Below are 144,179 nucleotides of genomic sequence, written 5' to 3' on the forward strand. Positions count from 1 at the left end.
AGGTGCGCAACGCCAGGTAGTTGCGTAGTGCCAAATCCTAGGTGCACATTGCTGGTGAAATTTTGGGTTTTTTGCTCAGTTTTGACTCTTTCTCCAAAAAAAAACGATTTTTTGCCTTGCAAAAAATGAAGACTTCAAACACATAGATGAGCTTTATATCCCCTTGCCTTTAATTTTTTCATTTACCAAACCCAATTTTCAAAAATCTTAGTCACTATTCTTTAAAAACTCTATTTTTCATTTGAAGTTTGACTCTACTTGATCAATTAATGGACTGATGCATAGGTTATTTTGTTTTTTTGCAGTGGCTAGAGTTGGCAAGGTGACCAAGAGTAGCAGCTAAACTTACTACATATAGAAACATTTAAATTACATGAAATTTGTACGTGAAATCGAAAAAACCATGTTTTCACCTCAAAATAGAGTTTTGAGGTGAAACAAATTTATGGAGCCTAACAAAAGTAAAATTTATGACTTTATGAGTTTATTTATCCTCTTCATGTGCCTGTTGACCTTTTATTTAGTTTTGGATGACTATGATGACAAACCCTAGACTTAGTGAGACAAAGACGCTAAAACTGGTTTTTATGAATGAAATGAAACTAGATGACAGTGAATGACCTAAAAAAAATGTGACAATAGGTCAGTAGATGAATGTCATGAGGTAGATTGACATGAAACCACTACCATCAGTTGATCCATGACCTAATGGAATGCAACTGATCAGATGGGACACCTAACATGCATGCAAAAAGAGAAATTTGATCACTGATGGAGGGATGAATATATTGACACTAACACCGCTTAGGCCTTGATCTACTCTGATTTACTTGTTAAAGTCGAATTTAGCCCCCACTAGGGCTTCTAGTACTCTTCCACCTTTCTAGGAGTTTAGCTGAGTGAGTAGTCTAAGTTTTGCAGCGCTTTCAACCACATTTTCCAGATTTGTACCTTTCTATTTCAGATCTATAAAGATAGTTTCTCAGCATCTATAGTTTCACATTTAAATTTTTTTTTCATTGGCCTTAGGGTCCAATCAATTTCCCTAGGTGTTTCACCCATATCCCTATCTTTTTGTAGCAATCTTCCTCTCTAGTTTTTAGTTGTTGCTACACCACTTTCCACCAGCTTAGTGTCACTTGATCCTAGCCACACCGACATTTATATCTCTTGACTATTTCAGTGTATTTTCCATCGATTTAGCCACCAACCAGAGCAACGTTTACAAACCCAGTTTGGGTGGGGTGTAGTTAATTGTTTTCCTATTCATTTCTGTTATTAGTTTCAGTTTATTTTCAGAAAGATTTTTTCTTGTTCACAAACATGATTTTGCCTTAATCAATAAATACACTTGTACACACAAGCACACCTTAAGTGAAGGAAACTTGGTTTACGCCACCAAGCCAAGACTTAACATAGTGAATATATCTCCCCTCATCGAGACAAAGGCATATTGTTGATCTCCCTTCACCATTTATGTGTCGCGTGTGTCTTACCTCCATAGCACCACCAAGGTGTTTGTCACAGGGACTTTTAGGCCTTCACCCCTAGTTTTTGCTTGGGCATATTACTTTCCACATTAGGTTCGAGTTCATAGCCCTCTGATTCCCCATACTGACTCTTCTACTAGTTCACATGATTCATCATCTGACTCTGAGCCTCCTCCACCGCATATCATCACCATTTCTAGACCCACAGCTAGTGCAGGTATCCCAACTTGGTGTTGGCTCCGGTTCTATCCCGGTGGTCACACCAAGTGGAACAGTCTTCGGAACTATTCTAGTAACCCCCATCCTCCCCTTTATGTTTGGATTAAGTCTACAAAATTTTAACCAATTGATAAATGACCCCATACACCATGATGCTGGTTGGCCTTCTATGCTGACTAAGCTTCCCTGAGACATCCTAAAGTTTGAGGGTAATGCTAGAGAGGATCCTACCAACCATGTTCGATCCTTCCACATGTGGTGTTCGTCCAACTCCATAACCAATGAATCCATTCATCTTCAGCTATTCTAGTGCACGCTCACTCGAGACGCTGCAAAATGGCATGTATACCAGCCCCCCACATCTCATTTCATTTTCGTGACGCTTGCTAAAGAGTTCCTTTCATACTTCCAGTTACCTCTCTAGTATGACACTAGTACGGAGCTATTGACCTCATTCCATCAGTCCTCCACCACTCTCCTATTAGACCATCTTCAAGAGTGGTGTCGAAGGAGGAGCACATGGCATGCCCTGCCTTTCGAAGACCTTGTCTATCTAGATTGGTTTCTTAGGAGCCTTCTAGCACCCATTGGAAAATATGTCATGTACCATTTTGCTCAGGCAGAGGAAGAATCTCTGTGAACCGCTCTGAGATACGATCTTATTTATTCACAATTATTTTATTTCTATATTGTCATTCTAGAACTCCCTCATCCTAGAAGTGCCAATGCACCGGGGGCATCTCACATCGCTGATAGTATCGTTGGAACCCTTTCACACCCTTTGCCATATACTTAGAAAATTTATGGATATCTGCAAGGGGCCACCAATTCCTCTAACAATCATGCCCCTCCTGCTAGCAACATGTTTTCAAGACCCCAACATGTCTACCAAACTTTTTCTCTTCCTTATGCATAGCATAGCACTCCAGCCCCTCAAGCATTAGCATCGTAACCTCCCATGCATCCTTAGCCCCAATGGCCAGTGCCCCCTCTAAGCTAGGTGCTTAAACAGCAGAGTGTGACCAATCCCCAAAATTCTTGAAAAAGAATAAGGGGAAGGGTAACGAGGGTAACTAAGGTAATCAAGGTAATAAACCAAGTGAACCCCAGGGGAACCAACCTAACACCAACAACCATAAACAGGGCAGCCAACCCAAGTAGAACAAGGTTATTCATATGAACAAGCCTTGTGCATGTTGTGGTGTACATGACCATTATACACATGAGTGTCCTCTCTTACCCTAGATGCACCAAGTGTGGGAGGCTGAAGCAACTTCTAGAGGTCAACAATCACCTCAGAATCTTGTGCCATCTCAACTAGCAGTGCTCACAAATCCTTTACCTCAGTAAGGATTTGTTGCTACTCAAACTTAGCAATGTTAGGTAGCCCATCCCCCCTAACATTCTAGTCCTAGTGACTACCAAATCTTCATGATGGATTCTAATGAGGTCAATACCTCTGATCAACAACCAACTCAGCACACTGTTGTTACCATCTCAGTCGAGCCATCTGGATCCACCCACCGAGGACCTACTTCGTTAGTGGGTACCTCTCCTATGTTTCCACCAGGAACCATTCCTCTAGGTATCAACCATCCAAGAGCTATTCGATGGGAAATTACCTTGCAAACCAGACACCTTTCTTATTTCCCCCTCTAGGAGTATTTTCTGCCCTTTTCATGGCATCGTTGTTCATCCATAATATGACTTTGGGGATCCCAGTATGGTACATTGATCCCCCAATGAACACTCTACCTAGTCAGTTCAGACCATATCATGCTTTGACCTCAGTTCAACTGGTCCCTACGACCCCTTCCACTACTCCAGTTCCATCACAACCTCAACATGAACCCACTCCTATTGCGAAAGCATCCAGGCAGGGGGGAAAATACAAGAGGAAAGAATCGAAGGACAAGACTCTCCAAGCTCCTCCAGCCCCCAAGGCCCCAAATTCGTCACCTCTGTGCACTTTGTGTAAGGTTGTTGGTCATGACACCAATAATATGGTCCTGAGCTTCCTTGTCTCAAACCTTTGGTTCATGAAGTGTTCTCGGATTCAAATATCTCTGACATCCAAATTACCTTAGCAGGAAAAGCCAAGAAACTCAAAATGCTGCAGATAAATCACCCTTGTGCCTTATGTCACCATCATGGTCACTATTCCCATTGTTCCTCGTCTTGATTAATTCTGTGATTTCCTTTAGGTGATTTGCGAATATGATACCACTCGTAGTGGATCACCTACTCCTCTACCCATGGATTCTGGTACAAATAAACTAGAACAGGGGGACTTTAGTCCCACCATTGTGATCCGTCCTACCAATGTCGTGATGACAGACACCACAAGCCATATCCTTTACCTATCGTCATCCTTGAGTTCCTCCCAAGAAAACCTTTCTGAGTTTTCTATGCACGCTTCTATCGAACCTCCTTCGATATAATCCTATGTCTCAACATACGTAGATCCTCCATCTATCAACTCGTCATCCACCATTCAAGACAATGTGTATTTGAACCTTCTTTCTTAGGTTGATGCACCAGGTATTGTTGTTGCATCATGTAGTCCATCTTCCTCCCATTCTCCCATCTCCCATTCTGATGAGGACATCATGGAAGCCATGACTACCCCTAATTACCCTTGGAACAATATGCACCATCGTGTGTACTTCCTCCCATATTTGGAACCCACCACTCTAAATACATCACGTATGCCCATAGCATACTAGTGGAGCACATGGGCCCCTACATCTCATTATCATCCTTTGGAGGATCTTGTTCCAATTTGGGCCGAGATGACTAAATCCCTTTTTCGAGCACTCAAAACACAATGGCGCTCACAAACTCCTCCTCCTAGAAGACATCATTCCCACCTTTGCATACCAGATTACTCCCCTCCATCACATATGTTTGCTGGCAGTATCCCTTGCTTGGGGGAATGATGGTATTTCCCTAGCCATATTCTCAATTGATTAACTTAAGTCTTGGCCTAGATGCCATTACATCTAGGTATGGTCGATTATCCACCCATTCCTTGGATAGTTTGTCCTACCGGCATCTTCGGTGAGCCATATGCACATCGCATATCATAGATGTTTGATACCACATCTTCCAATATTCTACTCTATGTCCACATAGTCCGCGTGTTTGACTTAGTGGATGAGAATTATTTTAGACCTCCTCTAATAGTTCATTCCTGCTTCCCTCTCGCCTTAATTCTTCTCCAGGAACCATCATTCCAAGAAGCATTAAGTCCATCTTTAGACAAGTAAGGCCACCTTCCTGAAAGTCATAGATCTTGATTCTGATGGTCAGTTTGTCTGCTATGATCTCCACAAGATTTAGGGCTTTCTCCTCCTCTCAAATTGGAGGGAAAATGCCCTTTTATAGGAAAACCCACAATTTTTTTGTTGCAGATTGTGATCAAACTGTAGCTCCATTTCACAAACCATCAGCACCATTGGAAAAATTTCACCGAGTGCTATAATGGGTCTTACTCAGTTTTTTATTAGACACTTCACCAGGAAGCCATTTTTCCAAGAAGGGTCACTTCGTTGCCTCTCAAAATCGGATTTCTTCATAAATAAACACTTGTACTTTAAGGTCCATCTCCTATTGATACTTGTCATACCATGTGTCAATTTCCCTCATGTGAAACCGTCATTTACTCATGCTTTGATGGTCCCCACCGAGCCTAGTCTGTGTGGCAGCGCCATCAAGTCACCCTTGTTCAGAGCATCGATGATGAGTCGTGCTTACATTCATGGAGTTTGTTTCATGTTCCATTATATCATGTCATAGTATTCCATCCATACTTTCACAACGCTCATCCTGTGTTGCTCATTTTGACCTCCAGTCATACCATCCTCATCGTTATAGACATTTTTGGGCACTACAACCCCAATCATAAATGTCCATAAACCAAGGGCTTCTAAGTCCCTAAAGGTGTTGTTCCAACCCCTAAAACAACAACGTCAATTGATTACAGCATCTCCCAGAAGTTCTCCATGAAAAACTACTCAGAACTGGTCAAAACTGGACCATTTCACTTGCTCCATGGTCAAAGTGCGTTGCATCCCACCTGAATACACACAGTAGGTGCGATGCATGTTGAAAAGCCCTTCTATGGGGTGCGATGGGCGAAAGTGGACAAATGGCAGGGTCAATCCGCAAGGTGGAGGATCATGGAATCTTCTAGAAACTTCTCCTGTGACACTTGGCTCTCTGCATTCGCCCAGGGATGAGTAAGAGATCATCAATCTCCAAGTGGAATCAAGAACTATCAGAGAGAGGACACTAATCAAATCTCAAAAGCTGACTCATTCCCCTTGCAAACATCTATATATGGATCCCTCATCCCAGAGATCCAAAAGCTGGAATTTTGTATCTTGTAAGGAAGTGCTATTGGTTTCTTGGTGCAATATCATAGTGTTGGGTGATCTAAGCTTTTCATGAGGTGAAGAAGGGCTTTCTTGCTAAGAGGATGATGCTGGGTCAGAACAATTGGTTGTGTTATCACAAAATCAGGTACTGAAGGCTACCAATCAGCAAGATTTTGTATAACTATTTCAAACCAGGCTTTAGACTAAGGTTTAGCCTCCTTAGTCAGAGAGGGCTCTCTCACAGATTATGAATATGGACTAATGACAAGGAAAGATGGCTAACTCTTTAAAAAACACATGAAAATAAGCTAGCTGGACAAATATCAAATTGTTTCCCATTGGGCTTATGGAGTCTCACACATCTCAGCAAACAAAAACACCATCTTTTCATAGAAATCAGGGCTCTTTACATCTAATGTTCAAACACAACTTACATAAAACACAGTTTGCCAAAGCATACAGGAAGTCAGAGCATGATACATGAGTTCTGAGTGATTATGCCATAACAAGACTGTAAAAGAACATTAAGAGAATAAACCACCATACATTTGAACAATAAGATCTATTGAGAATCCTGAGAAGAAACAACAGCTATTTGCATTACTGAAATCTGCTTTACATAAACCAAAATAGACTTGTTCTTTATCAAAACATCCAACCCCCTTTACATTCATCTTTCAGCTCTATATAGAATGCTTACTCTACCTGATTCGAGCTCCCTCCTCCAGCGTGAGGGAAGCTCAATAATTACCTATGATGACACCTACTAACTTTTAACTAACTAATAATTACAGCTGACCACTAATTGACAGCGTTGGAATCCTAAAGCAAATAAGATCCTAATTCTACATCATGCTGGACATAGCATTTATTACAATTAAGACTCGTTCTCTGCCAAGTGGATTACTACAGCGGTAGCTTTGATGGCTTTTAATTACAATGAACTTCATTCTTTGACATCTGCTCTCTTTCTGGAAGGGGCTGTGATAGCATGAGATGAGGATTCAATGTTCCAGGTTAGCATTGGATGCTGGATGCGTTGATGATTCAATAATATTAGGATAGAACCCCTGTTTTCCCGGTCCTTGTCTTCCACCACTCTTCGAAAATGTAGCAGCATGTTCCCAGCTCTTTAATAACCCCAGGTATGGTATGCTGCCATGTTTCTGATGTGCTGTAGGTTGTATTGATGGACAAGTGTCTCTCTTTTAAAATTCCCGGTCACACTGTTTATTCTGCATTGAAAACATCACCTACAACAGTTTCGTAGCGCGCTACGAAACTGCTGTGTAATTTCAAAACACAGACTTTCTTTTTTGACCCATTTCAATGCATGCAAGGCTAGTAGCAAGAAGAGATTTAGTGCTTGGTTGCCATTTGAACTCCTTAAGAACAGTAAACAAGGAAGCTAATGAAGGAGTAATCTTCGTTTCTTTAATGTTATTGCAGGAGACAACTCATAACCTTTTAAGATCTTTCAAACCAAGAGGAACAGTCTATGAAACTACAGTAGACAGCAAGGAGACCCTCCTGCGGTTTATAGTAAGCTTTAAAAGACTTCATCATCTAAGCTCCAACAATCTTGAAACTTAAGCTTTTTAATAGCTGCACAAACCAGAAATAAAAGCAGCAACCTTTGTCTTGTCCAGTTTTGATGGAGTTGTACATCCTCTCGCACAATGACATGTTCACTTCTGTTTCTATCTTTGCATAAGATTGCATCTCTTTGACTATGATTTCTGTCACTACGTGCTCTTTTAATGTTTTGATGCTGTGGTGCAAGCTCAAATTGGATTTCTGCAACCTGAGAAGTTGACTGAACCAATAACACTGTATTAACATTATAGAGTGTTCCTTTTGTAGCAGATTCATTGTGCAATGAAAATCTTTGGGGAATTAGACTGCTTAAATACTTTTCAATGACATCCAAAACTCTATTCCAGCCACCAGCTTTATCACGCAAATCCTGCAGAGATAATAATATACTGAGAGCAAACTTTCTTTGATTGTTGTGATAGTGATGTTCCTTTCCACGGACAGAATCTAACCCAACATGTGAATTACTTTGCTTCAAAACAGAAAAGTCATATCCCATATCCAAATCCTAAGGGGGCAACACCCAATATGTTGGAAAGTAACACTTGATGGCCTTCTTAACCCTTCATAGAACACAGCAAGAGCAGCCTTCCCTAAATGTTTGGAGATGCTGCGGGTACACTTCAGTATACTATGAAGTATTTCAGAATCAATTATATTGTCCGCCCAGACAGAAGAAAGGCTTGAAAAATCCCCATCCATTTTACAACTACTGCATCTATCCAACTTACAAACCTTTTGAGTGCTCCCTAAATTTCCAGAAATAGAGGACATCTCGGGCTTTGATGCATCTCCAACATTTGATATAGGAAACTCCATCTCCGCTCTTGAGGGGGTTTTGGTGGAGGCTGCAAAGGCTGCTCCCTTTGAATTCTTTCTATATCAGAGGCAGAAAGAAATAGACCAAGGAGACAAGAGAATGGTATGATGGTCTCTGCATGAGCAAATCGTAACTGAGCCTTCTCCATAGCTGCTGGAATATTAGGATCATTTTTCATTAAAATAGCTCGCTCCATTGATTGCACAATATTTTGTAGTAATGGTACCCCCAACCGATAATTTATCGATTCTCCATATCCTTTAAGATAATGTAGCACCAAATCATTAACCCATTCAAGTAGTTCAACCTCCATTTGAGTAAAAAGTCCACACGCTTGATCAGTTTTGCCTAGTAAAGCTGCTTTCTGCCGGCAAAGAAACCAAAATAAAACCACATCATCTTTTGTACAGTTCAGATTGTAGCGTTTTACCAATGAAGCTGAAACTTCAGTATAAACCGGAAATAGTGATCCTTATAAAGCAGGCTTGCGCTTCTTCTTGAACTCCTTGTATGTTTGGCAAGTATCATGAAATCGCAAATGGATATCATTTGCTCGACTGACAGTTATAACAGCAAACGCACGATGCTGGCCTGCTCCAAGAACTCCTTTCCCAGCAAAAAGCCCCATGCCATGATGGTATTTGTTGTGAACCATGTGTTTCCCCTGTAAGTATATCATCTGCAGACTTCAAAATACTCTCCAAACGTATAGATAATTGCGCTAGCTCCTTTATGCGCTTCTTGGTCAGTGCACGAGTTCCATGCCTGGCCGCAAGATTTAAAAGAATCGAAGTACATCCATGGGTAGGCACTGCGGAATTTTGATAATCATCATTCATTGCTTCTTTTCCAGCACCATATCTGGGTGAAGTGGAGAAATATTGGCGCACATCAAACTCTCCATTAGAAAAATCATGCAGTTGGCCCTTAACACTTACAGTAATTGCAAATATTACAGTGATTACTAAACCCAAATGACATTTCATTCCTCTCATTTCCTGTATCCTTCTGAGTCTGTGGCCCTTTGTACCGCAGCCCTCTTTCTTCCTGGGCACTCTCTGTACACAATCTTACTCTTCTTTAACTGTGTTAAAAATTAGTTCAGCTTTAACAGTGGTGGCAAGTGCGGCTCCAGCAGTATCAATTTTTGGGTTTAAGATTGCGGGAATTAGCAGCGTAGTTGTCCAAGCGAGCGGCAGTGAAGGTGTGCATGGAATCGTGGCCATCGCCTGCCAAATGTCCTCTGTCAGTGGAAGAACTAATGAACGAACAGCTAATACTGTTTGCCAAACCTTAACATTTCGTTTGTCAAAAGCTCATCATTGACACGTATACGATCCCACAACCATGTATACTTGAAGATGACATATGCATTACCTTTTAGTCGATAACCAGCTTCTACTTCATGAGAGGAATTCACACTTATACAAGCATTTTTATCCTGAGAAACGTTCTTATCATCATAAAAAGCCTGAAGAACCTCAGACAACAGTTGAGCTGACATCATCGCCTTGATATCTTCAATCTTATCTGAAAGATCTGACATTAGACCTTTAAACACATCAACCTCATCATCCACGGCAGTTGTTGGTTGGTCATGGAAATATTGTCCTTCAGAATATGAAAGATTCTGTTGTGTACATTGGGTTCTTATCTCTTTGATAATTCCTGTAAGCTCATTTCCTATACTTGAAGTATTCAAGGACCCTGAGTCAACATATGAAGCCTGAATACAAACCTCTGTAACAATATCATCTGCTAGTTCAGTGCCAACGGCAAAACTCAAATTTGCTTCAAGTTGTCTTGGAGAGAGAAAGCATGTGTGCTTGAAATCATAATCATTGTAATACAATGGTGGACCTTCCATCAAGCTTTTGTTGTGCCTCGTACATAATTGTCAACTCTTACATTGGCTGCAAGCCCAGCGTTTGCCAGAAACAATGAAGTGACAACAAGCATATTGCAAACGAACCATATAATCCTCTTCCTTCAATGGAGGACAGGCCCACATATAACAGCTTGACAAACCTCGTTTCTTGTAGTATTTCCATCAATTTACTTTAAATATCTGTTATTTCCCAATTTCGTAGCGCAGCCAGTGCAAAGTCGGTGTTTTTCGCTACGAAATCACTAAAACAGGTGACGCTGCAAAACTGCTAACGGATTTATGCGCTGCGAAAACACTTTGTCTTTAATCTAGTCTGAGCAATTTTGGCAACAGAATTTTCAGTGATAACAGTGGCTCCACTTGGGATAGTGCGCCCTTGTGGTACACTAAGAACTCGCAGGTCCAGTGCCTTATCCATTTATGACAAACAGAAATTTGCTTGACAAGCATGACTGTAGGAGAAGGAAAGCTACATCTACTGAAAAAAAAAAAAAATGCTCAGTCAACCTTGAGCTTATTTGCAATTTCCTACCTACCTACCCTAACAATTTCAACTTCTTTCTGCTCAATCAATATGAAATTTCCAATGTAGCCAATCCTCTGTTTTATCTGATATTTGAGTTTTTTGACTGCCTTGGAGTTCAGAGCCACAATGATATTGTGATGACTAGTGCCATTGAAATTGCCTCTGATCTTCATAGAAAAACTGAAAAACTTGAGAGTGAAATTCTTCCATGTAGTCAGCGACAGGATCCCAGAATACATGATCAGCTAGATTTTTCTTGCAACTTTCCGGCTGTGCAAACTGATCTTCAATAGCAGTGTGCATTTCTTCAAGCGTAAAAGAGAAAGGAAACAATACTCTCTCCTTATGTTCTGCCATAGAAAGCTGCTGAAAATAATGATCATGATAACACTCTTCATTTTCAGGCCACTGATTCTCAACCACACAAGACCCCTTTGATGTGCTATCCACTTTTCTATTTGACAAGCTATCCAACTGCTTTTCTGAATCATTCCAACAAACAATGGAATTTTCCTCACTATTATGATTATTATTTGAAGAAAGCTGCTGCAAGGAATTACAAAATTGAACAAGCTTTTCCTCTGCCTGAGGGTCATAAAATCTATCTCCCACTTCTTCTTGCTGTTTGTAGTCGATTTCATCTTCAGAATACTGCTGCATCTCTTCATTCATATCAAGGGATGAAACATGGTTTTCACAAGTGAACCCCTGCTGCTCCTCATGCTGCGTTTCATGGGATGATATACTTTCTCCTTGGTGCTGAAATGCATTGTTATGGAGAGCCTCTAAAATTTCTTCATCCATAAATTCATCATCACCATAACAATCCTCCAAGTAATGAATAAGATTTAAAGAATGCCTACAACAATCTTTGAGCAGCAACAAAGAAGGATAACATTCTTTATACATTTCACAGAACACATCATGGAAATCAGCAAGAGAATATATTGAACCATTTTCCAGAATTTTATACCAAGACCATGCTTTTCCTTCTAAAGTGGTCATAAACATCTTCATGAGACAATCCTCAGGGAAATGAACCTTAAGACTGCGTACATGCATATGGAATTTAACCAAATGGAGAGCAGCATCATCCTTCTTTTCATCTTTGAATATTGGAAGATCATCTAACCAATCAACCTTTGGCATAGGATTTGGAAAACCAGGGATATGAGACCGATCCATAGGAGCATACCTGGCATTCATTCTTGCAGCAGAATCCATCTTGAAACTTCATCAAGCTACTGATCTTCTAGCAGTGGAGTCACCTTCCAATTTCTTATTTGATGTGTGGAGTCGCCAAGGTAGTTTTGCAGCCTCAAAATGATGTCTGAGCTCCTGCTACCTTCAGAAATTCAGTCTTATAACTACGGGAATGAGTAATCTTCAGGCTCCTGGCAGACGCACCAAAATGTTATCACAAAATCAGGTACTGAAGGCTGCCAATCAGCAAGATTTTGTATAACTATTTCAAACCAGGCTTTAGACTAAGGTTTAGCCTCCTTAGTCAGAGAGGGCTCTCTCACAGATTATGAATATGGACTAATGACAAGGAAAGATGGCTAACTCTTTAAAAAACACATGAAAATAAGCTGGCTGGACAAATATCAAATTGTTTCCCATTGGGCTTATGGAGTCTCACACATCTCAGCAAACAAAAACACCATCTTTTCATAGAAATCAGGGCTCTTTACATCTAATGTTCAAACACAACTTACATAAAACACAGTTTGCCAAAGCATACAGGAAGTCAGAGCATGATACATGAGTTCTGAGTGATTATGCCATAACAAGACTGTAAAAGAACATTAAGAGAATAAACCACCATACATTTGAACAATAAGATCTATTGAGAATCCTGAGAAGAAACAACAGCTATTTGCATTACTGAAATCTGCTTTACATAAACCAAAATAGACTTGTTCTTTATCAAAACATCCAACCCCCTTTACATTCATCTTTCAGCTCTATATAGAATGCTTACTCTACCTGATTCGAGCTCCCTCCTCCAGCGTGAGGGAAGCTCAATAATTACCTATGATGACACCTACTAACTTTTAACTAACTAATAATTACAGCTGACCACTAATTGACAGCGCTGGAATCCTAAAGCAAATAAGATCCTAATTCTACATCATGTTGGACATAGCATTTATTACAATTAAGACTCGTTCTCTGCCAAGTGGATTACTACAGCGGTAGCTTTGATGGCTTTTAATTACAATGAACTTCATTCTTTGACATCTGCTCTCTTTCTAGAAGCGGCTGTGATAGCATGAGATGAGGATTCAATGTTCCAGGTTAGCATTGGATGCTGGATGCGTTGATGATTCAATAATGTTAGGATAGAACCCCTATTTTCCCGGTCCTTGTCTTCCACCACTCTTCGAAAATGTAGCAGCATGTTCCCAGCTCTTTAATAACCCCAGGTATGGTATGCTGCCATGTTTCTGATGTGCTGTAGGTTGTATTGATGGACAGGTGTCTCTCTTTTAAAATTCCCGGTCACACTGTTTATTTTGCATTGAAAACATCACCTACAGCAGTTTCGTAGCGCGCTACGAAACTGCTGTGTAATTTCAAAACACAGTCTTTCTTTTTTGACCCATTTCAATGCATGCAAGGCTAGTAGCAAGAAGAGATTTAGTGCTTGGTTGCCATTTGAACTCCTTAAGAATAGTAAACAAGGAAGCTAATGAAGGAGTAATCTCCGTTTCTTTAATGTTATTGCAGGAGACAACTCATAACCTTTTAAGATCTTTCAAACCAAGAGGAACAGTCTATGAAACTACAGTAGACAGCAAGGAGACCCTCCTGCGGTTTATAGTAAGCTTTAAAAGACTTCATCATCTAAGCTTCAACAATCTTGAAACTTAAGCTTTTTAATAGCTGCACAAACCATAAATAAAAGCAGCAACCTTTGTCTTGTCCAGTTTTGATGGAGTTGTACATCCTCTCGCACAATGACATGTTCACTTATGTTTCTATCTTTGCATAAGATTGCATCTCTTTGACTATGATTTCTGTCACTACGTGCTCTTTTAATGTTTTGATGCTGTGGTGCAAGCTCAAATTGGATTTCTGCAACCTGAGAAGTTGACTGAACCAATAACACTGTATTAACATTATAGAGTGTTCCTTTTGTAGCAGATTCATTGTGCAATGAAAATCTTTGGGGAATTAGACTGCTTAAATACTTTTCAATGACATCCAAAACTCTATTCTAGCCACCAGCTTTATCACGCAAATCCTGCAGAGATAATAATATACTGAGAGAAAACTTTCTTTGATTGTTGTGATAGTGATGTTCCTTTCCACGGACAGAATCTAACCCAACATGTGAATTACTTTGCTTCAAAACAGAAAAGTCATATCCCATATCCAAATCCTAAGGGGGCAACACCCAATATGTTGGAAAGTAACACTTGACGGCCTTCTTAACCCTTCATAGAACACAACAAGAGCAGCCTTCCCTAAATGTTTGGAGATGCTACGGGTACACTTCAGTATACTATGAAGTATTTCAGAATCAATTATATTGTCCGCCCAGACAGAAGAAAGGCTTGAAAAATCCCCATCCATTTTACAACTACTGCATCTATCCAACTTACAAACCTTTTGAGTGCTCCTTAAATTTCCAGAAATAGAGGACATCTCGGGCTTTGATGCATCTCCAACATTTGATATAGGAAACTCCATCTCCGCTCTTGAGGGGGTTTTGGTGGAGGCTGCAAAGGCTGCTCCCTTTGAATTCTTTCTATATCAGAGGCAGAAAGAAATAGACCAAGGAGACAAGAGAACGGTATGATGGTCTCTGCATGAGCAAATCGTAACTGAGCCTTCTCCACAGCTGCTGGAATATTAGGATAATTTTTCATTAAAATAGCTCGCTCCATTGATTGCACAATATTTTGTAGTAATGGTACCCCCAACCGATAATTTATCGATTCTCCATATCCTTTAAGATAATGTAGCACCAAATCATTAACCCATTCAAGTAGTTCAACCTCCATTTGAGTAAAAAGTCCACACGCTTGATCAGTTTTGTCTAGTAAAGCTGCTTTCTGCCGGCAAAGAAACCAAAATAAAACCACATCATCTTTTGTACAGTTCAGATTGTAGCGTTTTACCAATGAAGCTGAAACTTCAGCATAAACCGGAAATAGTAATCCTTATAAAGCAGGCTTGCGCTTCTTCTTGAACTCCTTGTATGTTTGGCAAGTATCATGAAATCGCAAATGGATATCATTTGCTCGACTGTCAGTTATAACAGCAAACGCACGATGCTGGCCTGCTCCAAGAACTCCTTTCCCAGCAAAAAGCCCCATGCCATGATGGTATTTGTTGTGAACCATGTGTTTCCCCTGTAAGTATATCATCTGCAGACTTCAAAAGACTCTCCAAACGTATAGATAATTGCGCTAGCTCCTTTATGCGCTTCTTGGTCGGTGCACGAGTTCCATGCCTGGCCGCAAGATTTAAAAGAATCGAAGTACATCCATGGGTAGGCACTGCGGAATTTTGATAATCATCATTCATTGCTTCTTTTCCAGCACCATATCTGGGTGAAGTGGAGAAATATTGGCGCACATCAAACGCTCCATTAGAAAAATCATGCAGTTGGCCCTTAACACTTACAGTAATTGCAAATATTACAGTAATTACTAAACCCAAATGACATTTCATTCCTCTCATTTCCTGTATCCTTCTGAGTCCGTGGCCCTTTGTACCGCAGCCCTCTTTCTTCCTGGGCACTCTCTGTACACAATCTTACTCTTCTTTAACTGTGTTAAAAATCAGTTCAGCTTTAACAGTGGTGGCAAGTGCGGCTCCAGCAGTATCAATTTTTGGGTTTAAGATTGCGGGAATTAGCAGCGCAGTTGTCCAAGTGAGCGGCAGTGAAGGTGTGCATGGAATCGTGGCCATCGCCTGCCAAATGTCCTCTGTTGGTGGAAGAACTAATGAACGAACAGCTAATACTGTTTGCCAAACCTTAACATTTCGTTTGTCAAAAGTTCATCATTGACATGTATACGATCCCACAACCATGTATACTTGAAGATGACATATGCATTACCTTTTAGTCGATAACCAGCTTCTACTTCATGAGAGGAATTCACACTTATACAAGCATTTTTATCCTGAGAAACGTTCTTATCATCATAAAAAGCTTGAAGAACCTCAGACAACGGTTGAGCTGACATCATCGCCTTGATATCTTCAATCTTATCTGAAAGATCTGACATTAGACCTTTAAACATATCAACCTCATCATCCACGACAGTTGTTGGTTGGTCATGGAAATATTGTCCTTCAGAATATGAAAGATTCTGTTGTGTACATTGGGTTCTTATCTCTTTGATAATTCCTGTAAGCTCATTTCCTATACTTGAAGTATTCAAGGACCCTGAGTCAACATATGAAGCCTGAATACAAACCTCTGTAACAATATCATCTGCTAGTTCAGTGCCAACGGCAAAACTCAAATTTGCTTCAAGTTGTCTTGGAGAGAGAAATCATGTGTGCTTGAAATCATAATCATTGTAATACAATGGTGGACCTTCCATCAATCTTTTGTTGTGCCTCGTACATAATTGTCAACTCTTACATTGGCTGCAAGCCCAGCGTTTGCCAGAAACAATGAAGTGACAACAAGCATATTGCAAACGAACCATATAATCCTCTTCCTTCAATGGAGGACAGGCCCACATATAACAGCTTGACAAACCTCGTTTCCTGCAGTATTTCCATCAATTTACTTTAAATATCTGTTATTTCCCAATTTCGTAGCGCAGCCAGTGCAAAGTCGGTGTTTTTCGCTACGAAATCACTAAAACAGGTGACGCTGCGAAACTGCTAACGGATTTATGCGCTGCGAAAACGCTTTGTCTTTAATCTAGTCTGAGCAATTTTGGCAACAGAATTTTCAGTGATAACAGGTTGTAATCCTCTTTGCTCTTTCTTGATTATCAATAAAGCTATTTAAGTTTTCCTCCAAATTCTTGTATGATTGATGATTTATGCATTTGTGTGGTCAATATATATCTGGTCCTATATTGTTTATGATAATAGATCTATGTTCTCGGATAGTGTTATGCTGCTTTGATTCTACAGGTGCTCTGTGAAGTTGGGTAGACAAGGAAGCGAGTAGCAAAGATCTATCAGAAGGGAGAGGAATCGAGCAAAGAACCAAGTGCAAGACAAAGGTTGGTCTCATTATTCCCCTCTTATCTATTTCTCATAAAGGAAAACAAAAGTAGTTTTAGTTTGTTTATTTCTAAGGTAGCTACCAGCCTTAGTGGGACTAGCAGCTCTGCATAGACACTAGTTTTCCTGATAACAAAATGGAGACTCCACTGGGGAGCGAATATATTGTTTGTTTATCTACATTTGTTTACTTTATAAACTTACAGATGGAGCTTGAAGTCAAGCCAGCTAGCCTTTGAACTGCATTTGCTATGCAAGTGCAAAGTAGATCAATGTTGCTTCAGTCTATCTCTGGGTTTTGTTTATGAATTAAACGATTGATTTGCAAGCTCTCTAATTTCCCTTATGGTGGCTCTAGTAACCTCATAAGATCTACCCCTGTGATTGATTTACTGATTACCACTTGCTCGACCTAAATCCCTGAACTGAGCTGCAAACTGTGACCCAGAACCCAGCTAAAGTCTCGTCCCTGGTTCATCGCACTATGTCTTCTTTGAAACCTGAATGCATCGCACTTCCCAAGTGTAGTAGGTGCATTGCATTTCAGTTTCCCTGTGCTACAGGTGTGCTGATCAGACCTCTTATGCTCTTAGATTTTGGCTTCTATGTTCATACTTTTCGGCTCTATTCAGGAGTTTTGCTGCCTGTAGTCAGTACGCCTCTGTTGAAACCCCTTCCTTGCCATTATTCCACCTCCATTGTGCAAAAAACTGTAAATGTTTTTATGTATTTTGAGTCATTTTCAGTTCTCTTTTACAAAGAAGTAGCGTAATTGAACTGTCGTTTCTTGATTTGAAAGTGTCACAAGTGTCGTTTTCAGTCATAGAAGAGAATCTGATTGTTCTTGATAGTCGATTACACTATTACTCTTGTATTTGATTTGAATTAGTAGTTTTTCAAGTGTCGAAAGCAAGTTTTCAATTTCGAATAGCAAAGTGTCGTCATTGTCCTCATTTTGTTTTGAAAAGAATCTTGTTAGTAATTGTCGCTTTGGAAAAATAATTCAGATTTGCGCTTAGCTTTCTTTTTATCATTCACACATTAAGAAGGCTGAAAACAAATACATGCATGTGCATTTGCAATTAGACTGTTTGTTGGTTTGATTTAGGAAAAGTGCATATAGTGTGTGCTCTCTGCTCTTTGTTGAAAGAAAATCATCTCTCTTTCCTTAGTAGCTAGGATTTTCATTGCAAAAAGAAGATTAAATGATTGTTTATCATCTTAGATTGCATTTTAGGAATTGTACATCTACATCACGGGGTGAACCTGAAAGGAAAATTTCTTAAGCAAGATCAACTATAAAATAAATTTAATGGATCTAAAAACGCTTTGGAACCTAACGCACAACATCTAGAAGTCTAGGCTAGAGACGTATTTCGGTGTCGTAAAGCCTGGTAACTGTTGTTTTCACTGTTGGTTGGGTGATTCCTCCACTTTGAGATGACAAGTGCCAGTACAGACTTTTGCTCCCACGTACCGTCGAGTATATTTTAGGAGACCACAATAGGCTATATCATTTATCCATAGGAAGCCGTGTCTGCCGCACTATCGATCGCAATGCACTGAACATAGCATTCGGGAAGATTGACTGTCGTACTGTAAAAAGTATTCTGCAGTTTTGCGATTGGTTTGGTAATCCCTCTATCTAGATTTCCATAGCAGTCCCTTTCATTCCTTTTCAGACTCCTTAACGGAAAAGGTCCATCTGAGCACTTATCACTTCAGGCTCATTAAAAATCGAAGGCAACTAGAGTCATCTTTTGTTTTTTCTCAACTCTTAAAAATTGAAAAAACAAGTTGTGTCAAAGCGTCTAAAATTCATCTAATTTGGAAACATACTTCCCCTTGATTTTTAGTTGATCAAGTAATCCACAATCATGGAAGAAAGTCAATTGAAACCCTGTCGTTCGCGGAGGATTATGAGTCAACCGTCTTTGTCTCCAGAGTAAAAACTGTTACGGACAAAGCGAACTCGTTTAACTGGTTCCAAATCCCCTGGTAAAGTTAGAAAAAGTGTTCCAACACCATCAGAGACTCCAGTTACTCCAAACATTTCTGGTATCCCTGCCTTTACAGAAGAATTTCAGCAGCCACCAAAGGATAGTAGAACTGATCCTAGTGTGAAGGTAAACACTTGTATTACTGAACCAGCTCCATCTACAGCTAATTCGGAAGGTTTTATTCCCCAAGCATCTATCGCTGCAGATTCTATACCTTCTTCGGCACCAGAAATATTTTATGGACCAAACGGTCTACCTCTTCCACCTGGTTTGATTTCTATAGAAGAGATTGTGGAAGATCCTCCATCTAGTACTCCATCGCAATTTGGAGTCGGGATCACTCTATATCATTCTTCATTAGAAATTAGTCTACCGTCATCGGAATCTCCTGTAGAATCGCTAGGCAATCTTTTGGATAGACTAGAAATGCCTGAACAACCATCGACGTCTAGGACTGTGTCATCCGACACAATGAGGCAGAACTTCCTGCTGTCACTCCAACGATGTTCGCCGGCATACCATCTGTCCCAACTAGCTCTCAATCGCTAGACGGGGCCCACTCAGGGGCTATTTCGACAGTATGGTCCATTCCTGTTTGTTCATCCGGAATAGTATCCGGGAACTCTTATGTTGAGTCTCAGCAAATTGATCCTTCAGGGTGTCAATTTTGGCAGTCTGGTCCTCAAGGGCAAACAATTCCTTTAAGTACCAGATTACTGCCATATGGGGGGCAGTATACCTTTTCATTGTCTCCTCTGGGAGGAAAACCATACGAGAGTTCACAACAAAATTCAGGTTATGCTGGAATTACATCTAGCGATTGGGTGCCAATACTGCCTCAACAACCAAGAGTTGTATATTCGATGCAACAATGTTTACCTATGTCAAATATACCAACTACGTCGGCTATTGTGACGGTGTCACAAGTACAAGCACTACCTGTTGTATGCCAACCTCAGGTTTCTCAGGTTGTAATGCAACAACCTCTTGTCCCTGCGACTCAACCACAATCGCCAACTAGTGGAATGACACAGGCCCAAACGGGTACAATTACCCCTCATCTTGGTCAAACAGTCAGTATTGGACAACAACACATGACTTCGCAACCATGGCTGGTGCAATACCAACAACCACAATTCCAACAAGTATACCAAGGATCTGAGCAACAAATATTTGCAAATAGTGGGCAGCCGTATATTCAAAGCAGTCAAAATCAACCATTCTACAATGGTTATGCCCATCAACCTTACCAAAGTTACCAGCATCGAATGCATTATGCTGGTATGAAAAGACCAACTGCTCAAGCCATTCCATCCTATCCTGGATATGCTTCGACAAACCTGAATCAACAGTTACCCTTCGTGGCGACTTTAGAGTTACCAGATCTAAATCGGCTAACGAACGATCCAATTGCTTACGCCCCTTAGTGGCCAGGGGTTCCGCATAAACTTCCGTCAGATATTCCTAAATTTAATGGAAATCCGGGTGAAGAACCGTCGAATCATGTGATGACATTTCATTTGTGGTGTTCATCAAACACCCTAAACGATGATTCGATTAGACTTTGCCTTTTTCAGACGACGTTAACTGGTCCAGCAACAAAGTGGTATATCGAGTTACCCAGAGCTCCATTTGACAACTTCAGTACCCTAGCCACAAACTTTTTAACCCATTTTTAGTTACCAATAATGTACGAAATGGGAACAGAACTTCTTACCAATTTCAAGCAAACAACAACCACTCACATATCCGATCATATTCATGAGTGGCAACGTCGTCGTAGAATGGTAAAAACGTATGTTCCTGATCAGCTTTTAGCTGAATGGTTTATTAAGTCATTTTTACCTTCCATTACAGAAAATGTGGCAAAAGGAGGAGTCGTCACTGAAGAGCAAGTAATTGCTCATGCACAATATTTAGACTTGATTTATACTCAGTCTGGCACACTCTACGATAAAATCCCTAAGGCTCCCAGACCGGAATTTTCCGTCCCTCCTCCTCCTAAATCAAACAATGACTCTCATGCCAGCGATGGCATGATTGGTACGACAGACATGAAATCGACAAAGGCTACATCTAAAAAGTCCCGTAAGATTTCTAGTCAAAATGCAAAAGAAGAACTTCTCGCCTCGGAAGTAAATGCCGTCTCGACTGATAAAGGAAAAGAAACCAAGCAACCAAGAGGCAAGAAGAAAAACAAAGGGAAGAAGAAGAAACAGGAGGAATCATCACCTGAAAATTCTTCTGCAAACCCTCCTGGAGATAGGAGACCAAAAAATCCATGCTTAATATGTGATGAGGATCATTGGACAAAAAAATTTCCACATAAAGCTGAGCTTAAAAGATTCTTCAAGAATTCAAACACCTCGATAGTATTGACTGATCCGTTTCCAAATCCAGGAACAAATCTGGGTGCTAGTGAAAATGCTTCCCCATCCCAAGTACTGATGTTGTCGGTTTCGAAACAACAAAATGATGCTTTGATATCGACAAAGAATAAAGATTACGGGAATCCACAGCTGTCGAACAACAAGGATAAAGATCAACCTATTAGTTCAACAACAACTTCAACAGAAGTTGAACTGCCCATCATTCCAGAGCTAATAATAAAACTGCCAAAGGGAGTAGTACACAAGTCGACATTTAATCCTTGTGCCAGAGCAGCACAACATTATAATACAGTGGAAGATCTGGCCCAATCGCCATCCAATATGTTGACACTTGAGGTACCGCAAAATTGTCCATCCCAAAAGCAGGCTTTATTATCAACTATAGGTGGGATAGACCCAAAGGATTCTAATCTTGTGTCCTTTAATCATAAAGGATACGATCCTCAGTTACTAGCTCAACTAGCTTTCCACATTCAAGTGAAAGCCCTCAACAAAACTGTTCATTGAACAATTATTGATGAGGGGGCATCTACATGTATTATGTTGATGAGTTGCTGGAAAACTTTAGGATCTCTAACCTTGCCTCGATCTTCGACAACATTAAAAGCATTTGACGGACGAACGTATACCCCATATGGTATTCTAAGTAACTTGCAAGTTGAACTAGGAGGGAAAATAGTAGAAATAGATGTCGAAGTAATCGATGGAAACCTTGATTACAACATCCTACTGGGAATACCATGGATATATGCTATGGCTGCAGTTGTGTCGACCTACTTTAGGAAGATTGCATTTCCTTTTCAAGGAGGAATTACAATCGTCGACCAACAAAAATTTCTCCCCAATAGTTCCCAAGTTACGGGAAGCATTCCGATGATCCATGGAAGCCCCCATACGCTTCAAAATATCGGAGTAGGCCTACTAAAAGACCCTATATTAATGGGGACTTTTGCCCTCCTACCTCCAATCAATCTAGCGGAAGTGGCGACGGTAGGAACCTGAAATATGATATCTTCGATTCAAAAGATCTCAGAAAACGATATAAACATGGATCATCCACAGGTATTGCCTCTAAGACCAATAGAAATATTGTAGCAATCAATGTTTTTGGCATGGGAGGCAGACTCGAATCAATGCTCATCAAGCGTTTGGATAGATAGGTCTAAGGAATATGGCACCCCTTCAGATCGTTGGTCGCAAGTGCATTACACCGACAAAGGAATTGTTCAGTCAATGGTAATTGAAGGGGCGCCATGGGAAGATTACCACCATAATTCCCATCTTCCGGATTGTCAAGAAGATACTCCTGATGACCTTCATCATCCTTCAGTTTTTGATTTCCTATCAAATAATGTAAACACGGTGGATTCCAAGCGAAACTTATCCAATATTGAAGAGACTATCGCCATAAATATCTCGACCAAAACAGATGTTGTGGAGAATATTTTTGTTGGCAAATGTTGTTCTCCTTCAGAACTAGAAATGTATAACGCTCTTTTTCACGAATTCAGAGATGTCTTTGCTTGGTCATATGATGAAATGCCAGGCATCGACTCGAGTATAGTTGAACACGAAATCAAGATGTATCCAGATGTCAAACCAGTACGACAATGGCTACGACAGGTGCACCCCAAGAGAGCTGCTACCTACAAGGCAGAAGTTGAAAAGCTTCTCCATGCTAGTTTCATTTACCCAGTTCCTCTAACCGATTGGGTGTCGAACATTGTTCCTGTGATGAAAAAACAAGGAATGATCAGAGTGTACGTCAATTATAGGGATGTAAATCAAGCTTGTCCAAAAGACAACTACCCTACACCTTTATTGACCAGATAATTGGTGAATGCACCGGATGTGAAATCGTTTCATTCATGGATGGATTCTCCAGGTATAATCAAATAAATATCCGCCCATAGGACTAGTCAAAGACTGCATTTATTTGTCTGTGGGGCACATTCGCATATTGCAAATTACCCTTTGGTTTAAAGAACGCAGGGGCAATGTTTCAGAGGGCAATGAATTATGCCTTCCATGACATCAAAAACATCATTCAACCATATCTCGACGACCTTCCAGCTCATTCACGAAAACAGACCGATCATCTGCAGCATTTGACAGTGATATTTCTACATTGTCGACACTACAAGATACTACTCAATCCACACAAATGTGTGTTCTGTGTCAGTTCTGGTCGTTTACTTGGCTTTGTAGTCTCAAAGGACGGGATTCATCTCGACCCATGTAAGGTTCAGGCAATCATAAATTTGCCTCCACCTTCAAATTTGCTTCAGATTCAGAAACTCCAAGGGAAAGCAAACTTTCTGAGGAGGTTCATTCCAAATTATGCTGAACTTGGTAAAGGTTATACACGTCTATTGAAAAAGGAAGTGCCCTTCATCTGGGATCAGGTTGCGCAAGCTTCCTTTAATTCTCTAAAAGAATCCCTAATGAAAGCATCATTAATGTATGCTCCTGATTATCAAAAAGACTTTAACCTGTATCTGGCTGCAACGGATACAACCATCGCAATGGTTTTAGTTCAAGAAGAGAACAGAATAGAACATCCTATATATTATTTAAGTAGGAACTTAAATGATACAGAAAGCAAATATTCCTATGTTGAAAAGTTGGCACTCGCAGCTATTCAAGCGGTACAAAGATTTCGACACTATGTCCTCTTTCGAAAAACTACCATTCTATCAGATTGCAACCCCATGACTTATATATTGTCACGACAGTTGCTGGGGGGAAAATATTCAAAATGGATAGCAATTGTTCAAGAGTTTGATATGGAATTTGTAAAATCCAAGTCAAAGAAATCCCTGCCTTTCACGGAATTACTATACGATCTCCCATCGTCGTCCAACGATGAAACATCAGAAGAAACAATCGTGGATGAATCTTTGTTTTTGATATCTTCAAGCAATCTGTGGTATGGAGATATAATCATCTATCTCCAAACCCAAAAATATAGGCCTAATACCTCCTGCTCAAAACAAAAACATATTCGATATCAATCAAAAGACTACATGATCGTTGGTGATACGCTTTACCGTCGTGGTGTCGATATAGTTCTGAGGAGGTGCCTAACCCATGAGGAGGCCGAAAAAGTCCTGAATGATTGCCATTCAGGCGCGCGTGGGGGGCATCAATCTGGTTACACTACGGCGCAAAACTTTTTACGAGCAGGATACTTCTGGCCAACAATGTTCAAAGATTGCATAACTGCAGTCAAAAGTTGCCATGCATGTCAAATTTTCGATAGCAAAACCAGAAGACCACCCGCACCTCTACAACCAATAGTTGCTATTGGTCCATTCACCAAATGGGGCATTGATTTCATGACATGTAATCCCACCTTGACCTGGGGGCATGGGTATATCATAGTTGCTATAGACTATTTTACCAAATGGGCTGAGGCGATGCCTACATTAGATAACACTAGTGAAATAGCTGCCCTTTTCTTTTTCAAGCATGTAGTCGCTAGATTCGGCGTTCCACAGGCTATAGTCACAGATCATGGATTGCATTTTCGCAATCACATGATGGCCAAATTGGCTACCAAATTAGGGTTGTCTCACGACATCTCTACTCCATATTACCCATAGGCCAATGGACAAGTTGAAGCAATCAACAAAGTCCTGAAGCGAATGCTGCAAAGGATGATTGGAGTCCACAAAAGGAGTTGGCACCTGATCCTGTACTCAACCTTGTGGGCATAACGAACATCGGTAAGGAATGCAACTGGGTTTACACCCTTCCAACTAGTGTATGGCCTAGAAGCAATCTTACCAGTTCAGTGTGAAATCTCGTCCCTCAAACTCGCAGTCGACCTTCTCCCCAGAACTTCAAAAGAGGAGGCTTGTTTCTTGGAACTAATCCAATTGGATGAAACCCATCGTGATGCTGCTTTGGCTAACGAAGCCCATAAGAAACAAGTCAAGGCGTAGTTTGACAAGAATGTCAAACCTCGTGTCTTCTCAGAAGGCGACTTGGTCTTACTTTACGACCAAGAATCCGATAAATTGGGAGCAGGTAAATTCAAGTCTTTATGGATGGGCCCCTATATTGTTAAACGTGTATTAGCAAAAGGAGCCTGTTGAAAAGTGTGCAACAAGAAATGCTTGTTGAGAATGCAAGAAGATGATGGAGCTTAGTGGAAAGGAGTCGCCTTCACTAAGTGGTCCCGCAGGAAAATTATGGCGCAAGTTCTATTTTTGGATCCTAGCAGGAGTGACTACAGCAGGGATGATCACAGCAGGAGTGACAACAGCAGGAGAGATTACAGTATGAGTGATCACAGTATGGGTGATCACAGTATGAATGACCATAGTATGGGTGACCACAGTATGAGTGATAACAGTATGAGTGATCAAAGTCTATTTTTAGACTAGCTGTCAAAAATAGAAAAGTCAAATATTATTGTCTCATAATAATATTTATACTATAAACTTTGTCTTATTCTCTTGGAGAACTTCAGGATGAGCTACGGATGTGGTACATGCAGATCCCAGAAGGAAATACGTGGTTACCTATGGGATGACTAATATTTGCATGCAGGACTTCAGTTAGAACTCAAGTGAGTTGAGTTTAGTGGACTGGAGGTGCAGTTGATGGAGTTGTGTTCAGTTTAACTTTGTTAAACTAGTTGTATTTAGTCTAACTAATCAATAGACTAGAGATGAGTTGGGTGAATTAGTTATTAATTAATTCACAAGTTATTAACTCATAATGCAACTATAGAATACATCAGTTAACTCAGTTGCATGTCAGTGCATGTTCAGTTTAGCAGGGACAGGTGTTAGAGGATCATATTGCTATCAGTTGTGACTATAGCTGTGCATGATGATTTGCACAATCAGAGGGATTGACTATGCCAATGAATTGGCCAATACCAAGAATTTTAGCCTGTGCTCACGTCCAACACAGTGTGAGTGATTATTTGCAGGTCAAATACGAGTTTGGTAAACGATTCTCATCAGTTCTTGAGCAGGTATTGAGCTGTGGAGGCAGGCAAGCAGCGGGGGAGATTTGGAGATAAGATCTGAGCTGTATTGTGTGTAGCATGTGGAGATAGTACTGAGTACTTGTGAGGAGTATTGTGCTATGTATTGTTACATGATTCAATCACTATAATATATAGATAGTTGGGGCTTTTAGCGAGATGCTTTCCCCGGGAAAATACTGTGTTGATATGTGTGATTGATGCTTCTATGTGCTCCTGTGAATGTTTATGCTTCTGTAAATTGATGATCAACGTAGAGGAGGTTATGTATTATGCATGTTCCGCTTATAAGTGTATAATCAGGATAATCTCTATGAATATGTGTCATATTATTCAAAATTTCTACAGAGCCTACGAGTTAATGGATTATGATAGGATTCCGTTGGCGCAACCCCGTAACAGGTTGTACCTTAAGCGTTACTACGCATGATGCAATGTAGTAACCCATATGCTTTTGTTACATTTTTGTTTTCACTAAGGGTAATCATTTTGGTCAAGTAATCCACTTTTTACATTTGTTGCAGATGTCGAACCTATTGGAATCATTTGTTGGATATGCCGACAGAGCGAGTCGTAGTTCGCGAAACCTATCTTCTACGGCCTGGGCCATTTTTTATCCAAGCGGCGAGTTAGTAAGTTTCAGAGGGGTATGTGTTGGTCAGTCAACAAATAACACCGCTGAATATAGCGCGTTGATAGAACTTCTCTCTGATGCCATCACACATGGCATACGCCGACTTGCCGTCAAGCTAGATTCACAGCTCGTCATACAACAACTCACTCGTATCTACTCCGTCCAAAATCCAACTATCTATCGCATGTTCCTAAGGGTCAAGATTTTGGAAAGGAAATTTGATTTTAATCAATATCAGCATATTTCCAGAAACTTAAACACATTAACAGACTCACTGGAAAATTATGTGTTAGATAGACATTTGCAACATTTATAAAAAGAAGCATTTCATCAATATTTGCATCAGGATCATGTAACTTAACCAACATAAAACTCCGAAAATCAAAAATATATATATATAACTATTTATGGTTTACACATAATGTTCTGTAACCAAGACAAAATTGGTCAAATGACCCAAAACTCAAAACGCTAGGGGGCACCCTAGTCTAATGATGTTGGTGATAACAAGTCACCGCCTGTACAATCATGTGTAAAAGCCTAGTCCATCGACTCGGCACGCCGGTAATATGTTGCTGCAACCTCAGAGGCAGCTTGTCAGTCCTCACATCTGGAATACCAAGAGTGAGGCCCTCGACCTGATCTTGTAATGCTGAAAGAGTCTCGGCCACATCGAGGTCGCGAAGGATAGCCCTTCCCACAGCCTCTCCTGCTGGAGCGGCAGCTGGCACTCTCAGGCGTACTACTGGCCGAACTGGTCCAACATCTGCATGAGCACATGAGTTCTGATTAGTCTTGACAGAATAAAGCACAAGGAAATTATAAAAATAAATGATAAACAGAGATATGGTCAAAGAATTTACCAATGGCACCCCACTGCTCTCTAGCTGGCAGCACCGAATCCGGGTCACCCCGGAAATCCATACCAGCATATGGATACTCGGAAAAAACCATCTCCTGACGATTGAACCACCCAAAGAAGGTATCAGAAAAGGAAACCTGAGACTGACCAACATGTCTGGACATATGGTCGACCCATCTCTGCATCTGTGGCTCAGTCGATGGAGGTAAACCAAGTGAAATATACTACGGCTGCATCAGCAGGATCTTTTCCAAGGCAAAAGCGGTAAAAATAGAACCGTACCCAAAGTTCTTCAATCTTCCGTTTTTCACCTTGGTCAATTGTTCTTTCATCACAAAGAGTACTGCATCACACCAGTTGAATACCTTTGGTTCAAGGCATTCTAAGGCATACTACATATAAGATCGGTTGGCCACATGAAGAGCTGCACTACCAGCCATTCTAGCAAAGGTAAATAGAATGGTCCTCAAGGGCCTGTTAGTGACATCTCGGATATTGATCTTTCCATCCTTACTCAGTTGAGATCCATCTCTACAATACCTCTGAATGTAATCTCTCACAGATTCACCCCCACGGGCCGAACCTGATAAAGAGATAGGGGCACCCTGCCTCGATAAGCCAGTCAAAAAATAGATGTCCATGACAATCAAGGGGATAGATTTTCCCCTAATCTAGAACACCTGGCTGGTAGGCTCCCAGGCATCGAGAAAATACTGCAACAAGTTGATTTGTTTCCTTGTGCTAGAGATGCGGAAAAACTTGAACAGGCCACAGTTCCACAGTGCATTTACCGTAACCAGATCATGTAAAGCAAGCATGTCCTCTTCTTCATGCTCACGTTCTCGCCATGTAACAGGCATTTTTCTCCAATGAATCTATGAAAACAAACAAGAGAAGAGTTAGATCCTGATTTGTTGAAAAACAGGCAAACATTTCCATGGAAAACTGTGCACAAATATCCCTCCTAGCGCCCATCACACCCCCATCAGTGTTCTAGGTGCGTTGCATGCTAACTAGCCAATGGTCAGGCCAACATGCAACGCACCTTTCAATATAGAAAGGGTGCGATGGAGCCAGGGCAAGTTTTTCAAACCCCAGAGGCTCAGAAAAACCAGAAAACATGCTCAGAATTCAAAAAGGAAAGAATGAAATTGAATAACACATGTTTAGCTCCTACCTGGTCCAGACGGTGCCAAGAATCATCCACAGAATCTCTCGGAATCAGCTAGTGAAAATCAAGGGGGAAAGCACCTCCAAAGCTCCAACAAACCAAAGTTCAAATGAAATGGTAAAATGAGAGGTAAAAAACCACTTTTAAATTACTTTTCAAGTAATTCAAGTAAAATATTAGTGTTTTGACTCATTTTTCAAACATATATTTTTCATTTCTAACTAGTTTGATGAAGCAATTGAGCAGGCAGTACAACCTTTGAAGGAACAAAGTTATTAATGGTAAAATCAAGAAAATCAATGACCATTATATCGAGCAGTTTTAAAGCGGAATTCAACCTCATTAAAAAATAAACATAAGCAATGAGAAAATGTTCCCCTAGCATTTAAGCTCATTAAAAATGAACCGTTTCTGGTAAATAACCATCGTGAATGTATTATCATCAGCCTTTGAAGCCTTTGTCGTGTTCTCATCATCACCTCCACTCTGTATTGGCCGATCATTCACCTCCATTTGATTGTTTACCCTTTTTGGGGAACAGCTGCGAAGAGTGATCCTGTTAGCCATCCTTGTAACACTGCCGTGATTGGAAAATTCCAAACCTTACCTGGAATCAGCTGCTACCCGAATCTATCACTCGTTCCTCAAAAAACAAGTCTCCTTTAAGATCTTTTCAACTGACCCATAAAATATGAAAATATTGCCGAGACATTGGCCTCTCCAGCTCGTTAAGGTGACCGGAAGTGCTACCCTCCTTTAGATTTTAATCTTTTTGGACCTGAGAGATTATTACACAAAAAGATTGAGCGCTTGTTTTGTTCAGCTCGTTAAAATTACCGAAAATTCATCCCTTTTGTATTATTTTATACTTTTTTGGACTTAAGGGATTAGATGACGAAAAAGTATTTTTGGAGTTTCCTTTACGTCCCTTTTCAGACTCTCTAAAATTGAAAAGGACCAAGTTATCTTTGTCGTTAAACTCGTTAAAACTGAATAGCGACAAACTTGTCCATAACAGACAAGAACGAGTTTCACTATCGCTAGGCTCGTTAAAACATAGTGATGGGTTTGCCCGAAGGGAAAATTATAGAACAAGCATATGTTATCCTCCTCAAGCTTGACAAAAATAAAGAGGTACTGGTCAGCAATGACTGGGGAAAAATTGGGAAGAAAACTTGAAGAAACTTTGTTGGTAGCAAGTCGCTCTTGAACATGACACTTTCACTTCGCATCCGAGTCGGGTTGGGTTGTTCCATTCACTGGTCACATTACCATGGTTCCATCACACCATCCAGATTTGGGGTTAATGCTACCAATCCATCATGTCAGTCTCGTCGATATTTTCAAGAGAAGTCGCTCAGGGAATTCACCTGTGTCTCATCTGCTGTAATACATTCATGCTCCATTCTTTCATGACTGCCACCCTAAACCTTATATCACCAGATCGTTTTCACCTCCATTAGGATCACTTGCTCTGTTCCGTGTCATTGATGTGGAATTCACTAAGGCCCTCCTATGACAGATCACTTCTTGTCGACATTAGCTCATTATCCAAGAAGTCGATCTAGGAACAACCCTTTCAGTACTTTGAAGCTTGCATGCCTCAATGGCAAGTTTCTCACTTCCAGCGACAGGTTTACATCAATGGCCTTCGACCGAAATATTTTGCGTGGTGTTCGACGCCAAGTCCCTTATTCACACCACGTGAATTGTACTGTAGTACCTTGAGGGTCATCATCATTATCGGTGATTCCTCTCGCACCTGTTAACAACTTACATCATTAGCTGGTAATCAGGCAATGTCTTTCCATGTTCGACTCCAGAACATCTCTCACATGGACCAACTTGTACTTTTAGTGAAGATCGAATGAGATTGAAGACCTCAGATCTAGTTTCATCCATCCGGGCTGATATATATATTCAGGAAAATAAAGACATCAAATGTACATCACTGCTGCACAGATAATCATCCAATCTAAGGGATGATGGCTCTACCAGAATCATCAGTCTACACTCAAACAATTGTCTGTCTCATGTACATGAAAAAGAATTTATAAAGCTGAGCATGGGAATGCCTGCCTCAGCTAGATCATGAAAATATTATGAAGATAGTGTATTATTGTTAGGATATTCCTACACATAAGATATAGTTAAGTTCAACTTGGTCTAGTGTAGAGTTAGGTATAGAGTTAGGTAAAGTGTGTTTCTTTACCGTTGTACATTTTGTAACTTACAATCCGACGGTCACAATATGTAGTGATCCGACGGTTCATTCTCTCCTCGGTATTACCGACACTTGATCCGTGGCTTGACACCTGATTGGTCCATGAGTTCTATTTAAAGCGCATGGAGGGTCATTGTTCGGGTAATCCGTGCATGAGAGAAGCTTATGTAAATTTTCATTCCTTGATTAATAAATTGCCTGTAGTACCCACGTTGGGACAGGCCATGGACTGTTTCCCTCTTTGAGGGTTTTAACCACGTCAAAAATACTGGTGTATTGATTTGTGATCTAGTTGTGAGCGGTGTCCTTTTGGTATTCTTTCTGAGGAACTTACCCTGTAAATTCCTACATGGTATCAGAGCTATTTGAGGGTCGCGTCCGTTGGTGATCCAAATCTGAAGCCGGTAGAACTGCATGCGGCTGTCGTTTCCTAGATCTGCTGTTTCTGACTGCTTTCAGGCCGAGAGGACTGCTCTGTTGCGTTCGGAGCATCTGTTCCAGTGAGGAACCCCTTTCGTTTCACGCGAAAAGGTTTTCGGTAGCCCTAGTTGCGTCATTTTTCAGATCGGGAGGGAAAAAGAGCTTTCTCAAGGCAAGCACGCAAACCAAGGTCCCCCCCCCCCCTCTCTCTCTCTCTCAAATTTTTTGTATAGATCAATTGGTTCAAAGCTATTTTAAGAGAGTAGAGGTCTTGGGTTCAAGTCTCCATTTTGTGGGGGTGGATTTTTTCATTCCCGCACATTCGCGCACTTTGCCGGCAACGTCAACAATTTTTTTTTTCAAAAAGCCATAACTTCTTCATCCCGAAGCCTTTTTCAGAGCCGTTTTTTTTAAAACCGCCTATTTTTTCGAGATCTATCCATTGGAACACTTACTTTCAGCATCTTCAGCTTCATTTTTTTTAAAAATGGAAAGTCCATGCCAAGTCATTCTTGACAGCACTAACTACTTCCAATGGGTAGCCTACATGGAAGATTTACTTAGAAGTAAAGGTCTCTTCAGAATAGCCACAGACCAAGAGAAGAAACCAAAAGATGAAGACAAGGCTGCAAAATGGGAAAATAGACAAGATCAAGCACGTGGTTTGATAGGGATGTCTATTTCTCCTGATCTTAGATTCCACATTGCAGAACTTGAAACTCCTCATGAAGCATTAGAAAAACTCGCTAAAGTTTTTGGGATTAAAAATGAAATTAGATCCCATCAACTTGAAAATGAGTTGCTTACTTTGGATCCTAATAATTTTTCTTGCATTGAAGATTTCTTGTCCAAATTCAAGACCCTTAGATATCTCTTGGAAGGTGTTAAAGTTAAGAAAGAAGATGGTAACCTTATTTATTCCATCCTTACTAAGCTGGGACCAGCCTACTCTGTATTTGTTTCCACTTTCCATTCTACAAGGGAAGCTTTCATTTGTCAAGGAAAAGACTACAAGGCCCCTTCCTTTGACTCCTTTTGTGATTCCTTAATAAGAGAACAAGAAAAACTCTTACACCTTGGTCTTCTTAATCTTGGAAACTCTTCCACGAAAGCGTTAGCCGCCCAGCAGCAACCAAATTCAAAGAATCCTAAGAAGTCATATCCTCAAAAGAATGGTCCTAAACCAACTCAGCCTCAAAATGAAAGATCATTTCAGCAAAATGATAAGACCAATAAAAACAAATGGAAGAAGACTGATAGACATTGTAACTTTTGTAATCGAGATGGCCACTTAGAATCTAAATGCTTTAAGAAGATGGAAGCCTTGGAAGCCGCAATGAAGAAACATAACATCCATGTGGAGCCTACTTCAACTTCAACTTCCGGAATGGCACTTTCTGCATGTCATTTTCAATCATCTCAGTCTGGTTACGCATTAAATGTATCTTCTTCTTCTTCTCATTCTCATGAGTGGCTCATTGATTCTGGAGCCTCTTATCACATGGCCAAAAACCAAGCCATGTTTTCTTCTTTAAATGATTGTAACACCAAAAATATATATGTTGATGATGATAGATCTCTTAATGTTGTAGGGACTGGAACTGTTCATCTAGACAATGGTCAGTTTAATGATGTATTATGTGTTCCAACCTTATCCTGCAACCTTCTATCTGTCTATCAGATAACTCATTCAGGTGAAGGTAAAATTGTTGAATTTTCACCTCATGATGTTGTAATCAAGGATCTAAAAGATCCTAAACAGATTCTAGCTACTGGTCTTGCTGATGATTCCACAAGGTTGTATAAGTTTCACAAATTTGGGTCATCAAATCTTCCCTCAGTATTTGTTGCTCATAATGATGAAGTGAGCAAACTTTGGCATGAGCGATTTGGTCACTTAAACTATCGCTCCCTTCAGCATCTATGTAAAGAAAATATGGTGACAGGCCTTCCTATGGTATCTTGCAGAGATGGTGTTTGTTCCGGATGTGTACTCGGAAAACATCATCGGGACAGTTTTGACAAACATGCCTCTTGGCACGCCTCAGCCCCTTTACAGCTTGTGCACAGTGATTTATGTGGTCCTCTTCCTGTTGCTTCATTCTCTGGTTGCAAGTACTTCTTAACTTTCATTGATGATTTCTCCAGATGCACTTGGGTATACTTCTTAAAACTCAAGAGCGAAGTATTTAACACATTTTTGGCCTTCAAAGCCTTTGTTGAAAAACAATCTGGACATCAAATTCTTAAGCTAAGAACTGATAATGGTGGAGAATATGTTAAAAACACATTCATCAACTTTTGCACCGAAAATGGAATTCAAATGCAACATACTGTTCCATACACTCCACAACAAAATGGTGTAGCTGAAAGGAAAAATCGCACCTTAAAGGAAATGGCTAATTGTATGCTACAATCTGAAGGAATCAGTCTTAGTTTTTGGGCCGAAGCAATTAATTGTGCAAATTATATAATCAATCGCACTCCTACTAAGGTTCTAGAGAATATCACTCCAGAAGAAGCTTGGAGTTCCATTAAACCAGATGTAAGTCACTTTCGTGTGTTTGGAAGTGAAGCATGGGCCCATATTCCAGATGAAAAGCATAAAGCTTTAGAACCTAAGAGTGAGAAATGTACTTTTGTTGGATATTCTGAAGATGTAAAAGGTTATAGACTTATTCCATTTAAGTCCAAAAATGTTATCATTAGAAGAGATGTAAAATTTGATGAAAATAAATCGGCCTGCGAGCCTAGTCCGGCGGATGTGCCACCTCTTCCTATCTCTTCTACTTTTGAAAACATTTCTTCTTCAGATGATGAAAGCGAGGATGATAATCCTCCCCCACCTTCTCAGGATCCTCAACTTCCAAGATGGGTCCGTGCTACTCGGGATGCAGTAGGTGATCTTGCCGGTGATCCTACAGATCAGCGACGTACATGTTCTCAGTTTGAAAGAGCCTCTTCTTTACTGGCTCAAGCTCCAGTAAATCATGATCCTGACACTTTTGTAGAAGCTTCAGGCCATCCACATTGGGAAGCAACTATGAATGAAGAATATCATTCATTGATGACAAATGATACATGGGATCTTGTTCCTCTACCAAAGGGACGCAAACTTGTTAGATGTAAATGGGTTTACAGAACCAAGTATGGACCCGATGGGAAAGTTGATAAACATAAAGCTCGTCTCGTTGCTAAGGGCTTTTCACAGGTTGAAGGCATTGACTACACTGAAACCTTCTCCCCTGTTGCCAAAATGAACTCTATCCGCCTTGTTCTTTCCCTTGCTGCCTCGTTAAAATGGGAAGTCCATCAGATGGATGTTAAATCTGCCTTCTTGCATGGGGACTTGCAGGAAGAAATCTATATGGAACAACCCATTGGCTTCATACAAACAGACTCCAGCCTTGTTTGTCGACTTAAGAAATCCCTTTATGGCCTCAAGCAAGCTCCTCGGGCTTCGTATGCCAAAATGGATAGCTTTCTTTTAGAATCTGGCTTTTCTAGGTGTCATTCTGACAATACTGTCTACACCAAGAAAGTGGGCAACTCTCTTATCATCCTTGTTCTTTATGTTGATGATCTTATTCTTACTGGTAGTGATCCCAACCTTATAAACCATGTGAAGTCCAGCCTTAAAAAGAAATTTGAAATGACAGACTTAGGACACTTACACTATTTTCTCGGTCTTCAAGTCTTGCAATCTAAGGAGGGTATTTTCCTTTCCCAGTCCAAGTATGCTTGTGATATTCTTCATCATTTTCACATGGAAGACTGTAAGCCCGCCCCTCCTCCCTTTCAGTCTGGAGTCAAACTTTCAGTCTCTTGTACTTCTCCTGAAGTTGATGCTACCTTATACCGTCAACTTGTAGGAAAACTCTTGTATTTAACCCATACTCGTCCTAATCTTTCCTTTGTTGTTGGCCTTGTTGCTCGTTTTATGCAAAACCCCCGTGAAAGTCATTGGAAAGCAGCTAAAAGAATACTTCGTTATGTTCGAGGCACAGTACAGTTTGGGATTCATTACAGTGCCAAAGCAGCTCCTCTGTTAGTTGGTTTCACTGATTCTGATTGGGCTGGTGACCCTGATGATCGGAAGTCTACTGCCGGTTATGTCTTCACTCTTGGTTCTGGACCTATTACATGGGCTTGTAAGAAACAGGCTGCCATTTCTCTTTCGTCAGCAGAAGCAGAGTATCGTGGTGCCGTGGAAGCTAGTAAGGAAGCCTTGTGGCTTCGTCAGATCCTATCAGAGTTTGGCTTTGAGTAGCAGCATCCAACCACACTTTGGTGTGATAATCAAAGTGCCATTCAGCTATGCAAAGATCCAGTCCAGCATCAGCGCAGCAAACACATTGAACTACACATGCACTTCATCAGAAAGCTCATTCATGACCATGTTCTTGAAGTGCAATATTGTTCAACAGATGATCAGGTTGCAGACATCTTCACAAAGGCTCTCACAGAGGCGAAGTTCACTAAACTTTGATATATGCTTGGAGTTCAGGAAGTTGTCACTAAGGGGGGATAGGCTCTAGTGCCTCCTTCCTTCTCCTATTGTGTCATATTTGTAAATCCTTCAATCCTATCCCAAGTTGTTCTTAAGGGGGGATGTTAGGATATTCCGACACATAGGATATAGTTAAGTTCAACTTGGTCTAGTGTAGAGTTAGGTATAGAGTTAGGTAAAGTGTGTTTCTTTACCATTGTACATTTTGTAACTTACAATCCGACGGTCACGATATGTAGTGATCCGACGGTTCATTCTCTCCTCGGTATTACCGACACTTGATCCGTGGCTTGACACCCGATTGGTCCATGAGTTCTATTTAAAGCGCATGGAGGGTCATTGTTCGGCTAATCCGTGCATGAGAGAAGCTTATGTAAATTTTCATTCTTTGATTAATAAATTGCCTGTAGTACCCACGTTGGGACAGGCCGTGGACTGTTTCCCTCCTTGAGGGTTTTAACCATGTCAAAAATACTGGTGTATTGATCTGTGATCTGGTTGTGAGCGGTGTCCTTTTGGTATTCTTTCTGAGGAACTTACCCTATAAATTCCTACAATTGTATTGTATCTTATTACAGGTCACCTTCTAGCTCCAAAAACTTCGGATCCTCATCATAAAGCATTTCACCCGACATCAAAAGATTAACGACCTCATGCTTTAGGGGGCAACTGTTATAGAAATTTTTGGGCACTGCAACCCCAATCATAAATGTCCATAAACCAAGGGCTCCTAAGTCCCTAAAGGTGTTGTTCCAACCCCTAAAAGAACACGGTCAATTGATTACAACATCTCCCAGAAGTTCTCCAAGAAAAACTACTCAGAACTAGTCAAAACTGGACCATTTCACCTACTCAATGATCAAAGTGCATTGCATCCCACCTGAATACACAAAGTAGGTGCGATGCATGTTGAAAAGCTCTTCTATGGGGTGAGATGGGGGAAAGTGGACAAATGGTAGGGTCAATCCGCAAGGTGGAGGAACATGGAATCTTCCAGAAACTTCTCCTGTGACACTTGTCTCTCTGCATTCACCCAAGGATGAGTAAGAGATCATCAATCTACAGGTGGAATCAAGAACTATCAGAGAGAGGACACTAATCAAATCTCAAAATTTGACTCATTCCCCTTGCAAACATCTATATATGGATCCCTCATCCCAGAGATCTAGAGGTTGGAATTTTGTATCTTGTAAGGAAGTGTTGTTGGTTTCTTGGTGCAATATCATAGTGTTGGGTGATCTAAGCTTTTCATGAGGTGAAGAAGGGCTTTCTTGCTAAGAGGATGATGCTGGGTCAGAACAATTGGTTGTAATCCTCTTTGCTCTTTCTTGATTATCAATAAAGCTATTTAAGTTTTCCTCCACATTCTTGTATGATTGATGATTTATGCATTTGTGTGTTCAATATATATCTGGTCCTATATTATTTATGATAATAGATCTATGTTCTCATATAGTGTTATGCTGCTTTGATTCTACAGGTGCTCTGTGAAGCTGGGTAGACAAGGAAGCGAGTAGCAAAGATCTCTCAGAAGGGAGAGGAATCGAGCAAGGAACCAAGCGCAAGACAAAGGTTGGTCTCCTTATTCCCCTCTTATCTATTTCTCATAAAGGAAAACGAAAGTGGTTTTAATTTGTTTGTTTCTAAGGTAGCTACCAGGCTTAGTGGGACTAGCAGCTCTTCATAGACACTAGTTTTCCCGATAACACTCATCCCCTCCAGAGTTGAGTCAGTCGTTGCCAGGTCAACCATGCACTTTAAGCTCTGACAAGGGATGTCATCTGTTTCTCCCTCAGTACAACTTTCCCCATTATCCATGGTGTCACTGCATCAATCACATTACTACTTTCCCGCATTCCTTGGTTGAGGATCCTCACTGCCTCACCTATCATAGGCCCTATTATATCAACATCAGCTCATTTATTCCAGAAGAACAACCTAGAGGGTGGCGTGTCTTAGTTCAAGCTCCCATTCTTGTTCGATGCCTTGGATTGAGAAGAGGGAATCATTATTACCCTTTGACTTGGTTGTTTCATGTTCATGATTCCTAAAATTGATGGTCCAGTGATGCAGCAGATTGTACGAGCTATTCTCGGGTATGTGTGAGATGTTTCAGACCTCATGAGGGGGTGGTCCTTCAGATCACCCCCCACATGCCCGGATGCATTCCTATGATGCTACAGCCTCAGATGTAGTTCCCCAGATTTGATGGGTTCGGTTCCTATATATCATAGTGTTCATAGCATGCACATCTCCTTCGAATGATTCATTCAGTTTTGTAGAGCCCTTCCTATTCAACATGGCTTCTCTGGCTGTTCTACCCTCACTCCCACCCATTTTTAAGGGAAGGGCCTTTGTATCTCATGTGATTAGAAATTATTGTATTCATTCTTGGATCATGTTTTTCCAGGGGCATTATGTATATGGGACACATTGTATTATTCTCTGGCTCTGTTATGACATCATATCATGTACCATTCAGCATGTACTTCATTGCTCAGTTTTATATTTTTGGGCGAGCCATTATTTTTGTACTAAGTTATCTCGGCATATATGGGTATGCCTCCCCCAACTCATTGAGGTCTGGTACCACAACATAAAATGAGACCTGCATTTGTCTCGCGCCCTCTGCCCCTATCCTCATTCACTTCAGCTTTATTGGTCTCTCTCTCTCTCTCTCTTTCTCTCTCTGACTCCCATATGTTGTCTAGTGATTGTGTCTTTACAATGTACTTTTGTCATATGTTTTTCTCCTAACACTCGTACGATGGGGGGAATCTATTATCACCAAAAAATTGATCATCTAGCCTAATTTACTAGATGGATCAAAGTACACCATGTAAAGCCAATTTTACCATAGTAAAATTACTTTCACTGTGGGAAATTACTTAATAAACCACCTTTGTTGATTAATTTATAGTTAGACCCACGAAGAATAATTAAATAAATCACTATTTATTTGATTTTCTTCTAGTAATAATTAATTAAACCATTGTTCAATTATTATTCCTTGTCATATTTGACCCAATCATGAAAAATAAACAGATAAATCATTAATTATCTTCTTTTTCCCTAAGAATAATTAATTAATCACTAATTAATTATTATTCTTTGTCAAATTTGACTAAATCCCTTAGGAATAATTAAATAAATCATTATTTGTTTATTATTCCTTAACTAATTCTTTCAGATGATAAATAAGTCATTTATTTAGTTATTATTTATAAATAAAAGTTTAAATACTTTTTCCCTCCTAAACAAATATAATAAAATATTCTAGGCGGTTATTCAACAATGGGATCAATAATATTTTATTATTGCTCATTATTCGAGGATAACTCAATATTTTGTTATAAATAGAAGGGTTTTCCATTCATTATTCAATTTTGATTATTTTCATTGTTGCACTCACTATTGTAACTTTGATTATTTTCATTGTCGCACACCATATTTTTGTTGGGTTTACACATTATGGAGGAGGGAGACTCTACACAAGCTAAAGACTTTGCAGGATAGCCAACAGCCCATCCCATAGAGCGGGATTGGTAAAATTTATTTGTTCCCTTGACATGTGTTATAATAAAACTATTCTTTCTATATCTAGTTTCCATTCGATGATTGGAGTTATTACTCTTTCCTTTTGTTGTTTGACTATGATTGTCGCATAGATCTAGACTTTGGCATGTTTTTTTTTTATCAGTTGCTGTAGATCTACAATATTTAGCAACCATTTATATTGTTAAGATTGTTTGTCATACACAATCTTAAGAGGGTTATTTTCGTACATATTTGAGAAGAAAACACTACAACGATAGTGGTGTTATTCCACTTGGTATTGTAGGCTCAAGTGGCCTCTACAAGTTTATCTTCCCAATACCTTCTGCTGCTACTAACAACCTTACAAAAAAAAATTTCTCCCATTCTCTTTTTGTTACCTCCACTTTCCCATTTTCTTGAGGGTGATAGGAAGTGCAATTCCTATCCTTGATGTGGTGCTTCTTTATCATTTCATCAATAAAATTCGAGGTGAACTGTGTTCCTTAATCAATGACCAAATCCCCCGTAACAGAAAACTTGTAAAAGATGTTCTCCCTTAGTAACTCAACTAATTTCTACTTGGTTTTTTCCTTTATTGTCTTTGCTTCAACCCACTAGGTCAAGTAACTAGTGCACACAATAATATACCACTTATGCCCAGATGGGGGATCAATTTGCCCAATGAAATCCATGCCCTAGTTCTTAGATGGCTCCAGAGTCACTTGAGGTTGTAGGGGCATCTAATCCTCAAGTGTAGGCTTGCCCATCCTTTGTTATGTATGACACCTAGCAGTGTATGTTCTTGCATATTGATGTAGAGTATGCCAGTAGTATCCAGATTGTATACCTTTTAATGTTGTCCTCTTAACAACAAAATGGCCTCCACAAGGCCCATCACAGTATGTAGAGAGGATATCAAAGCATCCTCCTCTCTCACACATATTCACAAAATCTGATCTAGCCCCAACTTGAAGAGATTTCTCCTAATCCATGTCAAAGGGGCACTCTTCCTAACAATATTTGTCTTCTCCCTAGAGGATAGATTGGGAGGGAACCTCCCAAAAACGAAGTAATTATATATATCAACAAACCAAGGAGATAACACCGAGATGGAAAAGAGGTGTTCATATGGAATTTTATCATCTATCATCTCCTCATTTCCTATAGACAAGGTTAGTCTTGACAAAAAAAATTGCAACCACATTTGCTTTTCCTGGCTTGTCAACAATAGTTAGATGAAGTTGTTGTAATAATACCAACCATCTAATAATTTTAGCATTGAAATAAAGTTTATTCACTAAGTATTTAGTGGTTTCATGATCACTATGAACAAATACTTGATATCTAGTAATATAATCCCTAAACATATTTAAATAATGCACCACATCTAAGAGGTCCTTTCAATGAATTTATAGTTGAGTTCAACTTTAGAAAGGCTCTTACTTATGAAGTATATTGCATAAGGAAAATTTTCTTCCACTTTTACTAAGGATGCTCCTACAACTTTATCTGACACATCTGTGTGGATGTGGAAAGGAAATACCCAATTGCGGCCTCTAAGGATGGGTGCAGTGGTTAATTTTTCTTTCATATTTTCAAATGCCTCTTGGCACTTGTTTGTCCAATGATAGAATTAATCTTTAGCCAATAATATGAATAGGGGTGAGGCCAACTAATTGAAGTCCTTGATGAATTTTTTGTAACATCTAGCCAAATCAAGGAAGCTTCTAACATCCCTTTATTTTTGAGGGGTAAGGACCTTTCTAATGATGGAAACCTTATTGGGGTAAACCAAGATCCCTTCCTTGTGTTGGGTTTGTGTTATATTATTTCCACGACTAGCCCCACACATTGGGGGCATCATAACGGGGCAAAAGCCCCCCCTATTCATTGTGTCAGGTGACAACCCCCCCTCTCAGGGTGTTTGAGGGGGGAAATATCCCCCCTCTACCGAGTCTGGGGCAGTGCCCCAGGGAAAATTTGTTTGGACCATATATTAGGTTGGTGAACCTACCTATGGTTTTGTGCATGGTTTTCACAAATGGTTTTGGGCACCATGCTTTTCTTCCCATGGTATTTTGTAGATCCAATCAAGGGAACTATGGTTATATTCTAATCCAGGGTTAGTGGATTAGGGTTTATAGATGCTTCAAAATGTATATATATATTTGTTGTAATATTGAAAGGAATATAATGAAAATTCAATCTGGTAGTCCTAGTTTTGGGATCCAAGGGAAAATCTATGTGTATATATCTTTTATGTTTTATGCTCTTTCCATTGTTTATTTTTTTATTTAGAATCCATATGCAGGTAATTTCTGTACGGGGTTAAAATCTACATTCGGGGTCAGAGTTGTTTTGGCTTCAAGGGGATGCCTTTGCTATTGAGGGGTTTTTCTTAGGCCATTAGCGAACCCTGATCAATGGGAGATCTGCAGGATCGATTCTTGCGGTGAAAGAAGATGGTGCGTAGTGGAAAGATAGAGATAGAGAAATTTAATGGTCAAAGTTTTGAGTTGTGGAAACTAAATATGGAGGATTTACTGGTGGATAAAGGTCAGTGGATCATGGTAGATATGGGTACTAAACTGGTGACAACATCAGCTGAAGACTAGGCAACATTGGGTCAAAAGGCAAAGAGCACAATACAGTTGTGTATCTCAGATTCAATATTGTTGAATGTATCAGGGGAAGCTTTAGTGAAGGCTTTGTGGGACAAGTTAGTGAGTTTGTACCAATCTAAGTCTCTAGTGTGTTAGCACTTAGAAGTTTTCCCTAGAAGTTATAAAAAGAAGGAATCATCTGAGGTAACCACAAACCAATCTTTTAGACTCAGGTTCTAGCCAACTTAAGTCCAGAGAGGGCTCTTTGTTTATGATTTAGCTTTGTTTTTATTAGATTTTAGGTTAGTACTTAGTGTTCATGGGCATTTTGATTTTAGATTGAAGGTTGGGTGGTGGACTTCTTGGAACAAATGGATAGAGGTAGGTATTCAAGCCATTGGGCTATGGATTCAATCAAAGGATAGCATAACTGGACCAGAACATTAAAGGGAATGTTCACAGGGCAGGCTAGCAAAGCAAAAGGCAAATCTTCAGGTCTAATGGATGTGGTGGTTCTAACTAGGGTGAAAGGGAAATGAAGAATCCTTAGACCGGGATCAAAATGAAAGAAAGCAGGTGATCATGAACAAAGGGAAATTAAGAATCCTTTGCTATAGACCAAGGGGAGAAGCTACGGAAGCAAGGGAGCAGTTAAGAATTCCCTAACTAAAATAGTTTAGTAGAAAACATTTAAAAAGTAAACAGTCAAGACAGAGTGCATTCAAACAATTTATGAAATATCATTCCATGTTATACATTTAGATTTTAGATAAACAAACAAGATTATTGAGACACGTAAGAGAAATAACAGTAAACAAAAGAGAATACTTATTTATATATCGCTTTACATAAGAATCTTGTTAAATATCTGACCTTTATTCCTTGATCCAGCAAGCCAATCTAGTCATTGATACAATAGAACTTAGAATTGAGAGAGAAATTCTATCGAAATGTCTTGGAATCCATCCCAAATACTTCAAATTATGAAGTATTTATACAAAAAATATTTACAAGATATCTCATAACAATTTGAGATTTAATCTAGGGAATCAAAATATCTTCAAGCATGAAGGTAGGGACAGATGGAAAACTGCATCATGTTGTCCCTTTTATTGTGGTAGTGCTAGCTGTTGCAGTTGAGTTTGAGCCCTTTAAGCTGGCTAATATTTCTACACTGGAATCATCTTCAGTTTGATCTTTCACTGATACTCTTTGACCCTGTTGATCTGTCTTTACCTATTTCATCTGGCTGCCTTCAGACTTACTGTAGTAACTTTCTGATGTAAAACTTATAGTAAATATGTCATTTTTTCCCACCATTCATCCTCAGGTAACTTTACTTTCAACATTATCCTGTATATTTCGTCTTCCTCTGTGTACTTAGCAAAATTAGGTTTAGTGACAAACAAATGTTTCACTTCATGTTCTAAAAAGAACAAGTTTTCAAAAGTGTCATATAGTACTTTCCCTATTGGCAAGGCTTTGATACCTGAAGTATTGGCTTGTTCCTTAGCCAATTTCCTAAGTCTGTCAGTGTAGTCCAATTGGGTCATGAGTTTATCCTGGATGACCATAGGACTAGGAAGTCCTTTGTCCAACAAAATTTGAAATTTGGCCATGAACCTGTCAATGGCCACCTTCATGTTGTGGCACTTTTCTTCTAAATTGCGCATAAGGTTTCTTTTGGAAAGAACATTTTTAACCTCTAGGATGGCTTCAGTCCTATATTCTATACCAAGCTCATTGAGCTCATGTCTGTTCTTACTGTTCAGGGAGTGGATGAGTCGATTGGCATCCTCAGGAATCTCACCCACTTCTTCCCTTACTTTCTGGATAGCCTCAGTGGATACTTTCATCAATTCAGTTTGCTCAAATATAACTTGAATTGATGGCCAAATATCATTGACAGAGTCAATGATATTGGCCCAGAGCATTTCTTTGGTATGTCCTAGTGGTTTCTGAAATGTCAAATCTTTCTCTAGGACTTTGATCTTCTCACCCATCCTTAGGGCTTTCTGTGTTTCTTCTCTCTGCTAAATTTGGGCAAGCTTACAGTCAGTTTCTAAGCTTGCCACTTTCTCCTTTAGCCTTTTGAGCTTTGTTGCCTGGATTTACATATCCTCCATGGCTTTTACTAGCTCTGTTGTTTTCTCTATAATGTGCATGGTGTTGTAGATTCAATTGTGATTGGCAGTGCTATGGTAGGTGGAGTTGTTGGTGCCAAAGATGTTGGCAATGTAGAAGGAGTTGCTATTGTTACTGTGGTAATGGAAGTTGTAGAAGTTGTTGCCAGGTCACTTTTCTTGGATTGAATCGAAATGTCCAACTCCTTCTCTGTCTCTTTTAGTTGGTCATTTAGCTTTAGGACCAAGTACATGAGCTCTTCATGTCCTTTCTATGCCTCCAGGACTTCTGCTATTTGTGGATGACGTAACTGGGGAATCTTGAGCTACTTCTTTAGAGCAGCTATATCATCATTCTTTTTCTTTATTAATTTTTCAGTGGCCTTTACATCTTTGGGATTGTGTCCCAACTCAATGACTAAGTCCCCTAAGGACTTGATTCTAGTATCTTTGGCCTATGTAGAGGCCTTTTCCAGATGGAACTGTGCTGATATATTATTCAGGGAGTTTTTCAATTGGTGGGAAATGATGGCTTTCCCTATTAAGGTGGAGTAAATTATTTCCCCCGTCTGCTTGTGCAGCTCAATCTGGTTAATAGGATGAATGTCCTTTGCCAGTACTTTGAAATCTATCTTTTTGAAGTATGTTGTTGTTCTTGGTTTCTAGGTAATGGGCTTCACGAATGTCATTTTCATCTTCCCCTCTTTTACATCATAGGTTGACATAAGCCTTGTCTAATTGGTAGGGGTCATCTTCAAGTATTGTGCATAGGTCTGGGCTTTCAGCCTCTCATTCCTGGCCTTTATCTCTTTGTACCTTTCTTTGATGTCCTGGTCCTTATCTGCTGGCATCCTAAAAGAGGATACCTCCACACTCTGTTGTCTTTCCAGTATCTGGGTATGTGATGTGGATGGTTCTATGATGCCTCTAGAGGGAGTGGCATGCTTGCTCCCTTCTCTTTCAGTGCTTGTAACATCTGTTGTCTCCTCTGTATATTCCTGTTCTGAAACATGATTTATTCTTTGTCTCTTTGCCTAACTTGTCTCTGCATATGCATGTGACATTGCTCTATCTGAGGTGGTAGCCCCTTCCCTATTTCTCTTGAGGCTTTTCTCCTCATTTAGAGGAGTCTGTAAGACTGGGGGGTTACTCATGGTGGCCTTTGGTCTATCTGATTTTTTTGATTGTTCTGGTTCTTCTGGTGCTTTTGACCCTTCTGGTGCTTCTGATTCTTGCTATACCTGTGATTATTATTGGGCTTATGATTCTTCTTGGACCTGAGATCCTCTTGGCACCTACAGGAAAGAACCCTCATCAAGATATTCCTCTAGATCAATTAGATTATTTTCAACAGCAACTTCAGTGTTATCCCTGTCCACTAAAGTATTCTCCACCCATTCCAATTGATTTGCATATTTTTTTATTTCAGGGATTCGGTGGTGAAAGTAGGAAGCCATCTTGTTTTTATGTCTTCTATTGGAAATGAAGTCCAAGGGATCATATCTCCACATGAAGCTCTATTTCAAATTTAGTCTTTGAAGAATTTGGTCTGCCTCCCTTCTAGCTTCTCTACTATTGCAAATAAAGGGGCCTAACTGGTCTCTGATCCTAAGCTGGGCCTTCTTTTTGGCTCTAACAAAATGCACCTCATCTGAGTTGATTATTTTCCTGTAGTACTCCAGAGCAAATAACCTCATTGGGAGGTATCTGGGTAGTTTATATGGAGCCAGCTTACAACCATAAATTCTAATCTCAGTGTGGTTTTGGTACAAGTACCAATCCCCCACTTTGTGATGTTTTGAGAGTTGAAGGATCGTCCTTATATCTGAACTGATTCTTAGAGGAGGGCTTCCTAGTAGCATTGTCACAATGGGATGTACAAATAGGTCTACGAAGTCTATATATGGATATGGAGAATCACGTTTATGGAACAATGGATTCCAGAAAATCACTGACCTAGGGTGACCCTTTGTATCAAGCTTCTGGAGAGTAAATGGGAACTTATTAGCTTGGTAGTATAAAAAGAGGCGATACAAGATAGAGGAATACTTAAAGACTCTCTCATTACTCATCCTTAGAAATTGGTCATGCATCCTATCAGCTATAAACTTGGCATAATCATAAATGACAGCAGGAGGTTGTCCTAGAGTAAAGATGGACATGAAAGCCAGGATGATTTCATCTATATACTCACTAGTGGTGTAACCTAAGACACTAGATATCATTGCTACAATGTCCTAACCAAATGGGGAAAATATGGTAGCCACATATGGAGGAGGATCTTTTGGGATATGCTTTTCCTCCCTGATGAAGGTTTGAAACATCTCAGCAAGTTTTGCAATGGTAAGCTTCAGGAATCAATCTAATAGGTCTCCAATTGAGATAGGGGTTAGATTTTGCCCTGGTTGAAGTTGCAGCATTTCATTAATTGATTCAGTAGTGATGGTGAAAAGCATAGTCTGGTTTGGGGACATCACTACTCTTTGGTTAGGGGTATAGTTTGCATGGCAGTAATGGAAAATTTCTGGGAAAATGTGAACTTCAGGGAAATGGTACTTGGGTAAATTGGACTCCCAAAGACCAATTTTATCAGTGTGGTTTAGGTATTGATCTCTATATCGGCAGTATAGTTTGAGAGGGGATTCAAGGACAAAGGTGTCCTTCATTTGGAAATCTTTATCAGCCAGGGGGAGGTAGTCTAGGTCTAGGTTGGGGGTGGAAATAGGTCTCACATCCATGGCAATAGGGGTAGCCATTCTTAGTTCTTGTGGATTTGAGAATGGGGAGGTGATTTTCAGTTTTTTATGGCAATGGTGGTTCAATTCCAGGTGGGTTTGAGTTAGAAGAGCTCCTTTTCTATTTCAATTAAGAAAACTTAGTGACTAGTTCAGAAATTGACAAGGTTTTTTAGTGATCTATGGCTTAAATACCTGGAATTGGAGAAAATTGGGTTTGAACCGGGTGATTGGAAATTGTGAACGATTGAAAAAGCTTCAAGTAGGCTGGAAGGAGATCTAGGAGCTTTGTGGCATCTTCAGGGTGCAATTGTACGTGGGTTGACAGCTTCAACGTTCGCAGGTGCGTGCATGTAGGTTTTTAGTTTAAAAAACGATAAAAATGAATGATTTAGGGCTCTTTGACTGTATGAGGGAAAGTCAAAATTGGTGGGTATGGGTGAACAGTGGTTGTTTGTCACGTAGTGGGGTGCACAGTAGTTATTTAGGTACGTAGCAGGTGAGCGGTAAGTGGTTTGCTTCTCACAACTTTTGGGTGCTTGGTAGTTTTGGGAGGAGGCCGCCTGATTCCACTCATCAAGCAACACGTAGCCTCGGGGACCCAGGGGAAAAAAAAATTTTTTTGGGCGGGTAACATTCGGACATTGGTCCCTTCCAAAATGAATGAAGACCATTAGATGTGGAGGGGAGAGATGATGTGGCGATCGAGAAATGGAGTTGCACGGAAGGTAGTGGGGGCCCGTCGGGGGTTTAAGTGTGGTGGTTTTTGCTTTAGTGAAGGTTTAAGGTGGGGTTAAGGTATCGAGGTGATTAGTGGTGGGATTTAATTGGGTTTTTAAATTTACTTAATCACAGGTTGATTAGTTAGGGGATTTTTGGGGTTTTGGGTAATACTATAGCCTATATAATTAAACTAGGGTAGGTTTATTAATATTTTGCGGGAGTTGAATATATATGGGGAAAAGGGGCTTTTATTCAAGATTTAACAAATAAATTAGAAATTAGTACAATGAGCGGACAGGGGCACAACACCCTAAGTACTTGATATTTCATGTTTTTAATGCTTTTCCATAAAACTTATGATATAGTGTTTTTTGTAGGTTTTTTGATATGAAAATGAATTAAGTAGGGGAATAAAGACTTGCCGCCAAGATCTAAAAGATTGAAATGGATCTTGGGAGGAGAGACCCCCAAGATCTAAAAACTTGCATTTCCAGAAGAAAAATAGGAGAATGCCCAATAAACAAAACCACAAAGAAACTTTTTATTAAAACCGATAATAACTGTAAAGGCTACATTGTGGCGGACAATCTGTCCTTTTACAAAATGTGACTTGTTACTTATAGTATTTTTCAGTTACAATATCACGAGTCAATTCCATGGGTGAATGAATACCATGGGTGGATTTTACAATACCATGGGCAGATGCCATTTACAATACCATGGGTAAATTCCATGGGTGAATGAATACCATGGGTGGATTTTACGATACCACGGGCGGATGCCATTTACAATACCATGGGTAAATTCCATGGGTTGATGAATAATATGGGTGGATGAGTACCATGGGTTGATGCCATTTTCCATTCGGATCATTTTCCTAGGTAAAATCATTTTGACTTTAGGAAAAGAGTATCATTAGGGAAAATGAATGAACTGAAGGGGGGAATGAATGTTTATGAGGGGTTTTGGTGTTTATTGCCTCTAAGTCATTGAGCCATGTGTCCGGTCTCTCCAAAAGTCAGAGAAATGCTTTGAGCCTCTTTGACTTAGGGTTTTTAAGTACTTTGAACTTTATTGTGGGAAATTAGTTAAGTAAAAGGTGAAATGAATGAGGGAAATTAATTAATTGACTTTAATATCCATCTGCATGCTTGAGTGCCCATTCACATTTGGAACTTTTATGATGAAGAAGATGATACACATGCTTTTGTCTAATCAATCAACATAATTCTGCAACCTTTCTACTACTTACCCATCTACTCATCCTACCATTTTTACTTCTTTTTATTAGGGTGCATTTGAGATAGCAAACCCTTAACAAACATTTTTCTTTTTCTTTACAATAGTAAACTAACTAAGTCTAAACTTTTTACATCCAAGGGCTCAATTTAAACAATTGAGCTCCTTTTATTACTCTACCTATGTAATTATCTGCCAATATTAAACAGTTTGGTCAGATATTTATTCTCTATCTATAGACATGAAATTGAAACATGAAATAGCCAAGTTTAAACATTTTGACTATCATGGATTATGGAAAAGGTTACAAACTACAAAATCATTTATTATGCACAAAAAGTAAATAGTAGTGGCATTTTGACTTGCACACTTTCATGGTCTTTTTCTTTTCTTGGGGTTCATATTTTTCATCTTTTTTGACCTTTTTATTCTTTTTGTCCTTTGATTACTCTTTTAAGACATACCCTCCACATTTTTTAATATTTTGGATATGGAAAACATTTGTGAAAAGCAGAGGTATGTACATATTTATAGGTTTAATCTCAGCCATTCAAAAATTATGACTCCTATTGGTATAGGAACCTAACATGGTGAATAAGCTGTTCCTATGGAAAAAGCTATATAACCTAAGGATGAAGGATGGAGACTCAATGACAAAGATTTGAGCACCTTTAATATTGTGGTAAGCTAGTTGTTATCCGTTGATATAAAAACCTCAGATGAAGATAAGTGAATCAGTTTGTTGTGTTCTCTACCAAATTCATGGGATAGTATGGTTGTTGCAATAGGTAGCAATGTGAATTCCTTGCAATTTGATGAAATAGTCTCATCCCCGCTATCAAAGGAGATGAGGCGGAAAAGTACAAAGGGCCAGAATGGTGATGCCTTATCTGTATAATGATGGCCCCATAATAGAAACAAAAATAAATCCTCGAGTGGGAGATATAAATCTAGAGAGAGATCTAAATCTCCAGGAAATCCTATAAAGGTGTGCTGGAAATGTGGAAAGGAAGGCACCTCAAAAAGGAATGTATATCTGAAGCTCATGAGAAAGGAAAGGGATATGATGATGCTCCTTCTACAGAGGAAAAGACCACCTCAGATGAAGGTGGGGATGTGTACTTGGATTCTTCTTCAAGTACACATGTAGATCATGAGGCATGGTTGATTAACTCAGGTGCATCCTTTCACTTCACTCCCTATAGGGAGTGGTTCTACGAGTATGATAAATATGATGGTGGTGATGTCTTCTTAGGGGATGACAGGAAGGCTAGAATCATTGATTATAGAAAATTCAAGTCTAAGTTGCAAGGTGGAAGGATTAGAACACTTCTGAGTGTCTACATGTTCCTGTATTCGCTAGAAATCTGATTTCTATAAATAATCTAGATGATGCAGGTGTAAAAGCAGTGTTCAAGAAATATACCTACAAAATGGTTCAGGGAGCACTAGTATTGATGCAGGGAGTTTGGATTGGAACTCTATACAAGATTTAGGTTAGCACTATTATTGATGTGTGCAATAGTTCTGTGGTTCCTGAAAGCAGAGCAAAAAATCTAGTGGTCTTTGGAGAAAATACGATGTTATGGCATCAAAGGCTTGGACATATTGGAGAGAATGGCCTTCAAATACTTCATGGTAATGGTATGGTACAAGGTATGTCTAATTTCTCTCTTGATTTTGATTTCTATGAATTGTGTATATGGGAAGAAAAATCGGGTGAGTTTCCCCTTTGGTGCTAAGAGAGTGAAACGAATATTAGAGCTTATGCACAGTGATGTGTTTGGACCTATGTGAGTTCCATAACTAGGTAAGTATGTGTACTATGTATCATTTATAGATGACTTCTCAAGGAATACATGGATATATTTATGTTGGTCTAATTTATTGAGGTGGATTAAAGCATTTATTTATTTATCAAACAGGGTTGGTAAACTTAGAAGCAAACCAAAGTATATGGAACCTTAGATTAAACTAGTGTAGGAAGTAGTTGTTTAGATGCAAATAATGGAAATGCATATTACAAATCTAAACTATTTTGAAAATAAATTATTTAGACCTATTTTATGAAATCATAAAAATGTTTGATCAATGGAATTAGTTTACTTTAGAAGATAGAGAAGATTCTCTTGTTCCAAAGTCTTGTTTTGTCCTTCTACAATGTTTCTATAATAACATTGTCAAACATCTAAGAAAGAAGGAAATAAAGAATATGAATGAAAGCAAGTAAATATTGGTTTCAGCTTAGTATTTAGTTCATGGAGAAGAGTATCCTAACTTAGGAGGTCATGGTTGTCCTTCTCACATAAAAACTATCTACTGAAACGAAATCAATCTTCACAAAAATTTAATCTAGGAAAGAATATAAGAAAGTATTTCTTGTTTCAGTTTAGTCTAGCTCATGGAGAAGAGGCTCCTAACATAGGAGGTCTTGGTTGTCCTTCCTCATAGTTCTACTCCAACAACTTTACCATTGCATCAAATCAAAACTGGAATTCAACAAATAATCCAAGAAATGCAAAAGGCTAATTTTTAGTTGTGATTCATAACTTGATAGAAAGAGAATTTAAATAAATTCTTTGTGGTCCTTTCATACGAAAATTATATTTTAAAATAAAATCATCCAAAACCATACATAAATCATAACACATCTAAGTAACTGAATCATAAAATTGAAACAAGAAATATTGAATCAAAATTATGCTAATTTATACAAAATTTAACCAAAGTGTACTTATCTTGGTATGGGGGCCCTCCAACCTTGCCTTGTAAACCTGGAGAAATATTTAGCTACAACTAACTTGATAAAACACTCATAGCATGAACAACAATAGAATAATAGAATTGATTCTTCAAATTATCTCAAAAGTCTCCAATAGTCTCAATACAAAATTCGACACATTGAGTGGTTCGTGAACGACGTTTAAATAGGAAAATCATAAAAAAAAAACTTTTTTATAATGGCTCTAACATCCTTATCCATCATAATCCATAAATATAGGTCGAAATCATCAAGTTTTGTTCACAAAATTAGGAAAATACCACCGAATAAGAAATTTTCTACTAGGGATTCATGAATGATAGGTCAAGTTTGACTACCATTGACCGAGATTGTGTTTGCTTAGTTTGACTGAACCAATAGGTGTTCCTTCATCCGTGGTTCCCAAGCTTTCCAAATATGTCCTCATATCTCAGCTGGGTGTCCTACACATATGAACTTAATGGAGCTATTATGGAATTTTTAATCCAGTCCAAATTTATTTTTAAAACCCAATTTTTACAAAATTGAAAAAAATTGAAAAACTTAATTTAGTTACATGAATATGGAAAATAGGACTAAAATGAAGCATATTTAAATGAAATAGGATGGAATATGGTGTCAAATGAATGGATTTAGCATAGGAAAAAATGACCAAAATTGAGGACCAACATCTCCCCCTTGCTGATGTTCAAGCATGTCCTCATGCTTGCTTCCTCCATCTGGATCTCCTAAGTGATGATGCCCCTGCTATTCCTAATCCTGTAGCTTATTCCTGTGAAACCTTAAGGAGAATGTCAATACCCTCATGTTCCTCTATTTTGTAGATGAGAGTTTTTACTTTTTGTTTATCATATTTGTACTGCCATAACTTTTTCTCCTTTATCCATATGTAGGCTTCTTTGGAGATGAGCATGTTCTGAGTCTCTATCTTTTTAATCTTCTTTCTCAATTTCTTGTTCACCTTGACTATGTTGTTGTTGTTTTCTTTATACATGTTTTCCTCCTCTTTAAAGTGTCTTTCCACGATCTTGCTATCTTCTAGCTCACTTGTCAACTCTGCTATTTTCTTAAGATATTCTTCATTGTGAAATTCTTTAGATTCTTCCCTTGCCTCTTTGGAATATGAATGAGATGAGGTGGCTCCTACCCAAGCATCCAAAAAAATGAGCCTTTTAATATGGGCTCTTCTTGGACTTCGTTTTTCAATCTCTGTATAATCTCATCAATTTTATTTGATGTTTGTGGAGGTTCAGTTTCAATAATTTCAATTTCTAGATCTTTTCCTTTGTTGATTGGTTCCTCTTGTCATATTCTAGGCCTCCTAGGAATGGACAAAAATGATTTCTCTTTTTCAATCATAATGTCATCTTGCTTCTTCTTTGATCTTTTATTATGATACAAAGGAGAATGCACGATACTTATTATTACATGCAACTGCTCAAATATCTCCTTGTTCCCTGTTGTTTGTTCTTCAAATTGGTGTTTAGCCAAAAAATCCTTCCAATGTATCCCCTTGTTCCTTACCTGATGCTCAACAAATATCTTGATTAACCCATGATGATAAATATTGGCTTCTTTGGCTTTTGTTTTGTTTTTGAGATTCTCTATCATTTTATTTAAGCTTTTTGAAAAGAAGGTAAGTTGATTTTACAATCTCCTTTTATATGTTGAAGCAATTTAATATGATAGAGATATACCACACTGTACCGATTATCACAAGTGAAATACTTCTGGATGATCAAAACTAATTATGACCATGATTCTTTGAACCAATCTCTTTGAATCCCTTTTGTCCTATCAAAGGATCCCTTCCTTTCTTTTTGTAGGAAAAAGGTCGATCCCTTTTCCTTAAAATGCAGACCCTTATGATAGTCTTCTCCTATCAAAGGAAGGTCCAACGATTGAGAAAGAAAGGTTGGGTTCAATGGTATAAAAAGTTCACCAACCCTAGTTTGTCCATGTTCAAAATTCTCTATGAACTCCTGTGCGATTTTATCATTGTGACCATTGAACTTCTTAAGAAACTCCATTATCCATGCTTGTTATAATTTTTCCGTTGTATCCTTACTCTAGTTTTCTATCTTGAAGTATTTAGGTTCAACTTTGATTTCCATTTGCATTTGGTCTATGTACCAATTAATATGGCCTTGTCGAGTAAATAACCTCATCATGAATATAGCAAGAAAAATATATATATTTGACCTTCTTATTCATGCAATCCTTGGATAAAAATCATGGTGAATGTACTTACCAGACCTCTGTAACTTTTGAAAAAGAATGAGATTACTTCCTCTGCCTATAAGTCTTCAATTCCTCTATCTTCTACTGCAAATGGTATCCAAACAAAATCCTTTTTTTGTAAAATTGAGTAAAAAAAAACTCTTACTACATGAAAGACCAAAAAAAATATCCACCGCAAAAAAAAATCTCTCACTGTTTTGCAAATCATGTTTAAATTGCCCTTCGTTTGCAAAATATACTCATAAAATTTAATGAAAGTCCCCCTCTGTTTCAAAAACTACGTACTGTGCATCTAAAATGATGCTCACTGCATTTTTTATGTGCAAATGTTTGACAAAAATTGCATGAAGAAATCATTTTTAATACCTAAATTGCAAATGACTTGTAGAAAACTTGTAGAAATTTTCTTGTTAATAGTTTGTCCTTCCTGTGTAAACATACAGTTTTAATTACACTCTTCTCTAGCATCTCGAAAAATCATGGATTCTACAGGTGGCAGAGCATTTTTAGGTGACAGAGCATTGAAAATCCATAACTGGAGTCTTTTTTCTCTCACATTATGATACATCTGAACAAAATCATAAGCTAAACCCTTTTTTTGAAATCTTTTAGTTGTTGGGAAGACCCCAGAATTGACTCTTACATGATCACTGCGTGATTTCGGAACTTGTTGAAGAGAAATGTCAGCTTGGTGTAGATAAAATATTGATCATTCTCTCCTCCTTTAAATGAAATTCTTCTCATTATTCTCCACGCAGATCCTCCAATTTCTCCAGTGAATTCCACACAATTTGTTTCACACAATTCCGCTACTGTGCAAAGTTCTCCTCTCCCACATAGCTCCCTTTAAATTTTTGTGTTTTTCTTTGTGTATTTCTCCTTCAGTCAGGGTTATGTTCATGTTTTCTTAGGCTATGGATGAATATGCAGTGTTATCCTCGATTCTGAGTTGGGTTTAGCCATGATGATGAAGGAAAAACACACGCAGATAGTGTTCAATCCTTTGAAACGTTTTTGACCATTTCCTTGCTACTTGATTTGACTAGCTGACCCTTCATTTTTCAATCTTGGCTACCACTTGTGTTACTTAATGCATCATGGTTCAAATTCTTATTACCATGCTATCCTTTCTACATTCCTTCGACACTTGTTTTATTTTGCATCATAGTTTGTGACTGTTTGTATATTAGATTTTTTATTACTCAATACCATTAGGACTTAGGTTATGATTTTTTGCATTGCATGCATTATGTTTTCTTATGTCCACCATACTTGTTTTCATGTTGCATATTCATATCTTTATCATTTCATATTTGTCCCTTTTCACCATATACTTATGTATTGATATTTGTATTGAAATTACCATAATCTTGGGTCATTTCAAATCAAATTATTTTTGAAAGATTAAGTATATTTATAATGATACTAACCCTCTTTGTTCTTGTTTTGTAGGAACATAAACTAATGCTTCTTGTTGTGTAGACAATTTTTCCATGAGGAAATAATTTCTTTTTTTGAAGGAAAGGTGGCCAAAACGTTTGGTTCAAAATTGCAAATTATGTGGTTGAGTGATGAGATGAATGAATGTATGCGATGTAGGGTGATGTAGGATAATGTAAGATGATATATACATGGCTAGGGGTACTGCATATTCAATTTTAAAGTAGGTTATCAATCTTAGAAAATATTTCAAAATTGAGGGCATTAAGAATACTTTAAACTTACAATACTTTCCTTTTACATGATAGCTCATTATCAATGCTTTTCTTTTGTTGATGATGACCTTAGCTCCTTTGTTAATACTCGACCTTGTGCTAATGATGAGACTACTTTGACTTCAAAATGAATTCTGCTAAAAGATTTTTGCTGGATTGTAGATTCTTGTAGTTGCTTCTAAGGTCCCTATGATGTTGATTTAAGATGAATAATTAGGTCCCTTCCGCAATAATATATAACATTGATCTTGTTCAGGTCCCTTATTGATAAATATTGATTATGATGTCTCAAGTCCCTTCTGCAATGAAACTTCTTGACATTAAACCAGTTGCATAGTTTGTTGATTTATTATGAATCTTCCCCCTTGCTTATCGTGAGACTTGTCCTCAAGTCTTTAATTTTTGGAAGATGATTACGAAAAAATGAAATTGAAAAACATAAAAGAGAATTCATATTATCCAAACAAGTTGGTTTTCTGATATGAATTCGAGTTTGTATTGTGCCAGTATCCTGGACTTTCACAACCAAACTCCTTTATTCTTTTTCAACTTTTATTTTTATTTTTATTCTGGAAGTAGGGAAGGCATATTTCTATGTTGTTCCAATACTTCAATATTATTTTCCGCTGATACTCGTTTCGAAATTATTCTTTGTTGATAGACTTGTTATAAACTTTGAGTATATGACCATTAAATATGAATAAAATAGTTTCTTCATCAATTGTCTTAATCTTGACTGCCCCATTGTCAAAGATTTCTTCTATTTCATATGGCCCAAGCCAATGAGTAGTAAACTTAGCTTTGCAATCTTTATACTTGGATTCGAAAAGAAGTGCCCAGTCTCCCTTATGAAAAATTTCATTTTTGATAAATTTGTCATGCCATTTGATTCTCTGTTGTTGTACTAGTGATGTATACCCAACGGCTTGTTGTCTGATCTCGACTAGTTCATTCAGCTGCATAAGTCTCTGTTGTTGAGATTCTAACAAGTACAATCTCAATTCTGCTACAAGTTTAAATGTATGAATTTGAAATTCGATTCGTAACAAAACTTCTTGATCACATACTAGTTGATATGGATTGAATCCAATAGTAGTTTTCCATGTAATTCTATATGCCCATAATGCATCTTTTAATTTGTCTGACCAATATTTTCTATTCATTTGCACTGTCTTTTTCATGATTTTTTCTAGAACCTTATTAGTATATTCTACTTGTCCATTTTCTTATGGATGATACAAAGTAGACTTTATATGCTTGATTTTGTATTTTTCAGTAAGATCTCGAACAAGTTTAGAAGTGAACTATGATCCCTGGTTTGTAACAATCTATCTTGGAACTCCAAATCTTACAAATATTTCTTCAAAGAGGAATGAAACCACTGTTTCTTTTGTTTCTCGTGCGACTATTTTACTTCTACCCATTTTGTAACATAGTTTATACACACTAAGATGTACTTCTTTCCATTTGAAGGTGGGTTAATAGGTCCCACAAAGTCAAGGGCCCATTGTTCAAATGGTTCTATAAGTACCTGTGGTTTCAATGGCATCTCATCTGATACTATAGGTCTTCCAATTATTTGACAACTATCACACCTTCTGACATAGTTCTTTGAGCCCTTGAAGATTGATGGCCAATAGTAGCCAAGCTTGAGCACCTTGTATGTTGTTCGTTTATCTGCGAAATGGCCACCACATGGTTCATCATGATGTGCTTTTAGAATATCAAGAATTTCATTTTCTCTTACACATTTTCTTAATAAAATATTAGGACTAGTATAGAAGAGGTCACCATTGACCCAAGTATATCTAGCACTCTCTCTAGTTATCTTTCTTTTCTTCTTGCCAGTGAAATGGGATGGTAATATTCAAGATGATAAATAACTTGCTACATCTACAAACCATGGGGCTTTAGCTGTTATAGAAAATAGATTCTCATCGTGAAAGTTGTATGAAACAGAAACAAGATCACTAGTAGAATGAAGTCTTGACAAAAAATCTACCACTTTATTATCTTTTCCTGGTTGATCTAGAATAGTGATATTGAATTCTTGCATTAGTAACAACCATCTAGTAATTCTACCATTGGTAATTATTTTTTCATTAAATATTTAATGGTTGAATGAACTATATGAATAAATACTTGATATCTTGTTATATAATGCCTAAATTTATTGACTGCATGCACAATAGCTAGCATTTCTTTTATAGTTATTGTATAGTTTAATTTTGTCGAAGTTAAACTTTTTCCTATGAAGTAAATGGCATAGTTAAATAGACTTTCTTTTTGTCCTAGATGTTGGTATCATCCCAAGACCCTTTTTCCTTCCCAAAAACATATCATTTGTCCATACATTTTCATCATATATCCCTCAAAATCCTTGAATATTGATTATTAATCGTTTTATAGTTATTAAATTGCATAGAAATTAATTTAGGGGTTTTATGTTCAAGAATTGGAAGTTTTTGATGACCTAGTTACAGGAAGTACCTACATCCTGTAATGAGCTTATCGTTTGACATGTGGCGCAACAGATGAGCTAGAAGAAAAGGCATGGGCGAAAAGCAGAATGTCCAAGCATGGACAAACTCCTATCTCCCAGCCAAATCGAACCTCCTATGTATGCGGTCAACTCAAGTCAAAGCAGGGCACTCTGACAGACAAAAGCAGAAACAGCATCGTTCCATTTTCATTTTAGTCTTTTTGTTCTTTTTGAAACACTCAGCATGGAAACATTTTGAAAAGGCTTATGTGATAAAAGCGGCAACAACCGAATGTACATTCATTGTATCGATGACATGGCTGTGCGTACGCATATGTAAATACAGTCAGGGTTATGTTTAGAGTTTAGTTGTTGAATTGTTAAATCGTTTTTCTCAGAACAGAGTTTTAAGTTAATACACAGACCTATTCACAGTCACGACGTGTGTATACTTCTTGCGTTGATTTGATAGCTGATCAATTATAGCCAGTATACCCTTAGGCGCGGACGGGCCCTGCGTTCTTCGATTGGTATACTATTCGTTTGTTTTGTTACATTTCAGTTATCACATGTTCGCACAGTATTTATATTGGATTCGATTTATATAGCATATGGTTTGCATCACAGTACAATTACATAGCTTTCGATTTACACAGTTCATGGTTTGCATAGTAGTTACATAGCTTTTGATTTCAATAGCCTTTGATTTTCATTGCATGTCTATGGTGTGCGCTTATGAATGGTTTATGGTTATGTTGAATGGTCAGCACTAGGATCTGGAAGGGAGTCTTGTAAGGGATTCGATCCCTGTGTGACTTATAGAGACATTATTATAAACTCTGTTTTGTTTCACAGTTCATTTATGTTCTCTTTATATAGTTTGATAGTGTAAATATCTTTGCATGCTGTGTGTGTTTACCAAACAAGGGTTTTCTGGGTGATATCTCTGTAAGGAGGTTAAAATCATTGTTACAGTCATACACAGTACTTAGGTTCATGGTTTGATTTGATAGATGCATCTCATAACAAGCACTGTAATCAAGCATATCAGTAGAGTAACCTAGGTGTGTGAATGTTAGGCTACATATTCCGGTCTTCCGTAAAGAAGCCTTGTATCCTACATCCTAATCACTTGGCCATAGATTCTTTATGTCTATATATTTTAGACCACGCCTCTAAGCTTACGCACCTCGGTCGATATTAAATATAGAGTCTAGTCTAGTACCCTAGCTGGAACCACTACATTTTGGCGCCGTTGCCGGGGAGGTGTACGTAAAGGATTTAAACAAAAAGAAAAAAAAAATTCAATGCACAAAAAACCAACAAAAACACAGTTAGAAATCATGTTCATTTATGCCTAGACTTAGAGACAATCAAGGGAGACTTGTAAGAACCCCCCACCATCTCAAAACTAACCCATCATCATCAGGAGCAGACTCTCCAGGGAATACAACACCATCTGAGGAGGATATCCAAACATTGGCAGAAAGATTTTATTCGGGACAACACATTACTCTTGCGGAGAGGGAAATTCTATTTGCATATAAATTACAGCAGCAACCCTTTCCTAAATCTTCTACACAAGGGAAAAGTAGTACCATTACCAAGCAATCTTCCTTTCTCTCTTTTCCACCAAGAGACACCAAGAGACCAATTAGAATGGTTGAGGAGGGATCTGGATCAGTTCCCCATCAAGAGGAGGAGGAATCAACTTTTAAATTCCCTATACAAGAACCATAGGAGGATGAGGAGATCAAAATGAAAAATATACCCCCATCCGTGTTACCCAATTTCTATGGTATGGCTTCAGAGGATCCGGACTCATTCTTATTCGAGTTTGACATTGTATGTCAAACTTATGGCTATATGGATGATGCTCATAGACTGAGATTGTTTCCAGCCACATTAAAGGCAGCAGCCTTGAAATGGTTTATGGGGCTAGGTGAGCATGCCATAGTAGATTGGGATGGCATGAGGAGAATATTTCTGAGGAAATATCAGCCTTATTACAGATCCAAAGACTCTAAAGATGACATCTTTAGAATGAGTCAGCAGGAGGATGAAACTTTAGAAGAATATTTAGAACGGTTTGTCTATAACTTGCAAAAATCTAAACACCGAACAATGCCTCCTGATCTAGTCCGCACAATATTCTTGAAAGGTATCCGGGAAGAATACATGGATGATCTCAACTTAATGGGCAAAGGTGACATTTCTGCCTTACCCTTTGAAGAAATAGATGAACTGTGTGAGAAATATTCAAGAAGTAAAGCCAAAATGGGAAAGAGAACTTTGTCATCTAGGGTCACAAAAACTGCCTCTGCTAGTGTCACCCGGGCTGAAATTGGTAATCTTTTAGAAGAGTTCAAAACAGATTTGTTGAGCACTCTAGGAAACCAAATTGATACTTTAAAAGCCAAAAAGAAACAGGAGGAAGAAGACAATATCATGGCTATTTTCTGCCCCAAGTGTCGCAAGAAACATGCATTAAAAGACTGCCCTCTAGACAATATCCAAGTATGTGCTTTCTGTACTGAGCATCATGACATGTTTAACTGTCCTAAAGTTAAAATTTTGCAGAACTGTAACATGGCAGCCAGCACAGAGATGGAGAACGTGTACTACATGGGTGCAAAGCAACCATGGCAGCCAAGGCAAGCACCCCAAGGTATGTTTCCTAATCAAAATATGCAATTTCCTATGAATGATCAGATGTATGCACAAAACTCATGGAATATACCTATGCCATGGCAGCATGGAAACCAACAACAAAATCAATGGAGATCGTCTCAACAGTATTCCCAATCTTACCATCCATATCCCACCTTACTCACAGTCATATCAGCAGTACCAACAGCCATATCCATCACACTCACAGCCATATCAGCAACACCCTCAGCAAGTTGTTTATCAGCCCCAACCCTCTCAACATACCTTGCCTACTCCTCCACAAATAAATGTACCACAACTTCAATTTCCAACTAACCCACAACCTCCCAGACCCACACAAATACCTGCTCAAACTGTCCCAAATCCGAACAATAGAGCAGAGAGGCCAGCCTATAATGTAGAGGAAGGAACTTCCTACTCCACACTGCCTTTGCAAAACATTAATCTGAGGTCTGGTAGGGTGCTTCAAAAGGATTCTCCACTAACAGACCAGCAAGAAGAAAACTTAGAAAAAGAAAATGAAATGACAACTTAAACAAAACCAAGCAGTGAAACCAAAGACAAACAGATGCAATCACTGCAACCACCTTTTCCAGACCGTTTGGTCCAAGTAAACCCACCACTGCCTCCACCACAATTTGATGTCTTGGATGAACTTAAAAATGTCTACATAAAAATCCCTTTGCTGCAAGCTATAAAGGACATTCCTATCTACACCAAAGCCATCAAAGACATGTGTCTCAAGAAACCTGCTAGAAAGAGGATTGATCCTCAGACCATTCATGTTTTAGGAAATTTAGCAGGCCTTATGACCAATACCATCTCCATGGAGAAGTATGTTGATCCGGGCATTCCAAAAGTGACCACCATCATTAACAACATACGGATTCCAAACACTTTGATAGATCTAGGAGCCGCAATCAATGTCATGACCCTTGAAACCATGAGAACACTCCAGCTTATGAATTTGCAACATACCACGATTGTTCTTGAACTAGCTGATAGGTCCAAAGTCATTCCTAAGGGGATTTTGGAAGATATCATTGTCTCACTGGACTCTTGGGAGTATCCAGTGGATTTCCTAGTCCTTCAACCCAAATCCAATCTAGGAGGACATCCTATCATTCTAGGTAGACCATGGTTAGCGACTGTTGATGCATTTATTGGATGTCGATCAGGTAACATGATTATCTCTAGAGGGACCGAAAGGAAACAACTCACCCTCTATCCATCGGCACAATCACCTGCAGTAACACATAACTTGTGTCTTGATGATAAATTTAATGACAAAGAGGAAGTACAATCTGTTTTTAGCATTGACCAGATCTATGATTTCCACGAAGACAATAATGATTTGGTAGAACTATTTCTTTCTCAACCTGATGTATCTGAAAATTTGAGAAATGAACAATATAATGTTGCCGATGTACTTTTGGCTCAAAACTTTCAAGAAACATGTACTATCCACTCCTTGCAATCTACATTTCATGATATCTTTCAAGTTCAATCCATCACCAATACTCAGAGTCAAGTCATAGAGATCAGTTTAGGGAAAACTTTGAACATAGGAAACCACCTAGACTCATCTCAACAAGAGAAATTGATTAGACTCTTGACGAAGTACCAAAAAGCCTTCGCTTGGGATTACAATGACATGCATGGGATTCACCCCGACACATGCACTCACCACATCTACACAGATAGCACCATTAAACCAGTGAGGCAACCACAACGAAGAATGAACCCCATGCTCCAAGACATTGTCAGAGAGGAGTTGCAAAAACTTTTGAGAGTTAACTTTATATATCCTATTTCTAACAGTCAGTGGGTATCCCCATTGGTTATTGTGCCCAAGAAAAATGGCAAGTGGCGCATATGTGTTGATTACAGACAGCTGAACAAAGCAACGCTTAAAGACTACTTCCCACTGCCATTCATTAACCAAGTGTTAGACACCCTAGCCGGCAAATCATCATTTTCCTCTCTTGACGGTTTCAGTGGCTACAACCAGATCTGGATTGCCTCTGAAGACCAAGACAAAACCACCTTCACCTGTCCTTGGGGCACCTATGCCTACAATGTTTTGCCATTTGGACTTTGTAATGCTCCAGCTACATTTCAGCGAGCTGTGTTAGCTATTTTTGCTGATTTGATTCATGATTGTGTTGAAGTGTATATGGATGATTTTTCAGTATATGGCAATTCTTTTGAACATGCATTAGAAAATCTAGAGAGAGTTTTGAAAAGGTGTATTGAAGCTAACCTGTCCCTCAGCAACGAAAAGTGCTTCATGATGTTAAATGAAGGGATAGTGTTGGGCCATTATATCTCTTTTCAAGGCATCCAGGTTGACCCAGCCAAGATCCAGATTATTGCCGATTTGCCTATTCCACAGAATCAGAGAGAGGTAAGAAGTTTTCTTGGGTATGCTAGTTATTACCATAGATTCATTGAACATTTTAGCAAGATATCCTTACCTTTGTTTAAACTTCTCGCCAAAGATGTACCTTTCAATTGGACTGCAAACTGCCAACATGCATTTGAACAACTCAAAAAGAAACTATCTACCGCACCAGTCCTGAGGGGGCCTAATTGGAGTTTACCATTTCATATTTTTACCGATGCATCTGACACTGCCATAGGTGCATCCTTAGGCCAAAAAGAAGAATCTTGTACATATGCAATTTATTTCATTAGTAAAAATCTCACACCTGCCGAGCTCAACTATACAGTTATAGAAAAGGAAACACTTGCCATCATTTATGCTGTGAATAAATTCCGCCATTACATAACTGGTTATGAAGTCTTTGTACATACTGATCATTCTACCATTCGACATCTCATGAATAAACCAATAACTAGTGGTAGAGTTACCAGATGGTTACTATTGTTACAGGAATTTAACATCACAGTGTTAGATAGACCAGGCAAAGAAAACCAGGTGGCAGATTTTCTGTCTAGACTGCAAAATCCAGGTGAGATTGTTCCTGTTGAGGATTCTTTTCCGGATGAGCATTTATTTGCAATTTCCATAGTAACTCCTTGGTTTACTGATTTAGCTAATTACTTGTCTACAGGTATAACACCTCCACATTTCACTGCAAAGGAAAGGAAAAGATTGATCAAACAAAGTGCTAGATATTCATGGCTTAATGGCGATCTCTTTTACACTGGTTTTGATATGATCATTAGGAGATGTGTATGAAATGATGAGGTAATTGACATTTTAAAATCTTGCCATGATGAACCATGTGGTGGGCATTTTACAGCGAAGCGGACAGCCTTCAAAGTTCTTACTCTTGGATACTACTGGCCATCCATTTTCAAGGATGCCAAGAAGTATGTAAAGAGTTGTGACAGCTGCCAAAGAATGGGCAGACCAACAGCTACCGATCAGATGCCCCTTCAGCCCCAAGTTCGCTTAGAACCATTTGATAAGTGGGCTCTGGACTTCATAGGACCTATCAACCCAGCCTCTAATGGTAAGAAGTACATCCTAGTATGTACTGATTACGTCACAAAGTGGGCAGAAGCAAAAGCACTGGTAAGAGCAACCGAACACACAGTAGTCAATTTCCTTTTTGAGGAGATCTTTGTGAGGTATGGAGTCCCAAGAGAAATTGTCACTGATCAAGGTACTCAATTCACCTCCAAGCTCATGAAGGACATCACAGACAAGTACCAAATAAAGCATAGGAAAAGTACCCCCTTCCATCCGCAGGCCAATGGGCAGGTGGAATCAACCAACAAGACTTTGGAGGGGATCATTACCAAAACTGTTGCAATGAACCGAAAAAACTGGGAAGAAAAGCTCAAAGAGGCACTCTGGGCTTACCGGATTACTTGGAAATATACCACCGGATTTACACCATACCAATTGGTGTATGGTAAGGATGTCATGCTTCCTATTGAATATCAAATTCACACTTTTAAATTAGCTGCAGATTTACTAATTGATTTGGATCAAGCACAAAAAGAGAGAATCCAGCAGTTGAACCAGCTGGATGAGATGAGGCAGCAAGCAGAACAAACCACCACCCTCATGCAACAACACAGGAAGCAATGGCATGATTCACACATTAAGAAGAAGCACTTCAAGGAAGGTGACTGGGCTCTGCTTTTTGATTCAAAATTCAAGGATCATAAAGCTAAGTTCACCACTCATTGGATGGGCCCCTATGAAATTGTTCAGGCTTATGACAATGGTTCAGTAAAGCTCCAAACTACTGATGACGAAGGTCATTCCTTCATAGTCAACGGTCATCGCCTGAAGCTATACAACAAGCCCATCAGCAAGCAAGATTTTCTCCATATACTATCTCAGCAAGAAGAGGTTGAGATACTACAGCCCTCAGCTGCAGTATCACTGCCTTAGTTTCATTTCCTTTCAATTTCAAAATTAAAAAGAAAAATAAAAAGAAAAAAAATAATAAAAATAAAAATAAAACAAAAACAAAAAAATAATAATGGGTTAGATGTGAAAACCAGTATTTGGCACAATCTAACCCCGAATTCCTACCTGAAAACCAATTTATTGGCGGGTATGAATTCTCTTTCTTTTGTTCATTATTTCATTTCTCAATTGAATCATGACTTGAGGACAAGTCAAACCTCAAGTCGGGGAGAGAGGCATCAGCATGCCTGTTCTGTTACTTTTATCTCTCCATTGTAAATACTTCAGATTTCTTATTCTATATTAAATTTCCAACAACAGCTTGTTACCTGCAGTAATTCCAGACTTTAACAAATAAGCTGTTCTGTCATGATTTTATTTCAGAGGGACCTGGTTATAAATATTTTGCAGGGGGACCTATTCTGTTCAGACATCTATGCTACCAACACCAGTAGTCCAACACCAGCAGTCATGGGACCTGTTTAAGATTTTCAGAAGGGACCTGTTTCAGCAATTGACACCTGTTAAGACATTCCAATCAGCAGTAATGGGACCTGTTTAAAACATTCAGTTGGGACCTGTTAAAACAAAGTTTTTGACACCAAAGGCTACTTCAACAGACTTTCACCAAGCTTTTACAAGGATTTGGGTACCAACACTTCAGCAAATGGCAAGCTCAGTGAACCTGTAACAATACAAAGAGCTGCATGAACATCTTCAGTTCTCTCAAGGGACCTGTACATTCAAATTTTCTCAAGGGACCTGTTACATTCAGTTTTCTAAGGGACCTGTACATTCAAAATTTTTTTCAAAGGGACCTGTTACATCTTAAAAAAAATTTCTCAAAAGACCTGTGCATTCAACCTCCCTCAGAGGACCTGTCAAAAAGAACAGTCAAAAAGAATTAGCAACTCAGCATGTCAAATGATCAACAAAGGAGTAATGTATTTCTGTTCTTAAGCATTTAATTTCCTAGATTGGTTTTTAATGTAACTTTGGTGACTATAAGCTGTTGTAATTGATTTCAAGGACACCCATATACATCAATCCATCACCCTTATCCCACCAATTCTCATCATTCCCCTACATTAACCTATCCATATCCATTACCAACACATCTACCTTGTCATATACCCTACAGGCATACCAACATTCTCTATGTGACCGAATGCTAATTGAAGAGGGCACGTGGTGAGCTGTGTATTTTTAAATAGAAAGGATGAGATAGATGTGGAAGCGGCCTATATATATATTTCACTCCATACAGTCAAATCATACCAAGCGGCCTATATATATTTGACTCCACACACAGCCGAATCATAACTTCGCCACCCAGCATTATAGCCCAGCACTATGGGTACGCTCTCAGCGTTCTTGTGATAACATGCATGCAAGCGTACAACACTCTGTTTTTAAATGAATGATTACATTGTAAAGTGAGTACAGGGTTATTTCACTTCCATAACGATGAATGATTCCCATAACTTCCAAGGTGAGAATCAAAAGCAAGGAGCGCGAGGAGATTATTATCATTTGGGTGGAGTTACAAAGTGAAACTCTGAAGCAAGGAGCGCCAAGGAGAGTATCACCATTTGGGGTCGGTTTACACAGTGAAACCAGTGAATGCCGAAAAGGGAAAGCATCACCATTTTATTTCTAACTCCCATCACAGTCATATCGACCGGCCAAGCACCATATTGAAGACTGAAGGAAGCGATATATACCAGGTAACCAACTCGACATTTCTGTGCTTAAATTTTAAAGGGTATAGACAGAGAAGGGTTAGAGGCACAACCCTCTGCCATCACCATGACTAATAGGGTCGAACCCAGTATATTTGACAGCTTACAATACCATAAAGATTGCATTGAGATTCTTAGAGAAGCACAGTGGTTACCTTTTCTGGAAAAATTCCATGGGAGTAATGAGGAAATCACCAAGCAATTTGCCTTCACCTTTAATGGAGAAAAGGCCCTAATAGGCACCTTCTCCTTCAGAATCTTAGAGGATACTATAGCTCAGGCAATTGGACTCAGTCCTGAGGGAGAGAAGTACTTTAAAACCAAACAATTTAAGGAGAAATCATGGACACAGTTCATGTCCAGATCTAGAGTTTCCTCAGTAAATTGGAAGAAGGGTGTTCCAAGAAGCTGGTTAGTTCATCGTTGGGATGAAATGGTTTATATTCTTCAAAAGTTCATAACCTGTGAAGGTAGGTATAGTATTGTTTATCTATACCACATCAAGCTACTCCTCCATTTAAAGAAACAATGTGTAATCAGTGTGCCATATTTTCTGCTGCAAAGTTTAACAAAGATGGCCAAAACTATCCAGAAGCAAAAAGGGAATGAAGACAAAAGCTTGTACCATTTTGGCCTAATTAAAATCCTCATTGAACATGAGTTGCAGAAGCGAGGGAAGCCATGGAAAGAATTCTTAGCTGTTAATCAAATCAGAGATGAGGAGGAAAAAGAGGAAGTGCAAGAAACTTCAGGGTTTATGAAGGACATTGATGAGGAAATTCCAGTGTCCAAAGCCAGCAGAGCACCTCTACCTATGGGCAGCATAAGGACCAGGAACATGCAAAAAGAGGATGCCAAGAGAGCTGAGAAGGACAAAATTTTTACCACCTACTCACGAAGAACAAGGAGGACACCAAAAACTCAGCTTCAAGAAGACCAGTTTGAATCTTATGCACCTGCACAAATGGATGCTGGGAGTGGTGACCATTCACTACCAGCACCAGAAGTTGACATAGAGGTAGAGAGCCATAACAAACAAGAAAAATGTTCACCACCTCCCACCAAAAGACAGAAGAAATTAGAAAAACAAATTGAAGAATTGAAGGAAGAGCTCATGGAAGCTAACATGTTGGAAAAAGTTATTAAAAGGGAAAATGAAATGCTCAGGGCGCAAAGCAAAGAAACACAGAAAACAAATGAAAAGCTAAAGGAAAGAATCAGTGAGTTGGAGACTGAGCAAACTGAGATTTCCAACTGGGCCACTAAGTGGTACAATCAGAAGAAGGCTCTTAAAGAAAAATATAAAAAGTTAAAGCAGGAGCTCAAGGGACAGAAAGATCACCAAGCACAGAAGAATGTAGATACCTTGCTCAAGGCAGCAGAGATCCATGCAGGGACAGAGTTCAAGGGGAGTACTTCTGGGGTAGCATGAGGACATGCTAAGTCCTTAAGTCGGGGAGAGATGTTGGTATCATCCCAAGACCCTTTTTCCTTCCCAAAAACATATCATTTGTCCATACATTTTCATCATATATCCCTCAAAATCCTTGAATATTGATTATTAATCGTTTTATAGTTATTAAATTGCATAAAAATTAATTTAGGGGTTTTATGTTCAAGAATTGGAAGTTTTTGATGACCTAGTTACAGGAAGTACCTACATCCTGTAATAAGCTTATCGTTTGACATGTGGCGCAGCAGATGAGCTAGAACGAAAGGCATGGGTGAAAAGCAGAATTTCCAAGCATGGACAAACTCCTATCTCCCAGCCAAATCGAACCTCCTATGTATGCGGTCAACTCAAGTCAAAGCAGGGCACTCTGACAGACAAAAGCAGAAATAGCATCATTCCATTTTCATTTTAGTCTTTTTGTTCTTTTTGAAACACTCAGCATGGAAACATTTTGAAAAGGCTTATGTGATAAAAGCGGCAACAGCCAAATGTACATTCATTGTATCGATGACATGGCTGTGCGTACGCATATGTAAATACAATCAGGGTTATGTTTAGAGTTTAGTTGTTGAATTGTTAAATCGTTTTTCTCAGAACAGAGTTTTAAGTTAATACACAGACCTATTCACAGTCACGACGTGTGTATACTTCTTGCGTTGATTTGATAGCTGATCAGTTATAGCCAGTATACCCTTAGGCGCGGACGGGCCCTGCGTTCTTCGATTGGTCTACTGTTCGTTTGTTTTGTTACATTTCAGTTATCACATGTTCGCACAGTATTTATATTGGATTCGATTCATATAGCATATGGTTTGCATCACAGTACGATTACATAGCTTTCGATTTACACAGTTCATGGTTTGCATAGTAGTTACATAGCTTTTGATTTCAATAGCCTTTGATTTTCATTGCATGTCTATGGTGTGCGCTTATGAATGGTTTATGGTTATGTTGAATGGTCAGCACTAGGATCTAGAAGGGAGTCTTGTAAGGGATTCGATCCCTGTGTGACTTATAGAGACATTATTATAAACTCTGTTTTGTTTCACAGTTCATTTATGTTCTCTTTATATAGTTTGATAGTGTAAATATCTTTGCATGTTGTGTGTGTTTACCAAACAAGGGTTTTCTGGGTGATATCTCTGTAAGGAGGTTAAAATCATTGTTACAGTCATACACAGTACTTAGGTTCATGGTTTGATTTGATAGATGCATCTCATAACAAGCACTGTAATCAAGCATATCAGTAGAGTAACCTAGGTGTGTGAATGTTAGGCTACATATTCCGGTCTTCTGTAAAGAAGCCTTGTATCCTACATCCTAATCACTTGGCCAGAGATTCTTTATGTCTATATATTTTAGACCACGCCTCTAAGCTTACGCACCTCGGTCGATATTAAATATAGAGTCTAGTCTAGTACCCTAGCTGGAACCACTACACTAGAGATGATCCTATAGTTTTGTCTGATGCATGAGTGGATATGTGGAATGGTAATGGCCAATTTTGTTCTTTGATAATGGGTGCTATAGACAATTTTTCTTTCAGTTTTTCAAATGCATTTTCACAATTTGTAGTCCATTGAAACTCAATGTCTTTTGCAAGTAATTTGAACAAGGGTAAAGCTATTTTGCGGAAGTTTTCAATGAATCTTCTGTATTATTGTGTATATCCCAAAAACTTCTTACATCTTTCTGTGTTGTTGGTGGCATTAAGTTTACAATGACTCGCATCTTTGTTGGGCCTACCTTTTTCCAAAAGAAGAAATGTGGTGTCCCAACACTATCTTTTAAGTTAGCATCATGAATTATTTCTCATTGCTAAGGGATACGTTTGTCTCTATGCATATATTTAGAACTTTTTCAAGGTTATTTAAACAATCATCAAATGTACTTCCATAAACAGTAAAATCATCCATATAGACTTCAACACATTCATATATAACATCTGCAAATATAGCTAGGACTGCTCTTTGAAATGTAGGAGGTGCATTACATAGTCCAAAAGGTAGAAAATTATAAGCATATGTACCCCATGGACAAGTAAATGTATTTTTATCCTAATCCTTTAATGCTATCTTGATCTGATTATAACAATTAAATCCATCAAGAAAGGAAAAGAACTTTTTCCCTACCAATGAATCTAGTACTTAATCAATGAATGGTAGTGGGAAATAATCTTTCAACGTTTCCTGCTTCAGTTCCCTATAGTCTACACATATTCTCCATTTTCCATTTTTCTTTGGTACCACAACTAAGGGAGAAACCAATTGACTATCAGAGATAGGGTAGATAAATCCTATCTATAATAGTTTTTGCAACTCTTCTTTCACTATCTCCTTCATGATTAGATTCATTTTTTTTGTGGTTTTTTATTGGTTTTATTGTCTCATCTATGTAAATGTGATGGATACATTTTTTTGGATGGATTCCTTGAATATCTGTATAGTCCCAAGCAAAGATTTTGAATATTTCTCTAACAATGCAATTACATGTTGTTCTAGTGATCATTGTAGATTATTACCAATATTTAAATTCTTTCTAGGATTAATTTCAATGATTTTCCATGAGGCAACAATTTAAAAAAAAAAAAGATGTGGCCAAAAATTTGGTTCAAAATTGCAAATGATGTGGTTGACTGATCAGATGAATGAATGTATGCAATGTAGGGTGATGTAGGATAATGTAAGATGATATATACATGGCTAGGGGTACTACATATGCAAGTTTAAATTAGGTTATCAATCTTAGAAAAAATTTCAAAATCGAAGGCATTAAGAATACTTTAAACTTACATTACTTTCCTTTTACTTGACAACTCATTGTCAATGATTTTCCTCTATTGATGATGACCTAGGAGATAGCTAGGACTTCTCTTTGAAATGTAGAAAGTGCATTACATAGTCCAAAAGGTAGAACATTATAAGCATATGTACCCCATGGATAAGTAAATGTAGTTTTATCTTGATCCTCTAATGCTATCTTGATCTGATTATAACCACTACATCCATCAAGAAAGGAAAAGAAATTTTTCCCTGCCAATGAATCTAGTACTTGATCAATGAATGGTAGTGAGAATTGATCTTTAAATGTGGCCTTGTTTAGTTCCCTATAGTCTACACATATTCTCCATTTGCCATTTTTCTTTGGTACCACAACTAAGGGAGAAACCCATTGACTATCAGAGATAGGGTAGATAAATCCTACATATAACAATTTCTATAATTCTTCTTTCACTATCTTCTTCATCATTGGATTCATTCTTCTTTGTGGTTGTTTTATTGGTTTGATTGTTTCATCTATGTAAATGTGATGGATACATGTTTTTGGATGGATTCCTTGCATGTCCATATAGTCCCAAGGAAAATCGTTTGAATATTTCTATAACAATACAATTAGCTGTTGTTCTTATGATGATTGTAAATTATTACCAATATTTAAATTCTTTATAGGATTAATTTCAATGATTTTGCTTTGAGAAATGATAATTGAGTTGACATGAAAAATACTTTCATATGAATCTGCAATGATTGAATGGTACAATTTTCCTAAAAACATTGATTTAAAATATAATTTACAGCTTCATATTGTGTTATTCATAGCTTCCAAGAAATATCAGGTTTTGAGATAAAAAGGTCTATTAAATCCTCATTTTCTTCTTCTTCTCTAAAATTAAAGGCTTGATTAATGCTTAAAACGGGTAGAGTTTATTCTTGTTGGTCATCAAACCATGATAGTAAAGAAGGAGATTGAGCAGGAGGATAGAGTGTAATATGTTTCCTTTCATCTCCATGTGTTATGATCATACTTCCTAATCTGCATCGAATGAAGGCATTTGTTGTAACCATGGTCTGCCAACAATTAAAGGATGGCCTCCTCGATTTGTTTTGGATGGAAGATTAGAAAGTCTACAGGGTATTCCCATGAATCCAAATAAACAATGATGTCCTCAACTATTGCTTCTGGTACAACTTTAGATCTCTCTACTAGTTCTAAAATTGCAGAGTAGGTTAGATATTTGGTAGTTTTAAATACTTCATAGTTTTTTTTGTCATGACTATTATGTGGAATTTTGCATCTACGGATAAACACAATTTCCCTATGTGGGTAGCTACACCTAGCACAATAGAATTAAATCGTTTAACCTTTTTCTATAGAGGATAAATAAGACAAGGACCTACTTGTTATCTTTCACTTTCCCTTTGTCTCCTTTGTATGACTCCCATCACTCCTTCTCGAACGAAATCTGCACAATAAGTACCTACAATCATAAACAGAGGAAAAATACCAATCAAAGAAAGAGATCTATCTACTATAACCAAATGGAATCAAAAGAATTTTCACATATAATCATCATACATAAAAACAAGAATATGGGAAAAGGTGTAAACAACTTTATTAAGTAGAAGGAAGAGTTACAACCATGAAGTCTGATCCAATGTCACTCCTCCAGCTTGAGTTCCATCCAACATCACATCAAAATCACAACACTCCAATAGCATAACAATACTTGCTTACAAACTCAAACCTCACACCAACAGTATATTCTTACAAATTCTCAAAGTCCAACACTTCATCACTTAGATGAGTGCTCAATGTATAGGAAGGTGGAGGTGGTTTGGTCATAAATGAGGGTATTGTATGGCCTTCCAAACTTAAAGTTAGTTTCCATGTAGGAAGGGATGAGAGGATAGGAGGTTACTTAACTCATTCCATATCCAATTTCGAGCTCATAGGAGATGATAAGTGTGGGAATCTTCTATAAGTCTCTAGAAGATTAGAATATTCCCAGAACCCTATGAGGATTTCGAACAATCTCACCCATCACAGGTCAAATTGGGCCTAAGTGCACTAGAATGCACACTTACATGGGCTTGCCTACAATGAAGTGCTTTTAACCCTGACCAAGGCTGCGTTGGTCCCTCCAGGAGGCATTTCTGGAGGACTTCAAGCTAGGAAACTTTCATGGAAGGAGGCATTCAAAGTGATGACTTGTCTAGGTCATGTATCAACTAGATTAGGGTTTCATGAACCCTAATAGTACTGATCTGAATGTTGGGAGTGATGTTCCCAAATGGATCTATAATAGCTTCCCACTAAAGCATGAAGTCAAAAATGATAATGTCGAGTGATATGCTTTATGATGTGATGAGGAGGTTTCAAAGCAAAATCAATTACAATACATAATATCATGATATTTTGAATTTTTTCATGAATCACTGAGGAAACGCATACCCATGCTCAGCATGTAAACTTTCACTACATGTACATAGATGATCGTCTACAGATATAAACCCATGATGGGATGACTATCAGCGTAAAGCCATCATACAGATGATTTAGTACTATCCTGAAATCGTAGCTCGGATGGATGAAACTAGATCCGAGGTCTTCTATCTCATTCAATCGTTCACTCAAGTATGATTCTAACCATGTGAATATGTGATCTGAAGTCGAACATGGGAAGTCACTGTCTGATTAGTAGCTAATGATGTAAGTCGTTAATAGACGCGAGAGAAATCACCGATAATGATACTGATCCTCAAGGTACTGTAGTACATTCTGCATGGTTTGAATGGATGTTTTGATGTTGAACACCATACAAATTCTTTCCATTGAAGGCTAGTGATGTCAACCTATCGCCCGAAGCGAGAAACCTGCGATTGATGTATGCAAGCCTCAAGGTACTGGAAGGGTGTTTCTAGGTCAACCTATTGGATAGTGTGTTAATGTCAAAAAGAAGTGACTCATCGCAGGAGGGCCTTGATGTATCCCACATCAATGACACGAAACAAGTGTAATGAGTTTTGGAGACAGAATGTGACTGACGACACAAGGTACAGGAATGACGTCATGAAAATGAAGGTTTATGAGTATTGCAAAGGATGAATTTAACTAAGTGACTTCTCCTAAACATGTCGATGACACTAAATGAATTGGAAGCATTGACCCAAAACCAAAGTAATGGATTCTATGATAGACCAAGGTATGATAAACATCAAGCAGATAACCCAACCCAAGTAGTCACAATGATGAAGTGAAAGTGTCATGTTCAATAGTGGCCTGCTACCATAAAGTGGTTTACCCCTTTTCTCGTTTTCCCTAGTCATTTCTGACCAGTACCTATTTGTTTTTTATCAAGATTGAGGAGGATAACATCTGCTTGTTGTATAATTCCACCCTACGAGTGAATCCATCACTTTGTGATGTTTTAACAAGTCTAGTGAAGGTGAAACTCGGTCTTGTCATGATGGACAAGTTTGTCGCTATTTGATGTTTTAACAAGTTTAACTACAATGATAACTTAGTCCTTTCCATATTTATAGAGTTTGAAAAGGGAAAAAAAAGAAAACTCCATAATTTCTTTCTCATATATTTGTCTTTCAAGTTTGAGAAAGCGTAAAATAATACGAGAGAGAACCTATTAAACATGTTTGAGCTGAAAAGGATAAGCGCTCGACAATCTTTTCATATTTCGAGAGTCTGAAAAGAGCTTAAAGAGGACTCCACTTTGAGGAACGAGTGGTGTCTAGGATAGCAACTGGTTTCAATAATGTTGGAACTTCTCAAAACATGTTGATTTATGTGAAAAGGCTGGCTAATAAGACCAATCATTGCAACTATTCCTCAAAAGGATAAAACAACCAAGTGAAAGCGTATGATCGGCCAACCAGATAGCTACAATCGAAGGAGAAAAACCAAGGCTCATCTGATGGAAGAGGCTGATAGAATGGCAATCACGAGCGTTAAAATGGAAATGGGTTCATTTTTACACGAGCTTGAGCTATAGGGAACTATGCTTGGATTCAGTTTCATTTTTACACAAGCTTGAAATGAAAAATTATGCTTGGATTCAGTTTCATTTTTACACAAGCTTGAAACAAAAAACTACGCTTGGATTCAGTTTCATGTTTACACAAGCGTGAAACGAAAAACTATGCTTGAGATTAGTTTACATGCCCCCAGTATGATGACTTGATTCTAGGTGCATGTCCCCCAAGCTTCGTTACATTCACCTAAGTAGACTACTCGTGGCTATCAGGTGGATGGAATGAAGATTCATTTTTGAGATCAAGTGAAAGACTCGATTTGGATTTTACGAAATCTAATCAAAGACTCAACTTGGAAATTTTCTCCAGGGGACCTTGTTTCATTTTTAAATGATCTTGACACAAGACAAGGATCTTTGCTTAGATTCCTTGTTTCATTTTTTAACAAGCTTGACATAATACAAGGAACTATGCTTCGGGGACCTTGTTTAGTTATTTTAATGAGGTTGACATAGTAAAAGAACTATCCTCATATTCCTTGTTTCATTTTTTAACGAGCTTGACACAAGACAAGGAACTATGCTCATATTCCTTGTTCCGTTTTTAAACGAGCTTGACACAAGACAAGGAACTATGCTTATTCCCTTTGTTTCATTTTTTAACAAGATTAACACAAGACAAGGAACTATCCTCATACCCTTTGTTTCATTTTTTAATGAGGTTGACACAAGACCATGAACTATCCTCATGGCCTTTTGTTTCATTTTTTAACGAGGTTGACACAAGACCAGGAACTATCCTCATGGCCTTTTGTTTCATTTTTTAACGAGGTTGACACAAGACTAGGAACTATCCTCATGGCCTTTTGTTTCATTTTTTAACGAGGTTGACACAAGACCAGGAACTATACTCATGGACCTATTTCATTTTTTTAATGAGGTTGACACAGTAAAAGAACTATCCTCATATTCCTTGTTTCATTTTCTAACGAGCTTAACACAAGACAAGGAACTATGCTCATACCCTTTGTTTCATTTTTTAACGAGGTTAACACAAGACCAGGCACTATCCTCATATTCCTTGTTTCATTTTTTAACGAGGTTGACACAAGACAAGGAAATATCCTCATATTCTTTTTTCATGACCCATAAGAGGTCATGACTTCCAAGAGGTTCTCATCAAATGGGAGAAAAATTCTCTGAAAGGGATTCGTAGCAAGGAATTCGTTAGAGAGATCTGGTTTCAATTCCCACACTACATAATGTACAAAATCACGAAATTGATTGTCCGTTGATGTAGGCATGGAACGGGTTGCCACATAATTAACCCGTGGTAGGGAAGATACCATTGGGACAAAAGGACCATTTACGGAAGATGGTTGACTGGATGCCATATTTGGACCAGGAAATGAAAGTTGGTCAATGATGACAATTTTGCCTTCATGTGGGAAACACATCACTCGAAAGAGTGTTGAAATAATAGCTCCCATGTCATAAACATAGTCACACCCAAGAAGTAAATTTTAATCTAAAGGGCTTGGGGCTACCATCACATTTAGATAAAAAAAAATTCCTCCCAAAGTAATAGGCAACTGAGGAAGGATCCATAATGCATTACTGGTTCCTCTGTTAAAAGCCAAAAGATTCTTGGTAATAGACACAAGTGGTGGTGAAACGAGTGCTTGCCAAGCAGTGGAGGAAAGGATACACATAGATGCACCTTTATCAATAATAGTGTTAGGTACAATCATATTACAAACCTGTATTATGATCTGGAAAGGCATAGAAGAAGGAAGACGGCATCCTGCCAGTTGATTCCAATCAAAGGAAGTGACTAGACTACTTTGAGGGGGTACCATAAGAACATGAGAATTACCCCCTTGAGTTACAAGAATGGGAGGATTTTCCTCCTGCCTTGATGGAACAGGAGGGTTTCCTCCAAGCTCATTGGAATCTAAAGAAACGAAAAGAACTTGGGTCGTATCATACTCACTCTCTATGGGAAAGGTACGATTAACTGAAGGTGAAATTAGGTCAATTGTTTCCTCGACCTGTGATTGGTCAGGTATAGACTCATGGGATTCACATTCAGAGAGAGTGGGTTTGACCGATGGTTGATTTGGGTCAATCACTTTATCAACTAGTGAAGGATTAAGGGACAATATCATGTAACGAGATGGAAGTCGCTGCGAAGAATGCTATAGGATAAAATGCACGATGTATGGAGAATGAAGATACCCTCAAGGGTCTTCCCGGGACCCTTGGCAGACTATAAGATTATCTGCAACTGTCACAAAGCTATATGCATGTCCATACTCAATAAATAACTATAAAATCAAAATAGATTCATTACCTCAAGCCTCCATGTAGATTTGATGGAGAGGACAATGCAGCTAGGTGGAAGTCCCCTGAGCCGGCTCCAGATCAAGTCCTGCACATAGAAGAGACAAGCATAATCACAACATAAAACCTTGATAATTAATACATGAATATACAAAAGACATCTAGTTACACATAACTAAGCTACTCATGCTAAAAGGTATTGGACAAACAAATAAATGAATGATAGTACCAACACCACGGAGTAAACAGTACGACTGCAGTTCTATATTAATGTTGCAAGAGTGATTACAACCATCTGTTGCATCAACCTTCCCTTACCCCTCCAGATCCTCTCTCTCTCCCTTCTTACCAACTTCTTGTTCTTATATTTGAGACTATGCTCAACAATCAAGTAATCTATCCTTTCAAATGTTCTGACCCTTCTCACAATAGCCCTAGCTCTGCTTATGTAGCATTCGAGTTAGGGTTTCCAAGTTCCTCCATGAGTTTCTTTAGATAAAAGCAATGATGTTTCCATGCTTTTGAGCTCTTTCCCATTTGTCTCCTTCATTAGGATTAGAAATACCTCAAATAGGTCAAACTTTAGATGTTTCCTTACTTTTTTGAGTAGATTTAGGAGAGAATATAGAGATACTTATGAGTCAATTAGCTCCTTTGAACTCTAGATCCTCATTAGGCTTCACTAAAGATGTCCCTGAACCAACAAGTAGAGTTAGTGGGGTCACTAACGCTCCCTTAGGCTTATAGAGAAGCTTTATAAATCATGTTGTCGTTGTATAGCTAGCATTAGTGTGGAAACAAGGCTTGTGATCTTGGTCTTTGCTTCAGCCATCATGTCTTTCCCCTCTGAGCTGATGAGGTGGTCATTTGTTGTATAACAAATGCCCCCTAAAGTGTCACATCAGAGGTTATGACGATGGCCAAAATACTTTACTTAACTGTTATTTTCCTTCTTCGACGAAAAGAGAGAGAGGATCGGAGCTTCAAGCGGTACAGGAAACCTGAAACAAGACATATATATAAAACAACTAAAATCATGTCCTGAGTCAGGAATTCCCACATACAGTAGCTATGTCAGAGTGATTTTTATCAAAAAAGAGATACGATGATGCTGGTCGCCGATAAGAACAATGCGAATCTGGTGTCATAATATGATCATTCTGATGAGCTATCTCCAAAAACAATATACACAACTTGGGAGAGTAAACAAGGTTGAGTGATGCAAGCCTCTACCCAAGGTATTGATTTCCACTTCACCGAATAGCGTAGATCAATGCATGTGAATATATTCATTGATTCCTATAGGTTTTAACCTCGTACATAAATTACCCGCATATGAATTCTAAAACACAGAAAATAAACAATGCGAGAGGATAACACACAAAACACATATACACAAAGATTTTCCCCTGGATCCCAAAACCGGGACTACTAGCTTGATTTTTCGATATGTTCCTTTCAATGTTACAATAAATATTTATACATGCTAAAACATCTAATACCATGGAATGAAAACCATCGTGTCCAAAAAAACATGTGCGAAAATCATGCACAAAACCATAGGTGGGTCTGCCCAACCTAACATAGGGTCCAAAACCAAAATTTTCCGGGGCATTGCCCTGGACCACATAAAGTGGGGTTACAGGTACCCCTCAAACCCCCTGTGACCTCCCCCCCCGGCTAATCATGGAAATAATATAACACAACCCAACATCGAACATGCATGAAATAATCTGATTACCAATCAATAATTGAGACCGTTAACAGACGTGAGGAAGGCCACCAATAATGGTGATGGTCTCCAAGATGCATAGTACAATCTAGCAAGTGTGAAAGATGTTTTTGTCATCGAACACTTGTAGAATTGCCTAACCAGGAGCCAATAATGCGAACCCCTGACCAACCACAAGGTGACTTGCCACTAATGTCTGCAAGTACCAAGGAACTGAATGTGTTTCTAGGTTGTCTTCCTAGATAGAGCGTTGAAGTTGATAGGAAGATACCTGTCAAAAGGTAGGCAATAATGTGTCCTAAATCAATCGACATGAAATGTGACCATAATTATTTGTTTCTTGAGGAATCTTTGAGCATTGGGTCAAAACGATGGAGGGCATGATGAAAGGATATGCTTGATGGCTTGATGGAGGAAATAAAATGTTAACCCTTGAACAATAGAAGGCACAACAACAGTTTTAACCATGTATCACTAGATTCATGAACACCAAAGAGTGTTAGGATACATAGATGTAAGGAGATCAGGGTATTTAGGCTAAACTCATAGGATGGTAGGATTCATATTGAGAAGCCGTCAGAAGGAAGGTTTATCTAAGGGAGTGCCATGTTCAAGGGAACGACTGCAGCCAAACCACACATTTTAATACTAAATACAATTGTATTGTCTACTTTCCCCATCTGACTAGTTTAGTGAGTCCAATCAAGTAAATTCATTGATCTTTTCATATTTTAAGAGTCTGAAAAGGACTGCAAAAAGAGTGACTCTATGCCCTATCTAATTACTTTAATGAGTCCAGACAGGTAAACTCGTCGATCTTTTCATGTTTTAAGAGTCTAAAAATGATTGTAAAAAGAGAAACTCTATACCTCGTCTGTTTAATTTAATGAGTCCAAACGATACAACTCGGTGGTCTTTTCATATTTAGAGAGTCTAAAAATATCGTAAAGAACAACTCCATGGTGGTCCCGTTGTCATAGTTTTTAACCGAGTGCAACAAAAGTTTAATAGTATACCTGGATCAGTTACTTTTTCATGAATTAATCTATTAAGTCTAGATAAAGAGAAACCTATGCTCAATAGATGTTGACCTCATTTTGTTACGAGTATGAGGAGACAGACTAAACTCAATTTTTGTCGTGAATTTTTAATGAGTCACGTGACGACAAACTCAATAATTTCATCAAATTTTAACGAGTCAAATGAAGAAAACTCAAGGTATCTTTTTCAATTTAGTGAGAAAGGAAAAAGAGGTAAAAGAACTCTGCATTCCTTCTTTGTAGATTTAACAAGCCTAAAGAAGGAAAAAACTCGAGGATTTTTCAATTGAAGAGAGAGAAATGGTCCCAAAAAAGCAAGTGCTCTAGTTGCTGTCGTAGATATTTAACGAGCCTAGTGACAAAAATTTGGGACATTTAGTTTAAGGAGCGAGAAAAGTACCAAAATGAATGCTCGGGTCATCTTTATAAATTTTTAATGAACCTAAAGAAAAAACTTAGGATTTTTTCAGTTTTATGAGCGAGAAAAAAGCTCCTAAAAAGAATGCTCTAATGATTTTTTTTCAGTTTAATGAGCTACAAAAAGAGCGAAAAATAGTTGCTCGGACCATTGTTGTATGTGTTTAATGAGTCCAACAATGAAAAACTTGGGTATTTTTCGGTTTTAGAGTGAGAACATTTCCCAAAAAACAACATGCTCATATCTTCTTTGTAGTAGTTTAATAAGCTCAAAGAAGGAGACTCGAGGTTTTTCGGATTAATGAGCAAGAAAAATACCATAAAAAGAACACTCAATCTTCTTCGTGGTAGTTTAACAAGCCCAAAAAAGGAAACTCAAGGATTTTTCGGATTAATGAGCAAGAAAAATACCATAAAAAGATTGCTCGATCTTTCTTGATATCATGCTTGACAATAGAAGGGTCTATGCCATGAATTTCCTCATAAGACCAAGGAAAAACATCGCGTAAGTCCTTAAAAGGGTAGTTGAAGCTCACAATTTCCTTAGGATTGTGATTGGCTCCAATCTGTATGTTTTCCACGATGCCTGTCTTGACTAAAATATCAATGAGCAATGTCTTTGAAAGATTTCCCATGTTTCCCTCCGAGTCCAAAGTTTGGATAGTCGTATATGGTGAGGAAACGAATTTAGGTGTGTCAGATGACAGGATTTGAAGAGGCATCATGTCTGAATCAGATACCGAAACACAATGGGGTGAGTCCTCACGAGGTCGTTCTTCTAAACTCATGATCTCTTGAATAACTCTGTCCATAGGTAGGACTTAATTGAGTGGATCGAAAGAAGGAGCAGTTATAGAAGGGGCAGTGGTACTGTTGTCCATAACCAAAGTGACCAAAGATTTGGATGCATATTGAATGGCTTGGTAGGCCAATTCAGCTGGTGATAGTGACATTTTTTCTTCGTAAGTGTCAATGTTTGAAGGGGCTGGTAGGATCCAAGGATTGGTCGGTTCATGAGCAATGGATGAAACCATATTAACCATGTGGAATCGCTGGTGGCAGAAGAGGGAGACAACCCATCAGGGAAGAGCCTTTCAATAGACTGGCACTGATACTGACATAAGAGTGAAGTACACCACCCATTAAGGGTATAGAGCCGCTGGGTAACGAGGAATAATCAGGGGTGCAAAAGGACATCTGGTCCACTGTGACTATATTTACATCCAATGGAAATAGGATGATGCGGAACACCGAGAACTCAATGGCATTCATGACATAAGTCCAACCGCGGCCCAAAAGAAGATTATAGTCGAGTTTATGATCCACGACTTCAATATCAACTGTTACCGTTTTCCCACTCAAGCTAATGGGTTAGCTAGCTAGGTAACCTTTTGGGATGAAAGTGTGGCCGTCAAAAGCTTTAAGAGATTTCAACGACAGAGATAGGGTTTGAGAAACCAAAGTGAGCCAACATGAAGCCAATTCCAATGGACAGATTTTCCACAATCTTCACAGGAAGTTTCTTACCCAAAAGCTCTCACTTCTCACTCTGAAATCAAACGGTAAAAATGACATTACAGAAGCCCTTTTTATAAGATTTTTTGAATAAATGAATTTTTTATTTATTTATTTTTCACTTTAAAAAGGTAACTTTTTGATACATTTTTATTTATCTTAAAACAAGTATGAGTAATGTTTTGAGTTTTTGTGCAAAATATTGGATCTTTTGGGGAAAATTGATCATTTTTAACAAAGAGTACTTTTATCACTTTTTCTGGCTCTTTAAAAAAAATTACGAAAAAGCGAAACATTGGAGTCCTCTTTAAGCTCTTTTCTAACTCGTAAAATATGAAAATATTGCTGAGTTTTTTCCTTTTTAAACTTGTTAAATAGAATTAAAAAGGCAGTCCACTTACAACTCTTTTCTGTCCGTATAAACATGAAAAGATCGCCGGACTTTTGTCATTTCAAGGTCGATATTGGTTCTAAAACGACATGTCTTCAATCACTTTTTTACTTTTTCGGATCGGAGCCACTAATTATAAAAATTACTCCTTGATCATAATGGTCAAGCAGTTCTCTCAAGTATTATTTTATACTTTTTCGGGCTCGAGGGACACAAATTTATGAAAAAGGACACCCATGGAGTTTTCTTAAGTTTTTCTTTTGACTCCCTAAAATTGAAAAACACCAAGTGTTGGGTGTGGAGCTTGATTATCTTCTGTATTCAAAGGTATTGCCACATTAGACCCCAGCTTGAAATGGGGCAGCAACCCCACCCATAAAATATTCGCTGCAAGGGGGGTTTAGGGGGGGCGTCTGCAACCTTTGGGGAGCCCCCCCTGGGGGGGGGCTTTCGAGAGCAGCACCCCCGAAGCTAAAAACATATGTAAAATTTCCTTGTAAAAGTATAGTAATTTCTAGTCAATCTAGGCCATTCATTAGGAAAATGATCTGACAGTAGAACTTATGTTTAGTTTAGGGTTTTTTGCCCTAGAATGAAACCCCTCTCTTTGTATTAGGGCATTGTATTGAGTCTGTGTAATATATGTGTATTCTCCGAGCGAGAAGCAAAGAGGTGAGATTGCAAGAGAAAACAAAGGATATTACAACAGATCTACTGTAGGTTGTGTCTCTTCATTTTGTTGGATAATAGAAAGGAAGGACTGGCTGTTCAGAGTGGACGTAGCCCAAACTGGGTGAACCACATATATCTGTGTCTCTCTTGTTTTATGTGTTTTCTATGTTTATATCTCTGCAATATTTTACGTGTTCCATTTCTCTGTAATATATAATTTTCTAACAACTGGTATCAGAGCCGAAGGTCTATTTGGCTGATAAACTCACAAGAAAGAAGGGTTCCTTGTTCGAGTGGGAGCAATGGTGGAAGATGGTAAGTTTAGGGTTGAGAAATTTAACGGCCAAAACTTCTCATTGTGGAAGATGCAGATGGAAGATTATCTATATCAGAAGATCTATACCTACCATTGGGCGGAAAAACAAAGATGCCAACGAGAATGATAGATGAAGAATGGAACCTTCTCGATACAAAGGCACTCAGAATAGTACGGTTGTGCCTCGCAGCATCAGTCACCTTCAACATTTCGAAGGAAACAATGACAGAGGGTTTGATTAAGGCGTTGGAGAAACTATATGAAAAAACCTCGGCCTTAAACAAGGTATTTCTTATGAAACAGTTATTTAATATGAAGATGTCGGAAGGTGGATCTGTTCCAGACCATTTAAATGATTTTAATAGTGTTACAATTCAGTTATGTTTTGTAGGGGTAAACTTTGATGATGAAGTTAGAGCTCTGTTATTCTTATGCTCATTACCAGAAAGTTGGAATGGTTTAGTAATGGCCATTAGTAACTCTGTTTATAAATCTAGTACTTTAAAGTTTGATGATGTTGTCGGTGCTATCCTTAGCGAGGAAATGCGATGGAAAAGCTCTGGTGAGACATCGGGTAATGCTTTGAGTGCAAATTCTAGGGGAAGAAAAATGGAAAGAGGAAAGAGCTCAGGATATCGCAGTAAATCAAGGAAAGGCAAATCCAAGTCTAGATCAGGGATAGCGTGCTGGAAATGTGGAAAGAAAGGACACTTAAAGAAAGACTATAGATCTTGGAAGGGAAAAGAAGGAGATGCACAACAAGAAAACAATCATGAAGCAAATGTGACAGGTGAGGTGTTACAAGATGCTTTGATTCTTTCCTTTGAAAATATTACTGATTCCTAGGTGGTAGATTCATGGGCCTCATTCCATGCCACACCTGATAAGAATACTTTCATGACTATGTTCAAGGAGATTTTCGACAAGTTCGTTTGGGTGATGATAAACCTTGTAAAATTTTTGGTATGGGTAAGGTTCTTGTAAAATGGTAGAATGGAAACCAATGGCCACTAAAGAAGGTAAGGCATGTTCCAGATCTAAGAAAAATCTGATTTCAACAGGGCAGTTAGGCGGTGAAGTTTGTGTGACAACTTTCACAGATAAAGCTTGGAAGGTTACCAAAGGATCCCTGGTAATAGCAAAAGGCGAAAAGTTTGGTAAATTGTATTTAGGCAATGGTATTTCTAACTCTGTTAATGCTCTAACTTCCAAAGGAGCAGATGCAGCATTATGGCATCATAGGCTCGGACACATGAGTGAAACGGGGATGAAGATTCTTCACTCAAGGAATTTGTTGCTAGGTTTGAAGAATGTTGATTTGGACTTTTGTGAGAATTGCATTTATGGAAAACAGAAGAAAGTCAGTTTTCTTAGAGTTGGGAAAGAAAAGTAGAGCAAAAAATTAGAGCTTGTGCATATAGATGTATGGGTACCTAGTTAGGTATCGTCTCTCGGTGGCTCTCGTTATTATGTTACTTTTATTGATGATGCAGCTAGAAAAACTTGGATTTATTGTATTAAGAATAAATCTGATGTATTTGATACTTTCAAGAAATGGAAAGCTTTGGTTGAGATTGAGAGAGGAAAGAAATTAAAGTGTCTCAAATCAGACAATGGAGGTGAATATTGAAGCAAAGAGTTTGATAGGTATTTTTCAGAGCATGGAATTCACAGAGAGAAAATGATGTGTCAGAAAGGATGAACAGAACAATCATGGAGCATGCAAGGTGCATGAGATTACATGCAGGATTGCCTTTACAATTTTGGGTAGATGTTGTAGATACTACTATTTATCTAATAAACAGAGGGCCCTCAAGTTCCTTGGATGGTGGTGTTCTAAAGGAAGCATGGACAGGTAAAAAGGTAAACAACTCTTTTTGAAAGCCTTTTGGTTGTGAGGCCTTTGTCCATATTGATAAAGAAAATAGAACAAAGCTTGAGGCAAAGTCAAAGAAATGTACTTTTATTGGATATGGTGTTAATGATTTTAGTTATCGCTTATATGATTATGAAAATCACAAAATTATTAGGAGCAAAGATGTAATATTGAATGAAAAGGTCTTGTATAAGAATCAGTTGTAGGAAAAGAAACAGGAAAAAGAAAACAAGGAATACACAGTTCTTGATGAAATCACTAAAAAAGTAAAGGTGCCTGAAAATAATAATAATCAACAACAACAACAACAGCAACCACCACAATAGCAACAGCCACCCCAAACACCTGAAAGTGGTGTTAGAGGATCTACCAAGATAAGTAGACCCCTTGAACGATACTCTCCTTCATTATATTATTTATTGTTGACTGATTCTGGTGAACCCGAATGTTATGAAGAAGCAATGCAGGCTGAAAGCAGGAAGAAGTGGGAGGTAGCCATGGAAGAAGAGATGGACTCCTTAATGCATAACCAGACTTGGGACTTAGTTAGGTTTCCTGTAGGAAAAACTACATTGAAGAATAAATGGTTTTACAAGGTGAAGGAAGAAGATGGAGGAAAACAGAGGTACAAAGCTAGACTTGTGGTGAAGGGGTTTGCACAGAAGAAAGGTATTGATTTTGATGAAATATTTTATCCTGTTGTTAAAATGACTTCAATCAGAACTCTTTTAAGTCTAATAGCAGTTGAATATTTTCATATTGAGCAGTTATATGTAAAGACAACATTTCTCCATGGGGATTTGGAGGAAGAGATATATATGCAGCAGCCACAAGGATATGAAGTGAAAGCGAAGGAGAAGCTAGTGTGCAAGTTGAAGAAAAGCTTGTATGGCTTAAAACAGGCTCCAAGGCAGTGGTATCTAAAATTTGACAAGTTTATGTCTGAACAAGGTTATACTAGATGTCACTCTGATCATTGTGTTTATCTGAAAAAGCAAAATGATGGTAGCTATATTATATTGTTATTGTATGTAGATGACATGCTTGTTGTAGGGTCTAACATGTGCTCAAAAGAAAATTGGCAAATTCATTTGTAATGAAGGATTTGGTCGCTGCAAAACAAATCCTTGGTATGAGAATAACTAGAGACAGGAAAAATCGTAAATTAACATTATCTCAGAATGAGTACATACAAAAGGTGTTGAAAAGATTTAATATGCACAATGCAAAACCAGTTAGTACACCTTTTGCTAGCCATTTCAAACTTAGTAAGGAAGTGTGCCCAAAGACCTAAGAAGACATGGATTATATGCCTAAAGTTCCATATGCATCAATAGTTGGAAGCTTAATGTATGCAATGGTCTGCACAAGGCCTAATATTGCACAAGCAGTGGGAGTTGTAAGGAGGTACATGAACAATCTAGAAAAGGAACATTGGATGGCAGTGAAATGGATTCTCAGATATTTGAAAGGTACCACAAATCAATCATTATTCTTTGGTGGTTCAAACATTTCTCTACAACGATATGTTGATGTAGATATGGTAGGTGACAGAGATAACAGGAGGAGCACTACAGGATATGTATTTACTATTGGTGGAATAGTTGTCAGTTGGGTTTCAAAAATCCAAAGTGTTGTTGCACTTTCAACAACAGAAGTAGAGTATGTTGTTGCTATAGAGGCTAGTAAAGAAATGATTTGGTTACAAAGGTTTATGGGTGAATTGGGTAAGAAGCACGATATGAGCACGTTATATAATGATAGCCAAAGTGCCATTCATCTTGTAAAGAACTCAACATTTCATTCCAAGACTAAACACATATAGCTCAAGTACCATTTCATACGATCAGTGTTGGAAGATGGAGAGTTGAAGCTAGAAAGGATACACACTAGCTAGAATCCTGCAGATATGCTAACAAAAGTTGTAACTAGGGAGAAACTGAGAATATGCTCAGTTTCAATTGGTCTTCAAGGATGACGATGAAGATGAGAAATAGCCAAGTCCAAAGAGGAGTCATTGTCCAGCAAATGATGCAGTGGTAGAGTTGTTATAATCAGTCTCCAAGTGGGACATTGTTAGGTGTGGAGCCTGATTATCTTCTGTATTCAAAGGTATCACCACATTGGACCCCAGTTCGAAATGGTGCAGCAACGTCGCTCGTAAAATATTCACTGCAGGGGGGGTCCAGGGGGGTGGCTGCGACCTTTGGGGATTCCAGAGAAACTGAGAATATGCTCAGTTTCAATTGGTCTTCAAGGATGACGATGAAGATGAGAAATAGCCAAGTCCAAAGAGGAGTCATTGTCCAACAAATGATGCAGCGGTGGAGTTGTTATAATCAGTCTCCAAGTGGGAGATTGTTAGGTGTGGAGCCTGATTATCTTCTGTATTCAAAGGTATCGCTACATTGGACCCCAGTTCGAAATGGGGCAGCAACGTCGCTCGTAAAATATTCACTGCAGGGGGGGTCTAGGGGGGGTGACTGCGACCTTTGGGGATTCCCCCCCTAGTGGGGGGTTTCGGGGGCAGCACCCCCAAAGCTAAAAATAGATGTAAAATTGCCTTGTAAAAGTATAGTGATTTCTAGTCAATCTGGGCCATTCATTAGGCAAATGATCTGACGGTAGAACTTATGTTTAGTTTAAGATTTTTTTCCCTAGAAGGAAACCCCTCTCTTTGTATGAGGGCATTGTATTGATTCTATGTAATATATGTGTATTCTCTGAGCGAGAAGCAGAGAGGTGAGACTGTGAGAGAAAACAAAGGATATTACAACAGATCTGCTGTAGGTTGTGTCTCTTCATTTTGCTGGACAATAGAAAGGAAGGACTGGCTGTTCGTGGTGGATGTAGCCCAAACTGGGTGAACCACGTATATCTGTGTCTCTCTTGTTTTATGCGTTTTTTGTGTTTATATATCTACAATATTTTATGTGTTCCATTGCTCTGTAATATATAATTTTCTAACACCGATTTTCTCCTATACCAGACTCATTAAAGTTCAACAGTAAAGGACCTGTTCAATTTCAAACAGGAACGAACCACTCCTTCTTAGGGTTCAAATTTTAAACTAAGTTGGATTCATCCGAAGGATGAGCTTATAAACAAGCAAATGTTATCCTCCTCAAGATTGACAAAAATAAAGAGGTACTTTCTAGAAATGGTGGGGGAAAAGAGAGAAAAATGAACCTGTTTGTTACACTTTGTGTTTTAGAAATGCAGTTAGCTACTCTTGAACACAACACTTTTTGTTCACCTGGGTTGGGAAATCCTTTGCCTAACATTTAATCAGACCATATTGAAAGTCTTCAGCCAGTTTTTGGGTATTAGCTTTGGGTCAATTGTCATCAAACCATCGGCAATGTCATTATGTGTTCAAAAGGTCAGTTCAAATAAACCATTCATCTGCAAAATATCTGTCATCCATTTTGACCATCCCTGAGTTAGTCATTGCCAAATATATTTCTTCAAAACTTGATCTATGATTTCGTGTTGTGGGCTTGCCTATGACAGATCGCTTTCTATCGACTTCAGCTCATTATCTAGAAAGATGATCTAGAAATCGTCAGTACCTTGGAATCTGCATGCCCTAATGGTATGTTTCTTGCCTTCAATGATAGGTTGCATCATTGACCTTCCATCAAAGGACTCTATGACATGTTCGACACCAGCTCATTTATTCACATTTTATGGATTGTACTGAGTACTTTGAGAGCCATTGACATTACTGGTGGTTTCTCTCACACTTGTTAACAGTTCACATCATTGACTGGTAATCAAGTGGTTTCTACCATGTTCGACTTCAACAAATTCATTCACATGGATAGAGTCATACTAGTTCGGGAAGCAGAAATCAAGACCCTGGATCTAGTTTCTACCATCTAGGCTGCAAGGAATTTTGTTATTCATTATACGGTGGACTATTCATAAACAGATGGTTGTGCCCATAGTGTGTCTACATATGTCTATACTTGTGATGTATTACAAAATCATTCCTGTATCAGAACAGTTTAGTCATTTTTCTAGTCAGTTTTAATCTGAGTATGGGAATGCATACCTCAGCGATGATATGTTCACATATATATATTTTGCATTGAATGTTTTTACAGGTTCTGACTGGTGTGTCCACAGGATGATCCTTGAAATGATAAAGTAATTCACTCTTCATACATGAAAGACTTCATCTTCATCTATTACAGACTTCACACTTTAGGGGGAAATCTGTTGCACTAAAAGTTGTCACCTTGACATTTTGCAATCTGTGTGAGTCCATTACCACTCATACTTTCCTCATTTGCAAGTCTTAAGCCTCAGTTCTTCATATCAAGCCTTGAAAATAAGAGAAAGTCTTCAAAAGTCTCTAAAACTCTGGTTCCCCACTTTCTCTTAGCATTACCTGCGGCCCGACACCTGAATATCATTTCCCCTGTGCATCTCACTACTTTGTCTTTGTGTTATGGGTGTGGACCCCTGTAAAAGTCAAAAAGGCACAAGTATATTCTTAAAAACTCACTTTGAGTCATTTCTAGAAGCTTCTAGAAGGAATCTTGAGGTGGCAAGTTCGCTCCCTTAAGGTTCATGCATCCCATACCTTAAGGAGCTAACCCCTTGATGTGAGGAGGTTATCCCTTTGAAGGAGGACTCTATCCCTTCATAGGTGGACCTATAACCTCCTTCCTCTGCACTATAAAATGAAGCATTGGGCTGGTTACTTGGGAGGTTGAAAGCTAAATATTTTTGAGGTGAAATGTTGCTGGAACTTAGTGTTCCTAATTGAGCTTTTATGAGGAGAGATTACATACCTCTTTGATCTCATTTGGAAGAGTGTGAGGAAGGAGGTTATAGGTCCACCTATGAAGGGATAGAGTCCTCCTTCAAAGGGATAAGCTCCTCACATCAAGGGGTTAGCTCCTTAAGGTATGCGATGCATGAACCTTAAGGGAGTGAACTTGCCACCTCAAGATTCCTTCCAGAAGCTTCTAGAAATGACTCAAAGTGAGTTTTTAAGAATATACTTGCGCCTTTTTTACTTTTACAGGGGTCTGCACCCACAACACTGAGACAGAGCAGTCAGGTGCACAAGGGAAATGACCTTCAGGTGCGGGACCACAGGTAATGCTAAGAGAAAGTGCGGAACCAGGGTTTTAGAGACTTTTGAAGACTTTCTCTTATTTTCAAGGCTTGATATGAAGAACTGAGACTTAAGACTTGCAAAGGAGGAAAGTATGAGTGGGAATGGACTCACATAGATTGCAGAATGTCAAGGTGACAATTTTTAGTGCAATGGTACTGTTGTCCGTAACTAAAGTGACCAAATATTTGGATGCAGATTGAATGGCTTGGTAGGCCAATTCAGCTGGTGACAACGAAATTTGTTTTCTGTAAGTGTCAATGTCTGAAGGGGCTAGTAGGATCTAAGGATTGGTCGGTTCATGAGCAATGGATGAAACCATATTGACCATATGGAACTGCTGGTGGAAGAAGAGGGAGACAACCCATCAGGGAAGAGCCATTCAATAGACTGGTACTAATACTGACATAAGAGTGAGGTACACCACCCACTAAGGGTACAGAGACGCTGGGTAACGACAAATAATCAGGGGTGAAAAAGGACATCTGGTCCAGTGTGACTATATTTCAATCCAATGGAAATAGGATGATGCGAAACATTGAGGATGCAATGGCATTCATGACATAAGTCCAACCGTAGCCCAAAAGAAGATTATAGTCGAGTTTATGATCCACAACTTTGATATCCACTGTTACCGTTTTCCCACTCAAGGTAATGGGGTAGCTAGCTAGGTAATTTTGGGATGAAAGTGTGGCCGTCAAAAGCTTTAAGGGAATTCAATGATGGAGATAGGGTTTAAGAACCCAAAGTGAGCCAACATGAAGCCAACATTATGCAGGTAGAAGCACCTTTGTCAATGACAGTTCTATGTATACCTTTACCTTTCGAAAAGACTTGCACCTGAAATACAAGCTGCTAGGAAAGGGGAGGTTTACACTTCTCCATGTCAAACATTGGAAGCATGGAATCCTATTGGTAGATACCACCAATAGCTGAAAGAAAAGCTTTCCTTTGTGCTGTACATGTTTGCAATACTTCGAGAGCTGACATAGCCAACAGCGCTTGCGCCAAGTCTTCTACAATGCTGTAGTTTTGGGCATCACGTGCAGATGTATTGTGCATTGTGCATCGAAGTGCCCCTTTAGGGGGGTGAATCACAAGGTCAGCAACTAGCCTTTTGATATGCAAATCATTAGGTAATGGTGGGTTTTGACTTGAGGAAGGTTCCTCTACATGAGCGATAGGAGCTCCATAGGATTTGGCTCTTGTTTGTAGATCTATCATTTCAAAAGTGTCAATGGTAGAGGGTCCTTCACCAGTTGAAGGATGTTGCGAACCACTAATTCCCCCTTATGGGGGTTGGGGTTGGTTTGCAATAAGGATTTGTTGCTGGCGGGGAAAGGATTATTTAGGACAACGGGGCTCCTACTAGTGTCCTTCTTAGCAATGAAATTTGTGCATTCCTGAAGACGTGGGCAGCAATAGGTCATGTGGTCTTCATCACAAATTTTGGAAGGGAATCTAGCAGGTTTATCCTTTCCATCGTTAGGAGGCACAACAGCCTTCTGCTTTGGGTTTTGTTGCATTGTTGACTTCTCTTCAGAAGGAGTGGTATTTTTCTTATTCTTCTTGTTCTTACCACCGAGTTTTTGTGTAGACTGAACATAGTTTATCACGGTCATAGGAAGAGCAGTCGATTTGTTAGAGGTGTCCACTAACATCTGGGCAATGTGACCACTGGAATGTTTTATAGCTGCCCCGAAGGTTGTGCTGATAATCCCATCGGCGTGCGCTCCGGGTTACTAAGTAGCAAGAGCATTAGAGTTGCAAGAGGCATTGGGGATTACATCGTAAAGAGTGCCAGACTATGAATATATCAGATCTAAGTGATGGGCACAACGTATGGATTGGTCTTCCATGGCCGCACCAGCTAAGGTGACATCCTTAGCGATTTGGGAGAGTAGAGACTTGCAGAACTAGTTTGCTAAGAGATAGTCTAAGAGGGGAGCTTTGACTAACCTCCACCTACGTCCCCATTCATGTATATGATCAGATATGTGGGTGGTGTTATCCTGACTTAATGAAGTGAGGAGTTTCGTCCCGGTCTCATAGTGGATGGGTAGATGGAAGTTCTTTAAGAATTCCATCTCTAGAGCATCAAAGATATTGATTAACGCACATGGTAACTCGATGTACCACTTGGCTGCATTACCAGTAAGGGTGTCGGGAAAAATATGTAACTAGATACTATCATCCACCATGTAGTTAGAAACAGACCAAAGATGATAGGTGGTGATATGGGTACCCAGATACTCCCATTGTTTCCCTTCGAACTTAGGGATGTCTATCGGTATTTTATGCGAGATTGGCAGCCAGAGTAAGTTATGATAGTTGGGGTCATTTGTAAGTTAGTACAAGTTGGGGATATCCAACTTTGCCAAGAAAGGTAGAGTGTGTGATGCCCCCAAATCAGACCAAGGCAATGAGATATGACTTTAGGATCCTTGTAGTCCTCCCATTGTTTGATTCCCAATATTATACACAGGTTGCGTGGTATAGTAGTTGCCTTGGGTTATGGCATTGTAATGTGGATTTCCATGGGGATTGTGATGTTGGGGTATAGAATTTCCCCCCAGGATAAGTGGTGCCCCGTTGACTCATTTGAAGTTGTGAGTAGGGTGCCCCCATGGATTGGTTGGGACCTCCTTGAGGATTCCTACCCACCACAGAACTAACCATATGTCCTTGACTGGCATAAGGGGTGTTCATGTCAATCAGTGACTGACCATGCATGCCTGAAAATGGAGGGAGAACTATTACATTCCCAGCTAGTATAGCATATTGGGTGTGCCCCCAGATACTTCAATCTAGGGGTTAGAACTATACAATGGATTCCAACCATATTGTTGGTTGAAGGGACGCGCGCTAACTGTGCTATATAGAGCGTTGTATGTAGCGCTTGTCGAAGGTATAGAGTTTGACACTAAAGGAGTGGAACCCGACATAGGCTAGGTTCCACTCATGGAGGGTTTCATGTGAGTGTTTTTTCCTGGGACAAATGGGATAGCAGGGTTTGCCATCAAAGGTGTAGTAGTGACTATCGACTCGGGAAGTGGTGGGGGACCAAAAGTGTCCAAAAAGTCCCACAATTCGTGAGTTGTTGACAGGATGGGTGGAAGTGCTCCAACTGAAGGGAAAGGAGGTACAGATGCAACGGGAACCAAGAGTGGGTCCAATGAATTCATGAAAATTGGATTGTATGGAGGCAGAAATCTTACAATAAAGAAATCCTCCGGTAAGTTTGAATCATCGATTGTCCAAACTAATTCTGTGTGAGATCTTAGAGATTTATTTCCCAAAGATGGGGAATCCAGTTCACTGGAGCTCGGCGGATCTTCCACAATGAGTGGAGGAAGTCCTAACAATCGTCTAGATTGATGATGAGGGCTAGATATAGCCACAGTGGCCGATAATTTTTATCAATAAATTTTATCGTGATGTTTATTAAAGTCTCATTGATAACAATCGGGCACCTAAAAAACAAAAAATACACTAAGTGAATCAATCAACAAACAGAGGGAAATGACCCTGTCTAATAAGCACCGATCACTGGAGATGAAACCAAGTATCACAATGAATAACAGAGAGGGCTAGTAAAATGTACAGTTATGGTTACTCTAGAGCTTTGTCTAAACCTTAGATTGATGGGCCAAGTACTCTCATGAGACTAGCACCCTCCCAAAAGCTGAAGATAGAGTAGGTCTGTCTGTGTTAGGTACCAAGGCAGCTTGCCCCAGTCACCTTGTGTAAAGTCCCTAAAAGTATGGACACTAAGGACACCTCAGATCACAGACACTACCAGGGGGGACATAGTCACAAACAGTACACTATTTGGGCAGGATATTTGAGTCCTCGACTCAGCTCCAATATCCCCGAAGTGATCCCCGATACACAAAATACCCAAAGGAGTTGCAAGCGAAGGCAGGCTACCTCCACTTATACTCCAATGTTTTATTTAGTTCCGCTTTTACTCAAGTGGTCCCTATAGTATGAGTGCAGAAGGCTTTCGCTCTTTTAATGACACTAGTTTTGGTTTTTGATCTTGGGCAATTTACTTACACAGCCTATCCCAATATCCTAAACTGAAATAATGTTTGTTTTCTATAGAAAGAGTTACTGATTGATTTTAGGTAGATTTTAAGTGTACTTTTTTGGTGACTTTTGTAGGGGTGTTGATGTATGATATGTAGTGGGACTCTAACTCAAAAATCATGCGAAAGACGACGCTTATAAATTTCAATTTCTATGAAATAAGCTCTATTCTACAAGGGATAGTCTTTCATACATCAATATTCATTCCATGCATCCTATTCATTACAACCCTAGCATAACCAACAATTTTTTTTCAATGCTCTCTAACAACTATTGAAACCAAATAATGCAAAACTTAACTAGGTAAGTAGAATAATGAATATTTTTATTTTTATTTTTTCCTTTATGAAAATAAAAACTTTTAAGAAGAGAAGCTATTTCCTTTAAAAAAAATTCTTTCATGACACAGATCTTGCAAACAAAACACAGCTATAGATCCCTTATCAGTCCAGAAGCAAGTTTCCCAACCCTTTGAGGTCACAGACACAGTTGCATATCAAAATTTGGGTGATTAACGCTCTATGCTAGAGGCCACAGAGAGTTATTGGAGGTACTAACGCACTGCTTGTGCAGACACAGGGCTTTATAAAGCCCTTTTTACACTTCTAACCTGTGTTAGTGTGGGAAAACACTTCAAAACAAGGCTTTGGGGATCATATCCAAGGCTAAATATATGAAGGAAGAGTGCTGCAAGGTTTTGATGGGTCAAAAAAGGAATGCAAAAGTACAAGAAGGTCTAGGAGGAGGAAACGAGGAACTTTCTCGGTAGACCAAGAACTAATGTATATTCCCCAATGGAGTCACCAATTCTACTATAAGATAAAATGCACAGTGTATGGAGAATGAAGATACACTCAAGGGTCTTCCTAGGACCCTTGGAAAACTATAAGATTATCTGCAGCTGTCACAAAGCTATATGCATGCCCATACTCAATAACTAACTATTTTTTTTGAAATTTTTAGTGTCTATGGATAAACGTTAAACCCCTAGACTAGTAGCTAAGTCTAGAACAACAATTTAAAGAGTTCTCTACTTTTCCTATGATCATAGATTAAATAAAAGGCAGAGAAGCCTACCTGTAGCCTTTGCTTGCTCCTTATCTCCCTTGACTGATTCTGTCGCTCCTCTCTATACTTAATCCGCTTGAAGAGTACCTGCACACAGACAGAAGACAACAACCAATCAAAGCATATGATAATGATATATTGATTAAACATAGCATGGAACCAAGTACATGATATACATATGAAAGCATAAACGAATAACACAAGCATATGGAAAAATATTTGAACACTTTATCAGTAAAAGGAAGAGTTACAACCCATTGCTCGATTCACTATCACTCCTCCAGTTCAATCCCATCCTCTCCTCATAACAAGCAAGAAATTTTGACATCATTACAATACTTGAAATCAACTCAAGTCTCATCCCAACAACATCTCTGTATAATTCAATAATTTCCAGCCTTGTATCACTTAGATGAGTGGTATTTTTATAGGTAAATGAATGAAGTTATGCCATAAATGGTGATAATGAATGCCCTCCCAAACTTATAATTTAGTTCCATGGAGGAAGGGATAAGGGATTGATGTTCCTTAACTCCCTTCCTCATCCAAATATGAGCTCAAAGGAGTAGATAGGTTTGAGCAACTTCTAGAGGCATCCAATGGATAAGGAATCTTTCAAACCCCAATGGAAATTCGCTCAAATTCACACAGCGTAGGCCAAAGAGGGACCAAGTGTGCTGCATAGCACCTTGTTAGTGTATGGTTTGTATTGCAGCGCACCCTAATGAAGGCGTAATTGCACTGATCTTGTTAGAGGTAGTTTCTGGATGATTTTGGTCATGACACTTCTTGGGAAGCTAGGGATTTTGATGGTTGACTTCTTTAGGGCATGTAACAACTGAATTAGGGTTTGATGGGCCCTAATGATATTGATCTATAGGTTTTGTTATAGACATATTTTGGCACTGCAACCCCAAATTCGTATGTCCATAAACTAAGGACTCCTTAAGTCCCTAAATGTGTTGCTTCATACCCTAAAGGATCATGGTCAGCTGATTACATCATTTCCTAGAAGTTCCACCTGAAAAACTACTCAGAACTGGCCAAAACTGGACCATACGAGCTGCTCCATGGATAAGGTGCAATGCATACTGACTTCCCAACTAGCCAGGTGCGATGCATACTAAAATGGCCTTCTGTGGGGTGCGATGAGTGAGAATAGACAAATGGCAGAGACCGTTTTCAAGGTGGATGATCATGGAATCTTCCAGAAACTTCTCCTATGACAATTACCTCTCTGAATTCACCCAAAAATTTGTAAGAGATCATAAAATCTCCAAGTGGTTCCAAGAACTATCAGTGGAATGACACTAATAAAAAACCCAGAGCTGACTCACGCCCTTGCAAGACATCTATAAATGGATCCCTCATCTGAGAGATCTAGAGGCTGGAATTTTGTATTTTGTAAGGAAGTGTTGTTGGTTTGTTGAGAAGAGACATTGCATTGCTAGGTGATTTGCTTGTTCATGAGGTGAAGAGGGCTTCTAGAACTGGGAGGATGATGCTGCATCAGATAGCTGGGTTGTAATCCTATCTTACATTACTATTAATAAAGTTCTTTGAGTTTTCCTGCATATGATCTTGTATTTGTGAATCTTATTGTTTATGAATGCAATTGTATGGTCAATGTGTTTCTGATTCCAAATTGTTTATGATGTTTCAGATAGAGATGATTTGATAGTTTGTTGTTGCTTTGACTCTACAGGTACTCATTAAAGTGGGATAAGTAGGACTGTAGTGGCAAATTCTATTAAGGGAAGGAGAAATCAAGCTAGGAACAAAGCGAAAGATCCAGGTTGGTCCTCTGTTCTTCTCTTCCATCTATCACACTTAAAGCAACTCTTGAAAAGCTTTCATTGTACGTTTCTAAGACAGCTACTCATCTTAGTGGGATTAGTAGTTCGAATCGACACTAGTTTTCCCTGAAACAAAATGGCGACTCCATTGGGAAGCGAATAGTTTGTTTTGTTTGTTTATTGTTTGCTTTATAAACTACAGACGGAGCCTGAAATTAGCCAGCAAGCCTTCGAAACACCTTTTCTATGCAATTGCGATGTAGATAAATGCTGCTTCAGTCAATCTCTAGGTTGGTTTATGAACTGAACATCTGGCTTACAAAGCATCCTAAGTGCCCTTGTGGTAGCTCAGAACCTCATCAGATCCTACCCTTATGCTTTGTGTTTACTGTCCATCATTACTCGACCTAAATCACTGAACTTAGCTGCAAGTTTTGAGCAAACACCAAGCTCAATTTCACTCCCTGGCCCATCACACTGTTTGTAACTATGCAACCTGGATGCATCGCACCTCCCGTGTATTGTAGGTGATATGCATCCCTGTTTCCCTATGTTGCAAGTGCGATGATTGAGTAAACTATGTTTTCTTCTCTGAAATTTTGTTTTTCCTCTCTGTTTTCAGTGTTATTTAGTAGTTTTGTTGTTCATGATCAGTACCTTCTTGTTGTAACCATCTTCCTTCACATTATTTTAGCCTCCATCAGTTACGAATTGTAAATGTTTTTGTGTATTTGTTGATCATTTGCAATCCTCCTTTGTCAAAAGTAGCCTAATCAAACTGTCATTTTTTGATCCAAGTGTTGTAATTGTCATTCTGAATCAAAAGAAGAGTGTCGTAAAGTCTTCCTCTTCTAGATAGTTGATTTTAATTTTATCATTGTACTTGATTTTGAAATTATTAGTATTTCAAGTGTCGAAAATAGTTTTAAATTCAAAATCAAAAAGTGTCGTCATAGTCTTCCTTTCGTTTTGAAAAGAGAAAATTGTTAGTATTGTTGATTTGAAAGAAAATAGTTCAGATCTGTACTTCGCATTCTTTTTGTCATTCACACATTAAGAAAGCAGAAAACAAATACATGCATGTGCATCTGCATTTTTACTGCTTGCGAACTTTGATTTAGGAAAGTGCATTTAGTGTGTGCTCTATGCTCTTTGCTGAAAGAAAAATCGTTATCTTCTTTCCTTTGTAGCCAGGATTTTCATTGCTAAAAGAACATAAATGACTGTTTATCATTTTAGATTGCTTATTTAGAAATTTCAAATCTACATCACACGGTGAACCTTGAAAGACAAACTTCTAAGCAAGATCAACCATAAAATAAACCTCAATGAACATAAAAATGCTTTGGAATTTAATGCAACACATCTAGAAGTCTAGGCTAGAGACGTGTTCTGGCGTCGTAAAACCTGGTAACTATCGTTTTCATCATAGGTTCGATGATTCCTCCTCTTTGATAAAACAAGTGACAATACGGACTTGTGCTCCTAGTACCGTCATGTATATATTGGGAGACCATAATAGGATATTATCTTTTATCCTTAGGAAGCCATGTCTGCCGCCCTATTGATCATAATGCACTGAACACAGCATTCAAGAAGATTGACTGTTGTACATAAGTCCTTAGTAATTTCTCTATCATTTATCACCAAGGTGTATTTTTTAGTTTTACAATCGATTTGGTAAACCCTCTAGCTAGACTTCTAGAGTAGTCACTTTCGTTCCTTTTTTACTCCTTAAAAGAAAAGGTCCATCTGAGAACTTGTCACTTCAGGTTCATTAAAAATCGAAGGCGACTAGAGTCACCTTTAGCTTTTTCTCAACTCTTAAAAATTGAAAAATCAAGTTGCGTCCAAGTGTCTTTAAAGTTTATTTTAAACAGAATAACGTCCTTGCTCCTATGTTGATCTAAGGTTGAGATAATGGAGTCTACCAATCAAGGAATCCACCTTGGAGGGAATCCTAGTCCTTTCTCCTCTTGGGGAGATATTGGTTTTCCATATATGGCTACATTGTCCCTTCCAGGAATCACAATCGGCCTACCGGTATGGCTTTTCTAAACCTCTTTCATTCAAAACACCGCAAATCCTCAACAATCTAATCAGCAAACAGATGATACTGAAGTTACCCCTTCACCTTCTACCTCATTTGTTTCTCCTTCCCCTTCTTCCTCTTCACTTGGTGAAACTAGTGACACTAAAAACCAAGTAACTAAGAAGAAAAAGAAAGGGAAGGAGAAGAAGAAGAAGCCAGCTAAACAAGGGAACACCAAAGTATCATCTGGTGAAAATATGCACACTAAAGTTTCCAAACCAAAAACTCCATGTGCAATTTTCAAGGAGAAACATTACCATCGAGATTGCCCTTGCATCCCATAGATCTTGAGAGAATGGTCTCCCCAGTTGCACCATTTGGTGTCATGAACCCCTGACAGTCAAGTTGACAGCACACCTTCAACTAGTGAAAACGAAGTCAAAAGACAAAAAAGAAAAACTAGAGTTCCATGTAGGTTATGTGAGGGTGATCATACTCTTTACCATTATCCTTTTCTGGATGAGGCCAAAATCATTTTGGATAACTACCCTGCTTCACCACAGCAGCTTCCACCTGGATACAGGAAACTCTTGCCAAGTCCTTCACTAGTTGAAAACCCGATTGACATAACTCAATTGTCAATCGAATCACCTATCATTGAAATTGAACCTTCTGAGTCCATATCAGATCAATGTCAACTGGTCGAGATGGCAGTCGACCCAGTCTTACCTTCATAAAATCCACCTTTAGATGATATAGTTTCCAAAGAGGATGAGAATGACACCGTTCAAATTCTTTTTGTCGATATAGAGTCTAATGAACTTGGGGGAAATCTTCCCATTCCTTCACCACAGGAAGAGACCCCCCCAGTTCATGAAACTTATCCAGACATTTATCCAATACCACCTCCGAGCAGTTTGGTTGTTTTCTTTAACTGGAATCAACTAGCAAAACCTCGCCTTCCATCTAATGTACCATTCCAAATCATAGTATATGTTTACAAAATGATCGTGTCTGATACAATCATAGATGAAGGGGCTTCGGTGACTGTCCTTTCCTCAACTACTTGGAAAGCACTTGGTTCGCCATTGCTTTTGCTTGAAAAACAAAATTTCTCAGGCTTCAACAAAGGAACCAGTTGACCATTAGGGATCCTTCCAAAGTTACCTATAACTTTGAGAAAGAAAACCATTCATTTGAACTTGAGTGGTAGTCCAAGGTCCACTAGATTACAATCTACTCCTTGGACGTGATTATATATATAGCATGGAAGCCATTGTCTCCAAATTCTTTCAAGTGATGTGTTTTCCACATGAAGGAAGATTGGTACAGCTTATCGACTGGCTTTCATTTCCTGGTTCAAACAAATCTATAAATCATCCATCATCCCTAAATGGTCTATTCGCATCAATAATGTCTCTTCCATCTTCATCCCATCCACCAAATTACTGCGAGTAGTTCGGTGAGTGTGATGAAGATTAGGGGGCATGTACCCTATTCTACCTCAGTAGGCGAACCCAGAGGAAAAGAGAGATTTTCTTGAAAGGTTATAATACTTGGACCGAATAACATTCCCATATAGGTTATATGATCAGTCTGACGCGATTATTTCCTTTCTACGATTGTGAATGGAAGCTCATAGCATTTGCCTTCGTATGTTATGTGATTGGAAGCTCACATCAATCACCTTTGTCCATTTCGATAGACATAGCAAAGGAAGAGTTTTTTGTCAGCCAACAGAAACAATCCTGCCTAACCGCAGGAACTTCCATTTGGTAACCTAGAAACTCTCATTTTACTGAAAGACCTGGGGGCATGCAAACCTTTGCATGCAAGTGAAAAGCGACCCTTGATTTTCTTAATTTGTAGGTTCTTAACCTTTTAACCTCGTAGTTCGATCATTTCTAGCTTAAATAAAAAGGTCATGAGCACATGTTATAGTAGTGATCAAGCTCATTAAAAAATAAAACTACCAAGAGACATTATCAAGAGGCTGGTAGTAGAAATGTTCCTGCAAGGTTCAAGCTTGTTAAAAAATCAACCCGCACTGAGCACATGTTGGCACAAGGTTCAAGCTCATTAAAAAATAAACCCGCCTTTGGTAAATAACCTCTGTGATCACTTTGCTATCTGCCCTTTGTGAACTTTGGTTGTGTTCCTTCCGTCACCTCCATTTCATTTGGCCGACCATATGGTTCCACTTGATTGTTTACCCTTTTGAGGAACATCTGCGACGAGCAATTTTGATTGCCACCCTCTTCACACTGCCATGTTTTGAGAAGTTCCAAACTTACCTGGAACCAGCTACTACCAAAAAACGTCACTCATTCCTAAAAAATGAGCCTCTTTTAAACTCTTTTTAGACTCGTTAAATATAAAAATAACATCGAGCTATTAGTCTTCCCAACTCATTAAAGTAAGGGGAACGCTATCCCCCTCATATATTTTAATCCTTTTGGACTTGAGGGATTATTAAATAAAAATATCAACCGCTTGCCTTTGTCGGCTCATTAAAACTATCAAAAAGTCATCCCTTTCGTATTATTTTACACTTTTTCGGACTTAAGGGATTATGCCATGAAAAAGGACTATTGGAGTTTGCTTTTTGTCCATTTTCAGACTCTCTAAACAAGAAAAGGACCATGTTAGTTTGTCGTTAAACTCGTTAAAACAATAGCGAAAAACTTGTCCACCTATACAAGAACGAGTCTCACTGACGCTAGGCTTGCTAAACACAAAGCGATAGGTTTGCCCGAAGGGAAAATTATAGACCAAGCATATGTTATCCTCCTCAAGCTTGTCAAAAATAAAGAGGTACTGGTCAGTAATGACTTGGGAAAAATGGGAAGAAAACTTGAATAACTCTATTGGTAGCAAGTCGCTCTGGAACATGACACTTTCACTCCATCACCGTGTTTGAGTTGGGTTGGGTTTCTTTTCACCGTCACCATTGGTCCACCATGTCATCCATGGGGTTAATGCTACGAGTCCATATCACCGTCACCAATATGTTCAAGAGAAGTCATTCATAGAATTCACCATCCAGCAAACGCCTCATCCACTGCATTACATCAACGCTTCATTTTTCATGACTGCCATTAGTGAACCTCATGTCATCAGATCGTTTTCACCTCCACAAAAATCATTTGCTCTGTTTCATGTCGTAGATGTGGGATACATCAAGGCCCTCCTATGACAGGTCACTTCTTGTCGACATCAGCTCATTATCCAAGAAGTTGACTTAGAAACAACCCTTTTAGTACTTTGAAGCTTGCATGCCTCAATGGCAAGTTTCTCACTTCCGGCGACAGGTTTACATCAGTGACCTTCGACCAAAAGACTTTACGTGGTGTTTGACATCAGCTCATATATTCACACCATGTGAATTGTATTGTAATACCTTGATGGTCATCATCATTATCGGTGATTCCTCTCGCGTTTGTTAACAACTTACATCATTGGCTGGTAATCAGGTGATGTCTTTCCATGTTTGACTCCAGAACATCTTTTCACATGGATCGACTTGTACATCGGGTGAAGATTGTACGAGTTTTGAAGACCCCGGATCTAGTTTCATCCATCCGAGCTGTGATATATTCAGGAAAATAAAGACATCAATTTTACACAAAAGCTACACGGATAGTCATCTAGCCAGGGAAGATGACTCTTCATGCGAAGAATCATGAGTCTGCAATAGAAGATGATTGTCTATCCTATGTACATGAAAATGAATTTATAAAGCTCAGCATGGGAATACTTGTCTCAGCTAGATCACAAAAATAATATGATGATGATGTATTGTATTGTATTTTATATATGTCACCTTCCAGTTCGAATACCTCAGATCTTCATGAATAAAGCATTTCACCTGACGTTAGAAGATTTATGACCTCATGCTTTAAGGGGCATTTGTTATAGACATATTTGGGAACTGCAACCCCAAACTCAGATGTCCATAAACTAAGGACTCCTTAAGTCCCTAAAAGTGTTGCTTCATACCCTAAAGGATCATGGTTAGCTTATTACATCATTTCCCAGAAGTTCCACCTAAAAAAATACTCAGAACTGGCCAAAACTGGACCATACAGGTTTCTCCATGGACAAGGTGTGATGCATACTAACTGTCCAAATGGCCCGGTGCAATGCATACTGAAATGGCCTTCTGTGGGGTGCGATGAGCGAGAATAAACAAATGGCAGAGATAGTTTGCAAGGTGGATGATCATGGAATCTTCCAGAAACTTCTCCTGTGACACTTGCCTCTCTGAATTCGCCCAGTGATGAGTAAGAGATCATGAAATCTCCAAGTGGTGCCAAGAACTATAAGTGGAATGACACTAATCAAAAACCCAGAGCTAACTCACGCCCTTGCAAGACATTTATAAATAGATCCCTCATTTGAGAGATCTAGAGGTTGGACTTTTGTATTTTGTAAGGAAGTGTTGTTGGTTTGTTGAGAAGAGACATTGCATTGCTAGGTGATTTGCTTGTTCATGAGGTGAAGAGGGCTTCTACAAATGGGAGTATGATGCTGCATCAGACAGCTGGGTTGTAATCCTCTCTTACATTACTATTAATAAAGTTCTTTTAGTTTTCCTGCATATGATCTTGTATTTATGAATCTTATTGTTTATGAATGCAATTGTATGGTCAATGTGTTTCTGATTCCATATTGTTTATGATGTTTTAGATAGAGATGCTTTGATAGTTTTTTGTTTCTTTGACTCTATAGGTACTCTTTGAAGCAGGACAAGTAGGAGAGGAGTGGCAAATTCTATCAAGGGAAGGAGAAATCAAGCAAGGATGAAAGCGAAAGACGTAGGTTGGTCCTCTTCTCTTCCATCTATCACACTTAAAGGAACTCTTGAAAAGATTTCATTGTTTGTTTCTAAGATAACTACCTGTCTTAGTGGGACTAGAAGTTCGAATCGACACTAGTTTTCCCTGAAACAGTTGGGGTTGATGTGCCCAAATGGATCTGCAACAACTATCAAAGCAAAACAAATTCATTACTTCAAGCCTTCATGTAGATTTGCTAGAGAGCACATTGCAGCTAGGTGGAAGTCCCGTGAGTCGGCTCCAGATCAAGTCCTGCACATAGACAAGCATAATCACAGCATAAAACCTTGATAATTAATACATGAATATACAGAAGACATCTATTTACACATAACTAAGCTACACATGCTCAAAGGTATTGCACAAACAAATAAATGAATGATAGTACCAACACCACGGAGTAGACAGTACAACTGCAATTCTATATTAATGTCAAAAGAGTGATTACAACCATCTATTGCATCAGCCTTCCCTTACCCCTCCAGCTCCTCTCTCTCTCCCTTCTTACCAACTTCTTATGCTTAGATTCGATACTATGCTCTCCAATCAAGTAAGATATCCTTTCAAATGATCTGACCCTTCTCACAATAGCCCTAGCTCTGCTTATGTAGCATTCGAGTTAAGATTACCAAGTTCCTCCATGAGTTTCCTTAGGTAAAAGAAATGATGTTTCTATGCTTTTGAGCTCTTTCCCATTTATCTCCTTCATTAGGATTAGAAATCCCTCAAATAGGTCGAACTTTAGATGTTTCCTTGCTTTTTTGAGTAGATTTAGGAGAGAATATAGAGATATTTATGAGTCAATTCACTCCTTTGACCTTCAAATCCTCATTAGGTTTCACTAACGCTATCCTCGAACCAGCAAGTAGAGTTAGTGGGGTCACTAACGCTCCCTTAGGCTTACACATAAGCTTTATAAAACATGTTGTCATTGTATAGCCAGCGTTAGAGTGGAAACAAGGCTTGTGTTCTTGGTCTTTACTTCAACCATCATGTCTTTCCCCTCTGAGCTGATGAGGGGGTCATTTTTCTGTATAACAGGGAAGAAGGATCGTCATCCAACACTTTTTTGGCTTCATCCAAATAGGGAAAAAGGTGAATGGGGTGATTATTTTCACATAACCTACAAGGAAACTTAACTTTACCCTTATTTCCATGAACTTTACTACCACTAGTTGATGGTGTCACCAGCATGATCTCCAGAAGTTGATGACACAGGATGATGTGAACGAGAAGACCATTCTTCTAAGACCTAAGGAATACCAAAACAATTTTGAAGAAGATGGTCTCCCATACAAAGTTTACATGGATATCTAACTTTGTGAGGCTTATCGGACGATTTCTCATCAGAAGTTGCATTCAAAGCAATGGTTGCTTGGTTTCCTCCCTACTGAATTTTCTTCTTCTTCTTCTTCTTCCCTTTCTTCTTCTTCTTAGCCACTTGGTTACTACTGTCATTACTTTCACTAGGAAAAGAGGAAGAAGGGGAGGAAGAAGAAACCAAGGAAGAAGGCAAAGGGTCAACTTTAGGATCAACTGGAGGTTGATTTTTTCTAGTTGGAGGAGTACTTGATTGCGGAGAAATCATGACATTTTGAACCAAGGAGGTTGAAAACAACCATACTAGCAAGCCAATGGTAAATCCTGGAAGGGACAACGTAGCCATATAAGGAGCAACAATATTTCCGAAAGGAGAAAACGGACTAGGATTTCCATCCAAAGGAATTCCTTGTGTTAGAGCCTAGATCGACCTCAGGCTAAAGGGAGGCAATCCTAGGATAATCACAAGCCACGCTTAACCTGGTAGCTAGCCCTAGCAAGTCAGGAGAGGGTTCTCTCCTTGTCAATATCAATGGAGATTACTTAATCAAGATTGGATTTTATGCTAGGTATAGTAGCTCTAGGGTTTTTGGTTGATTTTTTGATGGTTGGTTGCTAGATCAAATGAAGCAGGCAGCTTAGGTTCGGGAAATAAAATCAAGGATGTAGACATGTTCTGTGGGGCAAGGTAGACAAGGGTTTATGCACTATAAATGGGATGAGATGGTAGATTTAAGACTATTGAGGAATTGAGGAGGGCACACAGAAACCATGAATCCTCTTCAAACTGTTGAAAACATAGAAAACCAAATGCATTCCCAAGACAAAGCACTGTAACTTAGTGTATTTTGCCTATTCACCTTGATTCATTTAGTTTAGAAGAGAAAGAGAGATTTGGATACATATAAACTCATTACAAACAAGAAACAATACATAAACTCAATGTCACAAGAATCCCACAAAAATAGCTGCAAAACCTAGTTTTTATTCCTTGCCAAACTGCTGATACAAGTATACAATGAGTGCACCACTTCCAAAAGAGTCCAAACTTTACAAATGACTAAGAGAAAACATAATATAGGCATAAAAAAACTCATGCTAGTCATCAGGGGTAAAATCCATGAGTTAAAGAGTTGTTTCAACAACATCTAAACTAGGAACAAGAAAATAGGCAGTGGAATAGCTTGCCTCTAAAACTAAGGAAACTCATACATTCAGTTCAAAACCACTTTTGATTTGATGTATCTACCCCATCAAGTGTTTTCCATCAATATTTACATCATATTACATCATTTACCATGAAAAATTTACCAAGAAAAGAAGAAGAAGTCAACTGCTGAAGAAACTAGGCAAAATTGAGAAAAATTTCCTTGATGTGCAGCGCCCCGAGCCTGATGTGCAACACCACCTTAGGGAAGCTTTTGGAGGCCTTTATCTCATCCAAATCAGGCCCAAGGTATCTTGTTGGAAAGCGCTAGCTGTCTAGTTTCTGGAACATCTTGAATTTCTTGATTTGGGGTTTATTTGCCCCTTCAAAAATCAAGTCGCCCAACACTACTTCCAGTGGGTCCAAAAAGTGGCAAAGGGGGCATTTTTTGAGTGTTTTTTTCCCTTTTGGTGGCGAAGATCTTCTCCAAAATTGATGAAACTTTCTAGGTTTGCCTTTGTTTTTATGCTAAATCCAAATCTATAAGCCATTTGTCAAGAGGATGCAGCAATTCAATGCGCAGCACCGGTGGAGCTACACATCAGCTAGAATTTTCTGTGTTTCTAATTCAAAAATTGGAAAATGACAAAATTGTCTCAAAATTTGCCCAATTTTGGCTCAAAGCTGCATCATGGGTTACTTTGTTGGGCTAAAGTCACATCAGCCAAAATGTTGAGATTTTCATCTTCCTTTTGCCTTTTAAGGCCCTCCTTAATCTTGACTTAAGGTGCTTGATCCTCTTGTTGCATACTCTATTTCAGGTCAAATAATGATGTGCCATATGCCTTAGCATCTTGTTGTCTCTATTTTATTTCTTTAGAAGGCCCTCAAGGTGGATATTTACCCTTTCAAGCCATATCTCTCTATCATGCTCCACTTCTTGTTCAATAGGAGTCAAGGGACCCAGATGCTCTTTGTTGCTTTGCCTTTGAATTTTTAGCATCTCTAACTCCATTTGGATTTTTTTACCCTCTAACTACTTATTCTCCTACTCTAGGTAATTGATAATATATCTTCCTCTAGCTATCTTGTCCTCTAGCATGTTAATGTAAGCCTCCTATTCTTTCAAAAGTATTTTTTTATTAAAAGAAGGGTTATCTAGGTATATTACCTGAGTATGATAAGGTGGCACATCAGAATCATGTTCCTCAAGCTGAAAATCCCTCTCAACATCATCACCAAGCTCCCCTTCTGTAACCTTTCAATTTCCTTTGTCAAGATGCTGCAAGATCCTTTCCCTAGAGCTGTCATTTAGTGTGTCCTCCTCAAAATCATAGTCACTATCCCTCTCCATGTTTGTCTCTCTTGGGATGGTTTGATGAATGGTGGATAATTAGGTTAGGTAAAGATGAGTATGAATAGATTTATTAAAGGGAAATAGTGATGGAGTGAAATAAGAGGGTAAGTGGGGTTTATAAGGTAGCTAGGGTTTGATGTGAGGGAGTTTAGGGTTCGATAAAGGGGTTAATTTTAATAGGGAAATGGGGGAAGGTAATATGATTGAAGTGAGATAGGATTAAAGGGTAGGTTTAGGGCAAGTGAAAATTAGAATATTGAGACATGGAAAAAGAGTTTGAAATGGTGAAAAATAAGGTAGAAAGACAAACTAGGGTTTGAGTATTAGGAGGAAAAAGAAAAAACATATCTCAAGCATGAAAACCCTATCTAAGCTCAAAAGTGAGTGTACTTACTTGTTTAGAGATGTAGCAATTAAGGTGATTGGAGATGAAATTTGGTGGCTTTGGAGCCTCACAGGTCAATGTGCATCACCCTAAACCCAATGCATAGTTCCCTTGTATTTTTTTGAAGGAAGTTTGGCTCTGATGCGTAGTGCCTCCTTGATGCACAACGCCTCCCTGATGTGTAGCGCCTTTTTGAAGACGAATTTTGAATGCATTATAGCTGTCCAAATTAGGTGTGTGATAGCGTTTTGGAAATATTGTCGAGTATACTTTCCAGAACATCTTGAATTTTTCAATTTGGAGTTCATTTACCCTATCAAAAGTCAAGTTTCCCAAGACTGGTCAAAATTTGTAGAATGCGACTGCCTGAATGCAGAGTGTTGTTGCAGTCAACTTTTGAAGGTCTTCCTCAACTCAAAATTGAGGTCATGATAGCTTATTGGAAATATCTCTTTGTCTAGTTATCATTTGACTCATCAAGCAAGTCATTTGGTCATCCCAACTAGGTTAAAGCTTGATTTTCCCAAGGTCGCTCCAGAAGTGCATCAATCCTCCTAAGGCAACGATATTTTTGACATTTATCCCAAACCATGAAATCGGTGTAAAAAATGAAAGAGTTTTTTCTTCTTGGGTCAATGATGGACAAAATCACTCTCACTTTTGTCAAATTCATCTTCTCTTTTTCAAAAACATCATTTGAATAAAACCGATCTCAATGTGTGGAACAGGGGATTTGTGGAAATGAAGGGAAACGAAGGGGATAAGGGGATTCTAAATTCTTTAGAAGATCTTAGGAAGTAGGGAGGGATGTTAGGAATCATGGGAAAGTGGAATTTCAAATATTGAGTGAGGGGAAGGGGTCCAAAAAGGCAAAACACAGGCCTAGCCTAGAAAATTGTCAAATTGTAGCAATAAAGTAGGGTTTTGTGGGAAAATGATGAATTTGAGGGATATGAGTGATGCAAAGCATTTAAAAAGGTATATTAGGGATAGGGGAAGGTGTATGAGCATCAGGATACAAGTTTTGTTGATGATTTTACCATCCAAGAAAAATTACCTTCAAAACCCTAGGAGAGGGAAATGAGGCTTACCCAAGTACAATTGAAGCACGAACAAGGTGTAAAATGACCCATTGGAACCTGAAATGATGATGACAACTCTTTGAATGATGGTAGACTAAGTTGAATGGTGACATGGACCAATACTTGGAAGACTTTGGAAGGAGTGAAAACAACCCTAGACCTAATAACTAGTGACCAAATTTTACTTGAAAACTCACTGAAATGACAAAATTTGACTTTGACACCCTGAGACCACTTTGTAAGAGAATATTTGATCACTGATGGAAGGCTTCAAAGGCTGACGCTAACACCTTGATCGGTGGACTCCGAAGTTGTTTCCATATGTCTCAACCTAATATCAACTAAGGAGTGAGTGTATAGGATGTTATTCGTAGTCAATTAATTTTATTTTAATCAAAATAACATAACAAAACAAAAGAGGGATAATCTAGGTAAAAGGATTACCATGCAACTATGAATTGAAATATACTGCCTCAGTAAACCAAGGACTTAACATACGTACAGGTAATCTCCCTGAATGTTGTGTTCGGTGTATGACAGTGTACAAGGCAGCCAACTCAGTTACCTAAGGATGGATAGAAACCTAATTTACTACTCCCATATATACCTGAAAGTATGTGGAGGCCCAATCTACATTTGCATTGTCTAATGCGGAACTGCACAATGAAAGCATTCCTTTATACTTTACATATTGTAACACCACCCTATATACCCGAAGGCACATGGATGAGCTACGATATACTTACGTACGTGGAATGAGGTATCACACTCAAAAAGTATCGTAGAAAAGTTAGCGACAACTGCTATGTTTAATGACTCTGGAGCACATCTCTAGCCTAGACCTCTCAATGTTATGCGTTAAGTTACAATGCTAGATTATGTTAATTGAGATAACTTTTAAGTTGATCTTCTTAAGAATTTTCCTTTCAAGGTTCACCACGTGATGTATGTTTGTAATTAGTAGAATGCAACTAACTTGAGAAACATTCTTTCATTCAATTAACAATGAAAATTGTAGCTAGTAAGGGATAGAGCAATCAGATCTTTGATAAAGAGCAAAGAGCACACCTAATGCAATTTCCCTAGCTATTCCTATCAAGCATTCACAAACTACAATATGAAAAATGCAAATTTTTCTTTTCAATTCCCTTAATGTTGAGATGAACAAAAGGAAACTAATGCACATACAATCAATCAATCCTTTTGCAAGAAACAAATACTTTACGACAATTCCTTTCCGAAAGAAATGAATACTTTTACGACACTTTCATTTCAACAAAGTTTAATCGACTATAAGCTAACTTTGACAATGAATTGATAATGATAAAGAAAACTCATAGGAAACACTAAACAATCAAGGTCAAATTAGGGATAGGAGAAGAGATACAAGTTGATTTCAAAACCATAGAAACATTGATCTTTCATCAAGCAAAAACAGAAGGAAATTTGGAAAAGATCAAGTCAAAGGTGGGATTTTTTACCTAAGGAGGATCAACACAGCCCTGAATGGGAGACAGTTCAGTTCAGAGCATTGTGCTCAAGCCAAGGGTGCTTTGCAGTGCTCTGTGTCCTGACCAAGCCTGCGTTGGTGCCAGAGAGGCCATTCTAGGGGCTTTCAAGCACAATATTTGACCAAAAAACACTTCAAAAGGGCTGAAATAAGATCAATGGAGGCAAGTAAAGTCTGCTAGGATGTACTAGGATGCAGATAAATTACCTGGAATGATGATCAGTCCACAGTGGAGTCGCCAATTTGTTATCTGGAATTTTTCATCTACGAATAAACACAATTTCCCTAGGTGGGTAGCTACACCTAGAACAACAGAATTAAAGTGTTTAACCTTTTTATATAGAAGATAAATAAGACAAGGGACCTACCTGTTATCTTTCAATTTCCCTTTATCTCCATTGTATGGCTCCCGTCACTCCTTCTTGAGCTAAATCTGCTTGACAAGTACCTGCAATCATAAACAAAGGACAAAAACCAATCAAATCAAGAGATCTATCTACTATAAGAAAATGGAATCAAAAGCATTTACACATATAATCATCATAAATAAAGACAAATATATGGGAAAAGGTGTAAATAGCTTTATTAAGTAGAAGGAAGAGTTACAACCGTGAAGTCCGATCCAATGACTCTCCTTCAGCTTGAGTTCCATCCAACATCACATCAAAAGCACAATACTCCGGCAGCATAATAATACTTGCTTACAATCTCAATTCTCACACCAACAGTATCTCTTTACAAATTCTCAAAATCCATCCCTTGATCACTTAGATGAGATCTCAATTAATAGGAAAATGGAGGTGGTTTGGTCATAAATGAGGGTATTGAATGGCCTTCCAAACTTAGATTTAGTTTCCATGTAGGAAGGGATGAGAGGATATGAGGTTACTTAACTCATTCCCTATCTAATTTTGAGCTCGTAGGATATGATAAGTGTGGGAATCTTCTAGAACACTCCAAACAATAAGAATATTCCTAGAACCCTATGAGGATTTCGCTCAATCTTTCCTAACACAGGTCAAAGTGGGCCTAAGTGCACTTAAATGCACCCTTACATGGACCTACCTACACTGAAGCGCATTTACCCCTAACAAAGTTGCGCTAGTCCCTTAAGGAGGCATTTTTGGAGGGCTTCAGGCCAAGAAACTTTCAAGGGATGAGGCATTCAAAGTGATGACTTGTCTAGGGCATGTAGCAACTGGATTAGGGTTTGATGAGCCCTAATAGTACTGATTTGAATGTTGGGAGTGATGTGCCCAAATGGATCTATAACAATGACATTTATAGAAGCTCCTAGATCAATTAAAATTTTAGGAATTGAAAAAATGTTGATAGAAATGGTAACCATAGGTATCCCAAGATCAATATATTTTTTAATCGTTGTTTCTGCAGACATGAGACTGGTTAATTTGCTAATGACTTGGATTGTGTGGATCTCTTTTCTTTTTGCCAGTTTTCTTAATACATAATTCCTTTATTGTTTTTGTATAGATTGGAATATCTCTATTAACTTGCAACAAAGGAATTTTGACATCAGAATTATTTAATTCATCTATGATATCAAATACAGGAAGAGAAATTGAAGTTTTTTGATCTACTAACCTTTTTGGGAAAGGTAGTGTTTGAGTCATAATAGTTTTAATTTTCTGAATTTGATTCCTTGGATTAAATCTTTCAGATTGTTCTCCTTCTTCAATTTGTTCTTTTATGATTGGTGGAGAATATTTTTGTAGAACTTTTCCAGATCTCAAGTGGATGTCTTGAATAGGAAGACTAAAATATGTAGGAAATAATGCTGCTTCTTCCACATTTTATGATGGCCTTTCCACTCTATTACTTGGATTTTCTACTGGCTGAGATGGTAATTAAGTTGGTCTGAGTGGTGGTTGGTTAGAAGGAAGCTGAAGCTGTTGAGTTTGAGTTATTTATTGTTATGTGAATGGATTTGATTGAGGGGATTGCTGGAATTGCTAATATGGAAATGGTTGTTGAGGATATGGTCGTTGATATGATTGTTGAGGATAAGATTGATATTGTTGTTGATATGGTTGTTGAGGATAAAATTGTTGGGGAGGTTGGGCTCCATAAGCATATCCTCGCCAAGTTTGTGAAGGTTGATTTTGGTTTTTCTGGGGAATTTGTTGAGGAAACTTTTGAGATGTACCTCCAAAATGTGATTGCCAAGTTCTTCTAGGTGCCATATAATAAAATTCTTGAGTTCCTTAGCTTTCTTTCAACTCTTTTAATGTTGGACAATCATCTCTGACATGATTTTCTATACAAAGTCCACAAACATATATATTATCCAAAGGACATTCTCCTAAAGGATGCTTGTTCCTACACTTAGGAAAAAATATTGAAAGTGTTTGCTCTTCTTCTTCTTCTTTCTTATTTTCTTTCAATACATTGATCTATGTTACTAATCTTCTCAAAAGATTAGTTATAATTTTTTCTAATGAACTCCCTATTTCTACTCTTGTTACTCCTCTTGTTGCTGATTTAGAAGCTCTTGAAGTTATATCTCTTTTTTCTATTTTGGCTCTACCTCTAGAGTACTCCTGACATAATTCAACAATTTCATTGAATGGTAAATATGAAATATATCCTTTACCCATCACATTGAGAATATCAAGATACTAATCTTGTATTCCTTTGAGAAAAATTGTTCTAATGGTATCAGGATTTAGAGAATGTTGTTTGGATTTTTCATGTTGTAAAGAAATCATTCCAAGTATTCTTCGAGAATCTCATCTTCTTGTTGAAACATCCTAAAAATATCTTCTTCTGAATCTATAAGCCTACAATATGCTTGATACTTCTTAAGAAATTTTTTCTTCATTTCTTCCAAAGAAGTAATAGTGTTCTCATAATCCCATAAACCATTTTAATGCAACTACTTTAAGAGTAGTAGGAAAATGATGAAGCTTATTTGTATCATTAGTATAACCATAAGTACAACATAAGATATAAAATTCAAACATGAATGAATCAGGATCTTCAAAAGACATTCCATAGAAATCTGGTAAAACCAAAGGTGGAATATCCTTCATTTTTATCTCTTCTCCTAGAATTGATCTAGTATCTACAATTAGGAATCCAAAAGTAGCTTCTTCATCATTTTCTATTTCTGCATCTTGTCTTCTCTTATGATCATATGCTCTTTTGGCATATTCTTCTCTTTTCCTTTCTACTTCTCTTCTTACCTCTTCTTCACTCCTCCTTTATCATTCTTTTTTTTGCTTTTCATATTGTAACCTTTGTTCTAGAGTGAGGATGTTAGATCCTTTCCCTTCTTCTACCATATCTTTTTCAGTAGCTTCAAATGTTTCAGTAACAAATTGATATTCAACTTGTTTTGTTTGTTCAGAAATAGTTTCAAAGATAGGCCGATCTATTTGTTCAAGAATAGGTTGATCAATTGGTTTTCTTGTCTCTCTTTGTTTTCCGATGGAAGATGTTCCTAGGTGTTTTTGTTTTCTGATCACTTCATAAGCTAACAAAGTTTGTCTTTAAACAAGAGTTAACCTTTGTCCTAAGGATAATTTTTCTTTTAACTCTTCCAAATTTGGTTTACCAGCAATTGGTGTAGTTAATTCAAATGGAGGTAGTCCTCCTTCTACCAATGGTTTAGTAGTTGGGGGGGTCTTGCTTTGTGTATCTACCCTTTTCATCTCTTTTTCTAGGCATTAATGACCATAATGAAAAATAAATACTAATTAATTATTTATTCTTTATTTTATGTTTTTGTTTTATGTTTTCTAAATGATATTCCTATTTTGATTACATCAATTCATAAACTAGAATTCAATAAACAATCCAAGAAATGAAAAAGGATGATTTTTAGTTGGGATTCTTGTTGGGATGGGATCCCAAGGGGTAGAATTGAATTAATTTAGTCATTTTTTGTAAAATGTTTTGTAAAGAATGTAAATTCTCCACAAAATATGGATGCGGAGAGTGTAGATAGTCAAGAGTCAGAGAGGCCTTAGCCCCTTTTTTGGGTAAGTGATAGGTGGTTTTGAAGACTAACCCATGAGATGGGGGCCATGGTATTGTATTAGAAAGACTATAAATAGATACGTCTTAGAGAATGATAAGCATAGATAAGAATATAAGAAGGAATGAATGAATTATGTGGTAAGGGTTTGATAGACAGGAAGGTATGTTCCTGTCAGTAAGCGAAGCAAAGGCTCTTCAGCTGAGTGAAAGAAGATCTGGAAGAGTCCATAGCTGAGTGTGTGGTCCACTATAGCTGAGTGCGCAGGGTAGTTGAAGTCTGTACTAGAATGATTCTGATTAATAAAGATTGATTTTGGGTTCAAAATACTTACATCTATCCATTTAATCATTATGTCACTTCCACTGATGTTTCTATAATTTGTTGTGTTTTCTCTATGTGAATCATGTTAATTAAACATGTTATTGAATGATATTCGTGAAGATCTAAATTTAATATGGGTTAGTTTTGGATAAGGGAGATAGGTATGTGCAATGATAGATCTAGATCTTAGAAGCCCTAGAAGACATGTTTAGTTGCGCGAAAGTAGTAGACATATCTTGTTATGGTCTGATTAACACAATTGATTGGTCTCATGAAGAATTTAAGGTACCTAGGGCCAAATTAGGATTTTTATCTCTATCAGAAGGTGAGATCTTCGAGGATGTAGCTCTAAGGCACTGAAACACATCACAGTAGTCTCTAGATGTAGAAATTTGGTTCATGCATCCCCCAATACTGCTTCGAGTGAGACTGTGACCTACACTACATAGGTTGCTGCCGAAAGGGCCAGGAGTGTAGGGTTTTTTTGGTTGGTGCAAATAACTCCGAACCTGGTTTAGGATCCCCTAAGCCAAAAAATAGTTCTGTTGTCGAGACCGAGATCTGGTTAAGAGATGTGTGATGTCGCATAATTGGGATCCGACTAAGAAAGAGATTGAAAAGTGGTTAGATCGGAAGATTCACGAGTTTGTAGCTCAAGAAAATAGGAATCCACGCCTATCGAAGGAGGATTGGTTGAATATATATCTGTATACAGAGATACATGCAATTTTCTTTTGCACTTTTCCATGTGAATTATATGAGTGGTTAGCTAAATTGGTAGACAGTCAAGGGAGGTGTAAGATAGATAATCTTATAGATTGGACTCCAAAATTGGTGCGACGACTGCAGGCATATCAAAAAAATAACGCGCGGGCTGTCGATCATTGGCTTGATCAAATTTTGGGAGGATTTTTTACTGAATTTTCATTTGACACATCAATTAACTATAATGAAGCAGAGTAAAGATTATTCAAAGGACCATGAGGTAAGCACTTGAGGTCATTGAATACTTGGATTAAAATGTTATTATGTGAAAATATCGTAATTCCATTACCATAATGTTTAGAGCTACGCAAAGTGTTAGATTATTTAGAAGTAGTAACGGATCAGGTCCAGAGTGAATTCCATTGATTGAATCTCCTTCAAGTGACGATCAAGGGGTGGTGCTGAATACACTGCGAAGCACTGTTCAGTTAATAACTCAGGGTATTCTGAGGATATATCATTCATCCACTCCACCTTCACCTCCACCTCCACGACATACACCTTCACTTACACCTCTGCCTCCACCTCCACCTTTCACCATGGAAAATGCAATGAAGATGTCAATCTTCAAAGGAATAGGAAGTAAAGATCCAGAGAAATTCTACTTTGTTGTGAATGTTGTATGGACGATGTAACAAGTCATTGATGATAATATAAAGAAGGTGTAGTTGATTATCACCTTACAGGATCATGCGCTAACCTGGTACATTAAGTATTGCAATAATAATCCCCACGCATTGTTAGTAGAAACTCATACAGCTATGAACAAGAGTTTAGTAAGGCTAAATCTGAGGCGCAATCAGTATTTGAATTTAAAGAGATCTAAATTAGAGTTGATGAGACACCTTGGGAATTTGATCAGAGGTTGAAGTGCCAAATCAGGAAGGCTAACATGGAAATCTCAGATACCCAACATCGCAACTAGTTTATAACATTACTTTTGCCACACTTAAGAATACGTCTGTCACAACAGAAGATAGCAACACAAGAGAAATCCTTAGAGATCAGGATGAGGCTACATGCATCACCTATCTAGGATACAAACCTCAGGGTACAGCAGATCCACTCATAGTTAGAAAGCTTGAACCTAGAATTACAAAGTCTAGAGAAAGAGAAGGAAACTAAGCCAGAAGTGCACAAAGAGGTTTAGTGCTTGAAGTGCAAGGGCCACCAGCATGATAAAGATCATTATCCAGTATACACGGATTATCTTATGGGGGGGAGGGGGTGCAGTTCCCCTAAAGCTAGAAGCCCTAGCCGGGCCAAGCACAAGAGCTGTGCTATGGTGTGTCATTTATCAAGTCATTCAGCAACATGTGACAAATAACTGCCACTTACTTCAGAAGTTCATTTAGATGCCTGAGTAGCTATTTTGTAATTCATGTAAATTTGTGGGCCATGATAAGCACCATTGTCGAAGTTATGATCTAATGATGGAAAGAACCCCTACTTACTGTATGCGAGAGGAAATTCAACCTCAGGATCAAGATGTAGGAGCAGCACGTGGAGGATTCCAAGGACGAGGATGAGGAAGAAGCACTAGAATAGGGCGAGGGCATGGGTAGATAATTTTCTATAACTGTGGTAAGTAGGGAACTTCACGTGTGATTGTCCAAACCTTATGCATCCCTCATGTCAATACTGTTGACAATTTGATCATGTCATAGAGGAATGTCTGGTCCTTATGGAAAAAATGCAAGAAAAGAAGGTGCAACCCAAGAAGCCTACACAAAATTTATAAGTTATGAGGGCTGAGCCCCATAAAGAGGATCTAAACATAAACATAGCGTTAAGAAGTCGTATAATGACTGGCACAGATAAAGGAAAGCAGCCCGAGGAAGAGCGATGGGTATGAAAGTCTGCTAAGAAATAAGTCAATTTTGATATGAACCATGCTAAAGAGATGTTCTTGGAAGCAAAGAAGTACTTTGCTGAGGCCTCCACCTTAAGAAGTTAGGAGAAAATGTTGGAGACTAATGTGTCATAGGAAGCAGATCCTTCCATGCTAGCTACCTTCCTAAAAACTTGTATGAAGTCATTGCATGATCAAAAAGCTTTTGAAGGATTGCAAGACTTAATAGAAAAGTGTGCCATTAAAAAATGACTCCTATGAAGCAGTGCACAGTTAGAAAGGTTTCTAAGCATAAGGCACGAACAGGACGCGAGATGTGGCTAATAGTGCAAATAAGTGATTATGAAATGGACCGAGTAATTTTGGATCTGGGGTTCAATGTGAATGTTCTATTGAAATAGACATGGGAAAGGATGGGGAGACCTGCACTACAATGGTCTCCAATTCATCTCTGAATCACAAATCAACAGAAATTCATCCCCATGGGACAATTGTATGGAGTGACGATTGATATTGAAGGTGTGAATGCGTTAGTGGAATTTGAAGTTATAGAAATTGTTGATGAGAGTAATCCCTACCCCGCGCTCCTAGAAATTGACTAGGCTATTGATATGAATGGGGTCATTAATTTGAATAAGAGGAAAATTACCTTCGAGAAGAAGTTGCTTAGGGTCGTAGTGCCACTAGATCCCGTGGAAGGAGCGCACTATATCAAACCTGTCCGCAATTATGTAGAAAGTGATGACAAGCTAGATCAAATATACAAGATAACGATGTGAGATCAAGATTATATCAATCCAACAGCGGTTGGATGGATCGCATGGGACTGTGAGAGTTTATGCACTTTTGACTCAAATGAGGAATTAGAGCATTAGAAAAAATGCTTACATGAAGTGTCTACATTCTCGTGCAATATGATGACAAATCCACTATGCTACGTTTTGTCGAAGGTAAGAAGGCTACCCTATTATGATGGTCTGACTGACATAGATATGTTTTTAGATGAATTTGAGCGAGAAGTTCCTGAAAACCACCATTTTCACGCATTGGAGTTAGCACTGTGCACTACACCTATATGATGGTTGGGTACGCATAAGGAAATTTTTGTTGGATGGAGGGATTATAGGTGTTCAATGATGAAGTTATGATTTGGGTATGCTAATACTAGAATGACTGAGAAGTATAGCAGGAAGGATGATCTGTGCGATCACCTTACGAAGTGGACTAAGGTGTGGGGGATGAAACCACAGCCAGAATGGGTACATGTTTTTTGTCATACCTCAGATACAATCCCCATGAACTGGTATCTCAAGATAGAACTCGGCCACGACACTGTGGAATGGGATGTATTGAGAGACAGTTTCTTATTGACTTTCAGCTTTGAGGTTGGTCTTTCATGCATCAGCAAAGCACTTCAAGAGATTAAAGTGATTATCCTTGGGACACTGAAGGAACCTATGGAATGGACCCAACTTTATTAGAGAACCCAGTTACGCCACACATTGGAATGCTATGATGTGACCGCTGAAGAGTAGGAATAAGAGCCAAGGAATATCAATATTCTAGAAACATAAGGGCATCGCATAATATAAGGACCATAAGTAGAGAACCTAGACATCTCCACACCTTTGAAAATGAGACAGGTAAACATTGGCACTGAGGAAGAACCGAAGTTTGTGAAGAATGGATATTATGAGGATGACGGTATAGTACATAGAGTTGTTGAATTAGTTCGCGAGTACCAGGATATCTTCCACACTAAGTTTTCAGATTTAAAGGGCATACTTGGTAATTGGGTGTTATGCGGATCACATTGAAGCCGAATGTGAATCCTATAAAATAGAGGCCTTATCTCCTTAATCCTAAGTATAAGGAGAAGGTTCACCAAGAGCTAGATAAAACGTTGGATGTTGGCATTATAGAACCTGTTAAAGAGTCCAATTGGGTGAGCCTAATGGTATTCCAGGAGAAGAAACAAAAGGGTGAAATAAGAATCTATGTAGATTTGTGAAAGTTGAATGACGCATGTGTCCATGATCCATTTCCAATGATGTTTACAGATGAAGTGTTAGACAATGTTGGAGGTAAAGAGGCCTATTCCTTTACTAATCGGTTTCCTTCATGACAGAGTGTGGTTGCTTTCAGTAAACTTTTATGCCTTTTGGATTAAATAATGCACCTACATTTTCACACGTAGTCAGAGCAGCGTTCAAAGTATTCATTCATAAGTTTTTGGAAGTATGCTTTGTTTACTCAACTATGTTTGGATTGGTAAAACACCATGTAGCAAGTCTGCACCTTATGTTGGATATATTTCAAAGATACCAAATTGTGTTGAATTTAAAAAGAATGTATCTTCTATGTTCCTTTCTAGATCTTATTGGGTCATGTCATGTGTAAGCAAGGATAGATGGCAGACCCTGCAAAGATCATTGTAATTGTGAACTTTGAGGCCCCTACGAACATTAAGCAGCTGCGCGCGACGCTGGTACACACTGGATACTATAGAAAATTCATTAAATCCGATGCTCAAATTATCACGCCTATGGAAAAAATGCTGAGGAAGGATGTGACATTTTATTGGGATGATGAATTTCAGTGCAACTTAGATGTGTTAAAACAAAATATGGTGACTACACCAATCTTTATATTTCCCAATTGGAAGAAAGAGTTTCATGTACAAGCGCATGCTTCTTGCATTATGCTGGGTGTAGTACTAACACAGGCAGGCGAAGGAGAACTGGACCATCCTATAGCCTTAGCAAGTAGGAAGTTATCAAAGGCCAAAAATTTATTAATGACAAAGCGCGAGGGATCGACCATGGTATACGCACTGCAGAAATGCAGGCATTATCTGTTAGGGGGATGTTTCAAGATGTATATAGATCATTCTTCCTTAAAATACTTGGTCAACAAGCCTGTATTGGGGGGGAAAGATTTGCAGATGCTTGCTATTATTTTAGGAATATGATTTTGAAGTTATTGTGAAGCCCGGTTAGTTTAACGCCAGTCCAGACCATTTGTCAAGAATTGAAATAGGCGAAGAACCCAGTAATTTGGAGGAAGGGTTGCTGAATGGGAAACCTTTTATGATATGTGTAGAAGATAACCATTTTTCTAACATTATTCAATTCTTAACTACAAGGATGGCACCTGAAGGATATATGACTCAAAAGAAGAAAGAACTAGTAGTTGGCACAGTTGATCTGAAAATGGGGCTCTTAGGATTCTTGTCTAACTTACAAGAACCTCTCCCACTTCCAAAGCTTTAAATTTTCCCAAGTCTTAATTATTAACCAATGTGGAATCAATAAATGCTTAAAAATAAGGTGTATGTTGGCATTTGTTTTTAACTGTTTATGTACTTTTAAAATTCGGTTGTTCATGTTGATATGTAAATACATATGATAATAGACAAATGTAGCAATAATCAAACACATAAGACATCAATTTAATATGAATTTATACCGAAACACTTGGTATACATCTCCTTGAGCTCTAGTCAACTCAAATAGGCTCCCTTGGATTATGGCAACAGTTCTTTTACAAGTTCCACACTAAACTCCAATGTTTTACACGGGAAAATTGGGCTCAGAACACCATCTTATCCCTTGGCTCTTGGAGCTCTTCGGCTTTTTGGCTCTGGCTCTTGGCTCTAGCTCTGGCTCTTGCTCTGGCTCTTGGCTCTTACTCTAGCTCAGGCTCTTTGGCTCGAGCTCTAGTTCTGGCTCTCCGCTTTCGCTTCTGGCACTCGCTCTGGCTCTTAGCTCTGGCCATGGCTCGTGGCTCTCTGCTCTAGCTCTCTAAGCTCTTTGTCTTAGCCTTTGCATTCCTCTGTGAGTCGCTTGACCTCCAAGCAACTCCAAAAACAATATCCTATTGTCAATTGAGTTCTCTGGATTTTCACTCGACCTCCGAGTGACTCCAAAGACTCTCTGCAAATTCAACTTTTTCTCGTTTTTCGCTCTCCTATCTTCTTCTCTCCTCTATATCTTTGTCAGTCTATGGCTTTAAGCCATCTGCTTCCTGACTATTCGTTTCCGCTTTCAGCTCTCTCATTCCCTGCCTCTGTCCATTTGAATCCCTTCTTTCAGTTGTTACAGACACTGCATCACACCTCACAGGGAAGTGGCCACCTATTTAGTACGAATAAGTGTAAAGTTCACCAGAAACACTCGATCATTTGAAACGACCGTTATTTCTGTTTACTCCAAGAATGCCCACGAAACGCGAATCTCTGCCAACTCATCATCCATCTTAGATTTCAAAGGCTAGCATAATCTTCTTTATGACTTTGTCAAATCCGGTCATCCATTGGTCGCATCTCCACCGTTGATTTGGAGCCTCTAGATCCTACGGTCTCCATCCATCGCATGGGTAAGTTGGGTGACCTTTACTCGTGCGATGTGAGTGGTTTTCTCTCTCATGCACTGGACACGTGTCACCCACTTATGGAATCGCACAGGACTTGATCGAACCTGCTTACTACCTAAAGTGCTCATGATATCCTGCCGGTTTTGGCATGGGACCCGCCTTTTGATGGAATTGGTGATTCCCGTACGATTTTATGCCTTTTCCTCGTGACCGAGCGCTTGGAGCTTTCCTCCACTGACAGGGATGTGCTGTTATATGCAATTAGCACTTTAGTGCTTATCGTGTATCAGAAACTACCTCTGTTTTTGGATTTGGCCTCCTGATTGCGAATTTGTACCAGTGCATGGTCACCATGGGCCAACGGTCTGCGCACTTTGACTGAGGGTCCTCACTGTTTCATGCTGACCACAAATTGCCATTGTTCAGAGGTTATTTCTGATAAGCTCGATATCCATAAGACTTTGAACTTCGGCATGAGTTTCTTTACAGAGTTTGGGTAACTTTAAGAGAGTTTAAGGATCCAATTCAAATCATGCCTTCCCACTAAAATAACTTTTGTTCAACCAAAAGACTGATATACTGATATGAACAGTAAATGATAGTAATAACACCCTCTTCTTTCGGCCTCCCTACACTTGCCTTTGCATAATGCCTCTGAACCACAATCTCTAACCACTTCCCTTCTTAGATGGGTTGGTCATCTTGGGAAGAATTGTTTTCCTCCTTAACTTCATGTAGAACTTCTGCTGTGAATTTTACAGAAGGTAGTTTGAACTTCTTTACCTTGATCCTTAATCCAAGGTGGCTCAAATGAATGTCAAGTACATCTACTCCACAAAACTTTCATTTGTACCTGTTTGAAAAGCTGCCAACAACTATTAACAATAGTAGGTATACAAACAACAACTGGATGGACTAACTCCTACTTGAACAAAGAAACATATTTCACATCTTGTGAACCCTTCCTTGTCTTATATCTGCATACAAATGATTGACTAGATAACAAGGCAATAAAACATGCCTTTAAAAAAAATGACCCTTCAGGTCAAGCATGTAGAAAAAGACCTTTAGGACTCTTTTCCAAAAGATGAAACACTTCATCATTATCTCCATTTTGGAGACCAAGTTAACTTCTCCCAAGCCAACATTGCATGCATCTCATGCTCATGCATGCATTCCATCTATCAACTTTAGCGTAAGTACATTGTACTTTTGAAGCTAAAATGAACCTATTGTTGCAGCAATAAAGTGACTTTCCTACTCAACTTCTTTCCATTTACCATTTTGGTAAGATCCTGAAACTTGCATTTATTCCACAAAGAAATGCAAAAAGATGCATCAAAGGACATGCAATCTTAATTGGATAAGAATTCTAACCATTTCTTAACAATCCATTTCAAAGGTCCCTCCTTGGTTTGCACATCAGCATCAATATGTGAATCATCGTGAAACACATCAATCATGGAATCTTTATTTCCATCCCTGCCATTTTCTTTTTCCACCTTCTCCTTCAGCTTTGGTGGAAGCAGTGCTAGATTCAAAGTCCAACACTTTTCAGCAAGTTGTCCTTGCTTATGGTAGTGAGTGCAAAACATGTGCATCCTTTTGATAGCATGATTTGTCTTGTCCTGTGGACCTTTGGCTGCTTGCTTCTTTTCCTTCAAAAGTTTCCTGTATGTGGCCATCCTCTTCCGACATCTAGAAACATAATGGTTACCCAAACCACAAAAGGAACATGAAATTCTATTTCCAGGCTTTACAAAATCAAAAGGAATGTGTTTAGAACCAAATTTATACTTTCCTTTTTCGCCTTTATTGCCTTCAGGAGTAGGTGAAGCAAATGAAGAAGTGGCTCCCTTTGGAACACCATCACTTTCTTCAAGGCTGTCAGAGTTTCCACAACTTTCTGGTTCAAGTGTGTGCTTCTGAACACCTACATCCTATGAATGATGTTTCGTGCTATTGCATTCCTCCTAAATACAATCCTCACACTTCTGAGGTAGAGGACCTGCAATGAAACTCCTTTTTGGAACTGTTTCAATGGCCTTCATGGAAGTTTTGGAACTCTCTCTGTAAGACTGTCCATAACCGAGACCCAAATACTTAGGCCATTCCTCAACCATTATTGGCTCAACAATACCTTGTGCATATTTTCCCAATCCTTTTCCTTCATAGCCCATCTTGGACATTAGCTTGGAACCTATGCCTCTAGCATGTTTTTCAAAAGAACCAATATAAGCATTCTTAGAAGAATTTGAAGACAAATTAGAATGGTTTACCTCTTCTTCAAGCTGATACTTGACCAAGGCTTCTTTGACAACAAAGAGTTGTGACTCCAACTCATGCATCCTTTTTAGTTCATATTTGCGATATGAAGTTGCCTCTCCAATTCCTACAATTTGCCAGAAAGCATCTGCTTCTCTTCCTCCATGGAATTCAACTGCTCTCTAAGTATGCTACTATTCCTTCCATCCTCATACATTTCTCTTACCTTGTTCATCATGATCAACAAGTATTGCTTCATGTCTCCATCAAAGGAACTTGTGAAGAAAGAAGAATTTGAGGATTCACTTGTAGAAGTCGTCATTATGCAAATGAACAGAAGAACTTCAAACAATATTATTAAAGATCTTATTCAGTAACCTCTTACAACAACCTTTGTGCTTCAAGGATTGCCCTAAGGTCCTTTGGGATAGAAGAATGCCTTCAACCCTTCTTCCTTCTTGTCCTTCCTGACTATTCTTTTCTACTTTCAGCTCTCTCATTCCCTACCTTTGTTTATTCGAATCCCTTCTTTTAGTTGTTATAGTCACTGCATCACACCTCAGAGGGAAGTGGCCACCTATTCTGTAATGGATAAGTGTCGGGTTCACTGGAAACACTTGATCACTTGAAACGACTGTTATTTCTGTTTACTCCAAGAATGCTCGCGAAACACAAATCTCTGCCAACTCATTGTCCACGTCAGACTTCAAAGTCCCACACAATCTTCTTTATGACTTTGTCAAATCCAGTCATCCATCAGTCGCATCTCCATTGTTGATCTGGAGCCTCCATATCTTACGGTCTCCATCCATATCGCGCAGGTAGGTTGTGTGACCTTTACTCACATGATGTGAGTAGTTTTCTCTCTCATCCATTGGACACGTGTCACCCAATGTATGGAATCGTGCGGGACTCAATCGAACCCACTTACTGCCTGATGTGCTCGTGATATCCTGCCGGTTTTGGCATGGGACCCGCCTTTCGAAGGAATCGACGATTCCCGTACAGTTTTATGCCCTTTCCTCTTGGCCGAGCACTTGGGGCTTTCCTTCACTGAGGGGGATTCCCTGTGATATGCGATTAGTGCTTTAGCACTAATAGGGTATCAAAAACTACCTCTGTTTTTGGATTTGGCCTCCCGATTGCCAATTTGTGCCAGTGCGCAGTCACCATGGGCCAACGGTCAGCACGCTTTGACCAAGGGTCCTCATTGTTCCATGCTGACCGCAAATTGCCATTTTTTAGAGGTTATTTCTGATAAGCTCGATATTCACAAGACTTTGAACTTTGGCATGAGTTTCTCTACAGAGTTTGGGTAACTTTAAGGGAGTTTAAGGATCTAATTCGGATCAGCAGCAGAATTTTTGGTCATTGCGGGATGTTTGTACAAAACAAGGACAGAAAAAATGTTGTGGAGATAAGTGCCAGAATTTGAGCGTGATAATATTCTTGCTGAAGCTCATGGGGGATCTGCAGGAGGTCATTATGCAGGAAAAGAAACCGCGCAGAAGATTTTGCATGCAAGATTTTGGTGGCCAACATTAAACAAGGATTCCAAAGCATACTCTAAGGCATGTGATTTATGTCAAAGGACTGATAGACCTTCGTGGAGGGATGAACTACCACTCCATCCTCAGGTATCTTATCAGGCATTTGAGAAATGCGAGATCAATTTTATTGGGCCAATTCAGCCACCTGGAAAGAAAACGGGCACGTGCTACATTATCACTACAATGAAATATCTAACTAGATGGATGGAAGCATAGCCAGTGAAGGATTGAACAGTTGTTACTGCAGAAAAGTTCTTATTTGAATATGTCTTAACATGTTTTGGAGGCCTAAATGTATTAATGAGTGATAGAGAAACACACTTTCTGAATGAAATGATTAGCGCGATCACAGATGAATTTCATGTCTACCATCAAAAGAGCACACAATATCACCTGTAGGAAAATGGGACAGTCGAAGCTTTTAACAAAATTTTGCAAAAAGCATTGACAAAGTGTTGATGATTCTGGATTTGGCAACATGATGGGATCACCTTTGTATGAAGTCCCAAATAGACCTCACACCATTTGGTGTGGGAGTCCGATCTAGTATGATGGCCCAGTTGCCATTGTCTTAAGAATTTGCCTCAGCTCTTGCTTGTTAGCACAGGAGAGTGGTTCTCTCTGTCTTCGAGAAGTGAGGTCCGTGTGCCTGGTGAGTGTAAGTGTACATGTGTCAATGGTTCTTTCACTGTGAGGGGAAGAAGGTGAAGGTGAGTTCTAGGTTGAAAGGGATCAGTCCCAACTTGGCTAGGAACACACAACACAAAAGGACATACACAGCTTCTGGCGGAGCAATCCACTCAGATGTGGCAGTCACAACATACCAGGTAAGATAACACATACAAAACTCATGGAATAGTCCAAACGAGTACAACAATTGTTGCAACAAGGTTCAGGTAAAATGTTTGTTTGATGTCCAGCAGAGTAGTCGACACTGATGAGACATCATTAACAACATATACAACACATTTCCATTAATAAATTATGCATTACAACAAATGAAATATTTGAGATGTAGAACATAGGTTAAAGAAACATGCATTATAAGTGTTCAAGATCAGTCTTACAACAGATACAATACATGTGTGAAAACGTACTTGCCGATTAACATGCTTCTAAATTAAGTGAAAGTTCTAAGACACATCATTACAGCATACATCACTAACCTCATCAGTGAGGTGTTGGAGCCACTACTTACTCCTTAAAGAAAATATTGCATATTATCTTAGCTATGTGGGAGGAGCTGAGGTGAAAAAGTCCATTGCATGCACAAATGAGGGGGTATTTATAGCCAAGAGTGAAACTAACCCTTCTGGCAATTCAACTACCCTCATGACCATTTGAATTCCATGACTCTTCAACTTACATGACTCTTTGTTCAACAAGTGGGTCTCTTGGACTTCCACATTACATCACATTAATTGACAACAAGCCCATGGTGGAGATGTGGGCGACATGGCTCATGGCGTGACTCGACATGACTTGACATGACAACGCTAGTACATTCATGCTACTGCTGGAGTGCAAGTCGAGCTATAGTGTTGTTGGATGATGGATGTCTTCATGGTGCATCATAGCTTCACCTATGCTTGGAGAAATACATAGAATCTTCAATGGTCCTTGGTTCGCTTGAAGAAGCTTTACCATGTTGTTCCTTTCTTGCATGTTGAAAGGCTTAACAGGCTCATCTATTCACGAAGGTGCATGTTCGTCATGTGCATCCACTTCACATGCTTCATTCATTGATCCGTTGGTGTACTTGTCATTCTGCATGTGCTCCCTTCATTTATCCCATTTTTTGTCTTGCCATGTTCATTGGTGTACCTATACCTGCAGTTGCTCATGATGAGATGACATCAAATCCAAAACCTCCTAGTCTACCATGATACATGATCATTCAGATGGAGGTGACTAGGAGAGGCAGGAAGGCTATGACACGAGATGATGGCTCCACGAAACTCCTGTTGAAAACTGCACAAGGGTCACTAAGAGGTGAAGATGAGAAATTTGAGTCGACAGTGACTGTCTACAAGGTTTGGCTTGGCTAGCAGGAATAATTGCACAAATTTTGTAAGGAATAGTCTAGGCTACTCGAAGGTAAGGTAGGAATGATTTGCGCATTTTTCAGAATGAACGGGAAGCGGTGTTGGATATCCAGATTTGCGCAATTTTCCAGAGGAACGATTCGGGCTGCATGCAGGGTTAGTAGGCAGGGATTGCGTAGTTTTTCTGGGGAACTTCACGAGTCACTAGTAGCCAAAACTGTGCAATTCCCAGAGGAAACTTCCAGTTGGCTGCTAGGGTCGCTGGTAGCCAAAACTTCACAATTCCCAGAGGGAACTACCAGTTGGCTTCCTAGGAGACTGGCAACAGAAATTGCACAATTCCCAGAGGGAACTAGCAGTCTACTGCGAGGGGCTACTGGCAAGAAAAACTACACTAAGGATGGGGGGCTAGCCTACTGATCATGCCTACATAATTTCTGAGCTAAGCTGACTATTGGGTAGTAGAAGACTTGCTCATGAAGATTGCACAATTTCTAAGATGAATAGTTGGTCGATTGTTGGGATGACCGACTGGGAACACTACGCAATTTTCTGAGGGAGACAGGGACGAACACTTGGTGTCTTTCCGGCCTGTCTACATAACTTCCTCAGTCAATTGACTAGGTGAGGTAAGTGTCCTCTACGCAATTTTTTAGGGGAGTCAGTCACAGGGTGACTGCCATGTCCGACTATTCAGGTGGCCAATGTGAGAGTTGATTGAATTGTTTGTAGGCAGCGCAGCTTGAAAAGAATATCTTGGTGCTTCTGTGTTGTTCTGGTTGATAGGCGATCGAGTCAATGGCGGGGTGATGATCCCACTATCAAGGGGGAGACCAGTCATCAGAACTTTCAGCAAAAATGGCTAAGTGTGTGAACAATCGAAAGATACATAGGTGATCATATGAACACACACTCACATGACTTGACGACGAGATGACCAAACCATCCAGACACACATGTTCAACAAGACTAACTGACGATGTAAGTGACAAGAACAACACTCCTGATTGATCGTTCATTGATCAATACAAGACTTTTGCAACAGTGAATGTGACTCTGTGTGTGAGTGCGATAGATTCTCTCATAGCGAATACAACAAGCACATATGAAGCAAAGACTTTAATCATACCCAAAACATTGCCGCAAGAATGACTCATACATTAGCATGCAGAGACTTGAATGAAATGAATCAAGAAAGGTGGATGTAAAGACTCATACAAGCTCATAAAGTGAACCAGAGTGTGTGTAGTCACTAAGTGAAACTCTTCAAGAGAGTCTCCGAAATTGGTGCAAGACAAAATTTTGGAGGGTGGTTGTAGTGACTACAACACTTGGAAAAACATTGGTAGAACTCGAACTTCTCTATTTTGGTTCATTTATAGCACAAGGCCTTTGGTATTTCGAGGAGTATTGAATCATTGTGCAGGTAACTTCAGTTTCCCACTTACCCCATGGACATACATGGTTCACCTTTGGCCAACTCAGTCAAACACAATCAAAATTCCATCTTATATCTCAGTGTTTCGAATACAGGAAGGTTAGTTTAGCACGTGAGTTGAATATTTTCAGAGTATAAGTTTTCATCTCTAGTGTTGCTTTGTTGCCAGTAGGCCTGGATAGTACCCCGACGGATTCACGCATGAACACAAACACGGCTCCACTTCTAGCGAACTTGGTCAGTACCCTGATGGAGTTTCATGCTTCACCTCTTTGCGCAGGAAGCCTTTCTCTTCTTTCACCTTTATATTTTTCAAGAGCACTGTGCATAGGCACTTATTTATTTTTTGGGTGGAAGAGGGATCCATGGAAATTTTTAGGGGTGAATTTTCGCCCTTAGGCTAAATTAAGGGGTTTTATATTTTTATTGGGTGAATATTTCGTATCATAGTATATTGTTACAAATCGCCTCAAATTTATTTTATAAAAAAATTAGGTATGGAGGTTAGCCCACCTTATTTTAAGGGAGAGGGTAAAAAAAGTAAATTTAGCCCTTGAAATTAGGAGTTACAATCTTCCATTCATCCTCACTTTCAAGAAAACGTATTTATGATAGTTATAAATAAAAATATAAATACAGTGGAGGTATGGTAAATAAATAAAATCTCTTTTTATATTTAGTCCATAACCCTCTTTCTATTTAAGAAGGCTCAAAAACGAGGTTTTGTTTAAGTGAATCCTATGTGCCAAATACCATATTTATAAAAGAGGTATGGTAAATTAATAAAATTATAAATAAACGAGAGGTATGGTAAATAGATAAAAATATAAATAAACTATAGGTATGGTAAATAAATAAAACCTCTTTCTATATTTAGTCCATAACCCTCTTTCTATTTAAGAAGGATCAAAAAAGAGGTTTTATTTAATTGAATCCTATGGGCCACCAAATACCATATTTATAAAAGAGGTATGGTAAATTAATAAAAATATAAATAAATGAGAAGTATGGTAAATAAATAAAACATTTTTTATATTTACTCCATAAGCCACCTTATATTTACACTCAAAAAATGTGTTATATTTAGGTGAAGCCTATTGGCCAAATACCATGGGCCAAATTATTATTAATACCATGCAAAAAAACATTATTAACCCTAATATTAGTATTAATAAAAATAAAGATGGCACATGGTATTGACCCATGGTATTCACATGGAATGCAACCTATTTAAAGGGGGGAATTAAACTAACATAGATCCATCTTTACTCCGGATCAAATATCGTGATATGCAAACTAACATAGAGCAAAAAAATATTTGATCCCTCTGGGGGTTTGGTAGATCAGGAGTAAAAATGGATCTTGTAATTTAATGTCACTTAGATATTTTAACTTGGTTAAAATAAAAATCAATTATTAATTTTTTTAATTTTTATAAATTACGTTTTTAAGCTCCAGGTTTATGATAACCCATGGTATTGACCCATGGCAATACCATGGTATTCATGTGAGCATAGACTATTTAAAGGGGAAATTCTATCATCTTAGATCCATCTTAATTCTAGGTCTACCAAGTGCTCGGAGGGATAAATAGATTTCATCCCTCTAAGAGTGGTAGATGTGGAGTTAAGATGGATATAGGTTGGTTTTTATGATAATGAAGATATTAAATAGACTTAGGAAATTATATTGTAAAAAAAATCTTAAGGTGAATGGTTAAAGCTACATTTAGTCACTTCACAAAATTTAGTAAAAAAATACCGATATCTCCATTAATATTGGTTTTTTTAATTTAACAGAAAAAATTTCAAAACAATGAAATCTTAACTCTTTCCGCATCACCCTCACAGAAGAGAGATAGTCGTTGCCTAGATTTCCCACCATTTTTCAAACATTCTCAATATGATATCTTCATGAAAAAGTTAAGGTACTGATCTTGGATTAGTTGTTTGAAAAATATGTTGGTTTGTATAGCCTTTCATCTTCTTTTCTGTTCTTAGTTTTTCATAATGATATGTAGGGGTTGGGTCACTGCACCATATTGTCCTAAAAGGCAAAGATTGTGCACCAAAAAGGAAATTAATCCATATGTTACAACACTCTTAAAAATGGTATGAGGGTAGTGAATTATGCTAATAAGAAATTTAGATTGGGAGAGATGTAATTAAATTTTATTATTTAATTGAAGATTTCCAATTAAAATAATAATAAATCTACATTTATATATTTATATATTGATTGGAAGGCTTCTGACAACGGTCACTTCTTTCCATTAGATCCCCTTCAGGCCTTTGGGATACCTACTACTTCATTATATTATATAGTTGGGGCTTGCTACTTGTTGGTGTGTTGGGGTAAACAAACTTGATGTGTTTTTTTTATCTCACAGTTGGAGTCTATGGAATAAGAAAGAAATTTTATAGCTTGGCAAAAGTGGTAGCTTGACAAAAGTGGTAGAGGAAACATTAATCTCTCCTACCGTGACAAACATGGCCACTAAAACTTGCAACATTGTTTGTAGGAAGTATATTGCAATTTAATGAATATGTTTTATTATTATCATATATGGTTTCATACTTTAAAAAAACATTCACCAAGACTTCACAATGTTTTACTATTCAGTGAAATATTTTCTAAGATCTTACAAGATTTTATAATTCAGTGAAAGATTCGCCATGACTTTACAAGATAATACAATCTGGTGAGAGATTCGCAAATATATATATATACACACACAGATTATATTAGTGATAAAATCGCCTCCCATTTTTCCTATGTATCATGGGGATTTGCCCGTTTATTATACACATAAATTTAGGGTGGTTCTTAAAATTTTCCCAAGAGGGATCCCAACTTATTGAGAGAAAAAGAGGTTTTTCATTTAGAGAAGCATGTAAGACCTCTAACATAGGTTTGCTCATTTAGATTTTCCCCTTCTCCGTTTCTACTAGTTGGATGAGCTTGAACACACAGAGCAGAAGGCTATGTACAGGCATGGGGCTTCCCAATGTGGACATAGGTTCATGGTTGGGCCGAAAATTCGCTTACAGATGGTTTGTATTTTCCATCAAGACTTCATCGGTTGAAGGTTATAACCAAGCACAGAGAAGACAAAAACAAGATTGGCTAAGTGCTACAGTGTCACAAGTCTCTTCAAATTTCAGCCACATAATCTATTCAAAAGCGAGAATGTAGTAGCTGGCTGCAGTTATCTCCGAAAACAAAAATAGTAATATACCAAGAAAACAAAACAAATGTAACCAAAAATAGTAAGCACAACAAATAAGGTGATAACAATAACAAGTAAGAAAAGCAACCAATTCAGCAAGCAAATAATCATGAAAACTAGAAAGCAAAGACAAGCAAAAAAGCAAACAATACTCCTACTCCTACATTAAATGATTGGGCTTACATGAAATGAAATTTCCAATGAAGCCATCATAGGCATACCCGACATGTAATCACAAATATATGAGTGATTAAAATAGATAAAAAATAGTGTGCAACAAAAAATGAAAAATCTTGAAAAACTTGCACACGAGAGAGGTCTCACCTGTGTCACAACCACCTAACACACATACTTACCTCTTCTGTGACCATTGTTTTTCAAAAAACCTTGGAGGCCTCTTGCGAGTGTGTGTTGTTCTGCACCAAGTTTCTTAGTGATTGCAAGGAAGGACTGAAGCTTGTTACCTGCAACATGACTCACCAAGTAAGATTGTTCTAGCCATTCAAATATTGGATCATAAAATTCATGTCGGTTGTTCTGAAAGATCCATGATCTTTGAGTAGACGGATTCCTGATTTGAGAGAGGGGGTCATGATGGGAATCTAATATGGATAGATAGATTTGGTCATTCTCATCAGCCATGTCAAGACAATGAGGGCCTTCCATAGCCATCGATGCAATCCGAAGTGCTTCACTTGCTTGACATAAGTCTAAAAATAAATATGTTACATGGTGAAGATCATAGTGCATGAAGTGACTGTCATTGGACGTATTGTTGGAAAACTAATAAACTACATGACAACCACCCAAGATAGAAGAGAAATCAGACTAGTTGGTTGAGATGCCAGATTCCAAGTTTGACATGAACAAATAAACCTTTTGAACAATTGTACGAACACTTTGAATGAGGGAACCAAGTTCATTATGTGCTAGGCATGATAAAACACCCACCTGCAACTGGTGAAAAAGTGTGCATGCATCATGGTCATCACAGAAATGTAGAAATTATGCTAGCACTGTGAATGTGTGAAATCGGTTTGGGTGTTGTGAAATGAGAGTAACTTGATTCGATATGGATGTCTGCTTTGACCAGTGTGCATTCTAGATCTGAGTTAGAGTGTACATGAGATGAAAATAGATCATATGATGTGCTTGGGTGTTCATCACAACATATGGAAGCTTGGGAGTGATGACAACCCAAGACTGGATGTTGATCAAAAGAATTGATTGTGCATGAGGTTACACCAAGATTCGTGGATCGAGGAGCGATCAAGAGTGGAAGCTCAATGTTTTGAGAGGAATAGATTGTTTCTTCATTGTCCTGCTCCTCTGCCTATATGATGAGACTACCTTGCACATGATTGCAACTTGAGCGAGTAGCTCGAGAATCAAGAGAGTGTGCACAACTACCTTGTGAAGTAGATCGCTCAAGTGAGCCATGGTGCAAGGAGTCATGGCAGAAATGCAGATTAGACTCAAGACTTGGGTTAGAAGCAGTGATGTCCTCTTGTAGAATGGAGAGTTTTTGCCATAGGATTTCCTAAGAATTCTAGAATTTCCTCCGTTCGGGTGGGAGACAGCTGAGCAGATGGATTGGGAACATGTTGTGCAAATTTCTCATATTTGCAGCCACTGCGAGGGGGCACCCTCTTTGAGACATGAGGTGTCTCATGATCCACAAGAGTTGAGGAAGAAGGGAAATTAGGAAGTTCACCATTTCAGGAGACATGAATCAAGCATTTTAGCTCTTGGCTCATGAATTCAAGTTCCACAAACTGCTCATGAATTTCATGACATAGGTGAACAAAGCAAGTAGCAAAGTCCTAAATTGATTCACTAGGATTCATTCTTAAACAAGAGATTCTTTCAAAGACATCTTGGTGGTCACACTCATCGAAGGCTTGATGGAGTTCCATGGTGAAAGTGAGAAGGGAATGGATGGAAGTAGGTGGTAGGGTCTGACACCACCGATTAGTACGACCTTCAAGGCTGAGGAAGAAGAGTATGTAAGAAATCTCATCACCATCGATTTCATGAGATTCATAGAAATGAAGAAAATTAGAAATGTGCTAAGTTACAGACATTCCATCCTCACGTCAAACTTTAACAAGGACAAGTGATTGAGAAGCTCATCAGGGATTGATAACTGATTAAGGGAGAAATGAGAGAAACACCTTGAGAGCACAAATCATGTATTATTCATTAGGTAATAGATTCAACCCAGATGTATGAGCTCAACTTTTCATCTGGTCATCGTTGTAGCACCAAAATGTTGACAGTGTTGGATCCACCAACATCAGGGGATCACCCAATATGAAGTCCCAACTAGACCTCACACTGTTTGGTGTGGGAGTCCCATCTGGTATGATGGCCCAATTGCCATTGTCTTAAGGATTTGCCTCAAATATTGCTTGTCAGCACAGGAGAGTGGTTCACTTTGTCTTCGAGAAGTGAGGTTCACATGCTTGGTGAGTGTAAGTGTATTTGTGTCAATGGTTCTTTCACTGTGAGGGGATGAAGGTCAAGGTGAGTTCCAGGTTGAAAGGGATCAGTCCCAACTCGACTAGGAAATCACAACATAAAAGGACATACATAGGTTCTGATGAAGCAGTCCACTCGGATGCGGCAATCACAACATACAAGGTAAGATAACATGTACAACACTCACGGAATAGTCCAAACGAGTGCAACTATTGTTGCAATAAGGTTCAAGTGAAAGGTCTGTCTAATGTTCAATAGAGCAGCCAACACAGATGTGACAACTTTAACAACATACACAACACATTTCCATTAATAGATTATGCATTACGACAAATGAAACAGTTCAGATGTAGAACACAAGTTAAAGCAACATGCACTACAAGCGTTAAAGGTCAGTCTTACAACAAATACAATACATGTGTGAAAACGTGTTGGCCTATTAACAAGCTTCTGAATTAAGAAAAAGTTGTAAGACACATCATTACACCATACCTCACTAACCCCATTAGTGAGGCGATGCGGCCACTACTTACTCCTCAAAGAAAATATTACAGACTCTCTTGGTTATGTGGGAGGCATTGAGGTGAAAAAGTCCTTTGCATGTAGAAATGAGGGGGTATTTATAGCCAAGGGTGAAATTGACCCTTGTGGTTGTTTGACTACCCTCATGAACATTTGACTTCCATGACTCTTCGACGTGCATGACTCTTTGTTCAATAAGTGGGTCTTTTGAACTTCCACGTTACATCACATTGATTGACAATAAGCCAATGGTGGAGATGTGGGCGACATGACTCATGACGTGACTCGACATGACTTGACATGACAATGATGGTACATTCATGCTGCTGTTGGAGTGCATGTTGAGCTATAGTGTTGCTGGATGATGGATGTCTTCATGATGTATCATAGCTTCACCTCGTCTTGGAAAAGTGTGCGAAGTCTTCAATGGTCCTTGGTTCACTTGATGAAGCTTTACCATGTTGTTCCTTGCTTGCATGTTGGAAGGCTTAACAAGCTCATCTGTTTGCGAAGGTGCATGTTCGTCGCGTTTGTCCGATTCGCATGTTTTGTTCATTCATATACTAGCGAACCTGTCATTCTACATTTGCTCCTTTCATTCATCCCATTCATCGTCTTGCTATGTTATTTGGTGTACCTATACCTGTAATCACTCATGACAAGACGACATCAAATCAAAAACCTCCTAGTCTACTATGACACATGATCATTCGAATGCAGGTGACTAGGAGAGGCAGGAACATTGTGAGGTAGGATGATGGCTCAGGGCAACTACTGTTGGAAACTGTGCAAGGGTCACTAAGAGATGGAGACATGTAATCTGAGTCTACAGTGACTCTCTGCAAGGTTTGGCTCGGTAGGGAGGAAAAATTATGCAAATTTTGGGAGTAACAGTATAGGTTGCTAGAAAGCAAGGTAGGCATGCTCTGTGCATTTTTTAGAATGAACAGGCATGAGGGATGGACAACCAGATTTGTGAAATTTTCCAGAGGAATGGGTCGGGCTCCATGCAGGGTTAGTAGGTAGGGATTGTATAATTTTTCTGGGGAACTGCCCAAGTCACTAGCAGCAAAAACTGTGGAATTCCCAGAGGGAACTACCAGTTGGATGCCAGGGTAACTTGCAGACAAAACTATACAATTCCCATAGGGAACTGCCAGTTGGCTTCCCAGTAGACTAGAAACAGAAACTGTGCAATTCCCAGAGGGAACTTGCAGTCTGCTGCTAGTAAGGAAAACTGCACTAAGGCCAGGAGGCTGGCCTACTAATCATCTCTGCACAATTTCTGAGCTAAGCTTACTAATGGGCAGTGGAAGGCCTGCTCATGAACATTGTGCAATTTCTGAGATGAACAATTGGTCGACTGTCGAGATGACTGAGTGGGAAAAATGCACAATTTTCTGAGGGAGACAGGGATGAGAACTTGGTGTCTGTCTAGCCTATCTTTGCAATTTCCTTAGTCAGTTGGGTAGGTGAGGTCAGTGGCCTCTGCGAAATTTTTTAGGGGAGTCAATCTCGAGGTGGCTACTGGGTCTGACTAGTCAAGTGGCCAGCATGAAAGTTGATTGAATTTCTTACGAGCAGTGCATCTTGAAAAGACTAGTTTGGTGCTTCTATGTTGTTCTGGTTGACAGTCGATCGAGTCAATGGCAGGGTGATGGCTCGACTATCAAAGGGGATTTGGGTCATCATAACTTTCAAAAAAAATGGCTAAGTGTGTGAACGATTGAAAGATGCATAGGTGATCATATGAACACACACTTGGATGATTTGACGACTTGACAACCAACCATCCAGACACACTTGTCAACAAGATTGATCGACAGTGTAAGAAAAAAGCACGACACTCATGATTGATCATTCATTGATGAAGATGATGATTGTGCAACAGTGAGTGTGACTCCGTGTATGAGTGTGACAGATGATTTCATAGCTAATACAACAAGCACATACGAAGAGAATACTTTAAGAATAACTAGAACACGGTTGTAAACATGACTCAGACATCAACATGCAGAGACATGAATGCAATGAATCAATCAAGGTGGATGTAATGACTCACACAAGCTCACAGAGTGAACTCGAGTGTGTGCAGTCATGAAGTGAAACTCTTCAAGGGAGGCTTTGAAATTGGTGTAGGCCAAAATTTTGGAGGGTGGTTGTAGCCGCTACAACATAAAGGTATGTAACACGCAGTGGAATGATGGGGTTGTGTACGTTCCTGCAGCACTATGGGCCTATAGGACAACTTGTAAGAAGCTAACAAGGAAAACACCATTCAGATTGGTCTATGGGGTCAAAGTTATGATGCCTATGGAGTACATTGTACCTAGTCTGTGCATAGCAGCTTTCACATATATGGTAGATCATGAGGCCTTGGAGGAATGACTCGCATAGCTAATGGAGTTAGAGGAGGACTGATTTCTAGCTGGATTCCACCAACAAGTACAGAAGGAACGCAAAAATGCATGGCATGATTTTCATATCAAGATAAATGATCTTGTGTTGTTATACGATAGTAAGTTCACCAGATTTCTGGGTAAATTCCAGATGCATTGGTTAGCACCATATATTGTCAAGGAAATTATAGAGGGTGGCATAGTTCATCTCACAAAGCTGAATGGTGAATTTTTTCTAGGAAGAGTGAATGGGAGCTGATTGAAGCTGTACACGAGGGATCCTACCCCTATGCAATGACTATATGGATGCATGACAATCCTAGTGCTCTTGGAAGTTGAAAGGGAGAGCGGGACTATAAACTACATTGCCCGACTAGGAGAACAAGGTAGTAAGAAGGGTGCGCAAAGTTTGACAAGGGTGCAAAAGATGAAACTGCCCTCAAGACGCTATGACATGGAGGAAGGTGTCACGCATCCCAACCCAAAAATAGTTGTTGGAGTCATTGTAGCTAATTTGACTGAGAAAATCCCATTAGGTGGCAATTAAGGTGAAAATATTTGAAAATCTACCATCAAAGGCGCATTTATGACAAAGTTATGGAGGGAACTGTCGGATTTGGACCAAAAATCACTAAAAGTATGTTCCGTTGGTCTACAAAGAAACAATTTGACATCTACAAATTCCTTGAATGCATCAAGAAGATTAGGAGGTTTTGTGCAAGCACCCAGGGCTATCTCATCATTCTGATACACTCTGTTGAGTTTTTTTGGAGAGAATATTTGAGCCTATGAGTTATGAGGTCGCGGTGTCTGATGCCCCAGCTCTGGAAGCTGTGAGCATAGAAGCTACACCACTAGTGCCTATGGTGCCAAGGTTGCCTAGGCCAAAGAAATATACTTCCAACACAAAGAAAAAGAAGTTGGTTATAGAAATAGTGTGCCACTTGCCTAGAAAGAATCCACAGGAGGTGTGGCAAAAGAGCAAAATGGACAAGAAAATGCAACCTTTTGTTCCCCTAGATCTAGATGAAGAGGAACTCTACCAGGGGATTCAGGAGTTGGATGTCGAGGACTCTGAACGAATCACTATGCTTCTAACATATGTGCCTCCATGAAGAGGACAGAAGAAGGTGACCAAAAAATGCGACTCCAACAAATTTACAATTTCTACACTACTACCCCCAGTGGAAGTTACATTTGAGGGTACACCATTAGCACACATACCAGTGTTAAATATGAAAGACTGGGACCATGCTGAGTAGGATAAATTCCCGCATTTAGAAACAAATTAGTATATGTTTCGCATATACTATGAAGAGACCAGGGTCATGAAGTTGTAACCAATGAAATGGGTTAGAGGAGTTTAGATGGAGGGACTATTGCACATGCTATTCATACCGCATTTTCACCGCTCCAACATCAATATGGCGTGTGTGTGCCAGTTGTTGGAATTAGTGCATGATGGGTGTTTATGGATAGGTGAGCCTATCCCCATCACAGATATGTTAATCCTTCGTATTACCAAGCTACCCTATAAAGGAGTGGACCCGACAAAGGAGTTTGCAAGCAAAACCAAGGAAAAACAGCTCGCAGATCGTATGAAGACCACATTTGGGCTTGTAAAGAAAAAGTTTGGATATTCTATCCACTCCATAGTAGACCAAGTAGTACAATTTGTAGCGCAGATCCTAGCAGCAAAGATAATGCGGAAGTGTCGTGCGGATGAAGTGCCTACACCAGTAATTTCATTAGCTGCGTAGTGTACAAATGAGGTCCAGTATAACTGGGCCTAGTATCTTTGTAGAGAATCTTTGGAAAATTGCCACAAGGCATAAGAGAAGAGCCATCCATTCCACTATTCTTGGCTCTTATTGTTAATTGCTTTGGTGGCTTAGAGGCTTCCGCAAGGCAGTTAGTTCCCTCTGCTGAATGAGACCCTCCCAGAGGTAGCAAAGTTCACTTCATTGTTGCAGACAAAAGGCACAGAATGGATTAAAGAATCAAAGGTTTTTTGGGTACTCATGGAAATGGACATCCCAATGGATATAAACTAGTGACCAAGGTTATCTCTGACCTTGTTCGAATAGCTGAGGACCTTTGCAGAATTTAAGGTAGACTTTCACAATGTCTGGATCAGCACAAGGAGAGACCCTCAATAGGTATGGCACAAGCTTCCTTACTTAGTGGCTGAAACAGATGTATAGGAGGTTGTGGATGGATGGCCAACAGAGTTGCGTGAGCCTACCCAGTTGGATTTTAGGACAAGCAAAGTAGGAGAAAGATCCTCCGTGCAGACCTCTGCTGCGAAAAAGAGGAAAGACAAAGAGGAGGCAGTCACACAAGAGAAGCTGCTCAAAAGGTCACTGCGAAAACAACATGCACTAAAAAGGAGTGAGCATACAAGGAATGCATAGAAAAGGTGCAAGCCACAATAGAAGTCGAAGTGTCGGCTTCCTAGCATACCATAGAACATGAGCTATCTATGTAGGGAGGCGATGGGGGAGAGGAGGTGTCCACCACCTTTAAATTCCATAAGCGCACCAAAGAGACATCGACAGGTTGGTGAAAGAAACAGAAATTAGATAAATGTTCGCTAGTGGACCCTCTTGTACTAACAGAGGGTGATTTAGATGAGATCGATGACAAGGTTAGAGATACCACATCAGAACTAAGGTCACACTTTGAGAAGCATTATATGAAAACACTAGGGAGTGTCTAGAAGGATCTCCACGAGTTGGAGATATAAGTCGATATGATCCAAGCAAGAGCCGAGCAAGCGAGCGCGGTGAAAGTGAGCCTATTTCAAGCGAGTATGAGTGTGCCAGAAGTAGAGTGGATGATGGACTTTAGGATCATTCATTTACTAGAAGGATCCTTGTGAGCAAATAACTAAGAAGACTGCGGCACGCTATGAGAGATCAAGGATATTGGAATCAATGTGGTTGCGCTTCTACTCTAGGCCCTCCACGCATTGTGTTAGGGGGTCTCAGATGGGTTGTGGATTAGGGAGCAGTGTGCCCTTACAGCCCTCAGTGAATGTAAGGTCAACAATGAATAGATGTACGAAGAGAAGACACAGATTCTAAAGGAGAAAGAGGAAATGCAATCACGCAACACAAATCTAGAATCAAAAATTGAACAAGCCTACAAAATAGTTTGATAATTGCATATCCCAGAGGATGCATAGGCTGAGATGAAAGTCAAGAAATTATTTGTGGCGGTGTAGAATACCAAAGATGAGGTTGGGTTAGTCACTTTTGAGTTCTAGATGAAGATATCCAAACTCTAGTTCAATCTTCAACCAAGCACAGAGCTAGAAGTTCGGGAGCAAAGAGGTGCAGTTATAAAAGAATCAATGGGTCAACTAGATGTCATAATTCATGATTGTGACCAACTATTCAATCAGGTAATGGGCCTATGGGATTCACTGCAGGAGGACCCTATGTTGTAATAGTTGAACACAGAGATCAGGGAAGCATAACAAAAAAGTAATGAAATCAATCTGACTACACGAACGTTGGCACCAATCCAGCGCTTCGCATGCTTGCAGAAGGCAAGGAAATTCAGATGCAGATACAAGAGTTACAGAAAAAGAAGTCCCTGCTAAGAGAATGACTTCATCCTTAGACAAAGGAAACTAGCCAACTTTCAGAGAATGTTCATGAGAAGCTGAACGTGATGTAGCAGACCGAATGGATTATGCCACTTCAAGTGGAGGAGCAAGCCACAGATAAATTGGTCTAGGAGGTAGAAAAAGTAGAAAAACCAAGTGCCGCAGAGCTTCAAGAATTGACCAAGGTAGTAATTGAACTCCACTAGAAAGTGGAACAACCAGCTGAGTGACTCGAGTGTGAGTCATGATGTTTTTGTTGGGAGACTATTGGGATGGGGTCCCCAGCGGTAGAATTGAATTAATTTAGTAATTTTTTGTAAAGAATTTTGTAAAGAATGTAGAGTCTTCACAAAATATGGATGCAGAATGTGTAGCTATTCAAGAGTCACAGGGGCCTTAGCCCCTTGTTTGGGTAAGTGGTAGGCAGTTTTGAAGACTCAACCATGTGTTAGGGTCCATGGTAATATATTAGAAATACTATAAATATATGAGTCTTAGCGAATGATAAGCATACATAAGAATAGAAGAATGAATGAAAAAATGATGTGGTAAGGGTTTGATAGACAAGAAGGTATGTTCTTGTTTGTAAGCGAAGGAAAGGCTCTGCAGCTAAGTGCGTGAGGGCCTGGAAGAGTCCATAGTTGAGTGTGTGGACCCCTGCATCTGAGTGTGCAGGGTAGTTGAATTCTGTACTGGAATGATTATGATTAATAAAGACTAATTTTGGGTTGAAAATACTTGCATCTATCTGTTTAATTGTTATGTCACTTTCACTGATGTTTTTGTAATTCATTGTGTTTTCTCTACGCGAATCGAGTTAATTGAACATGTTTATGCTTAACAAGATGATTGAATGATATTCTAAAATATCTAAATCTAATTTGGGTTAGTTTCAAATAAGAAGATAGGTATGCTTAACGGTAGATCTAGATCTCAGAAGCCCTAGAAGACCTGTTTAGTTATACGAAAGTAGTAGATATATCCTGTTAGGGCCTGATTAACACAATTGGTTGGTCCCGTGAAGAATTGAAGGTAACTAGGGCCGAATTAGGAGTTTTAACTTTATCGGAAGGTGAGATCTGTGCAGAAGCAGATCTAAGGCACTGAAAGACATCATACTAGTCTCTGGATGTAGACACTTGGTTATTGCATCCCCCAATACTGCTTTCGGTGAGATTGGGACCTACTCTACATAGGTTTTTGTGAATGGGCCAACAATGTAGGGTTTCATTGGTTGGGGCAACTAACTCCGAACCTAGGTCAGGACCCCCTAAGCCAACAATTAATAACTTGATAGAAAGAGAATTTAACTTAAATTATTGGTTGTCCTTTCATACGCAAACTAGATTTTAAACTAAAATCATCCAAAACCATACAAAAATAACAACACGTCTAAGTAACTGAATCATAAAACTTAAACAAGAAATACTGAATCAAAATTATGCTAATTTATACAAAATTTAGCCAAAGTTTACTTAGCTCAGTATGGGGTCCCTCCAACCTTGCCTTGTACACCTGAAGAACTATTTAGCTATAGCTAACTTGATAAAACACTCACAGCATGAAGAACAATAGAACAATAGAATAGATTCTTCAAATTATCTCAAAAGTCTCTGATAGTCTCAATACAAAATTACACACTTTGAATGGTTCATGAACTGTGTTTAAATAGGAAAATCATAAACAAACTTTGTTATAATGGCTCTAACAACCTTTACCATCCTAATCCATCCATACAGGTTGA

Source organism: Pinus tabuliformis, chromosome 3_2 (assembly GCF_031772625.1).
Source record: "Pinus tabuliformis cultivar Carrire ecotype Pingquan chromosome 3_2, CPIR1, whole genome shotgun sequence".
In the NCBI taxonomy this organism is placed as follows: Eukaryota; Viridiplantae; Streptophyta; class Pinopsida; order Pinales; family Pinaceae; genus Pinus; species Pinus tabuliformis.